General features: G+C 39.7%; 3 protein-coding genes across 5 annotated transcripts; 1 reads left to right on the top strand and 2 right to left on the bottom strand.

Annotated features, from left to right (window-relative positions):
* Window positions 1-6615: 6615 nt before the first annotated feature.
* On the bottom strand, window positions 6616-13637 carry snap29 (synaptosome associated protein 29). Of its 2 annotated transcripts, none has more exons than XM_030143945.1 (6): window positions 13564-13637; window positions 11968-12207; window positions 11686-11879; window positions 10068-10153; window positions 9880-9984; window positions 6616-8279 (listed from the first exon to the last, which is right to left on the bottom strand). In XM_030143945.1, the coding sequence occupies exons 2-6, from the start codon at window positions 12205-12207 to the stop codon at window positions 8119-8121; spliced, it is 786 nt and encodes a 261-aa protein (XP_029999805.1). In that variant the 5' UTR covers window positions 13564-13637; the 3' UTR covers window positions 6616-8118. The 2 variants fall into 2 exon arrangements, with proteins under 2 accessions (XP_029999805.1, XP_029999806.1); XM_030143946.1 differs by having other exon boundaries at window positions 13515-13591.
* Window positions 13638-13914: 277 nt separating this feature from the next.
* Window positions 13915-66155, top strand: pi4kab (phosphatidylinositol 4-kinase, catalytic, alpha b). 2 transcript variants are annotated; one of them, XM_030143464.1, is made up of 55 exons: window positions 13915-14051; window positions 15156-15272; window positions 16478-16571; window positions 18906-18994; window positions 19513-19585; window positions 19686-19948; window positions 20356-20422; window positions 20841-20989; window positions 21089-21154; window positions 21243-21339; window positions 21421-21612; window positions 22452-22552; window positions 22687-22816; window positions 24577-24706; window positions 25615-25710; window positions 25796-25979; window positions 27957-28060; window positions 28261-28429; window positions 28525-28575; window positions 33675-33783; window positions 34347-34483; window positions 34569-34702; window positions 34817-34899; window positions 34990-35060; window positions 36326-36450; window positions 36549-36630; window positions 37444-37527; window positions 38568-38657; window positions 40023-40142; window positions 40979-40993; window positions 41128-41220; window positions 41304-41460; window positions 42277-42404; window positions 42503-42661; window positions 42762-42913; window positions 43823-43930; window positions 44029-44156; window positions 45662-45820; window positions 45903-45982; window positions 46082-46281; window positions 48331-48421; window positions 50431-50598; window positions 53558-53611; window positions 53715-53835; window positions 53937-54066; window positions 55914-56057; window positions 56139-56209; window positions 56283-56389; window positions 61356-61460; window positions 61567-61692; window positions 61815-61935; window positions 63091-63250; window positions 63326-63415; window positions 64894-64977; window positions 65062-66155. In XM_030143464.1, the coding sequence occupies exons 1-55, from the start codon at window positions 13953-13955 to the stop codon at window positions 65111-65113; spliced, it is 6309 nt and encodes a 2102-aa protein (XP_029999324.1). In that variant the 5' UTR covers window positions 13915-13952; the 3' UTR covers window positions 65114-66155. The 2 variants fall into 2 exon arrangements, with proteins under 2 accessions (XP_029999324.1, XP_029999325.1); XM_030143465.1 differs by lacking the exon at window positions 40979-40993.
* serpind1 (serpin peptidase inhibitor, clade D (heparin cofactor), member 1) lies at window positions 29326-33087 on the bottom strand. The gene is made up of 6 exons (XM_030143466.1): window positions 32813-33087; window positions 31386-32029; window positions 31112-31260; window positions 30790-30914; window positions 29638-29782; window positions 29326-29517 (listed from the first exon to the last, which is right to left on the bottom strand). Exons 1-6 carry the CDS (start codon window positions 33085-33087, stop codon window positions 29326-29328), a joined length of 1530 nt encoding a protein of 509 aa, XP_029999326.1.
* Window positions 66156-121896: the final 55741 nt, after the last annotated feature.

The following is a 121896-nucleotide window of genomic DNA, read 5'->3' as shown; positions in this document are numbered from 1 at the left end:
GCAGGAACACACCCAGAGCAAACCAACCCGATGTGGTAAACAAAACCTAAATAAGCCTGTAAGTGTGATTGTTTCTGAAATACTGTTGAATATTACCATAATATTTTCATTATGATGGACTGACAGCAAAGACATTTGACATTAATTGGAAAATGTCTTGGAATTTCATCCAAAATACTGAACAGAAAAGCAGATGCAGAGACAGAAAAAGGAAACTGGTTTGCTGTTTTCTATTATTTCACATTTACATTATGACATTTTTCCCAGATACTTATTTTCTTTGTTTCACAATTTCTTGAATTTGATTAAAACTTCTGTTGAAGTTATACCACAAACTAAAAATAAATAACCTGTTGGAGTAACCCAGTTAATCTTTTCATTTTGGTTGCTTCAACAAATGAGTCAAATTTTCTGTTTTATAAAACTGTCAATTGCGAAATAGAACAAAGTACTTAATTATCAAACATAAATAATATTACTTTAACGTAATTATCAAATATCATATATTTTTGAGTTGAGTATTTCCATTGTACATAACGTTATACTTCCTGTCTGTTTTTCTACTTCTTAGTCAGACATTGTACTTTTCAAAATTATTTTTCAGACGACAGTTTTAGCAGCCTGTTTCTATCTAACGAATCTCAAATGAACTGAACCTTATTGACGTATTCCAACCTGTGAGGGCTTATACCACAGAAAATTTTACAAACAGTATCATGTGAGAACACAATTCTTGTTAAATATTAGAAGAGGTTTCACAACTATGACAGTATCATGAACTACCTTTAGGCCTTTCAGACCACAGTGTCATCCTGCTGCTGCCCAAATACAGGTCATGACTAAAGACAGAGGGGACGATCCCAAAAGACATTAGGATCTGGAATGAGGATGCATCTGAGACACTGAGGGGCTGTTCTGAGCTGACAGGCTGGGGTACGTTTTTTAATGAGAAGTGGGGATGAATTTAGCAGGCTTTCTGATGTACTCACGTCATATATTATCTTCTGTGAAGACAATGTCACCCAAACCAAACAGGTAACCATCCACCCAAACAACAAGAAATGGGTCACCAAGGACATTGTTTGGTGGAAAAGAAAAAGGCTTTCCTACAGGGTGACAAAGTCAGAATGAGGGAGCTGCAGACGAATTCAGGAGGAAGGCCAAGCTGGCTAAAATCAGGCACAAGGATGAGATGGAGACAAAACGTACATCAGGAAATGCAGGAGAGGCATGGCAGGGCTTGAACATCATGATGGGCAGAGCAGCCAAACCTGTGGTGGCTGACTGCCCAGAGTCCGCCTCTCCTGCAGAACAACTCAACATGTTCTTCATTGTTTAACAGTAACATCTCACCGATCCCCTGGACACACATCCACACACAAGGATTTTATTCATGGACCTTTCATCAGCTTTTAACACTGTAAATACCAACACTCTGCTACACCACCTCTCTGACCTCCAGATTTACCCCACACTGATTTTATGGTGTGGTGGCAGAAAGCAGACAAACATTTCAATTTCAGTATTTATTTACTGCATAGAGTGAGACAAGACAAAGCACAAAGTCACACAAGAAGGACAGACAAGCAAAAAGCCCCAACCCCTGAAGCTTACTGGTGGTCCTTAGAATCTCCAAAAGTAGCACCGGGGCCAGAGCCTTCAGCTATCAAGCTCCACGATTGTGGAACCACCTCCCTGCCTCGGTCTGAGAGGCAGACACCCTCTCTATGTTTAAGAGTAGGTTAAAAATGTTCCTTTTTGATGAATCTTATAGTTAAGGCAGCTCAGGCTGCTCTTATGCTGCTATAGGCTTAGACTGCTGGGAGACTCATCTGGATACACTGAGCTCTGCTCTGCTCCTCCTCCTCCTCCTCTATGACCTCCTCTCTGCTCCTCTTTCTCCCTGACCTTTTCTCTCCTAATTTTCTCTTCTATGTACACCCCAGTGAATACATGTTACTGACTTGACTTCTTCCCTGGAGTCTCTGTGCTTTATCGCCTCACAGGTTTTCCCAGGATCATCACAGGTTTTCCCAGGATCATCTCTGGACCTGCCGCTGTGGTCCTGCCTCTCTCCTCCTTCATTGTCATCACTCAGTTATCAATATAGTTAAGATAGTGTTTATTATATAGTTCCATAGATGTTCTAGTTCAGTTATCTGTGCATCAACTGCATTCATGTGCCCCCCCCACTTCCCCCCTTCTCCTCCTCTCCCCCAATCTCTCTCTATCTCTATTGCTCTCTCTTTTCTCCTCCTTTAATCTCTCTCTTTAATCCCAAGTGGTCAAGGCAGACGTCCAACCTCCAGGAGTCTGGGTCTGCTCCAGGTTTCTGCTGTTAAAGGGAAGTTTTTCCTTCCACTGTCACCACTCACAAGTGTTTGCTCCTGGAGGATTCTGTTGGGTTTCTGTAAATTGGCTTAGAGTCTGGTTTTGACCAACTCTATATGTAAAGTGTCATTAGATAACTTTTGTTATGATTTGGCGCAATATAGATAAAATTTGATTGATTGATTGATTTATGGCTTGATTTGGCCTTTATAGTAACATGCTCTGGGTTTGTTGGATGTGTGTGTATGATCATATGATTAGTCAGACTAAATATTTGAGTCTGAGTGTGTGTCTGTGTATGTGCTTCGTCCCCTTCTGTTCAACAGCACATTCCACTTGGGTGAAATAATCTGAGCTCCACTAGACGCACAAAAAAAGCAGAAGCAGGAGCACCTCAGTAGATTATATGCTACGACAATGGATAAAGGACTTTTTAATGGACAGACCACGGCGTGTGTTTTTAAATGGTTTTAAATCCAATTCAATGGTTTTGAAAACAAGGCTTCCCCAGGGCTGTGCTTTGTTGCCTATCCTGTTCTCTGCCTACACCATCAACATCACCTGTTGCAGGGAGGGACTGAAACTTTTCAAATATGCGGATGACATGGCCTTGGTAGCACATATCACCGACACCCAGGCCCTGACACAGTACCAGCAGGAGGTCCCCACCCTGGTTCAAACATTTGCTGAGAGCTCGCTAGAGCTCATTGTATCAAATACTAAAGAGCTATGCTGTGGATCTTCAGGGAAGAGCCCAGACCTGTTCCACCCCCTGAAGATCCATGGTCTGTGTGTCGAGCAGGTGCAGAGTTTTAAATACCTGGGGGATGGACATTGACACCCGCCTGTCCTTTGGCCAACACATGGACTCTGTGTACAAGAAGGCACAACAGCGTCTTCACCTGCTCAGGAAGCTCAGATCCTTTAACATCAGCAAAGACATTTTAACCCTTGTGTACAAATCACTCATCAAATCCATCCTCGCCTGTAACATCTCAACCTGGCTCAACTTTCTCACCATCAAACAAAAAAACAAAACTATTCCAAATAATAAATCAGGCCAGTAAAATCATTCAAACAGCCCAACTCCCTCTGTGTGAACTGTACAGACGCTCAGTGATGAGGAAAGCCACTCTCATCACTGAGGACCCCTCCCATCCCTCCACCACTGCTTCATGCTGCTGCCATCAGGCAGACGCTACAGAGCCCCACTGGCCAAGAAAAACTACAAAAAATTTTTATCCCCTCTGCAATAGCTGCTTTTAACAACACAAAATAGACTGCACTGTGGTTTTAGTGTTTTTAGTCATTTATGTGTCATACTTGTTGTTATCCATTGTACTGTGATTTTGATAGTGTTGGGGTGTTTTTAATACCTGAGTGTGGTTTTTAAACTTTGTCTTACAGCTGTGACAAAAGATGAATTTCTGTTTTGACTTGGAACAGACAATAAAGTTATCTATCTATCTATCTATCTATCTATCTATCTATCTATCTATCTATCTATCTATCTATCTATCTATCTATCTATCTATCTATCTATCTATCTATCTATCTATCTATCTATCTATCTATCTATCTATCTATCTATCTATCTATCTATCTATCTATCTATCTATCTATCACTTGAACTCTGGTCTTTAACCCTCCAGGGTGATCGAAGCATTAGAAAAGAAAAGGTTTTGTTTGACAATCGACCATGTAATATTTTCAGTCTGTTTTCCTATTTCAACTTCCAAAACAGATCATTAACCATGATCGTGGATTTCACTGTAATAAATAGTAACAAGAAAAAGTGTGTTCTATTTTTTTATTTTACTTTTGAGTCCAGTGTGTTAATAAAGTAAGCTAAAGTGTAAAAGAATTATCAGATCATATAGGTGAAATAGTGGTGATAAAATATACCAAACATGGGTATGATTAACACTTATTTATGTGTACATAAAGATAAAATCAGAAGTATTGAAAGACAGCCAAAATAGGTTCAGACCCCTAAGGATTCCGCGCTATCTTTCACAATGAACCACTCAATGAATGAGGTACAATCCACTCATGAAATGACATGTTCTATAAAAGCAACATAACATCCATCTTGGTTCTTTTACAAAGACAGAACAAATATACATACAGGGTGGGGAAGCAAAATTTACAATATTTTGAGGCAGGGACTGAAAGACAGTGTATGACCACTTAGTTTATTGAAAGTCATGAGAATTTATTTGCCACAAGAAAATTTACATCATAGAAAATGTTTTTATTCTATGTGTCCTCCTTCTTTCTCAATAACTGCCTTCACACGCTTCCTGAAACTTGTGCAAGTGTTCCTCAAATATTTGGGTGACAACTTCTCCCATTCTTCTTTAATAGTATCTTTAAGAAAGTCGACATTGCTGTGTGATGTTCTATTGGTAGCATGTTCTAAAACGCCCCAAATAGCAGAATCCAGAGGGTTTAGATCTGGGCTAGAAGGCGGCCATAAACATGATTCCCAAAAATTGCTAAAGTTGGATTTGTTGCTGTTGTCAACACGTGTTTTGGTGTTCTTGTGTAAGATTTTAACTTCAAATCATATTTTACTGCATTTCTAACGGTCTTGTTGTCTACTTCAAGTACAATTGCCATTTTTCTCATGGATTTGGTTGGATCCTTTAGGATTTTGGATTTGAGAGCTTTAATAAAAGCTTTGGTACGTTTTTTGTTGCTTCCTCCACTTCCAGACTTTCTCGTAATAGTTCTGCTCATAGTCATTCTCTTCTTTCCATTATAAACAGTCTTTATGGACACTCCAACTATTTTTGAAATCTCCTTTGGTGTGACGAGTGCATTTAGCAAATCACACACTCTTTGACGTTTGCTTTCCTGATTACTCATATGGGCAAAAGTTTCTGAAAAGGTATGGATAATAGTGTTAGGTATGATTATGACATCAATATATGTTTGGTTTCAAAACAATTGACGTAGTGCCTGCTGAGAAAAAACAACTAAATGTTCATTGTAAATTTTGCTTCCCCACCCTGTGTATATGTATATATATATATATATATATATATATATATATATATATATATATATATACACACATAATGAAGGTGAAAATTATGTCTCTCTTGATGATCTCATCTCACCCTGATGAGTCCACTACTCTAGAGCAGAATCAGTTTTGGTTATATTTTCACTTATCACAGTAGTAATTATTTATTCAGTAGGAGGCTCTTACTTGCTTACTTGAGGACTTTAGCAAACATCAAATTCAACTTTAATGTACAGTAAACACACATACAGACACACAGCCTCACTCACGCACACACACACACACACACACACACACCTCTGGGACATTTGCTTTACATATTTTACTTTGGTATGTGTAATGAGGAGTTACAGGGCCTACACATGGAAGGTGACTCTGGATGACTTTCTCTTTCTTCTAAACACCTGTGTCCACAATCTCATTTATTCATCACACATTCATATACTAATTAATGCACAACTGCAGCTATTTCTAAACAAAATATGACTCAAGATATTTCCAAACTTGTAAATTTGCAAGACATTTGTAACACAAATGCAGCTGCTCCCTCTTTTTTGGCATTTTTTTGTTAAAGCAGCATTCATTCATACATACAATTTAAATGAACGTCAACAATAAAACATTTGCATATGTGTGGTTGACATCCCATAAAAAGGAATTTGAGTCCAGACATGTCGGGGCCTCCTCAGCTTGAGGGCCCTGGATATTTGTGCCCCGACTTCCCAACCTGCATTGCCACACTGATGTGTTTATATGTGTTTTTGGGAGTCTGTACTGCAATTAGCAAGTCATCCTAATGAGGGCTTGTTGCCTCTGCAGGAGCAGCTGGTCCAACATGGAGGAATGATAATGAATAGACGCCTGAACAGGACAGCCTGAGCTATGCACAGCAACACAGCTGGAACACAACAGGGCATGTATAGTAAACATGAACATGGATGATCAGATGAAAAGAAACAATCATCGGCTTGTCTTTAGGATCCTGCCTCATTAAGACATAGCCCATTTTGAGAATGTTTGTGTGTTCTTAATGCAGGTAGATAATGTTTAAAACTAAGGCTTTGGTGTAAATTACACTGGTTTTCAATCCTTTACAGAGAAACACAGGAAGGTTTGAGACTGTTGATAAAAGAACTGAAGAGGGCGGAGTCTGGTGAAGTTTCAAGTTATACCTAATGAATTTAGTGCCACCTACTGATCATTTCATATCCTGCACCACTTGAAAACAACATACTGTATTATTACACCTGAGATTCTCCGTATAAATGATTTTATTGGGTATATGACAAGAATATCTATTCATGGCAAAAGGAAAAGGTAATATTTTGAGAAGGATAAGTTGAATCCCACAGATCCCAGGAGCTGTCATTACACTGGGGTCCTTCCTTCAGTTTCACAGAAAATGTGTTCACATTAAGTTGTACAATAGTTCCATTTTATAACATCCTACAACTTTCAATACAATGTGTATCAAAATAAAAAGGTATGGAAACACAAAGGAGCAATGACATACTTTAAAATACAGATTTCCAAGGCCTCCAAGTGAAGCATATCATGTGAAAGAGGTGCATCAGTGGAGACTGATGTGTGAGTTGTGGCACCAATCCTAGAGCTACACCACTGTACATACATTTTTTATGTAAGGCAAAAAGTGACTTAAGCCACACTTTCAAAATGTTCTTGTAAGAGTTTGGTGGCAACTCCTGCAGCAGCAGATATGGCGCTGATACACACACAGAATTCCAGTTTAGGACAAAAGCCATGAATCATATACATTTACTAAATCTGAGTGGTGAACAAACCAGTGGCCAGTTATACATCTATAGCCATGAAAAAACAAAAACAAAATGATAATCTGATCACTCAGACCAACAGAAATGTACCAGACTGCACACAGGCAGACAGATGTGCAGTGGAGCTTCAGGGAGAAAATGGCTTGAACCTGGTTATAAACTGCAAATGTGTTACACACATGGGATCATAGCACCTGGACAGACAAATGAACGAGGACTGGTTTCAGAGACTGCTCTATGGTGTACCAGCATCAATTTTGTTATTAAATAGATGAAAGCAAGTTTCACAAAATTTAAGTCTGACTTCTTTTGACCCTAAACTTGACAAAGGCCTGAAAGATTAAAAAATATGAGGAAACTGTTGGTTATCATTTGTGGATTTTTTTTTTGAAGTGTCATGATTTTTTCCAGATGACTTCACTTGTTTTAAACGCTGTATTTTCCAGTAACAAATAAAATTTGGTGTCAAAGTAAAAGTTAGAGATGCAGTGAACTAAGCAAATAGTTTGGAGTAGTGGCATGACCAGGCCTTTTCTTGTTTACAGTAAGACTTAATTTACCAAGAATTCAAAACCAATTAATACAACTTGCACAGAACATGCATCTGAAGTCTGACTATTAGTTAGATCTAAGTCTTAGGGTGAAACCAGCTCAGGTATCTTTAGGTGGGACATTGTCAAAAAAAGCATATGTAAGACTAGCTGCAATGGAATTCATACCAACATGACAGAATGTGAAAACAGGATTTCTGCACAATTTTGAAATGGACAACCCTTGCAGAAAAATTAGTGAGAAATTTAAATTTAGGGACAAAACACAAGAATGAAATTGTGTTCACATGCTTATCTGACTGTTAGAAATTCTAATCAGCATATAAACAAAAACAGATGACAAGTTTGTGTCAGGATGGAGAGCCAGGTGAGAACATGTTGAGTCTCCGTGTAGTGAGTCCAAATGCTTGTCTTATTTGAGGTTTTTAATCTGTTGGTTTGTGGTGTGAATCTTCAGATCCATCTTGTCCACTTTATTCAGCAGCGAATCAATCGAAGCGTCCTGGTCATCAATTTCAGCCTGGAGACCCAATCCCAGGTTCTTCAGTCGTTGAAGGCCGCCAGACATCTCATCTAGGTGATGAACAGAGAGTTACTTCAACTGCACTTTAGTTGACAATGCAATTAAAATTTTGTGTCTGACCTAGGGTGCTTTCATACAACTCTTTTCAGTTTGATTTGATCCACAACTGTAAATGTAAAACCTCTCCTGCACCATGGTTTGAATCAAACACCCAAACTTTGGTTTAATGAAGGAGTTTGCCTTGGTCTGGATCAGACAGAGCCATGGTTTATTTCATTAACAGTGGAAAAGACTTTTTTCTATGGTTCAGACTTTGGGTCCAATAACAGACACTACAGAGCTATTGACTATGGGCTAGTAAGTGGCAAAAGACAAACTACTTCAAAACTAAATTTTCTGAGGATATGAGAGGACCGGAAAGAAACGAAACTTGATGATAAAGAAATACTGTCAATAAATGCTCACTGTGTAAACAAAATGCAAAACAGGCTATTGTCTTCACTCATGTCATCTGGGAAGAATAATCTCTCCTCTTCAGCTGTTTTCAGGCCGACAGAACCATGCCAGTGCTGGTTCCTGCACCTAATCTCAAACCAATCAACGTGTTCACACCAAAAATCAGAGCGTTCGGGAACCAAAAATTTGGTTCTACAACTTATCCCATCATGCATCAGTCCTACTACATCTACAGGAAGTGTCGAGGGACAAAACAGTTGCAATAGGACATCTCCCTTTTTTTTTGGTGGCAAAGCAACACCCTCTGTCGATGACGCGTCATGGGCTCGCATAATGGTATGAACATGGACTGTTCACGGACAAGCACTCCGGTTCACAGTGTAACTGGTGCAGGCACCGCCTCCGACACCAGGCTGGCTGGTCTGAAAACAGCTTTTGTGAGACCTGGTAGATAAACTGACTGTGTCAACAGAACTCCTTTATTGCTCAAGAAGGCTTTAATTGTGAAACCTACAACTTGTCAAACCAAACCAAACTGTTAAGAGTTGTTAAAATTTCAAAGACTGGATCAGTTAGATAAATGCTGATGTGAATGTCTTATTTCTTTCATACTGATCTACCATTGAGCATTCCTCTTTAACTCTCTTTGAGTTGCTAAGTATCACTCAGGAGTCAGCATCACCGAGTACTTCAGGGAACAAACAACTGAAAATGCATCTGTCCCTCTGACAGACAGATACTTGCATGTCACAGCAGAAGTTTAACGTTGTGTATAATGCAGAAGCTTGTAGAAACAATGGATGAACTTCTGTGAAGTGTAATCTTGAGTAACAATGAGTGTTTTGTGCTTGTAGCCTCTCAGATGCATTTTTTTATTGCAAACATAAAGGCTGTCTGCTGAAATGACAACTGGCCAATGTCACACATGCATGATTACAAACCACTCAGTGTCAGGTACAGGGGGATGCAGCCTACATAGGTGATGAAGACAGGATGCAGTTATTACATGCAAGGTCTATACTAGACTTGCAAAACTGCAATGTGATGCCAAAAGCAACCAGATTAAATGCACATGATGAAAAATAATACATTACAACACACAATACAATCCAACCTTGGCTGTGACTGTCCGATGTGAGCCCTCAGAACTCTTGCTGCATGTTTAGGTTGCACACTGGACATCTCTCTACTTACCTAAGTTATTGTCCAGGGTCTGGTGAGCTTCCTTTAGGTATCTGTTCTGGGGGTAGCCATTGTGTCTCGATGAACTGTTATCTACTGATGCAGAAGCTCCAAACCCTGCAACAAACAAAGCAAAAGGTTAACAGGCTCTTTTCTTTACAGTTAGCCTTTCCCATTAGATTTCTACAGCATACTCTTACCTGCTGTATCCAGCTTTCTTAGGTTGGGGTGACTCGCTTGGTACTTGTCTTCTTGTTCTCTGCTGCTGGACATGGCAGTCTGTAATCTGAGCAATTCTGAGCGTCAGATAAGTTTGTTTATCTTTGTAGTGAAGGACATTCAATAACAAGCTGGAAATGGACAGAAGCTTGATTTTTTTTCTGAATAAGGTAGCTTTGAGTTCCGTAAGTTGCCATTGCTGAAACACTGACTGATGTTATAAAATAGAGTGATCTCAAACTTGGCTCCAAGAATGCCACATAATTAAACGTGACGTATGTACAGGTACCAACAGGTTGTGGAGTTAATGCGTTACAGATTCCACAGCTACTGAACGTAATGAGAATGGCTCTGATAGCGTAACATTTGTCCTACATTACAACTGAGGTTTGCATCCAACTTATTACTATTATTATTATTATTAGCCTACACAGCAAGTGTTGTTAAAAGTCAAAACAATAGACAAAATTGGTCATTTTTACTCACATTCTTAGAGGGCCAAATGTTTACATATTTGTTGACACTGTTTTTAAACTGTGTAACATTTATGAAATGCTTCAGATAACCTTCCACAAGCTTCACTTAACACTCTGTAGGAATGTTGGCCCATTCCTCCAGCAGAACTCATTACACTGAGTCAGGTTTGTAGGCCTCCTTTTTCAGTTCATCTCACAAATATTTAATTTTCCACTCCAAAATGTTAAACTCCTTAACTGAGCCTTGCTACTTGGCTGTTTTCTTAGGCTGTGTTAGTACCATTTTGGTTTTAGGCTTAGTACTAAAATAACACTAAAGGTCCATTTATGTCCAAACTTCTCACAAATTACTCCTTCTCCTCAAAAAAACAGTTACTGCAGTCCATGAATTTTTAATTTACTTTCGTACCAACTAAATTAGTTGGTACGAAAATAAATTAACAGAGGGAAAGTACTGGTTAGGAAATAATGACCTTAGTCTACACATACACACACACACACACACATATATATATATATATATATATATATATATATATATATATATATATATATATATATATATATATATATATACACACACACACACACACTTATTTATTTATTTATGGACCATTTGATATTCTGTTCTTGAATATTAATTGTTCTGAAATTATTTTTCACATAAGATGTTGTAACTTGTTACTTTTTGTACTTTTGGGAAAAAAAAGTATTTTGTTAGTACTCATTTAAATTAAGTGTTTTTGCCTTCTTCATTCATAAAGCAAATATTTCATGTGTGTTTTGGATTAAAGGAGAAATTATAATTGACTAATAGGTTCTTGTCACTCACATTCATGGCAAACGTTGATTTTTCACTGCTCTACAAAGTGGACCAACAATTATTTCCAAAGGTGTACACTGAAAGACTTATTTTCTTTAATGATACAAAGGTGTTAGAAATGATGTATCCTGATTTCATCCTAACTTGTAACTGATGCACTTTTGCAGCTGGGGAACATACATTTTGCATTACATACCTCCACTATCATTGAAACCATATCATAATTACCCTATGAAAAATATTTTCTATGCCATTAAAAAGGCAAAAGCAAATGTCTAAGAACATAGGCTTGTCTCTTACGTGCTGTTGGCCTGATAGGATTTGGGCTCTTCAGGAGGTGGTTTTGTTTCTGGCTTTCCTTTGAAGTAATTGACCAGGCCACCCCACACACTCTTGATGCTGTTAATGTGCCTCTGGCTGGTCTTCAAGTCCTGATCCATGTTGTCTAACATCTTGTCTGTCCTCTTCAGCACCTCACCCTGACGCATCAGCTCCTACAGAGACAGACACCAGTATCTTCCATTACCAAAGGCCTCTGAGAGAAAATCATTTAAAGATTAAACTGAATAATGTGACATATACCTCTGCAGTTTCCACACCCATCTTCTCTGATTCATAGATAAGGCCAATTGAACGGTAACTGCTGTCTACAGCAGACTTCGCTGTACGCATCACTTCCTGCTGGAGGTACCTCTGTCTTCTCTCAGCTTCACTTAACCCACTGTCGTCATCCTCATCATCATCAAAGCCCCCTCTACTTTTAGGCTTGAAATCTTCCTCATCATCATCTGCAAATGGGTTGTGGGATTTGGGGTAGGCCATCTGTAGAGCAGATAGAAGACATCAGAATTTTTTTTCTGGGATACATTGTGATGAGTATTCTTTTTTTTTTTTTTTTTTTATGTTTAAGTACAACTAGTTTGGTAAGTTCATACAGTTATTAATGCAGTCCAGCCGCTTACCCCACTATTTTCTTTAGGTCGAGGGAACACGCACAACTATTAGAAAAATCAAAGTTTCTCTTATCTTATTGTGTATGCACTCATTTGTTAGCTTATTACTGTGATGTATAATAAATGCTTGTTACCTCCGCCAAGGTGGTTATGTTTTTGCCGGCGTTGGTTTGTTTGTCTGTCTGTCCGTCCGTGTGCAAGATAACTCAAAACGTGATTTGGATGAAAATTTCAGGAAATGTTGATTCTGGCACAAGGAACAAATGATAAAATTTTGGTAGGGATGGGGGGGGGGGGCACTGATCTGCCTTGGCGGAGGTCTGCGTTCTCTGAGTGCTTTTCTAGTATTAAAAATATTTTGACTTGTTTTCTTGACACATTGGTCCTTACATCATAATAGGATCAAGAAGTGAAACCGTGTCACAATGCCCACTGTAACCGTGTTACTTTAAATCTGTGCCAATAAGTCCAAAAGTTTCCAATATACTTCCTGCATTTTGACATTAGTGTATCTTAATATGTTATTTAACACATCATAGACAAATTCAAGTGAATTTATGGGAATTTAAGTGAATGTTAAGCACTTTGGCGTAAACCTTGCCAAAATCAGTAACATTTTTGATGAAACTGCGTTACCGAGCACGTTTTAAAATATTTTTGGTTAAAAAACGTATGTTATGCAATCATCACCCTTACTATGTTAAAGGACTTACAAATACCTACTGAAATATGTAACACACTGACATTATATACGTACAACCTGACCCATTAATCAACTGAACTGATACAAAATGTTTGATATCAGTAATTACATACGTAAATATATAATTCGCCTGGCATATTAAGTTCTCATTTTGGTTTGTGTACACTTAGAGAGAAATTCAGTTTAACCTGTTATCTTTACATTGTGAGCAATTAGTTTTATCTTCTACTCAACCCGCACAAACAAGTGGACTTTGAGCGATAAAGAAGAGAAGATGTAAGCTTGTCCTTTCACAAAACAACAGGACGAGCTTTTTGCAGCGCAGTTCACTGATATTAGATCAACGTGTATCCTGTGGCTCGGCTAGCTAGCTTAGCTAAGAAATGAACTCACAGGTCACCCAAGAACCACACCCATACGGCAAAACAACACGGCGAAGGCTTAGACTTTTTTACCACTAGAACAGATGATACCTGAAATGAAGCTGGAAAGGACAAAATAGGACAAATTCAACAAACATACCTTTGCCCGACAGGAGATGTACGCGGTGTTGATGCTTTATCAGCTGACCGTTAAACGACAGAACACTTCCTGTCATATTTAGTGACGTCAGGACGTAATGTCTCGAGGACTAAACCTGCGCGGTTAAGACGCAAAAGTGGCGACATTAGCACCGGTCGTAAAAATAAAGTATTCATACGTGCACCAAAAAGACAATATACCTCATTTATATATAATTCCAGATTTTAAAAAATACCAAGCTTCTATCATTTTGTAAAACCACATATCGAATTGATTCTCACGGTTCGGCTTGTCCCTTCTGACTTGCCGTACTGCGGTTTCCCAGCGCCAGCGGCTGCTGCCAGTTTCCTCCCCTGGCTCAATTTCACTCGTCTGATGTAGGGGTAAACATGTCGGTAATGGGAGGTGGTACGAGAGGGTTTTATTTCAATACAGTCCTGTCTTTGGCCCGCTCTTTAGCTGCCCACCGCCCCGCACCGGTAGAGAAGGTGAGAGCAGTGCAATTTAAGAGAAAAAACTGCATTAATTAGCTAAAATTATAACCGTGTAAAGCAACAGGGGATTGGCTCCGCTTCCGCACACAGGAGCACAGGTTTATGTTTTTATTAGTGACGTGACAGTATGAGGAACGTTTTACAGGTGTATGTATGCGGCAAACCTTCGTCCTGTCGACGTATTTACTCTGTAATATACTGAAGAGTGCACCGCAGGAAAAGTGGCGTCGCTGCTTGTTACCGCATCAGGCAGACAGTAGTCAGGTTTGATCAGCACTGCAGTCAAACAGGTTTACACAGAGAAGACAGATGACAGGAGGGCTGACTGTGTGCTCTGCTACAAACACACACTGTCACTAACCTGTTGAAAGGATGACCAGGAAGCTAACTGAGCACCAACAGCTAAGTCATCTGTAATGCATCTAATTATCAGTGTTGTTCAGGACTGAAAGCTCCTAAAACATTTCAAGTTACAGTGTTTTTGTACAGTGACTATTTAAAATTCTCAGGAGGGCTGTTAAGTATTGTAGTAAGTACTGTAGTTAAAACTAAAGTGTATCTCACTGTACTGGATGTCAGATCAAATAGTAAAGATTCCCAATACATCTGCACTCTAGAGAGGATCAATTGGAACCAACTGCTGTCACTGTCAAATTGATTAACTGTTGTTTCTGCACAACACTATACTGCAAGTCCCAGTTCACTCAAAAACATGTATTTTGTAAAGTTTTTAAAGTCTCTAATCTTTGACAGTCACTTTAAAATAATGCATGTACAGGAGTGCATGTATATCTGTTGAATGCTTTCTCAAGAAAAAGAAAACATCAGTGAAGGAGAGAAACTTTAGAAAGGAGCAATATTTACAAATTTAGAGATTCCACATATCGTGTATTATTTGTATCCTATTGTATGTCTTAAAACATGACAGGCTGTCTGTTTAAATGAAATAAAGATGCTGTGGCTACACACATATAGTATCTCTTAAAACTGAACTGTCACAGTAAATAAATACTCTGATATTTAGTACTGACAGTCAGAGTTTTCATTTGTTCTTCAGTAATTTTATGTCACAGATTTGTTGTTTTCATTGTCTTTCAGGTCCAGAAGCTACAATGTATGTGTCCAGTAGAAATCCGTGGCGTATTCACTCTCGATGTGCGTCGCAGAGATGCTGTGATAGCGTTGGCTGTGTTTCTGGTGGAATCTGGCTTACAGGTGGGTGGTAGCCTTTTTAATACAGTGTGTCCATTTCATTTTCACTTTAAAGTATGTATCACCCCTCATATGTGATGGATAGAAGTGGGCTGAGGATTTGGAAAATGATGGAAGCCACAATGTTGAGAATGCAATAAAGAGGCAGTAACAAAACATCTTTAGATTAAGTTTATCTGGGGTAGGAAATATCCAATATAGTGTATTACATATATTTATCAAAACCTGCACGGTCTCGGAATTACAAATTTAACTCACCAAAGACAGTATTTTTTCGAAGGATGGCATGAAATTGGCACCACAGTACAGTGATGAAAACACAGTTCTTGGTTTTTACCCCTTCAGAAGTATTTCTTCTTCAGATCTAGACACAGTGATGTATTCTAGATGACTGTCTTATGTTTAGGGACTGCAGGTTATCATGCATTGTATGTTTGATTCAATCCAGTGCACATTACTCTCCTAGGTATGTGCTTCAAAATTGAGCAGTTTGATCATCAGAGCACATTGCTCCTAATTTCTTTTGTTCAAATGATAAATGTACACCTTTCTAATCTTTTTTTTCCTACATACTCTCTTAAAAAAATTCACAATTAAGTCACAATCAAGTGTCTATTCAAGGTAAAATCCTTTCTGTTTTCTGAGTTTGGGGGTAATTGTAATCATAATATTCATTGTGTAATACATTATCCTTGATGATATTGTGAAACTAAGATGTTTGAGACAGTTATCATTCTGTGAAAATCTCTTAAAATTGCAACTCTACTTATCCTGTATAGCTGAATTACTGTGTCATGAATGTGTAGTTTTGTGAGTCACTTTGTTCCCACTTCTATAAGTTATCATTACCATATCAGTAGTGTTACTGTGCTTGTACTGCCAGTCCCCCACAGGACTCAACAAGTATCACAACGATAAGCTTATTCGGTTAATCTGATTATGAGTGTGATTAGTATGAAGCGGGCTGTGTAAGCCTTTAACCTCATCACACTGAGACACAGTGGTACAAAGCTTCAATGCCACCTGTGCATAGCATTAGTTTCACGTTTTAGTGTTGAATCATCTTTTGATTTATTGTCTGAAACCAACTTCTGATGAAGTTGAAATACACATTTTCAATACTTAATTATCAAGACAAACAAAAGTGCTACCCTGTACCAACAGTTACCGTTGTTTGTGGTGTGTAATGATTTGCTTTCCGCTGGCAGCACAAAGACATGCTTGTTTCTTACTTGCTGAGCTTATTGAGAGGGCTGCCACGGGTTCAATGGATTGAAGAGAGCTTGGGAAAGAAGGGAAAGGGTAAGTGCAATCACCTTACAATGGGACATTTTATTTTTGACTGCTGACTACTTTTCACTTGTAGTTAGAGCACTAAAATAATTGTCGTAATTATTATTATCAGTCATAACTCAAGACATGTTACAAAAAATTTTTTATTTTTTATTTTACCTTTATTTAACCAGGAAAACCTCATTGAGATTAAGAATCTCTTTTTCAAGAGTGTCCTGGCAAGATGGGCAGCAGTACATTAAATAGTTACAGACAGACTTCCATACATAAACCGAATACACAAAAAGCACATAGACAAGTCAAACCTTCCAAAGTCAACTCTGCAAAAAGTGCTCATGAAATGTAGACAAAAGTGCATCAGGTAAAACATCTGCAGCCAGATATCTCCCTCTCTAAGTCATACAACATCCTCTTAAAAGTGTCCAACAAAACCAGATCCTTCAGTTTCAGGTCTTTTTGTAGTTCATTCCAGGTGAATGGGGCCACATACCTGACGGCTTTTTTCCCCAATTCAGTTCTAACTTTAGGAACAGACAACAAGAAAAGATCCTGAGAACGCAGATTATAAGCGTCTGTGGTTCTGCGACTGATGTAGATCAGTCAGATCTCCAACTGAAGGTAGGATGGGAGCAGACCTAGAATAGACTTGTAAATTAAAATACGCCAATGATTCAGTCTGCGAGCCGACAAGGAAGACCATCCTACACGATCATAAAGCAGACAATGATGGTCATTAATGATGCTTCATCATTGTATGGTAATTACTCATCTTGAATTAGGGCTGCACGATATTGGAAAAAACTGACATTGCGATTTTTTTTAACCCTGCGGTATATATTGCGATATGAAAAAATACTCTGGAGGATATAATAGTCGTGTGGTGCCAACATAAATGGTCAAACAAATTAGTTGTGTTTTTTCTCGTGACAACAGGTGCAAGGCACTGTCGACACAGAACACGTGTTTTAATTTCATCCTTCTTGTAGCCGAAATAATTCCAGATAACTGATGTTGTTTTTGTTTTTGGCTCTAAGTCTTAGTTTTCAGTGATTTTTTTTCTTGTTCGTTGCTCATTTTTCAATGTTGTTACCTGTGACTCACTCCATGTGCAGGGGCGTGGTCTGCTTCAGTAAACTGATTAAGAACGCTTGTGATTGGTTGATCACTGTGCATAGAGTGTGTCAGGTACCCAGGTTGAAATTAGATGAGAACACATTGAGTTCATTTGCCTCCTACATGGCAGGACCTGCAATGTGACTATTGAGCACACGTACATTGTGATGGCGATGCTCAAATAATGTATTGTGCAGCTCTATCTTGAATTTACTGTGACCACCTTTTTTGGTTTACCTTCCACACTGCAAAAAAATATTTTCAAGAAGTGGAAATTTTCTTATTTTGGGGATGTTAATCTGTTTTTTTTCTAGTTTTAAGCGCTGTTAGAAAAAAAAAATCTTGGCAGTGCAAGAATGTCGACCTTGTTTTTAGAGCATATGTCTTCGCTTTTCTAGATCAGAATTTGCAGCTTATTTGGAATACAAATGATCTAGAAATGAGCTCTAACAATGTGCAACACGAGCAACCAGTGCTTTGCCACATATGCAGCCAATGTTTTCTCCTTATTTTAAGCAATAATCTTTCTTAATTCAAGAGCAATACATTTTTTTACATTCAAAGACACAGTGACAAAACAATGCCAAACGAACATCTTTATTGATCAGCATCACAAATTTGTGTTCCAGCACATTTCATGATATATGCAGCTAAAGTTGTGCGTAGTACCTTTTCAGTTTTTTTGATGTTACCCCCAACGAGGTTCCACGAGAGCTGAAGTAATATCAATTGGTCCATTACCACTGGTGAGAAAGAATTGTCACTGTCTATCATGGCATCATCATTGGATGTTACTGGACTGAACAAACAAACTCATCTTAACTCTAATATAGCCTTTCCCATACGTAGTTTTTTCAAAAGTTTTTTTGTCCTGCTGTCTTCAGTGTCTTCTGCAACAAAATTTGCATCCTTGCAGTGATAAGCAGCTGGAGAACCGAGAAGCAATAACAGCGGGCCTTAGTGTGTGCTGTGTTGGAGATGGCAGCATAGCAGGTTGATTCTGTATTAAATGGTTCATTGATGGGGTACTAGGCCAATAGTGGAAAATAAAGTACCTGGGGTAGAATCAAGTTGAGTTGAACTGAGCTGGTACCATGTGATGGAAAAGTGTTTTAAGATGATGATATTGACCAAGTATGATGACACAACTGACTGCAACACACAGTCTGATGTATCATCTTTTTTCCAGAGCGTTTACTGTCAGTTTTCTTTCTCTTCATTGCTCCTCAGACTCTCTTCCAGTTGCAGAAAACTTTAGCTTCTGTTTAGTGACCCTGTTGGCAGATGTGGCTCAGAGGGACCCCGATTCCAGACAAGAGGTCTGTTTATGAAGTGCCCATATTTGCTCCTCTAATTTCCATGTCAAAACCATCATAAAATACATTATTTACCACACGTTACAGATACAGGCTTCTGTTATTACTGTTCATCGTAAATGCCCTAAACATGTTACCCTATGTGTGTGAACGGAGTCACTCAGAGCTTTTTATTAAGACATAAAGGTTTATTCATGTCACATTTATTGACAGTATATTTGCACTATAGCATGACATTTGTGTGAAGTAACCAAGAGTAAACTTAAAATGTCAGAGTAAACAGTAAACAGGATTGACACCACTGACAGGTGACGAGATTAAACAACGTTACAGTCAATTAATTGCCCATTTCTTTGAAACTGAATATTGTTGGCACCATTTCATATAACGTGAATACACAGGTCAACTGAATATAGAAGGTGTAAGCCTCATACTTTTTGTTTATTTTATTGGTGAAATACTACTTTCTGTGTGATTAAAGTTTCACTTTAATCATTGATTTTATTCTGTTTACCCTTCAGATCTTGAACACTGTAATGGAAGTCATGCAGGCATTGCAAGACATGTGCCAAACACCTGATAACCATGATAAAGGTACAAACACGCACGCACGCACAAAGAAACAACGAGGTATTCATCCACCTTCAGGATGATAAAGCTTCACACACACACACACACACTCTCGTCCCTCCAGTCTACCTGTGCAGGTATATTGTTCCGAGCCTACTGGGTATGACTCGAGCGTTTGGCCGCTACAGCAACACAGATGATGCCCTGCTGTCCAAGTTGTTCCCCAAAGACTCTCCACAGACTCGCTGCGTCACGGAGGAAACAGAGGGGATTCGCCGCAGGTCCTTCAATGACTTCCGCTCCATCCTGCCATCATCGCTGCTCACAGTGTGTCAGAGCGACACTCTGCGCAGACGCACTGGGGCCAATCAGGATTCATTTTCACAGGTGTGTGTGCATATATATGTGCGTGTGGTCTGAAAAATGGCATGACTGCACAGTCTTTGTGACCAGTGTCCAAACAATACCAGAATTTGGGGACTATTGCCAGGAAAAAGTTACGATATCAAGAAATACATCAGCTAACTGTATGTTATATGGCAGTTATTATGAGACAAATACACATGCAATGATACATTATATGACTTCAGTTGAGGAAAAAGGCATAATTTGCTGGGTTCTATTTTCTGTTAAAAAATGTTTGACATCTTTGCGTATTAACTTGAGTATTTCTGTGATGGCCCCGTATATGCTGATGAAATTGGACATATACTTATTTTTTTCTCAACATCTGAGACTAAACTGTGACGGCTTTGTTTTGGTTGGTTAGAGGTTAATAGTCCGCTGTCTCATAGGTGTGCACAGATCCAGGAGGCCACTCTCCCTGCTCTCCCACAGCCCCTGGGCCACATTACTTTGAAGGTAAAGCACAATGGGATGCTTTGATTCAGTGACTCTGATGTAACAAATACATATTACATCTTATTCTTTATCTGCACTTGTAAGTCTGCTTTAATTTTCATTTATTTTTTTAAATAATTTTTTTATTAGGACATATTTTCAGTATACCTATCCTCTCAGCTCAGGTATAAGCATGTCCAATTTTCCATTTTTCATTTTTCCAAAAACCAACTAACAACAAACAAAAACTTAAACTAAAAAAAAAAAAAAAAAAAAGAGATAAGTAGTGCCTCGTAGGTGCTTTGTATAAAATGAGTATTTTAGTAATTTCTGCAGAGAAGGGGACATCCAAATGTGAACCCCACTCCATCTATGTATCTTATATCTAAATCAGTCATAGTTACCGCCTCATTTGTTAAACCATTCCTTTCTTTTTCAGGTGCCTACCTCCCAGACAGCAGCTCAGTAGACCCTGACTACTATTTCTCTACGGTCAGCTCCAGTTTCTCCATGTCTCCTCTGTTCATGGGAGCAGGAGAGAATGAGGTGGAGGTGCCTGTTGATCTGCTGCGACAGCTCCTTGGCATGGTACAGTACCCCACAGTTGGCTCTTTTACTATCATGCTACTTCTGTGGTCCTCCATCCTGCTATCATGTGTCTTTACCAGTGCTTGTGCACATTTGCAGGTAAAAACGTTTGTTTCTGATGCTTTCTTGAAAACACTGGATGCCACCATGAATGAAGTTACAGAGGTAACTCTAGAAGAATTTTATTACATCGATAGGTTCCCAAAGAAAAATCAGTGCTGGTGTGCGTAATCTCTGTCATTTTCTCTTCTAGACTAACCCTGGAATCAACCTGTATTACAAAACCTTCAGTGATCCTCTCTATGTGTGCGTCTTCAAAATGCTGCGGGACACACTCTACTACATGAAAGGTAAAGTATGTTAAGAGGTTATTTTTTGTACTTTTATTCCACAGACTCCTTTGTTATATTTACCTTCTTCCTGTTCACCAGCCTTGCAGTCAACCTTTGTGCGAGAGGTGCACGACTTCGTGCTGGAACAGTTTAGCAGCAGCCAGTCCGAGCTGCAGCGGGTACTTCATGATGCGGGGGGGTTGCCAGGGGAACAAAGCCCCCTCAAGCTTCGTTGCCAAGCCAACGCTGCCTGTGTAGACCTCATGGTGTGGGCTGTGAAAGATGAGCAAGGTAATCAATTGGGGGAGAGAGTGAGCAGAGCATTGTAATCATAATTACAGGGATACTGGTTGTGTTTACTGTCTCAGAGCAGCTGTTTGAACCAGAGTAGGCATTTCTGGCACATGTTTGCCATCCTCCAATGTCTAAAGAAGTCAGTATGGTAAGATGTTACAGGTATAGTTTATAAGGTATAATTTGTCAAATTTGTACGTTAAACATTCAAGGAGAATTTGTGAAAATTATCAAGATGTAAAGAAGTCATTGACATTGGCAACAGTTAGCATGCTAAGCAGCTAGCTGTAATACTAGACCGAGTAGTCTGTCACTGTATTATCCAGCTCAGTCCAACATGAGAGGAAGAAGATGTAATGCTGCTGTTTTGGTCAGTGGCTCCTACATTGAAGTATGCATATTTGTACATTGTGCAATTCAAAAATAGAGGCATTTAGCCTCTTCAGGTTGCCAAATGCCTGTTGTAACATTCCATTTGACAAGGTCGCTATATCTTTATAATTTTACCTGGAATTAGTGTATCAGTTTGCATCTGAACTAATATGTTAAAAGCCCAAAGTTACAAAATAACACAAAGAAACACAACTAAACAACAAGAGACCTGAAACTCATACGATAAGTGAAGTTAAATGACTGTTTTTGTCATGGGTGTCTGGTGGCTTTGTGGAGAGATTCAGTGTCTATTTGATAGTTGATAGATGTTGATAGGAGTATTTTTTTTTTGTCCTAATGTTCTACATTACAGACACACGGGTCTTGTTCTATATGTTACAAGTGATGCTGGGTTATGGACCTCTATAGCAACTGTTTGACAATTCCCTCTTTCTTCTTTTCAGGGGCAGAGAATTTGTGCACCAAACTCTCAGAAAAGCTGCAGTCGAAAACCTCGAGTAAAGTCATCATTGCTCACATGCCCCTGCTCATCTGCTGTCTACAGGTATAGAAGGAGATCTGAGATATTCACATCCTGTAAAAACATGGATTTTAGATTAAAATGAACTTATCACATTATTAACACATGAGCTGTGAAACTGAGCAGTTTTTGTAAATGTTTTTATCCCTTTGTCTCAGGGCTTAGGGCGTCTGTGTGAGAGGTTCCCAGTGGTAGCTCACTCTACCACAACATCACTCAGAGACTTCCTGGTTGTTCCCTCTCCTGTTCTTATTAAACTCTACAAGTATCACAGCCAGTACAGCACGGGTACGGGCAGTCCTTTTCATTCCTAAATAGGTGTTTGTTCCTCAGGTTGCTTTGTACCTGACAGCATTATTTATTATGTGGTTGTAGGTGGGTGTAGTAGGTTACAGGTTACATATTACTTTGTTAAAAATGTAACATTTTGCATTTGATTACTAATCTTTTTCCTGTTTTAAACCATGTAGTAGATTTGATTGTATAGGAAGTTTTTTGGAGTAAGTTCTATAGCAAGTTTTTTAGAGTATATACTAACCTTAATGTCAACCAGGTTACTAATGTGCTTGTTTTGTTCTGTCTGTTTTTTGTCTTCTTGTGCTGTATGCAAAGCTGCTGAATACTTGAATTTCCCTTGGGATTAATAAAGTGTCTCTCTCTCTATCTATCTATCTATCTATCTATCTATCTATCTATCTATCTATCTATCTATCTGTCTATCTGTCTATCTGTCTGTCTGTCTGTCTGTCTGTCTGTCTGTCTGTCTGTCTGTCTGTCTGTCTGTCTGATTGACAGAGGAGAGGCCAGTGGTGTTGCCAATCTACACTGTCATAAACTGTACCAAAACAGAGTAGTCCTACACAGTGAACAGATGCAAAGCAACAAAATTATTGTTATGTTCTGCACATTAAAGGTCGACCAATAACAGATTTTCAACAGCTGATATGGCAATAGTTTGAAGTAGCCGGTTAATTGGCAGATGTTATCCCTCTTCATCCACAGGCAATTTTGCAATGAAGACATTATGCATATCTGACATTTATTAACTATCTTTGGGTTTAATATAAGCCAGATAATTGGTGAACTATGTGATCTATGTGAAAATAGTAAATTATTCAAATAAATATGCATCACTCACTGTCAGTCTCAAAGTAATGAATCAGTAAATGTGAATTTGAATATTTAACTAAAAAGTCCTGAGTAAATGGGAGTACTTTTTGAGCTATTACATTTCCTCACAGTCAATATGTCCAATTGAGAAGATAACATTAGCTTCAGGCAAATTCTGGAGTCAGTTTATACTGATACCAATACCACTATCAATGCCATTTAATTCCAATATGAGTTTTACTGAAAAGAATGCATCCAGATGTAAGCCCTTTGAAATCACCTACTTTTTCCATACTAAATGTAATTTAATTATGTTTTTCTTCTCAGTAAAGTAACAGTTTACACTTTTGTAATACCTCAATGGCGTGTAACTAGTGAGTTCTCAACACTAGCTTCTGCTGAGCTGAATTCCATAGAAAAAATGGTATTAAGACTGATCAAGATTATGTAGCAATAACTTTTTGTGTAATTGAAAGTATCAAATTTTGAACAGCAGCAACAAAAGTAATTATACATTTGGTAAAAAACTAACGTGAGTCCAAATCAGAAGTTGTCTACCATCTGTCAAATTGAGACCAATATATAACCAAGTATAACATGAACAGCCAGAGCTGAAGCTGATGATCCAGTGCAAAGTGTCCACCAATAATGGTATCATTAGCACATATGGCTCTCATCCGCTATTGACTTGACCTGAGTGTTCATTGACCTGCACCGGCAGGCAGAGTGAATTTGTAATGCAAATCAGCTTCCCTTATATAATGTCATTCTCTTGATAGATAGCTGCTGATTTCTCAAATGACTAAAGGTGCTATACTCTGCCTGTAGCATTTTTCTGTTTTTGTGCAGGAGTCTGTTATTGCCTTAATGACAATGCCTATTTTTTAAGTCTTTTTTTATTGCTGTTACTGTGTTTGTGCTGCTGTCATTCTGTTCAGGCACAGGAGAAATCAGGATCAATGTAACCAATGAGCATTCGCAGGCCACCTTTAATGTCCTGTCCAACAGAAAGGACCAACCATCCATGTACGAACAACTCAGAGACATTTCCATCGACAACATCTGCAGGTCAGACTCAAACACTAGACACAGTACAGATTAGATTTGAGAATTTTATGTGATTTATAATAAGTTACAATGTAAGTCATGTCATTTTCAGGTCATGAACACAGAGTGATGCAAAGACCATATTGTATCTGTAATGATGACTACTATTGTTTTGAAATGATGGTATTTTTAAAATTCATGAAACTTTGTTCGTGTGTTAGAAGTGTGGCAAAAATGTTTTATTTTATTTGTCTTGGGCTTGGATGTAACTTAATAACATACTCTGCAGAATTTGAATAAGTAAGCCCCCACATGGGGTTTTACTTAGAAGTACCAAAATTTTGAGGCACATGTACCTGGTTCAGATGCACAAAACAGCCTCTAAACACAACAGGAAGAAGGCCCTTTTGATTTAAATATGCAACATTTTCCCTATTTGTGCTATTTCCTGCACTAGTATTCTATATCTCTTCCTTGAGACTTAACCTGAGTGATTTCAAATTTGGTCTGTGTTATTTAAGACCTTAGTGTTGAAACATGATCAAACTGCTGTTCATTAGTTGAATGCTGCTGTTGCAGTGGTAGCATGCCAAATTTTAATGTTTTGCCATGAAAAAGAAAGTTGTTGTGGATGAACATCTTTCAGCCTACCCCAGATTCCTCGTGAATGATAAGAGACCTGGTCTGAACACATCTGTGACAGTATTAAAGTGTGGTTGTAACAGTAAAAAGAAGACATCCAGTAGTGATAACATTATCTGACTGATTGAGCGCTTTTACATTTATAGTTACATTTAATTCCTTTATGCATTTGATGAAAGTCAAGGCTTGAAGATTTCCTCGCACCACATGTGTGAAGCTGTAAGGGCCTGACCATTGCTGCTTGGAGGTTTATTTAAACACTATTTTCACATTTTGTGTATCTCCAGATGTCTGAAAGCTGGCCTGACCATGGACAGTGTTATTGTGGAGGCTTTTCTGGCCAGTCTGTTCAACCGTCTGTACATTTCACAGGAGAATGACAAGTGAGCAACACTTCTAAGCTGCACAATTCAAATATTTCCATTCTTTAAAACAGATGATCGGATAGTAAAAGAATCTTTCCCCCAGGGATGCTCATCTAATCCCCGATCACACCATTCGAGCACTGGGCCACATTGCAGTTGCTCTGAGAGACACACCTAAAGTCATGGAGCACATCCTCCAAATCCTTCAACAGAAATTCTGCCAGCCTCCATCACAGCTGGACGTCCTTATCATAGACCAGCTCGGCTGCATGGTCATCACAGGAAATGTGAGTCATGATGACGCAGCCTTTTTAGTGGCTCTTACCTCGATAAGATGTTTGAAGAGGATGTTAGTGCACTGTACCACCAGCAGGGAGTCATTAAATGGTGAAACACATGGAATAATCATGGCCTAATGTAATATTAGTAACCTTGTTTAACCCAGGGAGACTGACCACTGTAATTATTGAAACCCCGGTGCCTGCTGCTTAAGTGTTCCTGCTGTTCACCCACTCAATTCACTGTGCATTTACAGCAAGTTCCAGTATTTCAGTTGACAGCTCAGAGGAGTTAAATAGCAGAGTGTGTACTCAGAGTACCCAAACTAAGTTTCTGAAAGGCAAGACAAACTTTTCAGAGAAAATATAGTTTGCTTCTATATAATGTCTAATACACTGCCCAGCCAAAAAAAAGTCACACATGCAGTATTTGACCGCACCACCTTTGGTACTGATTACAGGAGACATTCACTGTCACATCTTTTTTGTCACATATAGCTTATGTAGTATCGCAATAACCTTCATAATATTTTTTCCATCCATAGTTGCATTAATGTTTGGATTATTGATGATGGAGAATCAGACCGCTGCATCAAGTCTTCATCACATCCCAAATTAGAGTCTGGACTTTATGGAGGCTAATCCATGTGTGAAAATGATGTCTCATTCTCCCTGAACCATTCTGTCACAAGCCTGATGATCCTGATCAGTCCTGGTATTGTCCAGTCTTTTAGACATTAAAGACATGAGAGGACACAGTTAGAGTTAAATAACCTGTTCTATTATGAACCACAGCAGTACTGACCCATGTAAGGATCTGAACTATTTGCTCCTTTTAATCCAAGCAGTTACTTTTTTTGTCCAGGCTGTTTATTTAACTCTGACTGATGCAGATGGATGGAAAGAATATACTGAACCTTATTGTGACACCACACAAGCATTATGTGGCAAAAAAAGATGTCACAGCGAATGTCTCCTGTAATCAGAACCAAAGGTGGTGCAGTCAAATATTGCGTGTGCAACTTTTTTTGGGGCCGGGCAGTGTAAATTAAATAAAAACACATAATATGTCATGTAAAGCAGGTCTGGGTTATATTGTGAACAATCTTGATTTTGCCAATGATCTGATTTTCAGAGAAAATAACAAAGATTGCATCGTTAAATAAGTATTATAAACATCCATCCATTTTCTGAATCGGTTAGTCCTCGTGAGGACTGTGAGGGTGCTGGAGTCTATCCCAGGTACTAATGGGTGAAGGCTGGGTACACTCTGGACAGTTTACCAGATCATCACAGGGCTGACATACACAGATGTATTAAAAACACGATTTTCACGTCATTACTCAACTAGACATGCTGAGGAGAATATTATCAAAATATTCCCATCCCAGTGATTTTCAGTTTATGAACTTGGTGAGTACCAGTAAATGAGCGTTCCATCATGGGTTATTATTGGTTATTATTAAAGTTGCATTTGTATTTAAGTTGGTTTATAGTGTTTCTTTAAAGTCAGCAGCACTAAATGTGTCCACTTGTCCCACAACACTCTTCAGGAGTTTATGTGGTGATTTTTTTCTGCAGCCAAAGACATAAATGACAGTAAAGATAGTAGAAACAAGTTCAGATCACATTCAGCTGCTGGTCACTGCAGATTTCAGACCAGGGCATATTCCTGGTTTTACACAAATGCTATGATGTTATTATGAGAAGTGTAAATGTACTTTTGGTTCATGTTGATGCTGCGGTGAACAAATTGCACCCCAGTCCAGGAAACCCAAGTATTAATCATTATTTTAATATTTAAATAATTATCTGTAGTGCAGGTATTGCTGTCATTAACGTCATATTGTGTTTGATTGTTTGTAGCTTTTTCTTTCACTACTGAGAAAAACAATTGCAGTTCCCATCATGGATTCACAGATGATTATAAAAAGTTGGCATCACTTTGTTTTTGACTGTCGAACTTACTTTCTTTTTCTACTGTAGCAATACATCTACCAGGAGGTGTGGAACTTGTTCCAGCAGATCAGTGTAAAAGCCAGTTCAGTGGTTTACTCTGCTACTAAAGACTACAGAGATCATGGCTACAGGTGAGCACCTACCATTACCCAGCTCATTGAAACAGTAGGTAAAGAAGTACAATGCTATAATCGTAGCAGTACACGTCTGACGTTGGTGCTACATTGCTCATTATTAAAATGAGCACAATTATCTAAAGTTGAAAGTCTTGTTGGCTTTATGTTAATGTGTGTTATTGTAGTTGAAGTTTTGTCTTGTGTTTCTACCAAAGACACTGCTCTCTGGCTGTGATCAATGCTCTGGCCAACATTGCGGCCAACCTGCAGGGGGAGCAACTTGTGGATGAACTGATGGTGAACCTTCTAGAGCTGTTTGTCCAGCTTGGCCTGGAAGGAAAGAGGGCCAGTGAGAGGGCCTCAGACAAGGGGCCAGCACTTAAGGTACATACATACTTAGCATGGATAAACACTTTAAAACAGCAGGAAATAACAGTGATGTTGATGAGTTACTGTTAATTGCTCTTTGTCTTTTATAGGCATCAAGTAGTGCTGGAAACCTTGGGGTCCTCATTCCAGTGATTGCTGTGGTAAGTCATGTTTCTGCAATGATCTGCCTCTGTGCCACCAGTTCCATTTATACATTACAAGATCATGTGTAGTTAAAAGGTTCTCAGGAGTACATACTGGGTTTTAGTTAGCATTTAACTCTATGAGTAAATATTTACCCTCAGCTGCAGTACAAACAACTGTGGACCCAGTTCACTAGAAATGCTTCTACAATCCTTCATACTCCAATGTAGTACTTTGGTATTTTCATAAAGACGATTTGTTCTAAAACAGTTTTTTCCAGTATTAATTGTTTAGCAAACACTGTATGGAATATTTGAAAAAATTATAAAATATAAATACAAAAATAGGCAAACTTAAAATCTATGGTTTATGATTTCACTACTCATTTTCTTGTATTTCATGTTGCTAATTATAATATTGTATTATGACATTATAACAGTTATGCAATGTCATTTTTAGAGGACACATATTGACCTACCTTGCTGCAAAAGATCAAACATTAACAGATGGATAACAAATATTCGTAGACTCATGCAGACAGACTCAACACTTTAACCAAGATGAGGGACAAGGCTAAATGTTTAGTGAGAGACGTTGCATACATAAAAGCGTGTTAGGATGTTTCACATTGTACTAATACAGATTGATGACTGTTAAAAACAGCTTTTCAGGTAATAAAATCAGTAATGTTTGAGATACATTAAACCTTTGCTGGACGTCAAGCATGGATTTTATTGAGAACATGCTAGCTGTTTAGCAGGTCAAGTTCAGTTCTTTGAAGGGTTTGCAACCCGACCCATGAATACAAGGCAGTCTGTGCGGTGCTCGTAGATCAAGAAGAGGAAGGGATGGTCCACAACGAAGCGGATCTGAGAGGAAAGGGGCATGAAGCCCACTTGGGTCAGAGCAGCAGCCTCTGTGCCCTCCTCATTCACAGTGATGGTTCCTTGATGTTTCAGCTTGAGAATGGGGCCAAAAAACATTTTTAAATGATTTATAAAGATGATTGATTACGAAGCATATGTGATAAAGATGATAAACTGTCTAGGCTTACTTTTATTTGGATCAGGCATACTTACCCAGTTTATGACGACCTTTTCAGAAGCCATTCCAGAGAAGTCTCCACTGTCCCGAAACAAGTCAGTCAGGCCCATCTCCTTCAGATTCTCAATCAGGTCATAGTTTTGCTCCAGTTTAAAGCGAGGTACAACTACTTCGCGGGTCCTGACATGAAATGCAAAAAAGATTTGTTTACTATTAAGCTTTTAAAACTTCCTTAATACCAATTTTCCATCACAACACCTTGAAAGCCGGTTCAAAGCAGGTTCCTATTGACTTGGCCAGGAAAACTGATTTTAGAGCAGCAAAAAGTACAATGTAAAGTTGTAGCCAATGCCAGAATTTCTTGTGTGGTTAGATGTTGGTTCCATTTAACTTGTTTTGAACTTCTCTCTTTAAATACTAGGTCTATAATAAAATCAATAATTTTTTAGATCTTGTAGTTTCATTTGCTTTTTTTGGACTGTCTAATAAATGCACTGGCAGTCCTGTTAGTAAGATGCCAGACCTCAAAAAAGACATTGGTGTTGTCTGCATGGAAGTGGACATGGACTTTCAAAGCATATGTTTATTAAGTAAAACAACGTGCAGTGTCATTAAGTTACCTCTAGTGTTATCTTACCTATTGCACACTCATGCTTCCTCAGCCTCTTCAGAATAATGATCAGTTCTGGCTTCAAAAAGCCAAAATGATGACAGTCAAAGCACAGACATGAAGCCTTTTGTTCTTATTTAACAAAGAACCACTTACATCATGGGTTGAGGAAGGTTTGTTCTAACCAAGTTGACAAGTTGGTGCTAGCACTGCTGCCACAGACATGTACAATTACAGAGACATATCATTTATAGCTTTATCTTGGCTCTGTAACCCTTGAAAATGTTGAACAAAGTCTGAAGTGGTATTCTGACAGTTTCAGCTACCTTGCAGAGATTTGTTTCTGTATACAAAGAGGTTAGGCTCTCCTACCTTTGTAAACACTATGTAGCACACTGAAAGGCAGCAAAGGTTGTCTGAGTGTTGGTAGTAGCGCTACATTTTCATTGTTGGAAAGGGGACATGGATTCAAACAATGTGAAATTCAAACCGTATAAACAGGCACTCGTTCAAAAGGATAACTGAATAATATGTTCTGTAAGGCTACTTAGAGATTGTATTGGAGAATGCTGCTGACCTGTTGGTCATGTTCTTCAGCCACTTGTTGACAACAGTCGAAGAGATCTCTTGCTCCAAGGTTCTCATGCCAGTGATCTTCCTTGGCAATGCTATGAGCATACTGATGTTTCCTGTGTATGGGAGCTGAAAATAAGAGAGTTTCAACTATTGTTATACAGCCTATTTGGGCCATTTATGACTTAGTGTATGTGCCCAGCAGGAATTTGTTGTTAGTACTTGCTCCTTGCAGGAAACATGCTTGATTATTTCAGTGTCTAATCTAATCTCCTGACTAAAGGTCTAATCTACTGTAAACTGAAAGACAGTATGATGCTACTTGCTTGTAGGATGTCACAGTCTAATTCATGGTCAGCAGCAGCCATGTAGTTTCCTTTGTTGGTCATCATCGGCACCCGAACATTTGTCTTTTCATTGATACGGAAGTTGCGGTAGTAAGTCATTTCTTTGGGGAATTTCTGCTCCCATGTACCTTTAATGTAAACAAATACGGACAGCTAGTCATATGTTTACTTTGGAATGCAAGTAATCAAACAAAGATGGCAGATGTGTGTACAATTTTTCTTTTCTTTGCAAAATCTCTTTATTTTCACTTACCTTTAAAGTACAGGTAGTTGAGGAGCATAAGAACCATATTTGGGTCCACACTCTTAAGTGGTTCTCTGATCAGTCCTTTGGTCAGCTTCAAGATGCGACGGTTGGCTTTGTTCAAAAAGGCAGGGTCCCTGAAATCCACTGACTGTGGCTCTGCAAAATAATAAGCCTTCGTCTCGGTACGGAAAGTATCTTTCACTGTCACATCCTTCTTTAAATAGACGTCATTAACAGAGCGCAGAGTATAACCAAATTTTCTCCGAAAAAGCCTATGTGTCAGTTTCCTGAAGAGCTTATGCACTGTCGTGTTGTCATAGTGATGGCTAGCGTTGACAAATTCAGCAAATCCCAAAGAATTGTAGATCTGCTCATGGGTTCCAGGTCCTGCTCCTAAAGACATCATCCCCATTGCGATGGACATGCCCGCTGGTGCCAGCAGGATGTTGTCTGTCTGGTTGACATCATTACGGATACTTCGATAGAGGTTAAAACCAAAATTGGCGTTGACAATATTTAGGCGCTGAAGGCGAGACCGACCGTGGAACAGTCGCAACAGTCTGGCACGACGAATTTTTGGGTCTGAGGGCTCAGCAAAGATGTCAATATCAGGTTCTGGTGTGGCAATCTCATCTATTGTATCACCATCACTGAAAAATATCAAAAGATCATCATCAATTAGTCAAATGTATTTAAAAACATAAGTACAGCTACATCGTAATCAACTATATTTTACTATATATTTACTATATATTTAGCTTTTTACACTGGTCTGTCCATGTAGTTATATAGAGTTGAGGCTGGAGGTTGGTTTTCTTAAGATTAAGACATCAACAAAAGTTTGGAGGTAAAAAGCTGTTAGAGCAGGACAGTGATCAGAAAAAAGGAACTAATATGGCTGAAGGCCAACAAAGTAAACGTTTTTGAGTGGCCATCACAAAGTTCTGCCCTTGATTCAACAGACCATCCGAAGGCTGAAGTGAAAGAGGCAAGTTTATACAGTGAAGTCAACAAAACCTGACTCAGTTTTATGATGTCTTAGGTGGGATGGGCCATAATTTCTGCAGATTGTTGTGCCAAGGTTGTGAAAGCCACGCCAAGAAATGGATTTATGTTGGATGAAGGAAATGCAACTGAATAGAATGTAAACTCTCTGAGAATGAGATGAAATGCATAAAAGAAAGTCTCTACTGTTGTTCTCAAATTATAATCATCAAAATAGACTCGTTTGGCTGACTGAACTAAAATGCTTAGATCTGTGGACCAAGTTTGAATACAATTTCTGACCTCAGCTGTACTAATGTACATTATATCAATAAATCAGAAAAACATGACCCAAGCAGCTCGAATCAAATGTTACAACCTGTCAACAACATGAAGCTATTTTTATTTCACTACTGAACACCACAGACAGAATCAGTATTAATACTTACGTGTAGTCATCACCGCCTCCAGCCAGGATTGTGTCAAAGTCTATGTAGTCTTCGTCCTCAAAACCGTCAAACACCAGGTCATTAGTGACGGTGTTTTCTGTGTGGAAGTCCAAAGGGATGGCCTCCATATCTGTACCCCCCCCATGGTCTAAGCCTCTGGGGTCTGGGTTAGGGTCTGGGGTGGGGTCAGCGAAGTGAGAGCTGAGGTCTTTTATTCCAGCTAGGCATGGACTGACCAGCAGACAGACCACAGAAATGACCGTGATGGGCCACATCCTAAAGACTGACATGAACATGATGAAGAATGAATAATCTCATTATTACGGTTTACCACAATTCAGTCAGTTATTTTTAATAACACTTTTAAGATTAACATAATGTAGTCAGCGACTCAAATATAAATGTCCTGTAATAGCAGTCTTACCTTCTCTTCGTGCTCACTGGATGTGGTGTGTTGCTTGTTTGTGGGACTAAGAGCAAGGAATTGAATCCAAAATTGAACTTTGATGTGGCCTCCTGCTGAACAAACAGAATAGATCAAACAGACAAAAAGTCCTGTGACCCAACAGAATCTTTAACTCTTAAAAATTCAGCATATCTCGTAAGGACTAATTATTGATTATTTCATGGTTAAATATCTGTTAAATTAATTTTAAACTTTAATTTTAAGAATATTTGTCTTATTTATTGTGGAGCTAAGAATTTTCAGAACATTAGAGGCATTTGTCATTTCCGTTGGACTATTACCGTACAATCACCTATGACAGGATTTAAACTATTTCAACAAACATTGCTATCACTGTTTTCTTTTTTTTTTTTAACCTTTCCTGCATATGTGTTTGTTTGTTTTTTTGTCTCACAGTTGACTAGACGGCTTGTACCAATCAAAGAGGCCAAGCCTCGCCTCCAGAAGCTGTTCCGGGACTTCTGGTTGTACTCTGTGGTCATGGGTTTTGCTGAAGAAGGCTCAGGTGAGGAAAGGATTTTCATTTTATTTAATTTCGACTTCAATATCAGCTGCACATAGTATTACATACACTGAGTATTTAATTAAGTTTAAAACTGATATTGAGCTTCTCTTCTCTCCATTAATGAACACACATATCCACCACTGTGATGAAAAAAATCCCATAAAGCTAAATTAGTCAATATTAGTGAGTTAGTATCTCAAAACTATTCATTAGCACTGCAGAATAATAAGATAATGTTTAAAAAATAGCCATTTAGCGTTTCAAAATAATAAGTTAGCGTCTCAAAACAACTTTTGTGTCTTAAATAAATAGGTTAGCATCCAAAAATATATGATAGCATCTTAAAATATTTTAGATTCTCGAAACAGTGGGTTAGTGTCTGTAAATAATGACCTAACATCTTAAAATATATACTGATACCAGAATAGTCACATAATATATCAAAATAATGGCTTGATGTCCAGTATCTCCAGGTAATAGTAGGCCCTACCATACCTGCATATAAAGTGTCAGCCTCAGTGACCTCTGCATTTCTGACTATGCTGTATGTATGTTTTCTTTAGGCCTTTGGCCGGAGGAATGGTATGAAGGTGTGTGTGAAATTGCCACCAAGTCTCCTCTTCTCACCTTCCCCAGTGGAGAACCTCTACGCTCTGAACTACAATACAACTCTGCACTGAAAAATGACACAGTAACCCCGGTACACTGACCTTAAAGTTACTGCAAATGTAAATGTACCATATCCTCATGAAATCAGATTCAGATTTACATGTCTGTTGTTTCAGGCTGAGTTAAGTGAGCTGCGGGCGACCATCAGTAACCTCCTGGACCCGCCTCCTGAAGGTTCTGCTCTCATCAATAAATTAGATTTTGCCATGTCCACATACCTGCTGTCAGTCTACAGGCTGGAGTACATGAGGTCGGCTACTTTACACTTCCAAACCTGACTTATCATCTTAACCAACATTCATATGGTGAATTCCGTTAACTGTTTACTAATGTCTGTCTTTTCTGGTACACTGTTATTTTCCAGAATGCTGCGATCAAATGATCCCGACCGGTTCCAAGTCATGTTTCGATACTTTGAAGACAAAGCCATACAGAAAGATAAATCTGGTGAGAAAGTTACATCAACATACCTGTGGCAGTCTCCACCTCTCGATGCTGATATATGTTTTCACAGACGTCTTTTGTCTGTCTCCTCAGGTATGATGCAGTGCATTATTTGTGTTGGCGACAAGGTCTTTGATGTCTTCCTCCAAATGATGGCTGAGAAGGTCACTGTTGCTTCTCTTTGCTGGTTGACTGTGCAGATTATTTCAAAACACCATGTGTATTATTCCACGTAGGGCTGCACGATTAATCGATTTTAAATCGAAATCGGATTTTTTAATTAGGACGATTTTTAAAAAAGGGAAATCGTAAAATCGATTTCATCTCTCTCGTGCCTGCGGGCCGTGCGCTTGCAGGCTCCCGTAGGCTCCTCCTCCTATCAGTGACAGCGGTCTGTCACAGAACTCCGTGCAATGGCCGGACTTTAAATGTGTTCATGAGCCCGCAGTACTTATAGCAATGTAAGCCGTGGCTTCATGCACGGATCCCGCAACTGAAATAGAACTGCATGCGGATCACTCATCTTCCGTTGTCCCGGATCTGTACCATACTGTCTTCTTCCGATCCGGGTCCGGGTCTCGGGGTCATCAGCCTCAGCAGAGGAGCTCAGACAGCCCTGTGCCCACACACATCCACCAGCTCCAGGATAGAATCCCTCCAGCGTGTCCTGGGTCAGTCTATTCCACGCACGGATCCCTCAGTTTAAACAGAACCGCATGTGGATCACTTATATTAACCTAGTCCACGCACGCACGCACGACTGATGCCTGTCACTGACTTACATTGGTATCGCTTCTGTGGGCCCAGATACCCAGGAAAAAATAAATAAATAAATAAAATTAAAAAAAAACAACAACAACAACACACATATATATATTAAAAAAAAATTAAATAATTAATTTAGTCCTCTTACTTGCTAAATTTTTCATTCACAAATGTAAGTTCTGTAACACAAAACCAAATATTATTTATTTTTTGAAAGATGTTGAACTTTATTTAAAGCTGTTAGATAAATCTGGAAACAAAAAGGCTATAAAAAACATAAGTATTTGCTCTGATTTGGACATTGTATTATAGTGTATTCCCCCTGGCAAACTTATGTTATTTTCTTGTTGCATACATTGTTTGTATACTCTATTTCATTCAATAAAGATTTAATTAAGAAAAAATAAACTTCTGTGGGTTCATCACGTGATACCATCACAGATTTGAGGTCAGAGCAGTGCCTTGCATTGTGGGCTGCTCACGAAAACGACATGCTGACTTCTGTTGTCTTTTGTAGTTTTACCCAAAAATCTAAATCAAAATCGAAAATCGAGTTTTTAGAGGAAAAAATCGGGATTTTTTTTTTTTGCCAAAATCGTGCAGCCCTAATTCCACGTAATCAGAAAACACTGGATCTCACCTCTCCTAAATCATCTTTTTTCAGGCAAAAACTAAAGAACATGAAGAGGAACTGGAAAGACATGCCCAGTTCTTACTGGTCAACTTTAATCACACCCACAAGAGGATCCGCAGAGTGGCAGACAAGTACCTGTCTGGTTTAGCTGAGACGTGAGTGATAAGATTTCAGTTACCTTATGACGAATTCAATTTTTTGTCACCTTTTTGTCAAAGTATATTGAAGTTTGTTGTCCATCCATTGTTACCAGATTCCCCCATCTGCTTTGGAGCGGTCGTGTGTTGAAGACCATGTTGGACATTCTGCAAACACTCTCTCTGTCGCTGAGTGCGGTAGGTCTTATAAACTGGGTGAACCACATACCACAGTTCTGTTTTTAATGCATATCAACAGGGTTCCCACTGTTATGAAAAACCTGGAAATATGCTGGAATATTTTTGTTTTACAGATTTTTAGAAATACATGGGGTGTAAGTTTAGGGTTACAAATTCCTCACATTGTGGTAAAATTCACCAAAAATGTGAAATTCAGACAAGGTAAAGAAGAAGAAATAGTTGGTTTCAGTAAAACATTTCAGTGAAATAAATGACATTACAGTACAAAAAATGTATCGTAGTGTGGGTTTTTCCCTTTATGCTGATGCAGAAATTAACTGTAAATCTACATTTTAAAGTAAATCAAGCATCCCCGATTTTGTCTGCAATGAAATTCACAAAACAAGAGTAAACCTGTCAGACTTAGACAAAGACACTGCAGAAAACATTTGAGTAGCTGCCATTATGTGGCCAAAAACAAACATTTTTTGCTTAATTTTGGATCTATACAGTATATTAAGATCTTTAGAAAACTAGCTCCGAATCTAAAAATATTCCTGAGAAGAGTGAATATAAAAATAATCAACAAATAGAGAATAAAAAGATAGCTGTTTATGTCACAAAACAATTAACTTTAAGTCCATTTAAAGGTTTTAAATCATCATAGAAATTTTATTTTGACATTTTTCTTGTAAAAGTAAGGACAAGGTGTGTTCTCCGTTGGCACAGCCCCCCTGTCAACTTTAGACATGTTCTTTTTTTAGTTTGTTAATAGGGAGCAGGGAGTTGTTCTTGAATGAATTGTAATCTCAAACTACTGTATGACTTCAGGATATCCACAAGGACCAGCCATACTATGACATTCCAGACACCCCATACCGGATCACTGTTCCTGACACTTACGAGGCCCGAGAGGTATGTCTGAGCTGCACTTTTACATATGACCACAAGAGGGAAGCACAGTATTAACTTTAAAGCCTGTCCTGACATTTTTTTTTTTTTTCTTTTTTCATTTTTAATTGGTGTGAGCTGTGTCAGTGCTGGGTATTATGACCAAAAATCTTACATCCTGAGATATTTCATCACAATGTGACCAAATCTTTTCATTTAGTTCAGTGAATATATGGTTTATATTTTAAATGGAACAGCCTGATTCTTCTGGCCATTTGAATAATATACTTTACAAATAAAGCATACTTACTAATACTTGATTATTTTTCTCCATTTATAGGGAACCTTGTTGCAGATTTTTTATTTAGCATTTGATGCAAACATAAAAAGCATTTACATGTAGAACATAAATAGGGGAATAAAAGCATGTTTCAACTGTAGTTGCACTAAACTGAGCAACTACAACTAAGATTTCTGGCCTGCATCCATACCATGTGGCCTTTGCAGCACAAATGATAACAGCAAAAGCATAATATGAAACTACAGATGTTTTTCCTTCATATTATTGTCATGTCATCAGATCTGAGGCACTTACATGCACTTCAGAAATGTGATAATCGAAAACCTTGGTATAGACACTCCAGTCCATTATTGGATTTCTTTTGGAGTATGTACGTACAGTGATGGTAGACTCAAATTTCCTGTTATTGTCTTCCACTTTGACTGCGTAACTTCTGTTTTCCATGGCTTTTTAATGTTTTTACACAAGCACAGATGTAACAGAATTAAATAAATCAGATTAACCTGTAGAGACATCTGAGTATTGAGGAGAAATCTAGGTGTGTTAATCTGATTTCTCATAATCAGATTACTGCTGTTATCTGATAAAACAGATCAGATTATCCTGTTTACATGATCACTGGATTAATCTGATAACTCCACAAATCGGATAATGATGGGAATATTAGTGTGCATGTAAACAGGCTCAATGTGATCCAATGTTCATCAGTTCTCCTGTTGTACATTTAATGGTGTTGTGACCTGCATTCTTTTTCTTCTCTTAGAACATTGTGAAGGACTTTGCTGCTCGCTGTGGTGAGATTCTGAAAGAGGCGATGAAATGGGCCCCTTCAGTCACCAAGTCCCACCTACAGGTCAGTTTAACCCCTCTCCTCAAAGTGCTTTTCTATTTCTTGACATTAAGGTTATTATAGTTAAAGAAACCTGAGACTAAAACTAGCAGAGACAAATAAATTAACTGAACTACAAAAAAACCCCCAGCTAAATAAATGATCGCTAACGTTAACAAAATAAAAGTTCAGTTATGAGTAAAATCAGCTTGATTTCCCTTTTGATTTGATTGGGATTTGTGGACTTTTTATCAAATCATTTATGTTTTTCATGGAGTAGATTTTCTGTGATAACTCAGTCTAAGAATATATGTTAAAAAATATTTTCTTTAAAGTGTTTTAAAAACATGTCACCCTGCTCCTAGACGTTCACGTTTTCATTTGAAACTGTTTTAATGTGCTGTGAAGGTTTTTTTTTTTTTTTTTTTTTTTTTTTTTTTACCAACTTAATTGGCTATTGATTTACCCCCAAGTGCTAATTCCAAGCTCTGCTGCAGCTTGATCAATGTCACAAGAATGAAGAGGCTTTGCACAATACGAGACGTTGTCATTAAATAAATCATCTTTGATTTGATCCATTCTCTCATCCTACTCTCTTCAGCCTCTACTCACATTATTGAAACAGTCTTACACTAAAATTAGATAGAAGCTGAAGTAGTTCTGCACATACAACTAACTTGAGCTAAACTGAAATACTAATGAAAATGTCAAAACTTGTATCACTCTGCTTTACATGAGATGTTTTTTAGATAGGCCATGACATGAGCTATTGTGTCTGGCATTGTCTTCATCTTCATTACAAATTTCCAGCAACATCTGCATCTAGCGACTGTTTATTTGACTGTTTGTGTTCATATCCAACAAATTCTGTAAAGCCCTGAGAGGCAACCCTGTGGTGATATAGGGCTCTACAAATAAAACGGAATTGAATTGAATTGAATCGAATCTTCTCCGATGAAACTACTGGGTGGATTCTTTTCAAATTTTATATGCAGCTTTTTTGGGACAGTGTCTACAAAGTTTGTTCACAGTTTTAGTATTTATAATGGTCCATATTTTGATGGTTCATAACATGAACATGGTTAGAGATATCAGTACAGATCCTTTTGATCACTGATAGAAGTCACATATGGACTTTGATTGAATTAGTTGAATTCTCCTCCAGTGAAAGTACCACCCACTTCTATTGGGAGATTGATCTCCTGCATCACGACCACAGGACTCTAACATAGAGACAGAACCTGACAACCTCACACATTCAACTTGGTATTGGTTCTAGATAGAACATGCTGATGAGATACAGGGACATTGGTCCTATTTTTGTGAAATTACACCAAATTTCACTTTTTGTGTATTGTCTCTGCTCTCCTTTCCCTTTATTGTCTACAGGAGTACTTGAACAAGCATCAGAACTGGGTGTCTGGACTGTCCCAGCACACAGGACTGGCCATGGCCACCGAGAGCATACTACACTTTGCCGGCTACAACCGACAGAGTACTACACTGGGTGTGAGTTACACACATGAATGTCCACATACAGACCTTCTCTGATTGACATACTACTGTTGTCATCTAGATCCTACACTATTTGCACGCACATGTAGCAATGTGAAAAATGACTTTTAAGAGAATCATCAGTTAATTAATGCTGTACGCCATCGTCTCTGTTTAAAAAAAGGTTGCTGTTATTTACCTACACAGTGTTTTTTTTAATTTAGCAATGACATAATTGTGTATTTTTTTTAAACCAAGGTTTTAAGAATATTTCTGAACCCTGTTTCCACTCCTCACACATGAGTTTACCACTTTGGATAAATTTAACGTTGAACATACAGCACCAGTACAGTTGACCTCACAGGCTGGGTGATTTGGTGCGTATTAACAATGTGCCCAACATTAATGGCTTTTTAACATAACTAAAGTCCTGTTCAGTTGTTTTGTTAAAGCTTTTGTGGTTTTAACACAGCAGAGACATCTTGAATCTCTTATGCACATATGTTTTTTTATGTTTCTGTGTAAATACTCTAAACTCTGTGAGCCTAGTTGTGTAATGTCTGTCCACGTGTGCATGCTTACTAGTCTATGTGACATTATTTTGCTTGCTATGCCTCTCTTTGTGTGTTCTTGGGCTTGCATTCTGCTGTATTTGTCTTTTCATTTGCTTCATTTGTTGTATTTTGTCTTTATTTAACCGCGCCGAACTACCTACCCGGTTGCTTGGCTCGTTTATGGATTTGCTGGTTACCTGGTTACTTACCTGCAATGGACTGGTGGGTTGGTTGCTGGTTGCCCATTTGGCTAACTGGTTGTGCTGGTGCGCTCCTCCACCATGTGGCCAACTGTAGGCTGCTTTCCCTCAGGTTGGTCTAAACACTGAATACCGAGAGACAGGACTCAGGCATGATACCTTTACCTCAAGTCCAGGCATGTTCCTTACTTCCACAGCTTATGACTGAATGTCCTTAAGTGACCCTTTAAATTCTGTTTTCACTAGACCACACAGCTGACAGAGAGACCTGCATGTGTTAAGAAAGACTACTCCAACTTCATGGCATCACTCAACTTAAGAAATCGCTACACTGGGGAGGTAAAGGATTTGGACTTCCTTAAGGGAAACCGCTCCATTTTGTCACGTTATCATTAATACCAGTGTGTGTCTGTGGCGTCCAGGTGGCTGGCATGATCCAGTTTTCAGAGGCGACACACAGCCAGTCAGATCTAAACAAGCTGATGATCCATCAGATGACTAACGCTCTGGACAAGAAAGACCCTGAGGCCTTCACTCAAGCCATGTTCAAGATGGCTGCCCTGCTTATAACTACCAAAAGTGAGCTACTCTGTTTCATCAATTATTCTTCTTCTCTTCTTCTTTTTCTTCCCCTTTTTTCTTCACTTCTTCTTCTTCCACCTTTGGAGTCTGTGGTAGCTGCTACTACATGTAGAGTAGAACGTTTTAGAATTTTGCACACAGAGATGATCCCTAAATCTTTTCATAAAATTTCTAGTCTGCATCCAGAGAACTCTAGTGCCACCAATGGCTCTAAGTTGCTGCTGTGTTTATGTACATAGCCTTAATACAGCATACCTCGTTTTAAGTCCAGTATTTTGGATTCCTTGGGTCAAACCCAGTTCAATACAATATTTCTTTTCTTATGACATCTATGCTTTGTTACCAAACCTATTGTTTGAATATCCTGAGAGAGTCAAAAAATGTAGTGTATGACCAATGACAGCTGAAAAGAGCTGCAATAAGCAAAACTACATTTTCCTAATACTATTTGATCAGATCAGTTGTAGTAAAATTGACTGATTTGTGGCTGCAATATGGAATATAATAAAAAAGCCCAGATCATCTTTAAACAAAAACCTCACAGAAGGATGCATTTTTGATTTTCAGAAACATTTATCCACTGTAGCTGAATCAAATGCCATTGAGCTGTTTATTGAGCTAGCTAAGACTTGCTCACAGTTCTCACAGCCTCACTTCTAACATTTGCAGGCCAAGTTTCCACTTCGACTCCACGGTGTTATGCTGAACTGCTTGACCCGCTCATAGCTCCTTGCAACTATATCTTTTTGGTTTGATCCATGTGTACCTATTTGACATGTACAGTCTTTCCTCATGTACCTGTTTGTGTTTTAGACTGTGATCCTCTGCTCCTCCACCATCTGTGCTGGTCTCCTCTGAAGATGTTTACAGAACATGGTATGGAGACTGCTATCGCCTGCTGGGAGTGGCTCTTGGCTGCACACAATGGAGTTGAAGTGCCAGTATGTATACTTATTTCTGTATCAGCCCATTTGAAATGTTTGAAATCAGTTTAGTGATGTTGTAATGGTTATTAATATTGGTATTGTCCTGTGTGTAGTTCATGCGAGAAATGGCGGGTGCCTGGCAGATGACAGTGGAGCTGAAGATGGGTTTGTTTTCGGAGGGTAAGGCAGAAGCAGGTCCTCTGGCCGTCTCAGAGGAGAGCCAACCTGCACCCTGTGCTCCTGATGTCATCCCTCACTTCCTCTGGATAGAGGTCAGTCATACTGTCCTTTCTACTGACCACTTTCCATAGTCTGAGTTGTTTAAAACTTCAGCAATGTATCAAACAATGAGGTTGTATTGTCTTCTCCCAGTTTCTGGTGCAGAGGTTTGAGATTGCAAAGTACAGCAGTGCAGACCAGGTGGAGATTTTCACTGCCATTCTGCAGAGATCACTGTCTCTGAGTGTCGGAGGTGCCAAAAGCAGCCTGAACAGACATGTCGCTGCCATTGGACCAAGATTCAGGTACTGCACCTCTCTAGTCAACAAAACAAGTGGCTGAAACTTACATGACATGATAATGAGCTGGAGTGGCACAGTGGTACAGTTGTCTCATAGGAAGAAGGTCCATGGTTCAGGCAGAGTTTGAATACTCTGTCTGGGTACTCCAGCTTTCTCCCACTGTCAAAAAAATCATGAAATGGGTTAACTGGTATAACTGGTCAGTCTAAATTACCCATCGGTGTAAATGTGAGAGTGAGTAGTTGTTTATCTGTGTATATCAGCCCTGTGGTGAACTCCAGGTGTACCCCACTTTCACCTGTTGATAGACGGGATATGTTCCTGCGTCCCTGCAACCCTCTCAAAGATGAAGCAGAAAATGAGTAACAATAAGCTGTGAAGGATGTCGAATATTTGCTTTAACCCTTAGATGCACAAGTGTCTGGACCCTCCACTCTTCCATAAATGAGTCAAAAGGACCTGTGTTGAAGTCGATGTGTTTTTATGGCATTTTTGGTATTTTATCATCTTAAAAATGATCATTTTTATTATATTTTCATCCACAAAAGAATGATTTCATGTTTGAAATACTGTATATATTTTTTAAAATTTTCCTTTTTGTTCTTTGGTTTTACTATAGAATGAGTGAATGAATGTAGAGTGAATCAGATGAAAGTGCATTGAATGTGGGTCATTTTGATCCACCTATGGAAGCTAGGGGTAGTGATCCAAAAACTACAATTTCATAAAGTCTATAAGAGGTAAATTAAAACTTTAAATGGCATAATGTCAATAACATGTTTTTGGGGAATACATAACCTTTCATTACAAAGTTATTGCAAGAAAACAACCTCACTCGGTCACTTTTTACCCACATATACATCAAAGTTTTAATGAGTGCACTGTGTCGCCTCTTGACTTTTTTTTTTTCAGGCTGTTGACTCTGGGTCTAACTCTCCTGCACGCTGACATTGTGACAAACGCCACCATCAGAAATGTGCTTCGAGAGAAGATCTATTCCACAGCTTTTGACTACTTCAGGTAACAATGACGCACGTCTTTTAAAGACACAAGCGAGTGTGAATCAAAGCTACAATATCTACAATATCCACTCTCTCCAACTGTTTTCTTCTTTTTAGTGTCAATCCCAAATTTCCCACTCAGACAGATAAGAAGCTGAGAGAAGACATCAGTATAATGATCAAGTTCTATGCCAGCCTCCAGTCAGACAAGAAATATCTGGCAGCCAGTCAGCTGGTTCCCCCAGGTATGGCACTGAGCAAACAGAGGCCCAGTCTGCAGAAGGACTGAAGTAGCTTTAGTTTGATTTTAAGGAACTGACCAGTTTTTATTCAGTCTATATTTAGTTTTTGTGTTGGTTTGAGGTTTCTAAGCACTATGTGGAAAGCTTTGATTTACAGACACTGAAAAAAGAGAGATGAAACAATTCACATTTCTGAAACCACTGTTTATTAAAGATCTCCTATTTAACAAAGCACTTTTATTCCTGACCACCATGAACTATAAAGATTAGGCTATGGAAGAGCTCAGTAATTAATGGCTAGAGCTAAACCAAAACCACAAGGAAGTCTCTGAAAGAAAAGGAAGATGATTTTTATCTATGATTCTGTTTTATTTTACTTCTTGTATTGTTCATTGACAATTATTTTATCCATCTTATGTTAATTTTTTCATCATATTCATGTATCTTCACTAAAAAGTCTTCAAAGGTTTTACATTCAGTTTTATAAATACAAGGTCTTAAAAGTTATTAAAAAATCATAAATATGAATTTATGGGATCTCAACTCCACCAAATGTATCTAATTTGATTTATCAATCATTTCTTCCCCTTTTTACCTCCACCAGGAGGTATTGTGATCATTTTGCTTTGTGTGTTTGTTTGTTTGATTGTTAGCAAGATAACTCAAAAAGTTATGGACAGATTCTCATGAAATTTTCAGGAAATGTTGATACTGGCACAAGGAACAAATGATTAAATTTTGGTGGTGATGGGGGGGGGGGGGGGGGGGGGGGGCATCTGTCTTGGCGAAGGTCTGTGCTCTCCGAGTGCTTTTCTTGTTTATCAATGTGAGCCAACCTCTTCTGAGTGAAAATCTACACATCAGCGATTACAAAACCCAACATTTATGATAATACAATTCGACCAGTGAATTTCCTTCTCTCTTTATGTTTTATACGTTTACCTGTACATGAACCTAGATCAGTTTAATAATTACATTCCTACATAAACCTGGCCCACGTACATTCTAATCTTTATATTTACCTGCACTGCTTGGATAAAAACAAGATTATTTGTCTAAAGTTCAGGCTTTGGTGCATACACAACTTTAGTGTACAATGCAACAGGAAAATACATTTTTATTTTAGTAAAAGAGCAAAAGAAAGTAGTTGTTTTTTATTTATAAGGACTTTGAACATTACACAGTTCTGTAAAGCTGTATCAACTCTCAAAATTACAATTTTGAATTTGGTTTATATGCAAATGCTGCAGTGGATCATTTTGTTTTGTTTAAACCCTTGACTACTACATGAATGCAGACTTATCTGTTCTGATTACATACATAATTGTACTATTTTAGGCAGATACATGGTGTGTTCTTTATATTATGACAGTTTTCCTAACTAGATTTTAAAAAAATGACAACATATATCATCTTAATTACAGGAGCAATATATTGACTACTAACCTCTTTATCATTGTACGTACTGTATCATCAGCCCTAATAAATCATTCATATTCCCTGTGTAGATCCTCAGGACATGTCAGTGAACAGTCTGTCGGTGGTGGCGGTAACAGACAGTCGCAGCAGTCTGGATGCAGCAGTAGGTCAGAGGCAGCAGGTGGCTCAGGGATGGATTAACACCTACCCTCTATCCTCTGGAATGTCCACCATATCCAAGAAGTCTGGTAAAACACACACAGCATCTTATAATCAAATCAAAGAGCTTCCTCAGACAGGGTGTGTATGAGTGTTGCGCTGTCATTCCAGGTTTGTCTAAGAAAAGCAACAGAGGCTCTCAGCTGCATAAGTACTACATGAAGCGCAGGACTCTGCTGCTAGCTTTACTTGTATGTACCCTTTGTTTTGTGGAGCCCCAAATGTTAAGGTCTGTAAATTTAAGCCTTAAATGCCAGATAGTTAAATGATTCTCTCATGTCTCCCTTCAGGCCAGTGAGATTGAGCGGTTGACCATTTGGTACAACCCGTTATCCACTCAGGAGCTCGCCATTGCTACAGAACAGTCTGTAGAGACCAGCATCGCGAACTGGAGGTCCAAATACATAAGTCTAACTGAAAAGCAGTGGAAGGACAATGTCAACCTGGCCTGGAGCATAGCACCTTACCTCGCACTGCAGCTGCCTGCCAGGTACACTGAGGATTATAACAGAATCACTTAACCCCTTTAACCCTGGGCCATTTGTTTTAGTCAGAATCATTTCAATGTAAGACAAAACAATGGAGGTGCTGATAGCAGCAGCTTCATTTATGTAAAACTAAGGTGAGATTAGAAAACAGTAAAGGTAAGACAAAATTCATAGTTGTTGCTTCATAATGTGACCTTTATTTGGCTTTTCTTTGGCTTGTTCAGTGAGTTTTAACAGTAGGGCGAGGTCAAGGGCGTCACAGATGGACAGCCCACAACTTTTTGATTCATAACTTTTGAACCAGACAAGTTTAAGACAAATATTACACATAATTGGAAAGGCCTAAATGCCATCTTAAACATACTCAAAGGGCAAAATTTAGTTTCAAATATTTTAAAATGAAAAATATCAAAAACTACTGCATCATGGATTGACAAAAAATTAACGTCTATTTTTCGCAAGAATTACAAAGTTCTCAGAAGTGAAGTTCCTATGGCATTTTCATCCTGAAGTGTATTCAGAGTATACCTTAAACCCTCTTTTCTACAACCTAATAATTGGTTAGAGGAAAAAATATTTTATCATACCTAAATACCATACCTTATCATACCCAAGTTTTGACAAATGGCAGCATCACAGATGGACAAAGTCAAAAACGTCACGGATGGACAACAAAAGTAAATGAAAAAACATTTTTTATTCAATTATCAATATCATATACGTTTTTTTTTTTTTTTTTTACAATATTTACAAAATACAAATAATATTCAAGTTATATTCAAATGTATTTTGCATAGATATCTGCATTTATTATGCATTATTATTTATGACATAAATAATATAATGGTCAAATATCAATGTAGTTGGAATAAATTTCGTTTATTTATGAGAGTTTATAAAATGAACCCAGAATGATGGCAGAAAACTGTGTCACTTTCCAAACATTCACACTCATAAAACTCCTCAAATTTTTTTTCCACAAATTTTTTCTCATTTCAAAATACATTTTTCTGAAAATATAAGTAATTACCTAACCAAAAATATAAGTTTGGTGTAGATTATTGTAATTACATTTTTTTCACCAGATGTTAACCTTCCCTTAACTTCACCCAGTAAAGAAATATTTGTACCATTTGATCTGCTCAGTTTTAGCTTAACGTTGCAAAGTTTGTTGCATGGGTCTTTTGTCTTATGAAATTATTTATGACATATGCTGGTCTTGGATTGTTAGCCTGGTTTCAACAACATGGGTGTATGGCTTGTGTATATTGCTTCAAGTGTCACATAGAATTACCATGGCAACAAAGGTGGAACTATGGGCAGCCGAGTGTAAGATGATACAAAAGGGCTAAGTCCAATTCTAACAGAGGACTTGTGAGCGGACAGAATGACATCTGTAGCACATGACTGCTCTTCAAATAGTTTGATGAAAATGATAGTCCTGAATGCATGGTAGTAAATAACAAGGAACGTCAATTACACATATGATTTTTACTAGTATAAAAGATGTCTTTGTAGGTTCTCATTTGCCCAGGTCATCTTTCTTCTAAGAGATGGTTTTTCAAATTTTAAAAAATACAGTTTCTCAGATTGTAGAGTGCCATTGGCCTCAGTGAACTGTGAAATCTCTCATTTTCACCACCACCATCATGGCCTTGGCACATTTCCACTTGTTCTTCGACAACAAGAAAAATGTAATATAAGTTAGTCCTGTCTTTAAGAGCCAGCCCTTTTAATGTTTACAAAGCAGCAATGAATGGAAACATTTATGAATTAGCATTTTCTTGAGCAGATTTTGTGAAAATTTGGTTCAAATTTGCAGCACATTTGGGTGAAGACATAACCACTATGTTATGCAACTCAACAATGAGCCAGTTAGCACTTTGTCCTTGTTATACTGGGAGGGATTTTAACATTTTTGGGGTGATCATGGTGATAATGGAAAAATAAGAGCATATGGACTTTTCAACATTATACATAAAACATTGTAGGTTTTTCAGTGACACACCCATTGCCAAAAACACTCACTCACTGTTGTGTTTGTTTTTTAGATTTAAAAACACAGAGGCCATTGTGTCTGAAGTGACTCGACTGGTGCGAATGGATCCGGCTGCTGTGTGTGACGTCCCCGAAGCCGTCAAGGTGAGATCTGAACTCATCTGGACACTGACAGTGTTAATCTGCAGGGTGAGGTTATGCTGTTTATGAAAGGTTCTTTAAATGGACTAAAACCATCTGAAATGCTTCAGCATCGTGTAATTTGTTGCTTAATCTTCTTGGTATGTTTTGGATGGACTGTATTAAAAGCAAATTTGTTTGAGGAAACGTGTTTAACGTCCAATTCCAAACCCACAGAAACTCATTTATTTTCTTTTTGTGGGTAGTTTTTAAAAGTCATGTAATGGAAAACGAAAACTTTACACTAGGGTGGTGCTTGAAAGACTGCAGACCCTCTAGAATTGACCCTTTTGTGCATATCATTAGTCTCACAGCATAATTATCTAAGTCAGTGTTTCCCAACCACTGTGCCATGAGAAATCATCAGGTGTGCCCAGGAAGATTATCCAGTTTCACCTGATTGGTACTCTAAGTGAGCGGTGTGATATAGATACGTACGACTGCACGTGCTAATGATCCACTCTACAACAACAGTTTCCCTTTGCAAAGTGAAAATGAAAGTGAACCGGCCCTGATGTGGTGTGTTCTGTTGATAAAGTCCCCTTCTCTAGTGATGCGTGTATCAGCAGGTGACCTGTGGGACCCGCGGTTCGGGTTGGGGCGAGGGGGATATGCTTCCATTATACCGATCTTAATCCATAATCTAGGGGTCCATCCAAGGGGTCGCTAACGCACCCCTCTCAGCTCTCTTGTTCCAAATGCTCCGTGTCTTTCTTCAATTCCTGCAAGAATATCAGCTTTGTGTTCAACTAAACAGGCCCAGGCTTCACACTGAGTAAGTAAATTGGGACAAGGTTTGCATTACATTTCAATAATTATACTTTTTGAGACATTTTGTTAGTTGGTGTGCCTTGTGATTTTTCTAATGTAAAATATGTGCCACGGCTCAAAAAGGTTGGAAACACTGATTCAAGTTGTATTTTTGGCCAAATTGCGATATCTGTGTAACTTTACTCTCCTGATACTGCTGCTTCATTTTATGCTGATATCACAGTTTGGCCAAACATATGACTTGGGCAATTATGCTATGAGACTAATGACATGTAAAATATGGCAAGTTTTTATACAGACCCTAAAATGAGATAAAGGGAAAACAATTCAACAAATTCTACCAATGTGTGGTTAAAACAGAAGTCTGTAAGTCTACAAGTGATGTTCATTTCATCTAGAAAGATGATGAAGCTGTGAATTCATGACTTTATTCTCTTGTGTAAAATTTACATTTTTACCTCCGCCAGGTTATGTTTTTGCCGGCGTTGGTTTGTCTGTCTGTTTGTCTGTCTGTGTGCAAGATAACTCAAAAAGTTATGGATGGATTTGGATGAAAATTTCAGGAAATGCTGATACTGGCACACGGAACAAATGATTAAATTTTGGTGGTGATCGGGGGGGCGGGGTACTGATCTACCTTCTGCGCTCTCCAAGTGCTTTTCTAGTTAGGTCATGTTTCCAGTGGTTTTACTGGTTCCTGTATCTGTTTCCACAGGCCACAACTTTGTCCATCCATTCACTGATCAAAATTTAAGAAGATGGAAAGTTAGTTGCCAAGTGTTTTGTTTGTATGATCCTGTCTATTACCTGTGAGAATTGCTGATGTTATTGAAGTAACCTGACTTTCCCCACAGCTTTGGTTTGAGTCCCATCCTTTTTAATGCCACCTGAATGAACTGGTAATTAGCTTGTACGGCTCTGAAGGAAAAGCAGAGCTGGCCTCCCGAAAGGCCACGTTGATGTGGCTGATGATGCTCTTTGACATCTCTGAGTTGTTTGTTCCAGCCACTGTAGTAACCGATAAACACAGCTTCCTCTGGAGGCCACTTAGTGTAATAACCTCAGACTAGGGGGCATGTCCTCAGACTACTGCTGTGTTCCATACAAAGATGTGGATTTTGTAAAGTAACTTGTACAATAAATACACCTAACTAATGTTCTGATTTCTTTCCGCCTCTTTTTCCCTTCTCTGTTTGTTGTAGTTTTTGGTGACATGGCACACGATCGATGCTGACTCCCCAGAGCTGAGTCATATCCTGTGTTGGGCTCCTGCAGATCCCCCTACTGGACTGTCCTACTTCTCATCCCTGTACCCTCCACACCCACTCACGGCGCAATATGGGGTCAAAGTTCTCCGTTCCTTTCCTCCTGTACGCCCACACATCATTCACTTTGGACCTGTCTGTGCAGTAATTAGCATTGTGACATTCTGCTGAAAGAGTAACCTCTTAACAAAGTAAAAAAAAATCTGTGAATCTTTGCCTCAGGTTGAAAAGCATGAATGTGAAAAGGTTAACTTGTGGTCTCCCTACAAAGAAAAAAATCAAGTTTTGCATCGGTTGTCCATATGGTTGAATTTGTTTTGGATAAACCACAAAATGTCACTTAAAATTACCCACATGGTTGTAGTTTAGTTTAACTACAGTCAATATTATGAGCTGAGACTCTGGACTTCAAATCAGACATTTTCTTTAGTTATAGTGCTTCTATCCGTCCGTCCGAGATTTTTGTCCAGTCGATTTCTCCGACACCATTTACCTGATTCTTTTCAAATTTTATACACATATCCTCTACATATTTTGAAAATATTGAAAGTTAAAATTCCGAATGAATCCCTGGGTAGGCAGGGTATCAGGGAGGTCTCCTTACTTTTTCACTTGTTAATTTATAAAAGGATCTAGATCAGGGCTGTCCAATCCTGGTCCCCGAGAGTTACTATCCTGCATGTTTTAGATGTTTCCCTCTTCCAGCACACCTGACAGTCGTTATCAGGCTTCTGCAGAGCATGATGATAGGCTTATCATTTGAATCAGGTGTGTTGGAAGAGGGATGCCATCTAAAACATACAGGACAGACAGACAGACAGACAGTCAGTCAGTCAGTCACTCACTCACTCACTCACTCACTCACACACACACACAAACAACTTGGATGCTAACAGTGTAGGTCAGAAGTCAGAGCTGCGAACTCAAGTCAGGCCCAAGTTGACCATGATCCAGTGCAACACGTCAGAAATTCAAGTCCTAGCCCCTCTGTAATGCCCCAGGATCTTATTTCATTTCTACGTTCAGTTTGCGTTTGTCCTAAAGATAGTAAAGTAACACTTAGTGTTGTGTGAAATTGTTCAGCGGACTGCATTTCTAATCACACATGATACACTATATTGCCAAAAGTATTTGCTCACCTGCCTTGACTCGCATATGAATTTCAGTGACATCCCATTCCTAGTCTATGGGGTTCAATATGACGTGGGTCCACCCTTTGCAGCTATAACAGCTTCAACTCTTCTGGGAAGGCTGTCCACAAGGTTTAGAAGTGTGTTCATGGGAATTTTGGACCATTCTTCCAGAAGCGCATTTGTGAGGTCACACACTGATGTTGGACAGAAGGCCTGGCTCTCAGTCTCCGCTCTAATTCATCCCAAAGGTGTTCTATGGGGTTGAGGTCAGGACTCTGTGCAGGCCAGTCCAGTTCATCCACACCAGACTCTGTCATCCATGTCTTTATGGACCTTGCTTTGTGCACTGGTGCACAGTCATGTTGGAAGAGGAAGGGGCCAGCTCCAAACTGTTCCCACAAAGTTGGGAGCGTGGAATTGTCCAAAATGTCTTGGTCTGCTGAAGCATTCCTAGTTCCTTTCACTGGAACTAAGGGGCCAAGCCCAGCTCCTGAAAAACAACCCCACACCATAATCCCCCCTCCACCAAACTTTACTCTTGGCACAATGCGGTCCGACAAGTATCGTTCTCCTGGCGACCGCCAAACCCAGACCCATCCATCAAATTGCCAGATGGAGAAGTGCGATTGGTCACTCCAGAGAAGGCGCCTCCACTGCTCTAGAGTCCAGTGGCGGCGTGCTTTACACCACTGCATCCACCGCTTTGCATTGCACTTGGTGATGTATGGCTTGGATGCAGCTGCTCGGCCACGGAAACCCATTCCATGAAGCTCTCTGCGCACTGTTCTGGAGCTAATCTGAAGGCCACATGAAGTTTGGAGGTCTGTAGTGATTAACTCTGCAGAAAGTTGGTGACCTCTTCACACTATGCGCCTCAGCATCCGCTGACCCCGCTCCGTCAGTTTACGTGGCCTACCACTTTGTGGCTGAGTTGCTGTCATTCCCAAACACTTCCCCTTTCTTATAATACAGCTGACAGTTGACTGTGGAATATTTAGGAGCCAGGAAATTTCACCACTGGATTTGTTGCACAGGTGGCATCCTATCACAGTTCCATGCTGGAATTCACTGAGCTCCTGAGAGCGACCCATTCTTTCACAAATGTTTGTAAAAGCAGTCTGCATGCCTAGGTGCTTGATTTTATACACCTGTGGCCATGGAAGTGATTGGAACACCTGATTCTGATTATTTGGATGGGTGAGTGAATACTTCTGGCAATATAGTGTATGTATAAATGATGGTGGAATTCAAATGGGATCAAAACATTACTTTAATGCAATGTTTTTCTTAAATGAGGGCGTTCACCTCTATGTCAATACCAATTCAGACCATTTTAGCAACTATTAGCAGGACCAGGATGATATCAACATACTGCATTCTTTTTTGCACATATACACACCGTAGTGACATGTCCACACAGATGTTGGACAGTACAGTCGATATGACAATTTAATAAGACACAAATAGGACTGATAGTTCTTTACTACAACTTTCAAGACTGTTTTTATTTGTTTAATTTTCACATAGTAAAAAACATAGACATAAATACATGTTGGTTAAAAACTGTGATGGATGGTTGCCAAAAACCAAGGGGCTTAACTAGTAGCAACCTCCAGATTTCAACAAATACAATTCTATGATATACCAAGCTTAGAAATGTATCCCATGTGGAAAATTACAGTCACTCAGGAACAGAGAGCAGAGAGCATTATTGACATACAGAAAAGCTTAAGTTATAAAGAAAGGGTTAGTGAAAGTTGGTATTACTTTCCAATTCTGGAATCTGACTTGAAGGAGTGATCCAGCTGATATTTCCAACCTGGGAATTGCGACTGCCCAATTGCTAACATTTAATATAGTAAAATAAGATAATCTAACGTAACATTCATATTTTTAATCCATATTAACATATTTTCTTCTGCTTTTTCCAGGATGCCATTTTGTTTTACATTCCTCAAATTGTCCAAGCACTCCGTTATGACAAGGTAAATACCATTTATTTGAGAGTCACTATACAGTATTGAAATAAGCCATATCGTGTTGGATGATCACCCTCATGTGTCCTTTGTCTCTTCTGTGCTGGTGTAGATGGGTTATGTCAGAGAGTACATCCTGTGGGCGGCTCAGAAGTCCCAGCTGCTGGCTCACCAGTTCATCTGGAACATGAAAACAAACATATACCTGGATGAGGAGGGAAACCAGAAAGATCGTAAGAGCTTGTCACAACATCTGGCTCTCACACACATACACACACACACACACACACACAGACACAGCTATGATCTGTCTGTTTGTCTGGTTTCCCTGCAGCTGACATCGGTGAGTTATTGGAGCAGATGGTGGAGGAGATCACCAGCTCTCTGTCAGGACCTGCCAAGGACTTCTACCAGCGAGAGTTCGACTTCTTCAATAAAATTACCAACGTGTCGGCCATAATAAAGTAGGCCATTGAGTTCTTGTTAACATACTTACAATCCTTATGCACCGGTGTGGACATAAGTAGATCCCATTGTTGTAAATGTCATATCTTCATTGCAAATTTCACACCAGTCTTTGCACAATAATGAGCTGCTTGGAATTTGGTGGTCAGAGGTCAAAGGTCAAAGTCACTGTGACCTGGCAAAACCCATTTTGTCCACATTTCAAAAATACATACTAATTATAATCAGTGAGGTAAAGGTTTACAGATTATTATATGCCCGAAATCGAGTTTTGGGGATATAATGGTTTTACCCCGACCGCCACCAGATATCTGTCATGTGAACACGATAACGAAGACTGATTTGCTTGGATTTCTTCTCCCTTGATAACCAACATAGTGGACCCCTAGTGTAAGAACCCTATCAATTTCAGTTTCTCTATGAGTATTATAAGTCGTCCAAATGGGGCGCTTTAGTTGAAAATCAGTTTTTTGGACATAAACTAAGCAATAATAGGCTGATTGAGATCAAATTAGGTTCATGTTGATCATCTTACAAATGTCCGTTTTCTATCTACCATCCAGAGTTCATATGGGGTCATTTTCATTCATTAGGTGGAGTTTTGTGGGAAAAATTGGTTATTTGACTATTATTCTGCCACTATCAGGTCAATGTAGCTGAAATTGAGTTCATATCAATTGTCTAACAATTATCGTGGATAGATCTATGTATAGCAGAGGATTGGGGGGGATTTCGAGGCTACACCCTTGCTGTTGGCCCCCGACAGTGTAAGCCTCGTTGGTGTTACATGTTACAAACATAATGAGTAATCGAACTATTGTAATTACCTCATCAGAGTAATGTTAAAATGAAATTTGATTATTTGACAATGAAATTCTTAAATATCAGATTATACATGTGCTCTGTTTTTTTTAAATTAGAAGGAAAATGTTGGTGTAAATTTTGTGAGTAAATGTTAGTGGTGTGTTTGACCCATAGTCCAAAAAAATGTCATGTGACATGGAAATTTGTGCTATTTCACTTAGTTTTTTGGTTCATGCAAAAAGTACACAAAGCCTCAGCACAGAGCCTTCTTCTAGTCCAATCATACTATTTTTCTTTCTTTAGAGGGAAAATACATTTTAATCATTTTCAGTAAATTCCTTCATTATTCCTCCATTAGAATTTAGACTGTAGAGTCAAGGGCAAGCTCTGGAGTTATTGTCTCTTGGTTTCTTGAATCTTTCTCACAAAAGTTTAGACTCTTGAACTCAAAGATGCTACGAAACAACAGCCAGAGGCCTCAGAGTATGTCTACAGTTTAACTGAGCTGTTTACTAAATAACACTGTCCCCTAGTTAATTTTCAATATGTTTATGAAGTGCTAAGTGTTCTCCAGAGTATAGATGTTTTGTTCTTTTTCCTATTTCACACCACAAGTGATCAACTCCCCAAACCCCAGTGTTGTTCATTTATATGTCCATTGTTTGCTGTAATGTCTCTCTGATTATGCACTGGTCTGGAAGTCACTGTGTGCTGTCCCTGTCTACCTGTCCACATGTGTATATACTCTGCTGCTGATGAGTAATCTGCTGACGGACTCTATTAGTGCTGGAGTGGTTTGATGGCCCACTAGAGGATGACAAAATTCCCCTCTGCTCTCATTAGGACACTAATTGCAGCGAGTAGAGGGAGGAACTCGTGCCGTCCCCAGGCTTCGTCCCTCTGTTACTTTGTACCCCAGCGACTCCCTGCTGTGAATAACAGCAGAGCCAGACTGTCACTTGTGGTCTGAAATAATTCAGTGAGATACCAGTACATGATGAAGAAAAATCAACTTCAACGTGTTTTTGTTCATCTTCATTAGACCTTTTCCCAAAGGGGAGGAGCGGAAGAGGGCCTGCCTAGAGGCCATGTCACAGATCAAAGTTCAGCCTGGCTGTTATCTGCCCAGTAACCCGGAGGCCATCGTTCTCGACATAGACTACAAGTCAGGGACCCCAATGCAAAGGTCAGCCTCATCAGTAACAGTAAATCACAAAGAAATGTTCCAGCAGACCTAAACTGCACCTTTTCTGTTCTGTGTCTGCAGCGCTGCCAAAGCTCCATACCTGGCCAAGTTCAGAGTCAGGAGGTGTGGAGTCAGTGAGCTGGAAAAAGAAGGTAAAAAGTTAACTTAAAAGCTGACCCTTTCAAATCTGTACACAGAAAAACAATGTGTGATGATTTGTTTCAGGTCTGAGGTGTCGCTCCGACTCTGTAGATGAGGTGAAGAGTGAAGAGGAGGCCAAACGCATCTGCTGGCAGGCAGCCATCTTTAAAGTGGGAGATGACTGCAGACAGGTCTCAGCATTTTCATCTTTATTTAAAGGAGCAATTTGTAATATTTGTACATAAAACATTTGAAAATTCCATCCATCCATCCATCCATCCATCCATCCATTATCTTCCGCTTCTTCCGGGGCTGGGTCACGGGGGCAACAGTCTAAGCAGGGATGCCCAGACTTCCCTCTCCCCAGACACCTCCTCCAGCTTTTCCGGGGTGACCCTGAGGCGTTCCCAGGCCAGCCGAGAGACATAGTCTCTCCAGCGTGTCCTAGGTCTTCCCCGAGGTCTCCTGCCGGTGGGACATGCCCAGAACACCTCCCCAGGGAGGCGTCCAGGAGGCATCCGAAACAGAGGCTCGAGCCACCTCAGCTGGCCCCTCTTGATGTGGAGGAGCAGCGGCTCTACTCCGAGCTCCTCCCTGGTGACTGAGCTCCTCACCCTATCCCTAAGGGTGTGCCCAGCCACCCTGCGGAGGAAACTCATTTCGACCGCTTGTATCTGGGATCTTGTCCTTTCGGTCATGACCATAGGCGAGGGTAGGAATATAGATTGACCAGTAAATCGAGGGCTTCACCTCTCGACTCAGCTCCTTCTTCACCACAACCGACCGATACAGTGACTGCATCACTGCAGCCACTGAACCGTCTGTCAATCTCACGCTCCATCCTTCCCTCACTCATGAACAAGACCCCAAGATACTTGAACTCCTCCGCTTGGGGCAAAGACTCCCCACTGACCCGGAGAGGGCAAACCACCTTTTTCCAGTCGAGAACCATGGCCTCAGATTTGGAGGTGCTGATCCTCATCCCACTCGCTTCACACTCAGCTGCAAACCGCCCCAGGGCATGCTGAAGGTCCAGATTCGATAAGGCCAACAGGACAACGTCATCTGCAAAAAGCAGAGATGAAATCCTGTGGTCCCCAAACCGGACCCCCTCCGGCCCCTGGCTGCGCCTAGAAATTCTGTCCATAAAAATTATGAACAGAACCGGTGACAAAGGGCAGCCCTGCCGGAGTCCAACATGCACCTGGAACAGGTCTGACTTACTGCCAGCAATGCGAACCAGGCTCCTGCTACGGTCATACAAGGACCGGACCACCCTTAGCAAAGGGCCCCGGACTCCATACTCCTGAAGCACCCCCCACAGGATACCACGAAAACACATATGGACAAACTCATGGGCAAACTCCCATGAACCCTCGAGTACCCGATGGAGAGTATAGAGCTGGTCCAGTGTTCCGCAACCAGGACAAAAATCGCATTGTTCCTCCTGGATCCGAGGTTCAGTAGAAAAACCCACACAGGAACATTTACCTTCTTCAGGATACAATATGTCTGGTCTAGCATTTCACAGCACTCTTCAAAGCCACCAGACTCCAGTAACAGAAGCCGTGATTTCACCTCATAGGACATGGGGATGGATGATTGACTGCAGCCTTGGTCATTCTAGGTTCAAAGCACTTGTATTAAAACATCCCATAATAAATAGGCTCTAGCCTAACTGTGACCCTTTCAAAAATTAAGCAGTTCAGAAAATGAATGAAGAAATTAACTAGAAAAGCACTCGGAGAGCGCAGACCTCTGCCAAGGCAGATCAGTGCCCCCACCCCCACCCCATCACCACCAAAATTTAATCATTTGTTCCTTGTGCCAGTATCAACATTTCCTGAAATTTTCATCAAAATCCATCCAAAACTTTTTGAGTTATCTTGCAGACAGACAGACAAACCAGCACCAGCGAAAATATAACCTCCTTGGCGGAGGTAATGATAAACAAAGTAGCATAATAAAACTAGGACTGGGACTATGACAGGAAAAGCAAGAGGTGTTTGACATGATGCACAGGAGGAAGGTAGATGTACTGTGTGTTCAGGAGACCAGGTGGAAAGACAAGAAGACTAGAAGCTTAGGAGCAGGGTTCAAGTTGTTCTACTCTGGTGTAGATGGGAAGAGAAATAGAGTAGGGGTTATCTTGAAGGAGGAGTTTGTGAGGAATGTTCTGGAGGTGAAAAGAGTGTCAGAGTGATGAGCCAGAAGCTCAAAATCAAAGGTGTGACGTTCAGTGTTGTTAGTGGTTACGCCCCACAGGGAGGATGTGAGGTAGAAGAGAAGGAGAACTTTTGGAGTGAGTTAGATGAAGTGATGCAGAGCATTCCCAGAACTGAGAGAGTGGTGACTGGTGCAGACTTCAGTGGACATGTTTGGGCAGAAAACAGGTGTTGAGGAGGTGATGTGCAGGTTTGGTATCCAGGACAGGAACACAGAAGAACAGATGGTAGTCGACTTTGCAGAAAGGATAGAAATGGCTCTAGTGAACACTTTCTTCCAGAAGAAGCAGGAACATCGGGTGACTTATAAGAGTGGAGATAGGAGCACACAGGTGGACCACATCTGGTGTAGACCATGTGACCTGAAGGAGATCAGTGACTGCAAAGTGGTGGCAGGTGAGAGTGTATCCAGAAGGCACAGGATGGAGGTGTGGAGGATGACTCTGGTGGTGAGGAAGATGAAGAGGACGAAGGCAGAGCAGAAGACAAAATGGTGGAAGCTGAAAAAGGAAGAATGTGGTGTGGTCTTCAGGGAGGAGTTGAGACAGGCTCTGGGTGTTCAGGAGGTGCTTCCAGATAACGTGGTCAGGGAGACAGGTAGGAGAGTACTTGGTGTGTCATCTGGAAGGAAACTAAATAAGGACACTTGGTGGTGGAACGAGGAAGGGCAAGAGTGCAGACAGAGAAAGAGGTTAGCAAAGAAGAAGTGGGACGGGGAAGACTGAAGAGAGAAGACAGGAGTACAGGGAGACACAGCGTCAGACGATGGCAGTGGTGGCAAAGGCCAAGCACAGGGTGTATGATGGTTTATATGTGAGGTCGGACACTAAGGAGGGAGAGAAGGATCTGTACAGGATGGAAAGGCAGAGATAGAGATGGAAGGATGTGCAGCAGGTGAGGGTCATTAAGGACAGAGATGGAAATGTGAGGACAGATGACAGAAGTGTGATGAGAAGATGGAAGGAACACTTTGAAGAGCTGATGTATGAGGAAAATGAAAGAGAAGAAAGAGTAGAAGAGAGGTCAGTTTTGGACCAGGAAGTAGCAGAGATTAGTACGGCTGAAGTGAGGAGGGCACTGAAGAGGATGGAGAGAGGAAAGACAGCTGGTCCTGATGATGGACCTGTGGAGGTATGGAAGTGTCTAGGAGAGGTGGATGTAGAGTTTAGGACCAGATTATTCAACAAGATCTTAGAGAGTGAGAGGATGCCTGAGGAATGGAGGAGAAGCGTGATGGTGTCCATCTTTAAGAACAAGGGAGACATAGAGTTGTAGAAACTACAGGGGAATAAAGGTGATGAGTCATACATTGAAGCTATGGGAGACAGTAGTGGAAGCTAGACTAAGGACAGAAGTAAGCATGTGTGAACAGCAGTATGGTTTCATGTAGAGAAAGTGTCCAACAGACGCAGTGTTTATATTGAGGATGCTGATGGAGAAGGACAGAGAAGGTCAGAAGGAGTTGCATAGTGTCTTCATAGATCTAGTGAAAGTCTATGACAGGGTGTCCAGAGAGGAGCTGTGGTTTAGTATGAGGAAGTCTGGAGTGGTAGACGTATGTGAGAGGAGTCCAGGACATGGACCAGAGCTGTAAGACAGTGACGAGGTGGACTGGAGGTGTGACAGAGGAGTTCAAGGTGGAGGTGGGAGTGTATCAGGGCTCAGCTCTGAGCCCCTTCTGGTTAGACAGGATTGTCCATGGACTATGATGTTTGCAGATGACATTGTGATCTGTGGCGAGAGCAGGGAGCAGGTGGAGGAAAACCTAGAGAGATGGAGGTTTGGTCTGGAAAGGAGGAGCTCAGTGGTAGAAGACAGAATCCATGTGTGTGAAGGAGAGGGACCAAAGTGGACCAGTGGAGTTCCAGGGAGCAGAGACAAAGAAGGAGGAGGATCTGAGGTACTTAGGGTCAACAGTCCAGAGCAAAAGTGAGTGTGGAAAAGAGGTGAAGAAGTGTGTTCAAGCAGGTTGGAAATGGGTGGAGAAAAGTGTCAGGTGTGTGTGTGTGTGATAAGAGTGTCAGCAAGAATCAAAGGAAAGGTGTAGAAGACAGAGGAGAGAGCAGCCATGTTGTATGGGTTAGAGACAGTGGACCTGAGGAAAAGACAGGAGGCAGAGCTAGAGGGAGCACAGGCTCAGATGATCAGGTTCTATTTGGGAGGGACCAGGATGGATCGGATCAGGAATGAGGACATCAGAGGAACAGCACATGGTAAATGTTTGGGAGAAAAAGTCCCAGAGGCCAGACTGAGATGGTTTGGACTTGGACAGAGGAGGAACAGTGAACATACTGGTAGAAGGATGATGAGGCTGGAACTGCCAGGCAGGGGGTCTAGAGCAGGAGTGTCCAATCCTGGTCCTCAAGGGTCTGTATCCTGCATGCTTTACATGTGTCCCTCTTCCAACACACCTGATTCAAATGGTAAGCCTATCATCAAGCTCTGCAGAAGCCTGATAACGACCGTCAGGTGTGCTGGAAGAGGGAAACATCTAAAACATGCAGGATACCGGCCCTCGAGGACCAGGACTGGACACCCTTGTTCTAGAAGAAGATCCAAGACCAGATTTATGGATGGAGTCAAAGAGGACATGAAGGTAGTTGGTGTGAGAGAAGAGGATGTAGAAGATAGGGTTAAATGGAAGAAGATGATTGGCTGTGGTGACCCCGAAGAAAACAGCCTGAAGGACAAGAAGAAGTAGCAGAAAAAAACAAACCAACAAAACAGTTAATATGAGTACATATCATTCACTTACATTTATATACACACTGACACCTCAACTTCCTGGTAAAATTCTGAAATCTCTAATGACAGTAGCATCTACTACGAATATTAATATTATCAATGTTGCCTTTAACTACACAACTCCATCTAGTTAATAAACCTACTGTTGGCTTAATTTTTTTTTTTTCTTGGTGCTTTGTGTTCACAGGACATGCTCGCTCTTCAGATCATCAGCCTGTTTAAGAACATCTTCCAGCTTGTCGGTCTGGACCTCTATGTGTTTCCATACAGGGTGGTAGCCACAGCTCCTGGAGTAAGTGTGCTTTCTAGCAGATTCGTTCCTGTGAAAAACACATTTTCTGTAAGATATTAAAACCATGTATCCACATTTCCCCATGCAATGACACTATTCATCCTAGTGTGGAGTGATTGAGTGCATCCCAGACTGTAAATCCCGTGACCAGCTTGGGCGACAGACGGACTTTGGGATGTATGACTATTTCAGAAACCAGTATGGAGATGAATCCACACTAGCGTTTCAGAAGGTAAATGCCACATCTCGCATCTTCATACAGGCTGATACACTATTCTACAATTACAGCATGATACATCAGCCCTTCATTCTTTCAAGAAGAGTTTAATAAGTTTTTTATTCCTTTCTTTTCAGGCGCGGTACAACTTTATCCGCAGTATGGCAGCTTACAGCTTACTGCTCTTCCTGCTGCAGATAAAAGACAGACACAATGGAAACATCATGCTGGACAGCCAGGGCCATCTCATCCACATCGGTTTGTTTTATCCTCTGAATTTGAGACATGCAAATGTGTTTTGTCAAGACACAACAGCCTTAGCCTTTGACCTTTGGCCACTGAAATCTAATCACTTTATCCTTGAATCCAAATGAATATTTGTGCACAATTAAGGGTCATTTATGCTCTACATTAAAGATGTAGACAGATACGAACGGAGCGTTCTGTCCGTCCTCTGCAGACGTTATGTACATATTTCTGTCCGTTCTCCTGGAGCTTGCAGATGCGAACCCAAACGGAGAATATAGAGCAGTACCATCGGGAACCATGGAGGCAGTGTTGAGATTTGAGGAGAATAATTTTCAGAAATAGCGGAACTTTTCAAATAGCAACTGTGTGAGTTAGTGAAAAACTACCAACGTATTTATTTAACCTTTATTTAACCAGGAAGTCCCTTGAGATGAAATCTCTTTTCGAGGGAGACCTGACCCAGACACACATCAGTACAATCCAATTGCAATACCACCATATTTATAACAACTACCCTTCTCAATATCAACACTAGTGTCCACATTAGTAAAACCTCCTCTGTCATTGCCATGTTTGTTATTATTATTGACTTTCTTCTCCTTCTCAAAAAACTTTACTCTTCTTTGTGGTATTTGGCCAGTATGTTAATTAAGAGCGGCGCTCTCTGGTGGATTGATTGAGAAACGTTCATTCCAATGCACTGGACGCATCTAAGTATGAAGGCAGTGACACATGGCAACATTAGAAACAGATGAACCTATTTATGTACGTAAAGTGAACATAAATGAGCCTTTAGAATGTACAGACATGAAGTAAAGAGCTTGAGCCTGACCTTTGACCACATTTTATCCAAAGAAATGTTTTTTGCCAAATGTTGTGACATTCTGTTGAATTGATATCTGAGTTTAAATAAACTGGACTGATGGACAGGCCTGATATAACACTTGTATTTATTAATTCCTTCATTTCTTTATTTACAACAAATCAGTGATGTTTGTTAATTAGATTTCAGCAGCTATTATTTACATGAATATATGTTGTAAATGACCTTTGTGGTTCTGGGATGTTCAGTTCAAAGTCAGCCCAACTGAGGGAAAATAATTACTTGTAGTGGAGAGGGTGCACATTATTCTAACTGTGTTCTAACTGTGTTTGTGTTACCAGACTTTGGCTTCATGTTTGAAAGTTCTCCTGGAGGAAACCTCGGCTGGGAGCCCGACATCAAACTCACTGATGAGATGGTGATGATCATGGGTGGGAAGATGGAGGCGACGCCCTTCAAGTGGTTCATGGAGATGTGTGTGAGGGGATACCTGGCAGTCAGGTGAGTACGGGAAATACTGACCGCAGAGTAATGGTGGCTGAGTGTTAATCAGACCATGTCTATGTTGTGATTCAGGCCCTACATGGATGGAGTGGTCTCCTTGGTGACACTGATGCTGGACACTGGACTTCCCTGCTTCAGGGGACAGACCATCAAATTACTCAAGTGAGTCGGCCGTGTGACTGTGTCTGTTTTTGTCAAAGTAAATACTAGTTATAGTTATGGTTCAAGATGCAAAGGTGTTTTTGCGGGGACGTTTGGTCTTCCATATTATTATTCTCACAGTCAAACTGGAACGACTAAAGTGTACGTGGTGAAAATTTAAAAAATGAATGGATCAAAACAGAGTGGTGTAAATGGTGCCAGGTACAGCAAACCCCGCCCCTTGCACATATTGTAGCTTACTTTGGCATCGATCCAGTTGATGTCATCCTGTCTATGTGTGTGCTGATATCTGCATAGACATAGACAAATTTTGCCCATTGGAAGTAAATGGGGAAAAAAAGGTTTTAAAAATTCATAAAAAATTTGAACTTTGACCTACTTTTTCCAAAATGTAATCACATCTTTCTGGGTCACTGGCAATCTATAAACCCAATTTGGTATGAATTCAATAGTTTTGCTGCTAAAGTGTTAATAACCAAACAAACTGAACCGAAAACAATACCCCTTGCCTCCCCTTCAGGGGGCGGGGTAAAAATGAATTTTGTAAACCACAAGGGTGCGCTAGAAAAATCATGACTGCGTTTTTTTGAAGAATTCATGAACTATTCAGTGAACAATCAAATGATTTATATCTGTGTTCTTTTCACTGAGCCTCACCTGGTAATATAAGCCGTGCCCACTTCCACCAGGATTTTTTTACACAAATGCAAAATATGACGAACCCATATTTTAAACCAGTCTGTGGAATTTCAACTAAGAGCAATAAACATGGTCTCTGAACCAACATCATGAAAAGCTGTCCATAGACATTTTTGGTTTTGTTCTTAGCTGGCAAGTTACATGGCTTTGATATTTGATAGATTTATGTTTTGAGTTTTCATTTTTGTAGAAATCCTTGTAATTCAACCAGATACCCTCCACTAACAGGACAGGTGACACACCTACCAACAGAAAGGGTTTGTGTAGAGTTTGGTATGTACCTCTAGGGGACACTATATGTGTTTTTTAAAATAGATTCTTGGGACATTTTTCACATTTTATGTGTAGAGTATTACATGTGATGCAAAAAGATATGCTCATTAAGAAATTGGTGAATCAGTACCAATTGTCTTTGCCTGGTTCAACTGATAGAGCAACAGCCTTGGCTACTGAAGGTTCTGGGTACAAGACAAAGTTTTTTAATCACTTTCTGAGTTTTATATTTGTGATTCTTATCTATATGTATATTAAATATATCCATATTTCTATTCATGTGTTGGAGCTACATTTGTAAGTCAGGCCACGAAAATATTTGCCTATACTTTTATTCACAAAACTGCAAAATACACACAACTCCCTAGTCCATGGGTATTCATCTGGACAAATCATCAGTTCTCAGTTGCATGGGAGTGCGTCACTTACCTCTGATAGGTGATATTTATAACCACTTACAGTCCTAGGTTGCTCTTTATAATCCCAGTCCTGTTCCTTGTGTGTAGGCAGCGATTTAATCCAGGTTTGAGTGAGAAAGAAGCAGCTTCCTTCATCATCAAAGTCATCCAGAACTGCTTCCTCAGTAACAGGTCAGGACAAAACACTCCTCAGAGTCTACACAACGCTGTTTTAAAGGATACTTTATTTATATTTTCTTTCTTTCTTTTTTACAGGAGTAAAACCTACGACATGATCCAGTATTACCAAAACCAGATCCCATACTAAACGTCTGTGCCTAAGCATGTGCATTTCTTGCGTTACTAGATTGTGCATATGTGTGCTTTTGTTAATGTTCTCCATTGAAGACTGTGGCTCATTGTTACCGCTGATTGTTGGACGTTGTCGTATGTGTTTGCTTTAGCTTCTTATTTCCCTTTCAAATGGTTTATTTTTGTTAAATAAGAGTTGTCTGTTCCTTATTTATTATGTTATGTTGAATGTTGTTCTGATTAATTATTGCATATTATTGCACTAGCATCTTGACTTCTGTGCTCTTAGAGAAAAAAAATGCACGTTCCCTTAAGACTTTATCAGAGTTTGTGCCAATTTGAAATACTTCGTAGCATTTGTGAATGTGGATTCTTGAAGCTCTTGATTAATTTTCCTTGGGGTTTGACATGTAATTGGATACTTGAAGTAGCTGGTGTAGACTGATTTCTGTTTTGACCAATGTGGCCTCTTCTCATGTCGACTGTATGCCTCTGCTTCCCTCTGTCATGGACCAGTCAGAGCTCTTGGATCTGTGGCATGGTACTTGTCTTGTATTTAAGGCTGATTGTATAGATCTGGGTAAAACTGTCTGTATTTTTAGATTTCTGTATTTGCAGTTATCACAGGAAAAGTGATGCACATGAGTTCTGGGAAACACTGGGGAGGAGTTTTTTCTTTTTATATTTAGATTTGCCAAAGGGGGAGGGTGGGGAAGACCATGCACATAACAGTAAATCCAACTTTTATATATTGTTTGTGGCTGACGTTAAGGCACAGCTGAAAATGTTGGGCAGTTGCATGAAGTTGGGTGTTAACTACCATGTAGCCTGTGACCAATGTGAAACATGGTGAAACTTCTTTTAGTACTCCAAAGTGCTGTGCCCCATGCCCGTACGGTTTAGCTTTAGCCTTCATGTAATGTTACTGATTGTAAAGATTTTGCCTCTCTTTGTATATTTATATCCATGACCCATTTTTCTGTCTCCTTTTCTATCTTCATGCCTTTTGAATGAGAATGCCTCAGATATGAAATCAAATAAAGATCTATTAACTGAAACCAATGTTGCAGTTTTTTTTTTTACTATAAAACCACACTTATCCTGTTTAACACTGGAGTTTGTGTTTTAAAACCAAAATCTAGCAGCCTGTCAAGTTTCTTATTATCCATCGTGAAAAGAATCCACTAGAGCCACCCACTAACCTTGGTTTATCATTAGCCGGTCTTGGTCGTGCTGGTTCAACCACTGCTCAGCTTGTAGACTGGTTTTGTGTAGCTGAATGAGGTGTGATCAGTCTGGTGAATGGGACTGGTTTAACTGGAAGATGAGCCAAACAAAAAATAGTCCATAGATTGTATGTGAAACATATATGATTGACCTGAAACTGTTTAAAACACAAATATTAACAAAATGATGAAAAAAAACAAAAAACTGAGCAAAGCCTGTTATATGTGTGCAGCATTAACAATTAACTCCAGTTTTTGTCTCCAGAATACTTATAGTACGTAATGAATTGTTAAAGTATGTCAACATTTTTACCGGCTTTTCCACCATCAAAACATCGATCAACTAGAAAAGCACTCAGAGAGCACAGAGCTCCGCCAAGGCATATCAGTATCCCACCCCCCCACCCCCCGATCACCACCAAAATTTAATCATTTGTTCCTTGTGCCAGTATCAACATTTCCTGAAATTTTCATCCAAATCCGTCCAGAACTTTTTGAGTTATCTTGCACCCAGACAGACAGACAGACAGACAAACCAATGCTGGCAAAAATATAACCTCCTTGGCGGAGGTAATGATAAACAAAGTAGCACAATAAAACTAGGACTGGGACTATGACAGGAAAAGCTAGAGGTGTTTGACATGATGCAGAGGAGGAAGGTAGATGTACTGTGTGTTCAGGAGACCAGGTGGAAAGACAAGAAGACTAGAAGCTTAGGAGCAGGGTTCAAGTTGTTCTACTCTGGTGTAGATGAGAAGAGAAATAGAGTAGGGGTTATCTTGAAGGAGGAGTTTGTGAGGAATGTTCTGGAGGTGAAAAGATCAAATATTATCAATCCGATATTATTCATGTAACACCAAATCATAACCAAAGTGATCTCATAACACTGCACATATAGAGCCGGTCCAAACCAGACTCTCAGGCCAATTTACAGAAACCCAACAGAATCCTCCAGGAGCAAACACTTGGTGACAGTGGAAGGAAAAACTAGCTTTTAACAACCTGGAGCAGACCCAGACTCCTGGAGGATGGATGTCTGCCTTGACCAGATAGGGTTAAAGAGAGAGGGGGAGATGGAGAGTAATTCGGGGGTGGGCACATGAATGTACAGCAAACTGAACCAGAACTGTTAGAAACTAGAACAGCTCTTTCTAGTATAATTACCAATAACTAGAACAAATGTCCATAACTGTTAATACTACTACTACAAATACAAGTACTAACAGTAGATATACTACTACTGTTAGTACCAATAATAGGAACCTCTACCATCTATGGAACTATTTTAATAAACACTATCACAACTATATGAATAAGTGAGTAATGATGATGAAGGCAGGAGAGAAGAAGGACCACAGCAGCAGGTCCAGAGATGATCCAGGGAAAACCTGTGATGCCATAAAGCACAGAGACTCCAGGGAAGAAGGCAGGTCAGAAATATGTATTTGTTAGGGCGTAAATAGAGGAGAAGAGAAGGAGCAGAGAACTATATTCTGACATTAGTCATTATTGTTTTGTATCCCAGACCCCTGATAGAAAAGAAACACCTGAATTCAACATGTCCACATACTTTTAGTATAGTATAGCTTAGTATACTTTGTAGTGTATGACTATGGCAATTTTGCTGTAAGGGTAACGATATGCTCCATCTGGGTCAATACACTTCTGCAAGCGTTGATACCAGCCTCTAAGTCCATCTGTGTAAAATCAAGGGCCAAGCCATTTAAACTATGTCAAACCTTTTCCACAAACAAGTGTATGATTCAGCCTCTTGTGACGTCTGCTCCTTTTCTTTGCAAACACTGACAAGATGAGATTCATTCAAAGTTTTCTAGGATATGAACACAAATACAATCATACATAAAATAACACGAATATATCACATATATGAGCTTTATATTCATGCAAAAATATATTTTGTTGACCAGCATTTATTCAGTCTTTTTCAAAGAACAAGTCTAGTCTTCCATTTAGTTCTCATTCTGATTGTATGTTTGCAATCTTCTATTTCTCTCCACCAGAGGGCGACACATGATGATTTTCAGTGCATTTTCATGTTCTGGTGGGCACTGACTGACAAAACATAAGCCTGAAGTGATGCCACAAACGTGTCATAAACAGTTCAGTCTGTTCAGACCATCTGCCTCTCAGACCATGGAAGGTTCATCCAGTGAGTCTCGAGTAAATGAGTTCTGAGTAATATCCTGCCTTCAGAAAGCAGCATCATGCTAAATGGAGGCTTACATACTTGTCTGTTTCTGCTGCAGTGAAATAGAATAACCCCTATCCAAAAGAAAATGAAATATTGAAAAAACTGTTGTGTCTAATTCAAAGCTCAACAGTTTTCAGGAAGATTTATAGGCATCTGAGACCAAGTCTTAACTTCTGATGAATTCATAAACTCTGAGCATCAACTAATGTCACATATACTCAAGAGGACCCAAAACTTTTCATTTGTACCAGAAGCAGGGAGAAACTGCAGATGGGTTTGGGTGTGCCAAAATGGCTCAATGGCTTCAGTTACAAAAAAAAAAAGAAATAAAATAAAATAAAGTCAATATATGTTTTGCTTCTCTTTTCTTAAACAACCATCAGTTTGATACAGGGCATAAATATTGAACTGTGTACAGTACAAGGCTGTGGGGGCAGAGTTATGACCTGGGGTCGGTTCAGGTCTAGGTTCGGCAACATTATGTGACCAAAAAATGAGGTCAGGTGAAATTGAATAAACAGGTCTGAACACACTGGTCTGCAAGGAAAATGCTTCCAGAATAAAAGTAATGAAATTTTACCACATGAGAGTCACTGAAAAAGAAAAATCAAGTCAAAAATGCTGGTTGGCTGAAGTTTCCAGGATACAGCCTTGGGTCAAAATGTGAAATTCAAGAATTAACGAGAGATCGGGTTTGACTCAAAAGGAATATTTGTCTCAGAGCTACAAGATCTACTTCAAAACACTGTCTGCACATTAGAATACATTCACTTTACAGGTTCTATTTAGTGGAAGATTTATAAAACTATTATATAAATGAACATAAATCAATATATGTGTGTAATACTTTATCATATACCTTAAAAACATCAGCAAACTGGCACTTTTGTCACATGTTTTCCAATTATTCTTATTAAAATACGAAACATTTAGCACATTTAATCTTTGAAGCAAATAATTTCAAACAATTTGTAGACCAGTGACATCAGTAGATTTGTTCTTCTCTGATGACACACACATATTCCAAGATGACAATGATAGGATTCACCACAGAGTCCAGAACTGAACCCCACAGAGAATCTTTTGGAGGTGACGGAGAAGACTTTACACAGTGGTTTAACTCAGCATCATTAAAACAAGATGAGGGACAAAATTAATACAGCTCTGCATGGAAATAACAGTTGTGTTTTTCCCTCTTTTTCATTCCACTTCATGCCACGTTTCTTTGAACATGGTGGTGATGTGTGTTCAGTACGGTACCATCAAGTTCTCAAAATAACCCCCTGTCAAAATGGAAAAGATGAGGTTTCAATGTCAGGCCCAGACTTAAAGTAAGGGCTCTCACACCCATACATTACACCAAACAGGAAGTCTGTCATTTTGTTCAGAATATGTCATTTTAAATCAGTTATTTCCATTTCCAGCTGTGGTACATGAAATAGAAATTAACATTTGGCTCCTCTGTAACATCAAAAAGGCTTCCAGGTCATGAAGAAGTCATCATGACCACTGTAAAACCCCTGGACTGCAGCCCACCCACATGTGGAGATGTGAGGCTCACCCAATAATGCCTGCAGCTTCACTTCATTCATTTCTTAGTATAAATAAGTCATATAAGAGAAAATGCGTGCACTGGGGAGTTTGAAATAATGTGAAAGTGTTGGAAATGTCAGTAGAGCAGAGTGTGAGGAAACAGCAGAGGACTGTTCAAGTCAACACACTGGAGGCCAAACAACGAGTCAGAGATGCGAAAATGGGAATAAAAGAGTGGAGGAAAGGTAGAGGTCCCAGGATATTACAGCTGCATAAGCTTTTAGTCTGGATACAGTGCCGGGTTTTAATGAAAAACCTGCAGATTGAATTAAAGAAAAAGGTGCTGGTGGTTGTTTATGACCAGACTCACGATACTACATTTGGTTAATATTTTATTGCATACAGATGTCCAGAGGGGAAACACCTTGATGTATTTTTGATGAGATCAGATCACTGACTGTCATGGCTGTTCCCTGTGGTCCTGCTGTCTCACTCATCTAATCCCTGTTGCTTTACATCGTTTCAAAGTCAAAATGTGTGTGTGGGTGTGTGTGTGTGTGTGTGTGGGTGTGTGTGTGTGTGGGTGGGGGGGGGGGTACTGGACATCTGCATCAGAGCATCAGATTAAGGACTAGAAAAAGTGAAATATGGAAGTGTCTCAAAGTTGTCTCAAGTAAATTACAAATGACCTTCAAAAAGTATATTTTCATCCCAACCTCGCTCTCACTCTGCATCCAAGGAGACACATCTACAGTCAGACTAAGCCACACAAAAAGCCACATTCTGCTGGTTGTGCTAACCATCGCCAAGAAAACTATCCTCATGAACTGGAAATCAAGGAACACTATGGACACTGCTCATTGGAAAAACATGTTAATAGACCACATATCCATCCCATCCTATACCATACTAGACCATCTTTATTCATAAAGCACTTTAAAAACTTTACAGCAGGCCAAAGTACTGTACACAAATCATAAAACAAGGGAATAAATAAGTAAAACAGTGACAACAGAAGATGCAAAGCAGGCTAAAAACAACAAAATACAACTGTCGTAAAACAAAGACAAATTCAAATCTGGTAAAAACAACATAGGAAATCTAAAACATTCATTCATTATTTTCTGAACCCGCTTTATCCTCAGTAGGGTCATGGGGGTCGCTTGGAGCCTATCCCAGCTACATAGGGGCGAAGGCGGGGTACACCCTGGACAAGTCGCCAGTTCATCGCAGGGCTGAACATATAGAGACAAACAATCACTCTCACATTCACACCTATGGGCAATTTAGATTAACCGATTAACCTATCAGCGCACGTCTTTGGATGGTGGGAGGAAGCCAGAGTACCCGGAGAGAACCCACGCAGACACGGGGAGAACATGCAAACTCCACACAGAAAGGTCCCACCCCCCGTCGACTGGTGTTGGAATCAAACCCAGGACCTTCTTGCTGAGAGGCACGAGTGCTAACCACTGCACCACCGTGTCACCCCAATCTAAAAACAATCAAATAAAATAAAAAAAAAACATCTCACTCATTGATTAAAAGCTAATGCGAAAAAGTATGTTTTTAGACATGATTTAAATACAGGCAGAGACTGAGCCTGTCTAACATCTCTGGATAATCTACTTACTTCCAAACAACATAACACACAAGAAACATCCTCCTTCTGGTCATCATTCATCACCTTCTTACAGTCATGACCTTACATATCCTCTTTGCCTGAAATAGGTGCCAGGTATAACTACACAAAGCTCATACTCAACACATCAGTGTCCTCTGCCATAAAATTTAGTGGGATCTGGAGTGAGTGAGTGAGTGAGTGAGTGTTTTTTTTTTCTTTTCTTGAGCCCACTTGCATTTCCACAAACAAGATAAACCGCTTGCCTACACACGGACACACTATGTGCACGCACACACAACCGCACACACAGACATATTACATACTCACAAACACACAGTGCAGGTGCCTTTCTCCCCCTTTTCCCCTTTTCCACCCCCCCACCCCTTCGATTTATCAACAAATATCTAATCTGTTGTCTGTTTTCTCTGTTGTCTGACTAAGTCTGTTAACAAGTGTGTTGTTTTGTTTCGTATCTGTAACAGTTGTGTTATTTGAGTTCTTGCGTTCTTTAAGCATGATTTTTCAGCTGATTTAATTCCCTCTGGAATTTATTTGATTGATTGTTTGATTGTTTGATTGATTGATTGATTGATTGATTTTTTCTTTCTAAGAACTTCCACGCCTTGTAGTATTATTGATACTTTTCATTTATGTATTGAACAACATTGTATGATTGTCATGTGCCAAGTAAAAACTCTAATAAAAACTTGAATTATCAAAAAGCATGTTTTTGCTCTACGCTGCTCTTCTCTTTTTTATAAAAGTTCTATTACCACAGTGTTTATCTGCAAAACTGGCAATTCTACATAACCATAGGTATGTAAGTTTTAACATGAAAATATACTTTAAGTTAAAAATAAAAGTACTCTGTAGTACTGTAGAAAATACCCCCTGCCTCTTCTTATTACTCTCATTATTGTAAAAAGTGTATTTTAGTGTTGTGGTTGAGTGAAGTGGGCCTATTGTGTCGAAGTGCGACCAATGATCAGTCTGCTGATTATTTTGTTCATCAGTCATTGGATTATGTGGTTCTACGGATGTAAAAAATGGTGTTGAGTTCATTTATAACAAACCACTCTCCATCAAGTCAAAATGTTGTTTTGTAAAGGGGCTGGTAGCTGAGAATAGCCAGATAAATGGAATAATAAATCTAATATCGGACCCTGAGAAGCGGAGCAGAGGTAGAACATGACAAGAAAGATAAAGACATGAGTAAACCTATTTAGTCTGACTCCACCACTGCTTTATTCTCCTCAAAAAGTGATGGTTTTCAGTTGGTAAAAGAAGGAACAAACATTAAGTTATATTGGCCTATGGTTAGAAAGTCATCATGAAAGGAAGAAAAAAGTCAAAGAATGTGAATAAACCTCAATATTTAAAATGACATCAGTATAAAGAATACAACAGTGGCACCACTGAAAGCATCTTTAGGTCTATAATAATCAAGATCTCTAAGCTCTCCACATACCTTCTATGGTGATATAAGGGCGTCCGCAAAGTCTCTGTACAACTTCAAAAATGTATTACAAAAGTAACTGAGGAGACATGTTAATCAGATTAGTTGTACGTACTCAGTGGTTATTAAAGTTGTTAATCACATTGTGGGATCAAGTGCAATCGAATCATTGGTCCATTTTTCTTCAATGAGAGATCAATTACTGCAAATGTTTACCTTGACCTTTAGACTGAATTTGTGTCACCACAACTGGAAGACCTTCAACCAACCATCATTTTCCAGGCAGATGGTGCACCACATTAGGGACTGCATGGTGGTGGGTTCCTAAATCTAACATTTACACACCAGTGGATTGGAAGGGATTGGCCTAATTCCCTGGACACCTCATTCACCAGATATTAGAGATTCATATACATAAACATATACATATACATATACATATACATATACATATACATATACATGTACATGTATATGTACATGTACATGTACATATACATGTACATGTACATGTACAACAAACATGTATATATTAAAATTATCACTGTGTTTTTTCATAGATGACGTATTTATATCCCACATCCCACATATAGCAAAAACATAGAGCATATCCTATTTAAATGTTTATTTTTAAAATCAGTGTTAATACTATATCACACACAAATGCTGCATATAAAGCAACATTTATGTAAAATCTTATTCATGTGCATGAAATGTGTCTGTTATATGTTACACATTGCACTAATACATACAGGATATGGACATTTCATCAGATGATATAAATCTTAATGGTTTTGACTCTGTATTTAAATGCATTTAAACAGTTGGTTACTGCTTTATGCTTTATTTGATCTTTTTATTTTAATTCACTTCTTGGTCTTGGCTGCAACTTGTAGCTCACACTTTGTCAACACATGATGCTTGTATGTGGGTGCTTCTAGGAAACTGGGTTCATTTTGGTACCTGGCACCTAGACATATTTCCCTCCAGGATATACCTAATGATGACCTCAGAGAAATGCAAAAAAAAAAAAAAAAAAAAATTTAGACTCTTACTCTGAACCATCCCAAAATTAGTGAATTTTTAATAAAATACTGGGGCCAAAAATGGGATCAAAATTGGGACATCAAAAGCTACCTAGGTGTCAGTGCATTTGATCTTGAAAACATCATTTGAAATGGTCTTATATAGTGCTATAAATAAAAAATACTGTGTTAAATGCGTCAATCCTAGTGGTTTTTCTAATCCAGGCATGCAGGTTTTTCATGAATCTCAGTCTCATTCCAAGTTTCGCTTGTAACCCATTGTGTCAACTTGTGTTACATACGGAACCTGCCCATTTAGACAGTGAGTGTTTTTGCAACAGCTGTCATTTTTGTGAAACACTCTGCCTTGCATAATTAGTTGGATTTCCTAAATGTACCTGTGAGAGAATAAAAAGATATTCAAGAAAATAGTAGCCCATAGTTTCCATGTCCTTTTTACCATGCTACACGAGGATTTTTGTAAAAAAAAAAAAAAAAAAAAAAAAAAAAAAAGTATATACATATATATATATATATATATATATATATATATATATATATATATATATATATATATATATGTATATATATATATATATATATATGTGTGTGTGTGTGTGTGTGTGTGTGTGTTTTATCTGAAAAATATTTTTTCTTTATCTCAGTAAATATTTCTTTTTGAAATAGACCCAAAGATCTTCCAGACTTGCTTCATAACATTAGTCCACATCTGGTCTGAATTTTTATTTTTTGTTTTTAGGGACCAGTTTCATAGAAGCACCCATATGTGATTATGTATATAACATACTGTATATGTATCAATATATTATACATACAAAAACATATGTGTATATTTCAGCCCTTAACCCATTTTTGTAAATTTGGAAACATATTTGAAAGAATCTTGGAAGGCCTGTGATTTTCAGTATAAATGCAATAGAACAGTCCTTCAACATGATCTGTTGATGTTAAATGTTATTATTTTACGTTATATGTTTTCAATACTTTGTTACAAAAGTGCAAAAAGAATGTTTTCCACAGCTGTATATGTCAGTATATGACATATTTATGATTGTAATGGAGATTCAATAAAACTCCATATATTCCATGTGTGTTTGGCGATGATGCTGGGAGTTATGGCATCTACATATTCATTATTTACATACTGACACATTGCTTCTTGATAATGACAGTGTGTAGTGTCATGTATGAGCGGTGTGTGGTTGTTGAGCGCTGTTTGCCAGTGTGTGGGTGGTGGTATTTGAAACGTCTGCACATGTGAGTGATTATCCCTTCTGTGCATACTGTGGTGTTTTTGTTTGTATTAGCTCGTGCATAAATCGTATAATTGGCCAAAGCCACCTAATCTATGAGGTAAAAACACTCTACTTCTTGTTTTCTTTCTTCTTCCCTTTCTATACATCCTTCAGACCCAAACATCCTTGTTCATCACATGTGGGCCGTCTTGTGACACATTCATGCTTGTTGAAGTGGTCCAGTGGCAGCCCTGTAGCCAGCCATGTGTTATGCAATAATTAACTCTTCTCCCGGGCCATTTCAGTCATTAAAGCTGTGAGGAGTGAAGCTGAGTAGAAAGGACCATTTGTCCAAAGGCCAGTGGAGACAGTCAGGCCTATTGATGAGACACTGGAGCTAATCAGCAATAGTGGCCGCTGTGGCCTGAATAGCAGCGTTGATGTGTGTTTTGGTGGTTGTCAGGAAACTGGTGTCACACAAAAGTCTGGCTGTCCCTCCCATCGCTGCCGCCGTACTCAGACTTCACTGGAGCATCCAGAACATGTGATGGTGATTTCTATCTTTACATTTAATATGTCTATAATTAGAAAGAGATATTGACTTTTAAAGATCATTTGGCTTCGGAAAACCGCATTGGTCTCACACACACACACACACACACACACACGCACACACCTACACACACACACACACACACACACACACACACACACACACACACACACACACGCCATATAGATAACTGCTGATACATCCAAGTAATAATGAGTAAATTGAGTTCATAGACAGCTAACATTATATTTCCCATTATTGTGTATTTTTGTTGATGATTGCCTATATTTTTTTGGGTCATTTGTTCATTTTGTTCATAATTTTTGTACCAGATCAGAGGAGAGAGACCCCAGGAACAGGACCAGTCCAAATGCAGACCAGACACAAACCAGGACCTGATGACATGAACCATGTGATCAGTTGGATTTAATATTTTTAAATATTGTCAAAGCTCAAGTACAATGTGATTTGATCTTCAACTTTCCTGCTGACCCAGGACAGACCAGGTCTGCAGCTGTGGAACCCCTGCAGTCAGACAGGTGACACATTTGACTGATTCATTTGGAAATTGCTGTTCATTTTATTGAGTATCTTTGTCATTTTTGTGTATTTTTGTTGATAATTCTCTCTATATTTTGGCTGATCTTGTTCATAATTTTTGTTACAGACCAGGGGAGAGAAACTACATGAACAGGACCTGGACAGATGCAGACCTGGTGTCACAGATGTCATGTCCACTCAGGACCAGATGATAGGGCTGGGCACCCACTACGGGTCCAGGTCATGTGGTCAGTTGGATTTCATATTTTTCAATACTGTCAAAACTCAAGTACAATGTGATTTCATCTACAACTTTCTTGTTCTTTTTCTTTTCAGGGCCTGCAACCCGAACCTGAATAAAGCGGAAGAAGGTTGACGGAGGACGAGGAAATGCAGTTGTCTCTAAATGGAAGCCAATGTGTTGGTCTTTGAAGATGAATTTTTCTGTGTGTCTGATCAGAAATGTCCACCGCTGTTGTACATGTTGAACAAACAGTACAGAGGAATGCTTGATGGACCTCAAGGCAGTAATGAAAAATAGTAAAGGAGGGGCTCTTTGGTGAAGGGACTGTCAGTACACAGAAAATACAAAAACCAAGGCATTCTCTAATAATTTTAAAATGCCTTTTTGAATTATGGCATGTATTAATGGAGCTCACTGAGCCCCATCACGTTTAAGCCTGCTGGCCTTCATCAGGGGGACAAACAAGATTCAAATGTACCATGTGACCATATACAAGTATTCCACCAATAGGGCTTTTCCACCTGTCAAAGGAAGTGTGGTAACAGGGTTTATACGGGGCATTAAAAAGCATTAAAAGTCATTAAATAGATTTAGTGAAAATTAAGACCTTAAATGGCATTAAAAAGCATTCAATTCCATGTCCAGAGGCATCAAAAAATTAAATACACTTGATGGAAAAAAGCATTGTTATTCATGATTTAGTTTGATTACATAAACATTTATTCATTTTGTTCGGAAGCATAGTGTGATGATTGACAGGTGGAACCCTTTAATTGGCTATTGTTCATGGCCGATACACAAAGTCACAACACCGGATGTTTGCAATGCAACGTGCTGTGAGCGTGCTCATGACGTGGCGAAAGAGTGGAGGAAATATTAGCAAATGTTGGAAAAATGGGAAATGCAAGTTTAAGCAGAAGTGATTAGACGAACCTGGTTAAAGCCTGTCGACAGTAAACCGTCATAAAACTATAAATAAAACTGTATCTGCAGTTGGACGTGGGCATTAAATGTGTTTAAAGTGGCATTAAAAAGGATTTTAAAAAGCATTAAATTAGATTTGCTGATACCTGCAGAAACCCAGAGTGAGTAAACCTATGTGGAAAGTGACTAAAAAAACACCACCAGATGGTAGTATTAACCCCAATACTAAATGACAAAATTAAAAAACAGTGACTAATCGAGAGAAAAGTACAAACTTCTGTAAAAACACAGTGAAATCAAGTTCTTCATTTAATCCAGGGTGTTTAGGGGCTTGAAGTTTGTATATCCAGAATGTTTCCTGTTGCTGCAGTTTTTTGGCCTGTTTTCTTTTCGTGTTGTGTCCCGTATGTGGTCTATTCCAGGGGCTTGGAGGCTGGCTGGGTTGTTAATGTGGAAGTCCAAAAAGTGTCTGGCCATAGGATAGTTGGTGTTACCTGTGCAGACAGTGTATTTATGTTCCGCCAGTCTGTCCTGTTGGCGCCTTTTGGTCATTCTGATGTAGAATACTTTACAAATTTGGCAGACCAGTCTGTAAACAACAAGAGTTGTTTTACAGATGATGAAATGCTTTATGATGTACTCCTTGTTTGAATGATAGTCCAGAAATGTTGTAGTTTGACAAATATTGTTTCAATGGTTACAGCTGTTGCACTTATAGGAGCCCATCGGACTGGATCCAAGCCATGTGCTATTGGAAACAGGGGGTTGGTAGCTGCGGACCACTTTATCCTGGAGGGTGGGGCAACTTTTGAAGCGAACAAGAGGTGGCTCTGCAAAAATGTATTTTAGAGTATCATCACTTTCAATAATCCTCCATTTCTTTTAATGATTTGTTTTATTCTGTTAGCCTCATAACTATAAGTCATACTAAAAACAACACACTCCTTAATAGTTTTGGATGGATTTCTTTCCAGAAGGGAGTCCCAGTTAACATTTTTTACCTGCTTGTATGCTTTTTGCAGAGTGTTTTTGTCGTACCCTCTAACCTGGAACCTGGCTAACGTCTGCCCAGATTTGGTCTCAAAGTCACTGTCCTGGTCACAGATTCTACAGACGCTTTTGTGAAAGGCTAAGTACAAAGGCTGAACCCAAAAGCAAGACCACAAGTAAATAAGGTTTAGTGTTTTTATTAAACACTTTCACAGAGAACAAGGTACAACACAGAGATAATATAATTTCTGTGGAGCCTCTGGTTCCGGGGATAAACGTCTGGGCTGCGGGTGGATACGGCAGACGACCAGCTTGGCCGAGCCGGGAAAACCCCAACGGAATCCCCACTAGGGACAGACAGAGGGTGGTCAAAAAACAAGCCAGGTCATACACGGAAAGACAGTTTAACAAGCAACGGTACATGGGGGACAGGCTGACTCACGGTAGTAATACAGGCGAGGGTCGAAGCACAGGTGATCGTTGGAGGCTGAGGTATTAAAAGGAGCAGGCAGAGACAGAGTCGGGTAAACGAACCAGGTCGGGAACAGGCAGGCAGGATAGGAACAGGCTGAATCGATGGTCGAGGGACGAAAACAGGTCAAACACGGCAGACAAACGAACAGGATCCAAGAAACGCTGGTTAGTGAACACAAACAAGTTGTAGAGCACAAACTGGCAAAGGAACAGGGGAAGACACAGGGTTTAAATACACAAGAGGGCGGGAAGACAATGAGACACAGGTGGAGATAATCAGGGAGGAGCAAGGTAATCAGGTGAAAGGTGAACACAAAAGGAAGTAAAGACAACAGACAAGACACATGAGGGAAACTTAACAAAATAAAACAGGAAATGACAAACAAAACAGAAAAGACAGACAAAGTCCAGAAGCCGACATGACAGTACCCCCCCCTCTAGGGGACGGCACCGGACGGCCCAGGAACCTCCGGGTGGCGCTGATGGAACTCCCGAATCAGGTCCGGGTCCAAAATGTAGGAGGCGGGCACCCAGGAACGCTCTTCAGGGCCGTATCCCTCCCAGTCCACCAAGTACTGGAACCCTCTCCCTCGACGACGGGCTGCAATGAGCCGGCGCACCGTGTAGGCTGGGTCCCCATCGATGATCCGGGGCGGTGGAGGTGGCTGGGTGGGGGGGACTAACGGACTCTCCTTTGCGGGCTTGACTTGACTGACGTGAAACGACGGGTGAATTCTCATTGTCCTGGGTAATTTGAGGCGTACAGAGACAGGATTAATAACCTTTGATATAGGGAAAGGACCCACGAACCTGGGTGCCAGTTTTCGGCTCTCCACCCTCAAAGGGAGATGCCGGGTCGACAGCCACACACGCTGGTCACGCTGGTAGACCGGAGCTGGAGTCCTGTGCCGGTCCGCCGCAGTCTTGTAGATGCCAGACGCCTTAAGCAGAGCCTGTCTGGCACGAATCCAGGTCCTTTTACATCTCCTTATCAGAGCCAGGGCTGACGGAACGCTGACTTCCTTTTCCAGGGCCGGGAACAGAGGAGGTTGATATCCAAAAACTACATGAAATGGAGACAGACCAGAGGAAGCACAGGGTAACGAGTTGTGGGCGTATTCCACCCAGATCAGCTGGCGGCTCCAGGATGCAGGGTTGTGGGAGGCCAAAACTCTAAGACCGGCCCCCAACACCTGATTGAGCCGCTCAGTCTGACCGTTAGACTGGGGGTGGTAGCCCGAGGACAAACTGACAGATGCCCCGATGAGGGAGCAAAAAGGACGCCAAAAACGTGCGACAAACTGAGGGCCCCTATCAGAAACAATGTCCTTAGGGAACCCATGCAGACGACAGACATGAAACAGAACCGCCTCTGCAGTCTCCTTAGCAGAGGGGAGCTTGGGTAACGGGACAAAATGGACCATCTTAGAAAATCGATCCACAATAGTTAGAACAGTGGTATTACCTTCAGACGGGGGTAATCCTGTCACAAAATCCAATGACACATCAGACCAGGGTCTACTAGGGACGGAAAGCGGATGCAACTGACCAACCGGGGGTTTGTTGGAGGTCTTGCATGCTGCACAGACGGGACAGGACGCGACGTACTCCGCCACCAGCTTTTCCATGGCTGGCCACCAGAAGCGCTGTTTGATGACGAACATGGTTCGCTGGACTCCCGGGTGACAGGACAGCTTAGAGGTATGAGCCCAGTGAATAACCTGTGGGCGGAGGTTAGGGGGAACAAACAGACGGTCTGGCGGGACGCCAGCCGGGATGTCACAAGCCTTTAAGGCCTCAGAAACAGACTTTTCAATCTCCCAACGCACCGCCCCCACCACACAGGACTCAGGCAAAATAGCTTCGGGCTCAACACTGGCTGTATCAGGTGCAAACAGTCTGGACAAGGCATCGGGCTTCACATTCTTGGAGCCCGGCCGATAGGAGAGTGAGAAATTGAAACGTGTAAAGAATAATGCCCACCTGGCCTGACGAGAGTTGAGTCTTTTGGCGGTCCGCAGGTACTCTAAGTTCTTGTGGTCAGTCCATATTAGGAACGGCACCTCCGTTCCCTCCAGCCAATGTCGCCATTCCTCCAGCGCGACCTTTATGGCTAACAGCTCCCTGTTGCCGATGTCATAATTACATTCTGCTTTAGTCAATCTTCTGGAAAGGAAGGCACAAGGGTGGAGCCTGTTGTCCTTAGGCGACCGTTGCGAGATGACCGCACCGACCCCCAGGTCAGAAGCATCCACTTCCACGACGAACTGGAGAGCTGGATCCGGGACTGACAGAACGGGGGCCGAAGTGAAGACGTCCTTCAGCCTTCTAAAGGCTTTTTCAGCTTCGGGACCCCATCTAAACACAGACTTAGGAGAGGTTAGAGCATGCAGGGGGGCAGCCACACTACTGAACCCCCTAATGAACTTTCTGTAAAAGTTGGCGAATCCAAGGAACCTCTGGACGTCCTTTCGACAACTAGGGGTAGGCCAATCCCTAACTGCACTAACCTTCTCCGGGTCCATCTGCACACGTCCCTCTGCAATGATGAACCCCAGAAAAGACACAGATGGCCGGTGGAATTCACACTTCTCTGCTTTTACAAATAACTGATTCTGAAGGAGTCTCTGGAGCACTTGGCGGACATGATGGACGTGTGACTCGACATCCGGGGAAAAAAATCAGGATGTCGTCTAAATAGACAAATACAAAAACATTGAGCATGTCACGCAGTACATCGTTTACCAGGGCTTGGAAAACAGCGGGGGCGTTGGTGAGACCAAATGGCATGACCAAGTACTCATAATGCCCACTGGGAGTGTTAAATGCCGTTTTCCACTCGTCACCTTCTCTGATTCTGACCAGATGGTAGGCATTACGGAGGTCTAATTTAGTAAAAACCTTCGCACCATGTAATAGCTCAAAAGCAGATGACATGAGTGGTAATGGGTACCTATTACGGACAGTGATATCATTTAAGCCACGGTAGTCAATACAGGGGCGGAGACTCTTGTCTTTCTTGTCTACAAAGAAAAAACCAGCACCGGCTGGAGACGATGAGGGCCGAATTAAACCAGCTGCTAATGATTCGTCGATGTATTTTTTCATGGCGACTGTCTCCGGGCCCGACAGGGAATACAACCTTCCCTTAGGGGGGCTGGTACCAGGGCGCAGGTCTATGGCGCAGTCATACGGTCTGTGAGGAGGCAAAGCAGTGGCACGGGCCTTATTGAAAACTTCTTTCAGGTCATGATAACATTCTGGTACCTTATTAAGGGCAGGAAAATCAGTCTCTGGCTCCCTCAGGGCCTCCACAGAAGCCACAACAGGCTGGACTGGAGCGGATGGGAGACCCTGGGACCGGTCCTTTACCCCATGGTCCACACAAGCCTCTCCCCAAGACAAGACCTCTCCTGTCTTCCAATCTACCCGGGGGTTATGAAGTAAGAGCCACGGGTGACCTAATATGAGGGGTTGAGTATCAGAGTGGAAAATATGAAAGCTAAGCTTCTCTGAATGACCATCCTGGAACTGAAGAGTAACTGGTTGAGTGCGCAGCACCACACGACAGATGATGTGATCGTCCAAAGCCCGTGCCTCCAGGGGGTGCTGCACCGGTACCAGTTCCAGGTTTAGCTGCTTAGCCAGTCTCTCATCCATGAGGTTAGCGTCTGAGCCGGAGTCTATCAGGGCGGAGTGCTGTAGCGAGACAGAATTAGAAGACAAACAAACCATAGGCTGCACCCGAGATGTGTTGAGCATACACACAGTATGGCTCAAGAGAGCGCCCTCACCTGCCGGAGTTTTGGGCTTCAGCGGACAGCTGGCGACCCGATGTCCATCTTGTCCACAGTAAAGACACAGTCCGGTTGTCAGACGGCGGCGATGCTCCTCTGCGGAGAGACGTGTGCGGCCCAACTGCATCGGCTCCTGCCTCGAGGCTTGGCCAGGTTCCGGTACGGGTAACGGAGGATCTACAACCTTCTTGTCACGATCAGCTGGTCGAAACCCAGACGGTTCAGTCTGCCAGATGCCCCATTGGTCCGTGACCAGGATGGCAGCTGAGATGACGTCATCCAGAGTGCGTAGTTCCCGACGGAGCGCCATCTCACGCCCAATGGTGCGGTTCAGTCCTGACTGAAAAGCAGTGATTAATCCTGCCTCATTCCAACCCGACTCAGCTGCCAAAGAGCGAAACTCACTCACATATTGTCTGATTGATCGGTCTCCCTGCCTCAGCCTCATAAGTCTCATCGCAGCCTGCTGGCCACGAATAGGATGATCATATATTCTTTTAAGTTCGGCCAACAGGCAAGATGCAGACTGAGCTAGGGGGGAATTCTGCTCCATGAGGGAATTGAAAAAACTTAATGGAGGTCCTTCCAACAAACTTGCTACATAAGCAATCTTAGCTGACTCACAAGAAAAGCGTCTGGGTTGAGAATCAAAAATTAAGCGAATCTGGGTACAAAAACTTCGACATGTGTCCGGGTTACCCGAGTACTTTGAGGGAGGAGGGACGTTAGGTTCCTCCGTGGCCCTCACAGATGGATCTGAGGGTTCAGGTTCGCTCGGGGGACTCTGGGCGGACACCTGATTACCGGTGAGCTGGGAAATCTGGGAGGACAGCTGAGACATCTGGTCCATAAGGGACTGCAAGAGCTGCTCATGTCCCCCCATGCGTTGCCCCTGTAGGCGGATAGCTTCCCGGACCTGGTCTAGGTCTGCTGGGTTCATACTGTTGGCCAGTTTGTACTGTGAAAGGCTAAGTACAAAGGCTGAACCCAAAAGCAAGACCACAAGTAAATAAGGTTTAGTGTTTTTATTAAACACTTTCACAGAGAACAAGGTACAACACAGAGATAATATAATTTCTGTGGAGCCTCTGGTTCCGGGGATAAACGTCTGGGCTGCGGGTGGATACGGCAGACGACCAGCTTGGCCGAGCCGGGAAAACCCCAACGGAATCCCCACTAGGGACAGACAGAGGGTGGTCAAAAAACAAGCCAGGTCATACACGGAAAGACAGTTTAACAAGCAACGGTACATGGGGGACAGGCTGACTCACGGTAGTAATACAGGCGAGGGTCGAAGCACAGGTGATCGTTGGAGGCCGAGGTATTAAAAGGAGCAGGCAGAGACAGAGTCGGGTAAACGAACCAGGTCGGGAACAGGCAGGCAGGATAGGAACAGGCTGAATCGATGGTCGAGGGACGAAAACAGGTCAAACACGGCAGACAAACGAACAGGATCCAAGAAACGCTGGTTAGTGAACACAAACAAGTTGTAGAGCACAAACTGGCAAAGGAACAGGGGAAGACACAGGGTTTAAATACACAAGAGGGCGGGAAGACAATGAGACACAGGTGGAGATAATCAGGGAGGAGCAAGGTAATCAGGTGAAAGGTGAACACAAAAGGAAGTAAAGACAACAGACAAGACACATGAGGGAAACTTAACAAAATAAAACAGGAAATGACAAACAAAACAGAAAAGACAGACAAAGTCCAGAAGCCGACATGACAGCTTTGTAGTTGACGAAATGATGTGTTGTCTGTAAGCCACTTTGGATAACAGCATGTGCCATGTAGGATTATATGTCTATCATTGGGCTTTCTAAAAATAGTAGTACGTAAATTGCCTAGACTGTCTTTATATAATGTTGTATCTAGGAAATGTACTTTTTCTTGGCTGTACTCTACTGAGAGCCTAATATTGGGATTGAGGCTATTTACAAATTGGTGAAATTCATGTAGTTCAGTCTCTGACTCCCACCAAAACAAACAAACATCATCAATATAATGTCCCCACCAAATAATCTATTTGTGAAACCCGTTAATTTCAGTGTTGAAGATAAAATCCTCTTCCCATTTGCCCAGGTATAAGCCTGCATAGGATGGGCTGTAACAAGCACCCATAGCACACCCCTTCACCTGTTGGAAAACTTTATCCTCAAATACAATAATATTATTGTTCAATGTCCAGTTTGTGAGTGAAATTAAAAACTCACTGGGTGGGATTTCAGTAGATGGACGGTTACCCAGGTAGAAACTCTGAGCTGCCAAACCATCTTTGTGTTCTATATTTGTATAGAGAGATTCTACATCCATAGTGACTAAAAAAGACTCAGAGCCTATGTTTTTTCAGTTGTACATTTGTCTTGTTGTGTGTCAGTGGGTGCCACAGTGGATAACCTGGGTCTTTTTTGACTGTGTTTCAGGAAAGACAACAGCGACGCAGATCCTCTGTGAAGGAGGAGGCCTGTCTGATGGAGCTGTTCATCCATGGTCGTTTTCCATTAGGTCCAGTAGATCCAGAGGTACGTATAAATCCACTTCCTGTCTCCTCAGGACCCACATTCACAAAAACACACTATGAAATCAACTCTTCTACATCCATTTATTTGGAAATTGCTGTTCATTTTATTGAGTATCTTTGTCATTTGTACGTATTTTTGTTGATCATTTTCTCTAAATTTTGGCTCATTTGTTCATTTTGTCCATAATTTTTGTAGCAGACCAAAGGAGACAGACCACATGAACAGGACCAGTCCAGATGCAGACCACCCACAGATCTGGACCTGACGGTATGGATGAGGACCTACATGGGTCCAGGTCATGTGTTAAGTTGGGTTCATCCATCGGTGGTGGTTTTCCATCAGAACCACTAGGACCAAAGGTCGATATAAATCCACTTCCTGTCTCCTCAGGACCCACATTTATAAAATCACACCATGAAATCAACTCTTCTACATCCACACAGTGTTTAATGATTCACTCTTGATGCTTCTAGACGTGGGTGTAGACGACATCAGAGGAGACATCAGCGATGGACCTGTGAGGAGGAGCAGAGACCCCAGACTCTCTTCTTTAAACTCTTAAAGTTGATGAATTACTCATGCTCTGAAGCCACCCTGAAACTTCCAGCACAGTCCAGCCAGTCAGAGATGGAGAAGGGCAGGTCTTGATGTGACCATAGTAGGATTCATAATTCCTCCAGTGGGTCACCCAAATCAGTTTTTCTTTTTTTTTTTTTCTCCTTCTTTTGCTCTGACATAAGAAAGTAGAAGTATTGGTATGACTGAATATGAAGGCAGTTGAATCCGAGAGTCTGAAGCTGTATATGTTAGAGTTGGCAACCATGATTTATGGAGAATATGGAGACACCTCTGCAGAGCTGGTTAGTCAATCAAATACCAAATAAGCAAGAAAAAAAATAGCAGCAACAATTGGTTTATTTTCCAGCCACATTTTATCTATTTATTCTTTAGTACATTTCAGTTTGTCGTTAGATACAGGGTTCGTACAGGTGCTTGAAATTCTGGAAAGTGCTTGAATTTCAATTTTGTGTTTTCAAGGTCTGAAAAGTGCTTGAATTTTAGTTTAAGTGCTTGAAAGTGCTTGCAGTTATAGCCAAAGCTACATTAAGAGAGGTGATACATTTAAAAAATAAAACTTTATGTCACAAAGAAAATTAGCGGGTGTTCTCAGGTCGACTCCAAGTACATTTTTATCTTAATCTTTGTCTTGATGCGAGTTTGTCTGAAGAATGACAAGTGGCTTCCCTTTTTATGGATAAAACTTTGTGTTCTACTTTAATTTCTAAACTTTTTGCTATTGTGAAACATAATTTTTCCTGAAACACAGTCAAAATAAGACCCAGGTTATCTACTGTGACACCCACTGACACACAACAAGACAAATGTACAAATGTGGTGGACATTTCTGATCAGACACAGAAATGTTGACTTACAGTTAGAGGTGACAGCATTTCCTCATCCTCCATCCATTTTGTTCCGCTTCATCTGGGTCCGGGTTGCAGGTGCTGAAAAGAAAAAGAACAAGAAAGTTGTAGATAACATCCCCTTGTACATGAGCTTTGACAACATTAAAAAATATGAAATCCAAATGAATACATGACCTGGACCTGTTGTGGGTCCCGAGCCCTATTGTCAGGTCCTGGCTGGACTTGACACCTGTGACACCAGGTCTGCATCTGGACTGGTCCTGTTCCTGTGGTATTCTCCCCTGGTCTGTAACAAAAATTAGGAACAAAATGAACAAATGAGCCAAAAATACAGAGAAAATTATCAACAAAAATACACAAAAATGACAAAGATACTCAATAAAATGAACAGCAATTTCCAAATTAATTAGTTAAATGTGCCACCTGTCTGACTGCAGGGGTTCCACAGCTTTGACCTGGTCTATTCAACAGACCTAATAGACAAATATCCAGCTAACTGACAAACTTGTTAGATATATTAAATTTTAAACCCAGTGGTGCCTGTAAAATGGTCAGTAATTGACTATTACACTATTATATTGAATGTTTTGGATTCATTTTACTGCTGAAGTGAAGTACTTTAGATACTAATAGGTTTAGTAGTTACCTTCCTCCATTAGATCACAACAACATGCTTCAGAAACAGCTCACTAAACTGTCGCTACATTTTATTGTTTCATCACCACTGACCATGTACGCTGTCATCAGATATGTAATGCATTGATTAAAACATAAACACAAATTTGATTCATTCAAGAGGAACAAAGTCTATCAAATCTATGTCTTTTCATCTACAACATACAAATGGATAACATCATATAAACACCAAAGAAGAACTTGACCCTTTCTCTGTGGGAATTGAAAGTCCAAATTAATCCACATATACAGGATTTCTTTACATGTGACCAATAAAAAGTAACATGACAGGTTCAGTTCTTCATTTATATCAAGAGGCTTCACTGTTTTATGTGTATAAAATGCATATAAGTGTAACTCCACCTGTAGAAGGGAATAAAACTTTTCAATACAACAGAGCTGTGGGTAGCCTGGACATAGTGTTCAGCCATAGAATATTCCATGTTTATAGCACATATTACAGTCTGATATTCAGAGATGTGGGTCTCAAGAGATCTATTGGTTTAACAAGTCGCAAGGGATTTCATCATATACACAACACGTGTGCTACTCATCTTAAGTGTTCTTAAGTGTCTTCTTAATCTAATTCTGTCATCATAACATCATCACAATTTATGCATTTATACACAATATATAAACTATATAATTTGTACTATAATATTTGTACTTTAATTTTATAGATGGATGTTATTTTCTGGAAAGTGTGTGGCACACATCAAGTCCATTATATATGTAAATGTACAGTAAACACACGCACGCGCGCGCGCATGCGCACACACACACACTCATGTACCACTATGATGTTTCTGTGTGTAGCCAAAAACATGTTGAACCATGATGAACTACAGGGTAGTGGAAGATCAAGTGGAAGCTCTTTACATAATAATCATGTTGAAGTCCTACATGGACAAATGAATGGTCTTATGACAGTCTGGTGAAAGCAAATGAACACTTTTTAGCAAACGTTCAATGTTCTTAAATGAAAAGTTGTTTTTTTCTTGAGTCCATTTCCTTGAGTTCTCCTCATAAAGATACATCTGAGCACTTAGAGTTCATGTGGGAGTGTGCATGCGTGTTTTATAACATAACCATTTTGCAACACATCAGAACATAACACTACCACTGGGTCATGTGTTTGAAATCAAACATTTTTATTCATTCATTTATTTTCTGAACTGCTTAGTCCTCTGGAGGGTTGGGGGGTGCTGGAGCCTTTCATAGCTTCCGTTCACACCTATGGGTGATTTAGGTCGACCAACTGACCTATTACTGTGCATATCTACAGACGACGGGAGGAAGTTGGAGTAACTGCAGAGAAACCATGCTGACATGGAGAGAACATTCAAACTCCATACTAGGCTCAAGCCCAGCATGTTGGTTCTGTGAGGCTACAGTTCTGGTCTCTGCCCTAATACATTACATATATACTGTTTTTCAGGTGAGATCATAGTTTTTTGGACCCAAATCTGGGGTTAATTTATCGAGATGTGGTGAAAATTTGCACTGATGTTTAGTGAGATTCCCCACTGGCTTGGGTTGACATCCCACATCGCATCATGATGATACACATGTGTATTGATGCAGTAACAATTTTGGATCAACCAGCCTCTGACTTGTATGGTTTTATGTCACATTTCACATGGCTTTGGCCCAGCTGGAGCTTCACAAATGTAATACTTAAGAGGAATATAGTCCAGTGGATACTGTCAGTGGAAAAGCGGCATCACAACATGTTTGTATGGTCTATAGACTTTGTGCTTAAATGAGACTAATATGCTCTTTTAAGTTGTTGAGCAACAAGGATGAGGTGAAATTATACTTATGTCTATATGACTTGAACGTATCAGAATGACATTATCCTTTAGTTAGCAGTACTTCATCTTTCCAGCCTGAGTGTGACAGCAAAGGAAAATGGAAGCCATCTCAATATGATCTTTAGGTGTGTTTTACTGTATAACACTTGTATTACACCAATATGTAACAAGAAATCAAACGGTTTATTTCAGTTCCTGAACAACCCATCAACATGTGACAAATCTTGTTACATGCGCATGCCATGTCAAAATACAATTTGCTATCACCCATAAAACAGATTTATTTTTAAACAGATATTTTATTCCTCTGGTTTTGTTTTTGTTTGTTTTTCTTTTTTATCTATCTACACAGTCATCATCTCATAAAATACACATGACGATGCAAAAACAACAACAACCTTGTACAAACTTTGAAACGAATCAAACAAAACCTTGTTTTTGTTGGACTTTACACTGTGGACACCGTGGATAACATTGGACGTAGCAGACACAGAAGCTTTAATCTGTTATGAAGGTGAAACAGAAACAGGGTCAGTTGTAAACTTAAGTTACCTTATGTGTTGGTTGTCGTTTTTGAAGTGTGTTCTTTACATGATGTGATTTGTCCATAATGCTGGTCCAGTCTGGTCCATCTCCAAAAGGTGGCCATGCTGGCCTTGATCTAGTGCAGCTTCATTACACAAAGCAATAGCAGACATGAGCAAAATGGGCTGAGATGCCAGTATGATGAAGTTTTTTTGTTTTTTGTTTTAATCTTCACTTTGAAAAGTGTTTTGAAAAGGCTCACTTTCTACAACCTAAAATTCCTTTCTCATGTGGATGAGCAGCTAAAATGTAGAAAAAAATATCCATTAAGCAAAAATAACCACATTAGTGTGGATGGGACATAACACCATGATGTTATCTTTACATTAGTTTAGATTAGTTCGATTAGTTCAGTTAGTTTGATTAGTATGTTGGGGCTTTTTTTTCTCCACAAGAACTGACAAAAATGTCAACCAACGAGGTAACAGCGTAAAATGAAGAAGAACAGAGCATAAGATGCAGGACACACAAAGTGTGCTATCTTCATATGGAGATGCAGGGTCTCAGTGGGTTATGGGTTGTAAAAGTGAACAAAAAAAATGTAAGAAAAAAGTGTTAAATTGCCTCTGAGCCAAAGAACCAATGTGTTCCATTGGTGACATTTAGTTGGGTTTGTTTGTTGGGCGTCTTTGTGTTTCATTCTGTTTGTGTCTGGAGGGTGACAGTAGGGTCAACCTGTGCTCTGTTGCCACTGTTGATCTGTTGTGTTATCTGATGGTGTGGTAACTTAAGGGAGGAGCAGGAGCTCCAGGATCAACCAACATACGTGCACTGTTTACCTGAGAGCTAAAGCCCACTTTAAAGGGCAAACCCACATGTGCACATGCAACAAGCATCTAGTATGTGTTCTTTCAACGGCAGCTATAATAATAATAATAATAATAATAATAATAATAATAATAATAATAATAATAACATATTTCACTGTATTCAAGACAATATGCTGTATTAGCATAACAAATCACTGTCTTATATCTTTCTTTTATGGACGCTTCACAGAAAAGACTTTCCCAGAACTCTTTGAGGGCTAGTCAAGACACACACTGAGGCCAAAACTCTCTCCTCTTTTCTTTCACCGTGTCCACGTGTTGTACGCTATTGGTGCAGGCTGCTGAATGGGCCCCTGTGTTCACCCTCTCCTTATCGTGTGACCTTTGATCTGTTTGGACAGCGTGACCAACAGCGGCTGCAATGGGAGAAGAGAGCCAAGTCAGGACGGAGTGGCCCCGGCACAATTCAATTTTACAGTAAAAGATTTCTATGAAACACAAGGGTTGAAAGGATAATGGCATGTAACAAGCGTATAGCACACATTTATGCAGACTAAATGATAATATATGACACGTAGAATGTTTGTAATACTTTCCAACAGAGTGCTGGAAGATAATTATCCATTAGAGGACTTCACTGTGTTGCTGATAAACACTGCAGGGGCTTCATAATATTAGACCATGACTCATAAATCACCCCTCACTTTCATAGGACTAATAAAATCACTGAGATCTCTGAGATACAGGCTTTTTCTGGCTCCCACATCGACAAAGCTTTGTCATGCTGATTTAAAAGTGACTGAATTCATTTAATGTTTGAATGTTCCACTGGATTATAGAAGCTGAAGAATATTGATAGTATGACATTTGTTTGTATTCATCTAGGGTCTTCAGCAGTGTTATTATTATTTTGATTTTAACTTAGTTTTACTAAGTTTTAAGAGTAGAAGTAGTTGTAGCTTTAGTGTTATATTTATTATGAAGAATGAATCAAGTTTTATTGTTAGATTGACTTTCTGATGCTTAATGAAGTTTTGATCTATAGGACCTGAATGCATGTCTTCATATATGATTTACAAACTATTGTTGTCTACATGTTCAATACGTCAGATTTGTGTATACTTGTTTGCTTTAGTGAAGTTTATGCTGGAGTTTGTTTTGTCATGATTTCAAAGCTAGTGAATGTCTTGGTTGTCCACATCAGTGAAAACAGCCTTTATTCTGGTTGTTATATGCGTACTTTGTCTCTAATGTTCATGTCACACACTTCACAACATGTAACATTAGCTACTATTGGCCTAAACACAGTCTGAAAACAACCAACTGTCTGTATTAATTTCACATAAATACACAAAGTGTGTGCAAAAGACACATATATGGTACAACTTAAAGGGCCCATACTGTGAAAACAATTTTTTTAAATAAAAGTTCCCAAGTTTATGCCGTATCAATGGTGTATTACTCTGTTTTCCACCTTAACACTTTTAATATTTTTTTTAATATCTATCAAGAATAAAAATACAAGCTGAAACAAACAGGATTACTATAATTTCAACATATTCCAAGAAATACAATAGTATTTTGAGGTGTTGCAGTTTTTTTTTCTCTGTTTTCAGTCTGAACCATGCAGTAATGAATTTGTCCAGCAGAGGGCTGAAGCAGCAACTTTAACACCAGCTCAAAGACCTAATCCTTAATAGGCAGGAGGAGCTGTGTATGAAACAAGTCTTCTAAAACAAACCACTGCTAAGGGTTTGGGTTTTTATGGGTATACTTTTCCTCTCAGTTTTCAATTTCATTTTCAACTTCAATTTCACCTTAAAATAATTCAGAATAAACCAGTTTTCATGTTAAATAATCATTTGTTTTTACTTTATGATGGATAGACACAAATTCTTTCTTAATGATTCTTCTGGTTTCTCCTTGTAGCAGTTCAATTAAGGACTGTCCATGGCAACCGAGCAACAACAAAAAGCCTCTCTGCCACTCTCTCAACCGCCATGACCACTGTTGCCACGGAGACCCATTCAGATGCCCGGTGGTGACCTCTGACCTGAGAGGAGGCTGGTGAATGTAGCTGAAAGGGGCGGCTGGGCCGGGCATCTGGGGTATCATCTGGCGCCTAACAAAGGGCCGTCGCCAGCTGGGGAGGAGGGCAGCAGATAGTGGGAGAGGAAGGGGCACACCGGAGAGGAGGGGAGTGCACCCGAAGAGAGAGAGAGAGACAGAGAGAGACAGAGAGAGAGGAAGGGAGAGCACCCTTTTCTTCTTGCCCTCTTCAGAGAGAGTGGCCATTGACACTGTGCATCTCATTAAAATGAGTGCCCCCTCCCTCCCTCCCTCCCTCCCTCTCTGGAGGACAGGGCCGAGGCAGCTGCCTGTCCCGCTCGGACCATTCAAGCTCAAGTGCAGTCCACCGCAGGTTGGAGAGAAAAAAAACACACTGAGACAAGGTTGGGAGATGTGGGAGAGGGGGTGGACACAGGGGGTGGAAGAGGCCTTGAACATATGCCACCACCACTGGGACTCAAGAGGCTGCAAGAAACACACATTGGTAAAGCAGCTGTACTTTATCTTATTCTTGAAAACTCCTTGATAAAAAAAAAAAAAAAAAAATTAACTGTTGGTTGCAAACACAGATTTCTCTGCCGTAATATTGAACCACTCTACAGTGTCTGAATTTGCTGTGTTTAAACAGAATGTTGGAAAAAGTGGTGATTGAAATGCCACTTGTATTTTAGCAAAGTTTAGTTCACAGTCGGTTGTCATGGTGAAGGTGTTAAGAGTTTAAAAAGTGAACAGGGGTGAAAACAACGGCATGTATTGAAAAATCATTGAAAAGCAGACTACTGTGCACCAAGCTGTCTTTGAGTATCAGTGTGTCCTGTCCTTTCTGTCCTCCTATATGACGTGTACATTTCTATACACATAACTCCTATTGTCCATCCTGGAAAAAGGATCCTCTGCAACTATATAAGGGCCTTCCTTTTTTTCTCCTTAAAGATTTTTCTTTTGATTTTTCTTCAGTCCAAGCGAGGGTTACATGGTGTGTACTATATATAAATACTATATATGCACACAGTACAAATGATACTTGAGGAACATTTTATATTGAGCTTTATAAAAACTAACTTCACTTGGCTTGAATACATGTATTGAATAACTGAATGAATGAAATGTGTTTTAAGAATACTGATACAAATAACTATAATTTACTACTCAATCTGAGAAGTAACTTGATTATCCTTTGTAATTCCATCCTCTTTTTTGTGTTTGGACCGGTTGACTCTAGTGTTTATGTGGTTTCTATGGTGCAGATGCAGTGTTGCACTTAAATGAGGGGCTAATGGAAAATAAGTACATTTCAGACTGAATAATGCAGGCTTTAATGTAACTGCAAGTAACTGCATCCTGATTACTTAATATTGAAATTATAAGTAAATACAGTTACTTACTGATTTGGGCAGCCGTGTCATATCATCATGTTTTACATCGTCAAAACTTTTCTAGATCAATAGAAGTGGTTAAAAAGTGTTTTCTCTTTTAAATCACTTCTTGAAATACTCAGCATGTGTCCTGAGTGGCTGTTTTGAAAGCTGCTCTTAAGTTAAGAGTGATGTGATGTCACTGAGGCGCCAGACACGGCCCCATCCATGTGTGGATGGACGGCAGGATAAAACATGCAAACAGCTGCCGGGTGGCAACACGCGTAATCACATACAGCAAACAATGACACACACACCCCTGAACCTCCCAGGACCCCTCTGGTGTCCCTGCACCCCTGAACCACATTATAGATATGCACAGAATCACAGAGGGTCACGCAGTGCATGTGTGTGTGGAGCTAAGAGAACACAGCAAGACTGCTGTCAAAACAGAAAATCTGCCATGGGGTGCAAAAGGTTGGGGATCCATAATAAGGGAGAGGAGAAATGACTAACATGAGAGGCGGGGCTTAAACTGGCAGTGCTATGCTAATTAGATGATAACACTGCAGGTAGTGGGGAGCGGAGCTTACTGAAAGCTAAATTCACTCAATTATACACTTTCATTTGCACACAAACACTGCATAAGAATCTGGGTGTTAAAGGAATGACCCTGATGACTGAAAACATGCCCAGACCTCGCACATCGAAAAATCAGCCTCAAGTCTCCCTCCAGTCTTCGTACAAATGGGTTCAAATTCCTGAATTCAAGGGTACAAACCCCTGTGTCCCCCACCTCTTCTCTCTCTTTCTGTCATCTCAGCTGATGAATGGGGCTTTGCGTGTGGATTTTAATTACTGCTCTGTCGAGGTGGGAATTGGCCATGCATTAAATTGGAATGAGACACATTTTTCCCCTCAGCAGGGGAGGGAGGAGAATGGAGGGTAAAAGGAGAAACTGGTTACTGTATATTAATTGAACCATCCAGTGGCAAAGAAGTTCTCACATAACTGTGAAAAGGAAACACAAAAAGAGATCTTAGAAACGCAGAACACATTCTACATGCAGGAAAAGTACAGATGAACTTTAACTTGAGGTTCTGTAACGTGGAAAAGCACATAACTCAGACATATTTTCTGAAAATTGACATTTTTTCCACCAATCAAAACATTAGGGGGAGGTTATTTTATGATTTAAATGCTTGTTGGATTCTTCTGTCTGAAATGTATGTAGTTATTAGGAATTTATTCTGGAAAAACAAGAGCAGACAGCCAGAGCGCTGCACGGCTCCCAGCACAGTTGGCAAGGGCATGCAGTTATAAGAAGGGTCTATCTGTGTCAATTACCTCTGATTAAAAAGGACATTACATAGGTCAAATTCCATTTCACAGTCTGCCAGGGAGGCTTAGCTGCATCAGACGGGCTGAGCTTTGAATCCATTCTCACACACTGATGAAGGCTCACATTAAAGGTGTGCTATTCAGCGGCGCACAGACACCACTACCGCTCCATCATACCTGTACTTTTTGCCTACTTTGAGATGTGAAAATATGGTCAGTACTGCTTTTCTTCTCTTCCAAAAGAGTATGAAGGTAGGGGGGATAGAAATGGATACATTAATAGATTATGACCAGGATGTTATCAATAAATGATTGACAAAATGCAAATACCCCAGGGAATATGGTGGAAGTTAGACCAGATTTTGAAGAATATCGGTTTGATCTACACCAGTTTAACTCCTATTTCCCTTTAAAGCTGTATATAAATACTAATGTGAGCAGACAGTGGAGTTGGGCCCCCTCTGGAACACTTTTTTAATACTCAAGTGATGCTAACTGACATCACTTGAATGCCCCATTAAATATTCAGTGTGTAAGGTAGTGCAGATGTATTGATGCCTGCTGTATGGGCTGTGACTGACAGCTCGCTCGCCGGCGTGGACACATCTGTTTAATTGATCCAATACTTTCTCAAATCTACAGACATCTTTACTGTTGTTATGATGAATAACTTACACTAAAAGTCTTCTAAACAATTTTGTCACGTTAATGTTAGATGAAGTTTACTGAATCACTTTGTCAGCAAAATTAGCACATCCATCACCTCATGTTCTACTCTAGCTCCACCCTCTTGTCCAAATATGGTCACTTTTGCCATAAAAAAACTAAAATGGCAGCAGCTAAAGTAGTGATAAGAAAGAAAGGCTTTTTTGGGCGGGTGGGATGGGTGGGAGGGCAGGTGGATAGGAACTGGAAACAATTGTTTCATGTCCAAGTAGTATGTTTCCCGTTTTGCATTTGAAAATTGAAAATAAAAAAGACCTTGATCAAAAAAATGAAAGAAAGGCTTTCCGTGTTGTGCTGGGAACCTGCCATTCATGGATTAATGCATTAATGGTAAAATGAGATAAGAGTGGGATCAAACTGCTTTAATCAAAGCAGCTCATTCTGTCAAATAGAAACTATCCAAATGGACATCCAGAGGTGCCAGATCTTATTTTGTCTAATGTGGAAAAAAGTCACTTTACTTTGAAGAGGCCTAACTTTACTAAAGCACTTTCATTTAACTGGTGCAAGCAGCTCAAACTGTCAGTGGGAGATTCACAGTGGATTACAGGATCCTAAGGATACTGAAGGACACACCAGTTGTGTCCTCTAAATCCAAGCATAAGAAGGTTTTGTTTCTCTAATTAGTAGCTGCTTTGAGAATTCACCAAAGCTTGCCTACAAAATAAAAACAATGGTATAGGCAGAGAAAAGATTGTGAATCTTTGGGGCAGTCAACAACTTTTTATTTTCTTTAATTAGTAGAACATGGGAAAATGGAGATAAAGGTTGAAATTTTGGGGGAAAATTCCAGCTCTTCCTTTTAGCACTTGAGTATATGTGTTGTGAACGTACATTTTTGTGTTTTCTTGTAGGATTGCATACTAAACCACAGACATTTCATTTGGACTACATGGATAAATGTGCTGTGGTCCTGCTTCTCTGCTTCTGTTTCCATTATTTATTTATCCATATAGTTGTGATAGTGTTTATAATATAGTTCCATAGATGGTAGAGGTTTCTGTTATTGGTACTAACAGCTACTGCAGTAGTAGATATCCACTGTTAGTGCTTGTATTTGGAGTAGTAATATTAACAGTTATGGGTATTTGTACTAGTTATTTGTAGTTACTAGTTATAGCAGTTCTAGTTTTTAACTGTTATAGTTCAGTTTGTTGTGCATCCATGTGTCTCCCCCTGTTTACCCTCTTCTCCCCCCTCCCTCAATCTCTCTCTCTCTCTCTCTCTGTCTCTCTCTAACCCTTTTATTGGTCATGTCAGTGGTCCATCCTCCATAGTCAGGGTCTGCTTCAGGTCTCTACATGTTAAAGGTAGTTTTTCCTTCCACTGTCACCAAGTGTTTACTCTGGAGGATTCTGTTGGTGTCTGTGAATTTGCTTAAGAGTCTGGTTCAGACCAGCTCTAAATGTAAAGTGTCATGAGGTAACTTCTGCTGTGATTTGGCGCTATATAAATAAAATTTGATTTGATTTGATTAACACAATCTCAATGGAGGAGATTAGTCATCTTCTCTTGTAGGGGATAGTTAGTGTCCTTTTTCAACAGTTTACTATATTAGAGCTGCCTAAAAGGGACATTTTTCTATAAACATTGCTCACTGCTGCTACCATTGCTCAGGTCACATTGATAGGACACGACTTAAGACCAAACATGACGCCTGTCAATTGGATATTGGAAATGTGAAACTTAACAGTATCACAGTGAACGGTTAGACTTGGAAGTACACTGAGCTCTGTTTGCAGTCACAAAAATGTCAAGCTCCATTAAAAAAAAAAAAAAAAATCTGGTCAATTATTTACTGTCTCTTGATGTCTTCTATAGTCAGATGTCTCGATTTTGACTTGGTCTCAGCTGCTTTTAGGGGATGCAAATAGTATAACCATGAAGATGAGCATGTCCAACTGACTGTGATTCTTGTCTGAATGCAGCAAGCTATCACATGATGTGGTTGGAAGTTGCAGAGGTCAACACATGGTCATCTGTAGTCAGCTGACAGGCTGAACCCACTCTCTGATAACAGGCCAGACGGGCAAAGGACAGGAAAAGCATGACCTGGCAAACAACACGTGACCCTGACAGAGATCTTTGTCTGTTTGTCCTTGTTTGTCCCTTTAACACTCTCAGACTGTTTTTGTCAGTCGCCTTTGAAGTGATGCATGCTTGGCCATTCTTCTGTTCCTTCCACAATACTGAAGCTCCATGCTCCACAGGGTTTTGTGAATAATAGATTAACTGGTGTTAGGGTCTACAGGGCTATCTAGAGTTTCTTCCCTTTAGTTTATTCACATCTTAGCGCCAGAACTAATACTGTGGCCACTACAGTATTCTTTGCTTGTACAATGTCTACAAATTACACTCAGAAACATCATTTAATCGGGTCAGGGCAATCTGACGGCTTTTGTATGACTCAGTTAATGTGAGACACAAAAACTGAATGGAAAAAATGTGACTCAATGTTTTTTCAACCCTACTCACATTTGTTAATTTGTCTGGAGCATTTAAACACTATGGATTCATTTTGAACCATGCATGGATTCACTTTGATTCATGTTGGACTAAACTATCTTCAAACTAAGAAAGAATAAATTATCAGTTACAGCAGTGCCTCACTGAAGCTATAACATCAGAATTATTTCTGCTGCACCATAAACTCACATTGAGAGTATGATGCAGTATTAACTTACCCTTTTAAAATGGCTGCATTTTTTAAAGTAGTCTATGAACCCCTTTCTTATCCTCCATTCATTCTGTACTATACACCACAGTGATTTAAGACAGCAATAACAATGTAAATAAATGAATAAATTAATAAATCAATAACAATAATAACAATACTAATACTATTACTACAACTACTACTACTACTAATAATAATGTTATTATCATAACCCTCTCTCTTTGTCTATGGAGTCCTCCATGTTAAATATGAATAGATTTTTTGTTCACTACTTTTTAGCTACCTACAAAAACAGTATAACACATTAACTGAATAGACAGTTTAAATAAAAGAAAATGTAAGTTTTTAACCAGCTAGTACACAATAGTCGCTTTTCCATTGACCCTCAAATTGCACGAATATAACTTGCGCATAAAAATGTATCTAATGGACTAACAACAATTTTACAAAAAACTGTTGTTTTTTTGATTAAAAGTTTTTGCACTGGCAAGATGTGGTTTTTCAGGTGTAGTGTAAATGGTATAGCATGGAAAACTGCAATGAAAGACCTTTTTCCACAACTAGAGTCACGTGAATAAAAAGAAACGGATGTTGAAGTGAAGAAGAGTTTTAAAAGAAACATGGCACGGTATGTGTGGACACACCGGGAAACTGAATCTTTTTTTATTTACTACGGGATAGAGGGGTAATATATAATAAAAATGAATATATCTGTAAATCAACACGATATTATACGTTCCTCACCATGTTTATGGAATGACTTCTTGTGTCATCTTGCGATAATAAATAAATCATTACATTTGTGATTTAATGGATGTTTTTTCAACATTTAGTAAATGTCGGTAAAGTTTTGCACATATGTCCAATGGAAAAGTGACCAATGTCACATTTTAGAAATCTGGAAAACAAAGTTACTTTTTTGCTAGCTAGTAAAAAATGTATCTTCTTAGCTAGCTGGTAAACAGTCTCAGGTGTTATTTATGGTTACTAGTGAAGAGTAGCAATTAACAATTGACAAATTTTAGTTTTTAGTTTTAGGCAAGCATTTTCATTTCTTTAGTAGATCATTAAACTTGTTTACCAAACAGATTAACTTTTAATTGTGCCACAGAATTTCTCTTAATTTGAAATCAGGTCTGAATCATTTAAAACCTACTTCCTATTAGAACTAATCTTAGATTAATTTAATCCACTGTTTATTGGACTGATTCCACCTGGTCCGTATAAACCTTCCTCAACACATGCCACACCTAAATAAACACGTTTAGTTTATATACATTGACAAGTGCTATTGTTACTGCTGTGGATTATTCTGTTGTGTGATAAACTTGCTGAAACACAGTTACCAGTCTTTAAAGTTACTGTATGTTGCTTTAATCTTGTTAAAGTAATTTGCTCTATCAACCATTTTATCCTATCAGCAGAGCTCTAATCCTCAGATTATAAAAGTAGCCTAATACACAGTCACTGAGTGGTTTATTCTATTCTGCCGCTCCTCTCTCACAATAGGGGGAAAAAAAAACTTCTTCACTCCTTTTCTTCCTTGTTGCTACTGCTTTTCCCTCCCTTTTCCTTCTTCCTCGCCTCCTCTTTTTTCCCACTCCCTCCTCCTCTGCCGAGTGTTGGCAGCGGTCCAGGGGAAGCCTTGCTCTGGAGGTCTTCCCTCCTTGGCAGAGCTCCCAGTGTGTTTGTGTATATGTGTATTTGGCTGTGTGTGTGTGTGTGTGTGTGTGTGTGTGTGTGTGTGTGTGTGTGTGGTTTTAGAGCTCTCTCATAATCACTGCCATTCAGCACCTCGCCGGAGTGTGTCCATGTTTACATGAGAGGGGTCAGGGAGCAGGCAACAACTCTCTCTCTCCTCTTTCATTCCTGCGAACACACCGAAACATACAAACACAAACACACACAAAAATGCACAAACAGAGGTCAAAGAAGAAACAATGCACAAAGAGTACATGTTTCACTCTGAAACTCCCATCTCGGATCAGCAATAAACACGGTGAAAAGTTATTAGGTATAGAAAAATGTTCTGGAAATTACCTAATTTACTCCTTACATTTTCCTTTTCCTCTCCTTCCTTATTGGCTACATAGATAAAAGTAGTCTCTTAATGCTGTATAATGGGACACTTCAGGCTGAACTACTCTAAATCATCAGTGCAAGTAACCATGGCAACAGTACTTCTACTCCATTCACCTCTCACTGGTGAAGCAGTCTGAGGCAAGGGTTAAACTGACTACACCAACTTTAAAGGATCATTTCACTTTAATGCAACACGGGTATTATTCTGTTAGCTTTGGGCATCATTTGGCACAGTAATAAAAATACAATATGTGTCACTAAAAGTATGACAGCAGTGCATAGAAGACAAGACAGGAGGCATCATACTGGTCTTAAACAGACATCTGGAAACTGCAAAGTTATAACCTGTCAGTTGGAGACATATATTACATTTTAGAGCCCTGTTTATTGGTTTAGCTTTAACCTTCTATGCTTGTTACTGGGAAAGCACTACATACATTTTCAGCCGGGGATTATTATGGCAAATATGTGTGCCACTAGAAACTGAATTTGTGCTAGAATAACAATGGCTCAGTTTAAAAAACTGCATTAAAAATTTTATCAAATGTGAAATCTGGAATTGAACTGATGAGTTTGGTGCTGAATTACAACAAACTTAAAACTTGATGCAATATTTTGAAATTGAAATGAAAACTATTGTTGAGCTGAAGTGAAAGTTCACCTTCCTGTATACTGTATTTCCACTCATCTGTTCGCAGGTGTGTGAACTGAACTAAAACTTGAATTGCAAGAACTGATTGTGGAAGTATACAAGTATACTGAGGTATCAGTGGAATCTCAGAGCAATTTCCAAATATGATCGCAATTCCCCCATGTATTATGTCATATATTCATTTCAAAGATTTAAATCTGTTTGCATTCTTGCACGAAGTTTCTGTTGGAGTCTAACTTGGTCTGGGGGCTGGTTGATTGTGGATATTAGATAACTCATTTTCTAAGCTAATGATAGCTGGTATTGTACACAGCTGCTGTTGTACAACAGCAGAAGAAAAGCACTAAAGAATGAAGGGTCAAGGATTTTTCCAGGAAAAAAACCTGACCTTATAAACTGAACTGAGTTCTATACAACCATTCAGCTCCCAGGACAAACATAGACTCTAGCATAAACTTCACATAAGCACACAAATACATATGCTCCATACCAAACCTTTAAGTTTATTAGAATTTACACAAACAACATTATACAGCGATATTATACAAACTAGCGCACTGACCAGTGGAGAACCATGGGTTGTAGATGTGGTAGTTTTTATGCTGGGGAGAGCTGACGTTTGGGAAAAGATGTTAGTCTAGTACTGACATAAAACCTATTTGGTAAATCATTCTTAAAAATTTAAATGATAATTAATTTATTAATACTGAAATCTAGGGACTGAAGTTAGTAAATGCATCGTTCTTGTTTGTAACTTCATTTCCTGTCATGTAGTGTGGTACTGCATCAACCATCATCCACTGATCATGCCCATGGTCTCCTGACATGCAAGGCTGCTTCCTGCCCCTCCCCCTAGCAACAGCTTTGCATCGTGAACTGAATCAGTCCCTCCTGACTTTCAAAAAGGGAATTTTAAAGAAAAAAGATATTTAATGTTGAGATGGGACTATTCCTCAACTGTAGGTACCGAAGTGGCCAGTTAAAAATGCCGCACAGACACACAGAGACACACACACACACACACACACAGATGAGCCCTTCCAGTATTATGATATAGATTCTTCGTCATTTGACATATTCTGCGTATAAACAATACTTTGTATCTGATTTCTTCAAAAAATATGATTACTGTAAAACTGAATGCTTTCTATTACATATTCTGTGGCCTTCAAATGTAGTTTGATAAAATTTTTGCTTGTGACATTTCTAGTTAAAAAGACAAAATAACTTTCAGATCAATCAAATAGTTTTTAGTAAAAGTTTTCAAATCAATGTTTTTTGTCAGTTTTTTAGTTTTTCCTAAATAGTTATTTGATCAAGACCGTCATATTATAATAATTATACTGACAATAATAATTTATCATGACCAGCTTGTTGCAAATTATCCCCCACATAATGATGCATAATTATCTTTGAAACATGTCTGACTTGTGAACATGTGATTTTTTTCCTTCACAACCTGCACAGTGCTAATCTACATGTCAGTCATATCTATCTTAAGCAGGTTGGTTTTGTCTGGGAGTCCACTGTCAATTAAAATATACTAGGACATAATGAGGCTGTAGCCTGTTGGAAATGCCTAGAGCAATGCTACGCACAAGTAAACTGAGCAGGACACACAGAGAAACGAGTTCTTGAAACATTCTTTAAATGTGAGGTTTGAACTGGATTGTGAGTGCATGAACACCTTTTCGACAGCTTTCTCCTTAACAAACTGTACCACTCTATGATGAATGTGCAAATGATAATGCAATACAGACATGTTTTAGTTTTGTTTTGGCAGAAGATTTACAGCTCAAAGAAGGCCGACCTGTAGCACAGGTTGGAAAATGCAGTCTTATTTCACTCACACTGACAGCTACTGTAAAGAAGTAATTGTCTTTGCACCAAAGACTCCCCTGGCATGGTGGAATGTGGCTCGTTCTCTCTTGGTCTGTGTATTTTCTTTCTCTCTGTAATCTGTTATTTTTTTTCTCTGTCTCTAATAGCTACCCTCAGCCTCTTCCCCCTGAGGGCCTGTGTGTCATTCCCTTTATATTTGCATGTTAGGAGTGGGTGTGTGAGCAGTTCAACTGACTGTTTGAATCTCAAACAGCCCTGGGATACGCGAGTCATCACTGGATGGCAATTGTGCATCTCGGAAGAAATGATGAAACACCTTCAGCTGTGACACCGGCTACCTTTGGGGCTGTCCAAACACAATTACCATTTTACAGAGACTTAATATTCATGATCCCGGTAACTGACTTTAGTGTGTGCTTTTGTTAACTGCTGCAGGACCAGAGATGCCCCCATGCCTGCCAGTATGAAGTGTTTCTGGGTGTGTATCTGTCTGTGTGTGTCATACATGTATGTGTGCAGACATGTGCCTGAAGTGAGATGAACACTTATATGAACCACGTGAGACAGATAAGACACCCAGAAAGGCACCCAGATAAATAGACTGTAATAAGGCTAACTGAAAAAAATGACAATACACTAGAAACATGTAACATTTTAATTCGTCTTTTGCAAATGCATGATTTTCTGCTCTTTTTGACAAGAACAGTAACACAAAATATGTTGAAAAAAGAAAAGAAAAAAAAGCTAATGAGAGGCATGTCATTTGTTATGATCAAGTCAGTGCCGTGCGTTCAAGGGGAGGCAGATGATAAAATAAAATGTTGATATTTGTCCGATGATCTGTACTATAAACTTCTTTTCCATGTTATTATTTTTTTCAATTCAAAATTATGGAATTTCCACATTTCTTGTTCAAATAGAGGAAAGACAGCCACGATGTGGCAGCAGCAAGTTGAGCCTCACCTTGGATTGGTTGATTAATTGCTTCATTGGTTAATCCCACACAAACTGTGCTTCATCCCATACAATTAGAGTGTGTTACTGTCTGTATATCACCAATAAAATGGTTTCAAACACTATGATTATATGTCCTGACTTTCTATAGTCTGGATAATGTATAACATGTATGTGCATAACTTGTTCAGTCGAGCAGATCAATCATAAAACTGCATAAAAAGGCATTGAGGCAGCCAGTACTCCTGTTTCATGGCAGAGGGCGCTAGTGAGCCCACAGGTTCTTCTTGCTGCTGCACGAGCTATAAACCAAGTGCAATGATTCGTTAATTTTATCGTCTCGCCTTAATCTGAAAATGGAAGATTATATATACAACATAATTTGATTGAAAATTAAATTTTGACCTTGAATGAAATATGTGTCATGTATGTATGTGTAAAGAATGATGATGAGATATGAAACATAACCTGTTAATTGTTGCCAATCAAATGGTGAATAAGATACTTTTTTGGGTTCATATATTTGTAGATCTGCCTTACCAGCCATGAACCTCACTGCACGTCACTGGACAAAGTGGTGTTGGGAGTAACTAGTTATATGTAGCATTAAATTAGAAAATAAATGTAACTATGATCAATAGGGATGGGAATCGAGAACCGGTTCTTTTTGAGAACCGGATCCCAGTAGCTCAATTCCTTGGAATAGTTTGCCTGCCTGCTTAACGATTCTACTAAACAATTCTACTTTTGTTGCACATGCGCGATGACATCACGCGTACGCTGCATTGTTTTGGTCAGAACGTAGCAACATGGTGTTGAGGCAGAGACGGTCTAACAAGATGACACCAGGTCCACTTGGAACACTCCATGTCTTCAAAAGGGTGGAATCCCTCCAATCTGCTCAAACATTTGTCCACAGCATGTGATTCATTTACAGGAATGTCACGTATTTGAGAGGATACTTAGCGATGCTTGTGAACGTAGCGGCAGAGTAAACGCCGGGCCCAGTTCCGGTGCGGGCAACAAACATCGTACCCAAATCCAACTTTCCGAAGGTAGGGGAAAGGAAATGAGGTGCACAACAACGGGAGACGGGCTGAGCTGAGTCGAACTGGTTCGACATAGTGGAAATGCGGCAATAGAGGTATTAGTAAAGCGTCTTAAGTTTCACTTTAATTGCACCCCCCACCCCCGATCCGGGCCCGGCGTCATCTGTTATGATTACATACGTACATTATTATTATTATTATTATTACATAGTACTTACTTCATATGCTATATTTTCTGTGCAGAGATGGAAATATAAAAGATAGTTAATGCAAACACACCAGTTTGTACTCTTTTATTTGCTCACCCAATGAGAATCGATAAGACAATCATTAAGGAATTGGATTGTTAAGCAAAATCGATAATGGAATCGGAATCGTTAAATTCTTACCGATTCCCATCCCTCAATCACAGTTACAGTTACTGAACAAAAACATGTTATTAAAATTAAATTTATAATAAAAATGTTATGGTTCGGTTCAGATGTATCCTCTGTAAAAAGCTGATACCAGGAGGTGACCATGTTGCTGACACTTCTCTACTAGAAATGTTTACTTCTGAAATCAGAAAAGTGTGAAAAGGCAAACCATTTAACATTACTGGCTTTTGTTTGTAAACTGTTCAAAGTTGGCCCTCGTGTCCACTCAGTGAACAAGGAGGAGAGAACAGTGGCAGAATGAATGAAGACAGAGAAAAAGAAATAGAAAAATAAAATATTATTTCCTGATTCAGTTGTGGTTAGATTCAAAAACACACATAAACACACCTTCCCCTTCACACAGCTCTAGGGGGACGCTCTAGAGGCTGCGTTTGTCTGCGACAGCTCTGTCATTCTACTCTGCCACCAACAGGAGCAGCTTAACTCACTTGGACTTTACAGAAGTGGGCTCTGATTTGATACCAGTATGTTTCATTTCCACTGCAGGTGTAGTCCTCCCTCAGCACAGCTGGATGCCACAGCGAAGCCACATAAACATATTGTGTTGACATTGTCAGTGCAACGGCAACTACAAGCAAGGCATTGTTTTGTCTCTGACCGAACTGTGCAGCAACTGGCAAGGGCAGAAAGGGGAGAGAGCTGTGTGCACAAACACTGGGCACATTAGTTGGAGATTCAAACTCCAACACAAACTTTGCATAAGGTCACAGGTTACTGAACTTAAAGTAACTGGTGCATTCCAGGGAGGAATCATTTATAATTAGGGCTAATTAATGTTATAATGGACTTAGCTGACAGCTTAGAAATGGAGTCAACTAAATAATTGGCTTCCAGCTCAAGACGCTAGCAAAAAGATTCACAAGAAATACTAATTAATTTGAAAATTGTTTCATCTTTCATAGATTTTAGATGATTCATTTATTATAATGATTAATTTATAGCGCAGAGATGTTTCCACAGTGGCAGCTTCTTGGTGCTGCTATTGCCAATAAAAACAAATGTAGTCAATTTTATTTGTTTAAGGCTCAATCCTACTATATAACGCACGTTCTGTGTCCGTTCGATTGATGTTGCACCACAGGAGGGCGTTTGTACAGATTTTCCTCAGCCTTCACAGGCCCGATCGCCACCAAACTCGCCAAACGAATAGAAACATTACCTGACTATCTCTACTAGGCACAATTTTATGTCCGTATTCAAATGTTGTGAGGTATGCTGGGCAATTTTAGCCTCTCATGCTATTGTACAATGGCACCACAGGTACAATGCTGCTAGTGCAATAAATGCATATTTAGAGTTACACACATGGAGGATGGAATATAAAGAGTATAAATGACTGATGCTCAGCCATAATGAGGATTCCCACACATTGCTGAATGATTTTCTTACATTGCTTTAAATTAATTAACTGAACTAAATTGTTTTGATTATCATTTGTAACTCCTCTTGATGTGTTACAACAACACTTACTTCATCCTTCTTCTCCACCAGTGGCACTTAGTGCTCAGATTGACTCTGAATCAGCAATCTGCTTATACCAACTGGGTCATTTCCATCTAATGGGATCAAGGAAGGGTGATCCAATATATTGGGCTTGAGATCACATTACCTGTACATTGTGCTTTAATGTATACGCAGTATATTCTACAGACAGTATTCCTCTCAGTATGTGCTTAAATCACAGGTTTGTCATGGGCCTACTGAATGAAATAATGCAATTTGGGGGAAAAAAATGTTCAAAATGAGAGCTAGAAATCTCTTATATATAAATAATACCATATAATTGGCGTATGGGCGTACCATTGGGTTTTAGATGAGGTCCCAAGCACACACACCCTTTTCCTTTATTGTTTTTCAAGAAACTGCAGCATTGGGCTTAGAGCTGCTTTAGTAATTCTCCAAGCAGATTAGGATGCCTACTGCATGCTTGCAGGGGATTGGGCACACGAGCACGGTGTCCAACAATACAACAAGACAGATTACCTCTCCACGGTGGCACACAGCCAACCACAGCCACAGGAAAGACTTTCTGCTGCTTTCAGCTTCAAACCCAAACACGCATTCATAAACAGACATGATGCAACACTTAAGAGAAATGCATCACATGCATACATGCCATCCGATAAGTACCCTACATTCATGTGCACACACCCTGCATGCACCAGTACCCAAGCACTTGATCCTGATCATCTGGTGCTGAGCTCCTCTGTATGTACAGAGGTCAAATTACACTCTTAACAATACATGGTATTATCTACAAACATTATTGAGTATTCACATTGAATATTCATACTGGGTTGTTTTCATCTCAGACACAATTTGACCAAATGAGAAATTTGCATTAAAAGAAAAATCCATAATTCTGTGAGGAGTATTGTAAATTATTTAGTTGTTATACAACCTATCTTATTTTTAAGGCTGTGCCTTAAAAATAAGATAATAATAATAATAAATGATACAACAGAATAAAAAAAAACAACAACATAAACATACAAAAAAGGAACTAAACATCATAAGACTAAGAAGTATACAGCACCAGAATACCCCCAAAATTGGGACATAGTGAAAAATGTAAACAAAAGCAGAATGCAATGATCTGAAAAACCCATAAACCCACATTTTATTCACAGTACAACATAGAAAACATATTAAAGGTTTAAAAAGAGAAAACATAAATATATTGGGACAGAGGCAACAGAAGTCTGGAAAGGTAAGTAGTACTAAAAAAGAAACAGCTGAAGGAACATTTTGTAACTAACTGAAATAATGTCATCAGATCAGGGGCATGACTGGGTATAAAAAGAACATCTTAGAGTGGAAGAGTGTTGTTGAAAGAGGGGATGCTACACAGCGGTAAACATGGCGCTGACATATTACTGCCCTCAAATTCAAAATGACCTTTTTGTTGGTCTTGTAATGACTTAGTTTTTCTCAGTTCTATGTTCTATGAAAATAATGTTCTAAATACAGGGCTGTGAGATTACATTGCACTCTGTTTTTACATTTTACAGTGTCCTAATTATTTATGAAATTGTTTTTGTAAATTCTTGTCTGTATCATTGTATTTTTAAGGTGTATTAAATCTAGATTTTCCCTGATATTGAGTGGAAGTTTGTTCCACAGTGCTGGAGCTAAAACAGTAAAAGAAAAACCCTTGTTTGTTTTCCGTCCCTTCTGTCCCTTCCACAAACGCACATCTGAACATCAGCTTTGTGTATGAAATGAATTTTAACCATAAAATCTAACTTTAAGATTCTTCAGCTGCAGCATGTGCCCTTTGTTGTAAGACTGCACAGAGTTTTGATATGCATTGCAAAAATAAAAGATAAAGGCCCAATCCCAGTTCACCCCTTGACCCTCCCCCTTACCCCTACCCCCATTTTGCATGTTCACATGAAGGGGTAGGGGTGTCCTGATTGTCAATGAGTCAGAGAGGAAGGGCTAAGGGGGAGGGCTGTTTGGCCCTCGAAACTGAGATTGTTCATGACCACACTACAAACTGAGGGGTATGAGAAATTTCCCATAATTCTATTCAAATCATTGCAAGATGGAGGTAAACACAGCAAAAAAAAGTGCAGCAGTGTGAGGAAAGAAACACACAAATGTAAGTATTTTCTTCATAAATAACTTACTCATTTGATCATCCGTTTAATGCCATTTCAATGTCTTATAGATCCCATTTCTGTGGTTTGCAGTTGATAGCTGCAAAAAGATCCCCAAAGACCATGGAACAGAGACGGTTACAGCTGCTGACATGGGGAATTCTGTCGGAAACAAAGTTGTTGTATCTGTTTATAGTGGCATCGATGACTGTTGATGAAGTAACAGGTCTAGAAGGGTTGTCCCATTTCAAAGGAGAATGTTTCAACCCCTACTTGGCACTACCTGTTGCAAAGGATAGTGCCAAGGGGGAGGGCCAAGGGGTGAAATGGTGTTTGTCAATGTGTGCAATAAAAAGAGTGCAGACACACTTATGCCGCGTTTCCACTACGTGGTATCGGCTCGACTTGATTCGACTCGACTCGGCCTTTTTGCTTTTCCATTACGAAAAGGGCCTGGAATCTGGTACCCGGTACTAGTTTTTTGGTATCACCTCTGCCGAGGTTCCAGGACTGGGGACCAGATACTAAAACATGATGTGTAAACACTGCAGACCACCAATTGGTCAGAGAGTCGTCTCTGTGACCTGTCGTTTTACAAAAAATAGATGCGGAAGTTTACAGTAAATATAGCGGTAGGTTAATCCACATGATGACAGCCCCCAAAACTACATCATAGTTTGTCGAGGAGGTTCAGATGGAAAAATTCAGCATGAGCTTGAAGAGACAACACGCAATGAGCGAGTTTATCAGCAACTCTGAGCAGACGACACAGAAGTAACGCGCCGTATCACTATGGCGTCCAGGTACTGTAAAGTCGGTAGTAGCCTGTAATGGAAACGGTCTCCAGGAATAGGACCTGGTACCTGAGTTGAGTTGAGCTGAGCCGAGCCGAGTCGGTTCCACGTAGTGGAAACGTGGCATTAGTTTTCTTTAGTATCAAGACACTGCTGCTGTTCCTTTTATACCCACTACTCCTCATTAGGAAATAATCACACACATCATGAAATAAGTAATTTCCCTGGACATCTTTAATAAATGCTTACAATAAAAAGTAAAGAGAGATTTTTTTGTATAATCATGTTTAACTTCAGTACCTGTCCAGAGCAGTCAGACGTCCAAGGCTCCCCAGTGCACATGCTGCAAATACTGTTGCCATACGCTTTTTTACAAGACACCAATAAGGTCTCATGAATTTTTCATCCTGTATGTATTTAACAAACTGCTCAGTTGCATTTTCAGGATATTTTATTTGTCGGTATAAGGACCTGTATGCCATCATAAAGAAAATAAATATATGAAAACAAAATCCACTGTTTTTTGATTTGTTCGTTCTCACTACAGTTCTCTGTTTTCTTTTAAAAAGTGACACAAAATGACCTATGTGTCCTATGACCTATGGTTCCTCTGTGTCTGTATCATCAATATAGGCATTCATTTGACCGATGTGGGAAACACTGACTGAAAATTTGACACTTTGTGACATCCATCCCCATCTGCTCTGCTAAGGGAAAAGGAAACCAAGAGCTGTTGGCTATATTTGACTCCATTATTCCCAAGACTGCTGTTTCCTACCTGGTTTTCTACACAACAGTTTCTAATAAGAAATAAAATTGGAGCCCGCTGTCGAATGTGAACACAGATATACAGGTACAATTGGAGATTTTATTGACTGCAAAATGTTTATATCAGTCATATAGGTGGAGACAAAAGGCCACTGGCGCTATAGTGGTGAAAAGCTGTGTATCTGCATGTCCACACGGAGAGGGTTTGACCCAGTCTTAGGGCTTGACGTCCCAGAGGGCCAGTGAGGGTCTCAGGGCCCCTGTGGTTGCGAATAGCTAGGTGATCTATATTCATTGGCGAGCTTTGGAGAGGCCTGCTGTCACAGCCTACCCCACCCCCCCATGGAAGACCAGACCAGGGACCTGAGTGTGTGTGTGTATGTGCGTTATGTGTGTGTCTACGTGCTCCTCATGGCACTAATGCAGTCTGACAGAGATGAATGGAGCTGGACCACACGGTTTCAGCAAAGAAGAGTCCGGAGAGCATGGAGCAGGAGGAGTTATCTGCATAAAAAGGTAAAGAGAGGAGATGGAAGGTGAGGCAAGAGGAAGAAGGAAGAGAGGCTGACTGCAGGAGGAAGAGGAATGGACAAATTGGGAGAAATGGAGTAGAGATGGAAATATGCAGGTGTTCACAGGGCCTGCATGGAGGGAAGGGGGGAGGGGATGATGAAGAGGAAGAGGAGGTGTGATCCACTCCTTATTGGCACTGCATCTGCACTGGAGGATGGGGGGGGGGGTATCATTAGGATGGTAAAGAGATGTGTGACATAAGGGAAACACAATATCACAAAATAAACGGAGAAGAAAAAAAGTGGGGGTGAAAGCAGATAATGGGGGAGGAGAGCAGGTGGGATAAGATGTCCACCAGAGGAAGAGCAGGGTAGAAGCAGAGTAGGCAGAGAGGGTTTGAGAAATGGGGGCTGGTCCCATTAATGTTAATCAAACAGGCCTGACAGATCCTAATGAAGGTTTCATAAGAAGGGTTATTCATGATTTCTTCTCCCCGCTCTCAGTGTGATATCTACACCGGAGCGGGAGTGGCAAGAGTCAAAGTGTTCATCTCTGGCCATTACTTAACAAGATTGCTCCCTCAATTAAGCGCGAGATTGGAGTCAAACATTTCTAGATGCTGCGGAGGGAGGTCTGTTCAGACGGAGCTTGCCTGTATGTTAGACAGTGTCTGAAAGAACTATAGGGTCTACCGCACTCTCACAAACCAAGGGGGTGTGGCCAACCTGTGAAGTAGAAGTCCTGATAAGAATACGTGCTAAAGAATTTTTCAGGGTGCTTCAAATGTAAATTAATAAAATGTCTTTTTTTTTTTTTTTTTTTTAAAGAACACAAAGTTAAGTGAAGGTAAAAAAGGTAACCTATGTACCTCAGTTTTCTATGAAAAACAAACAACAACATCAAATCTTGCAATCACTCCCACTCCATTTTACAGCTGCAGATAGCTATGACCCACTGCAGGAATCCAAACCCCATTTCAATCCTGTTTTTGTCAAGCTGCCAAGTACATTTTGTTTGATTTGTTCTTTTCCAACACCTCATTCACCAGAACCTAGGGCGCCTAACTGTTCTGATTCACTGTTGGGTAGGTTATGCTAACATTAGGATATTTTCAGTCCCTGTCCAAATAAAACAGGATGTTCAAGCTGAAGTTGCTATGCCTGCTCATCAATTTCTGTTCTTCTTTATGAAGAAAAGATATATGCTGTAGCTAAAATATCTATCTATCTATCTATCTATCTATCTATCTATCTATCTATCTATCTATCTATCTATCTATCTATCTGTCTGTCTGTCTGTCTGTCTGTCTGTCTGTCTGTCTGTCTGTCTGTCTGTCTGAGAAATTGGAAATGGTAACCAAGCATCACTAGCGTTGCCCAGTTAGCACAGCTTGAATACTGAAATGTGTCAATAGTATTTAGAAGAATTTGTTTAAAGTGGATTGCAGCAACACCTTCGGTGGTGTTTTTAAGGGACAAAGACTCTGTTTCCCATGAGCACTAGCACCTACTGTCATAAGTGCAGAACTCTGGGCAAGGCATTTTGAAGCTAATGACTGAAGAGCGGATCCTCTTCACAACTCTGCATTTCTTTTTTCCAGACAGTAACTTTCAGGTGCAAAGTGACATTTGAAACGAGACAACAAACAAACTTCATAAAGTTTGTTTGTAGTGTAGTTTAGTAACTGACGTGAAAACAAAAGTGAAACCAAACTGGAAGTCCAAGTCCTGCTTCTATGTCTCTTTTACTCCAGAGCTCCTAAGTGTTACACACAGACCGGTGTTAAAGACATCTCCCAATAATATATATTTGCACTAGCTTTTCCACAAAGTGTTCAGTCATTTTCAGAAATGACTTCAGTCATTCAACATCTTCATCATTCATTGCATTAGCGGTTCAGCTCTAGCTGCTTCAGCCTTCTGCATTCACAGTATTCTACTTTTAGAACTGTCTTGTTCCTGAAGGACAGTTTAGTATCCAGGCCCCAGTATGAACGTTCAACTCCACACAGAACCATTTCAGTCTCACCTTACAAAACCCTTAGTTTGGACTGAACCAATGCTCCAGATAAAACAGATTAGCCACGGCACAGAGCTAGCCCTGTGGCTAACACAGAAGTGTTTATGAAGTGTTTGACTGAGCTACCCACAGACACTAGAGTCAAATACAGTGTTCCAAAGCATATGTATAAAGAACAGAAGCATTCTATACCTGTGTAGAAGGAAGAGGTCCAACTCCAGGTCTGTTTTCATTCCTCTTAACTCCCTTGGTTCTCTCCATCCATTCAATGCAGAGGTTTTTTTTTTTAGGTGTTTTAGTCTGTGCTCTTTCACTCTACCATTTAACTTTCTTTTTCTTTCTGCCAGTCCAACTCCAGTTCCAGTGTCCACCATTACAACTAAATAAATCCAAGAAATCCCTTCCTTTAGGAAAAAGGACAGATCTTTCTCCTCACTCGTTCAGGTTACTTTTCACTACTGAACTGTGCCGGTCGGTGTGTTGTTGTCATAGTGACATAAGTCTGCCGTAAAGCAGTCCAGTCTTGTCCGACCTGGCCAGGGATGCTTGAAATAGCATTTGGAAATAACCTGTTTTAGTGCTGATAATCTCATTTTAAATTGCAGACTATGATCGGGCATATATCTAAAAATGAGACTTTTTCAAGATCACGCAGAAAGTCTGTTCAGCACGTTGAAGACATTGTGTTCTTAAATGCTTAATTTTGTAGCCTCATAGAGTCAAGAAATGTCAAGATTGATATCGAGCCTGACCTTTCTTGTCTTTGAAACCATTAGAGGTGATTAAAACAACAGGACATAATGAGTAACTAATGCTGTAGAGAAGAATGATAAAAGCATCACCTTTTAATCAAAGGTGTGAGCTGTATAACATTGTGAGTATGTCATTATGTCTATGTGTGAAGGCCGTGTTGGTCATCGTTATTTTTCCAGATGTGTGGTAGACCACCTCTCGCTCATGTACCCATACCTGTTACAATTCATGATAATGACTGTTTTGCTGCAAATGTGTACACATACAGTCCGTCTCTCCCTTCCTGCCAGGGGGTCTGTGGTGGCAGCGATGATGTGTTTATGTACCATATGCACCATGCTGATTCCCATTATGGACCCGGGGCTGTCTCACCTCCCTCCTCCGCTCACCACGATTAACAGCACTCTCCTGTCAGACTAATGAACATGCCAGAAAGCTGAGGAAAGAGCGGGAGGGAAAAAGAGAGAGAGGGATGGTGGTTATAAGAGAGGTTGCATGAGAGGAAGATTGTGAGATACAAGGAAGGATATTAATAAGGGAAGAAAGTGAAAAGAGGAGGCTACAGAAAAAATGGGTCAATTTGTGCAGTATACATCAGATAACGTAGAGTGGTTTTATTATGGTAGCAAGAGGAATAAACCCTTATGCTGTGTGAAGAAGACCTGACCCGTACATTACAGCTAATAGAGGTGATAGGCAGTAACAAAGGGGAAAAAAACACAATTCTATCAATGCAGGTCTGTATTGTCTAGATTTAATCCAGGTTCTGGCTCAGTCATATAGAATATATTAAATAAAGGTTCCATTTACAAGACATGAGTGTGCTTGTCACTCTACATGAAGTCTCTTTCTGTCTTATGCTGGTAGCCAGTCATCTGTTGATGTTAGCCAACTCACTTTCCAAACTAATAACTATTGTTATTGCCTACATCCATGAAAACAACTTGCTCGCTACTTTATAAATGTAAGACCTGGTCAGTCTTCCTCTGACAACTCCTCCCTTGTTTAGACTTAAAAAAAGATAATTATTTGGGTTTAAAATTGTTTAATACGTTGAAAACCTTTTTTTTTTTTTTTAAATGATATCTTTACGTACATTTTCTCTGTTAAACCAAACCATGGTATCTCTTCTAAATCCTTGATGTCAGTGTCTAAAGGTCTAGACCAGGAGTGTCAAACATATGGCCTAAACTGGCCCGCCAACGGTTCCAATGTAGCCCATGGTGTGCATTTTTGTGCAGGTTCTACATACAGACCAAATGTAATCTCAAGTAAAATAATGGCATAATAATCTATAAATAATCACTCTAAATTTTCTAAATTTTGGTTTAATGTGAAAAAATAATATTACATTATGGCTATAAATAATGACAACTCTTAATTCTTCTCTTTGTTTTAGTGCAAAAAACACCCAAAAAACATTAAATTATGAAAATATTTACAATAACAGGCTAAATATGAACAACCTGAAATGTCTAAAGTAAAATTTTAACAATATTCTGCCTGTTACTAAAGTCTTTGTGCCGCTCCATAAATGAGTGTATGGTAAAAAACAAAACAAAACAAAAAAAACAGCAATACTGGTCAGGTGATGTCATTACATATGGACAAGCAGGTGGTTGGGGTGGCAGGATGACAAACACTGTGGACACCACGGAAACACAGGAAACCAATGTTCATGACTCACGTACAACTGGAGATGAATGCTGTGTGTGTTTTTTTTCGGTTTGTTGTGCAACTTTTGTGTTATAGATAACTAATCAAAACTCATGCATATATGTTGAGTACTGAAGTAATTTGAGATCAACCGATTCTGCTGTATAGGTATGAGGATGTGTTGTATGAATAATATCTGAGATAAACCATTGAAAAGCAGTTTGGTTTAATGAACAGTCAGTAAATCCTGGCTTTCCAGTAATGTTCAATCTCAACATGAATCATGAAAGATTAGGTTCTCAGCATTTGTAAATACATGCTGGGCTGGTGTAGTCCATGTTGTCCCCAGACCACAATGGACCACAAGATTCCCAGTGATTATAAATAGGGTATTATTAAAAAGCTGCTCCTGGGAATGGGGGTGTTTTCTCTCCCAGCCTGTCTTGTACCGTACATGCACTACACTGCTGCTTTCAGTGTTTCAGTCAACCTTGAGTGAAACAGTGATGACACAATTACTAGATCTGATAGTGCTGCAGATGTTGTGCTCCTGTGTTCTGTGTTAAATGAAAGAGAACCAAGGTAAGATGATAATGATGACCTCGGTAAATGCCTGACCAGAGAATGCCTATTTGTACAGCAAATGAATGCATGTACAATGTCACATTTGGGCACCTTTAGAATTAATGTTCATGAACGATGATCAGGAATAATTCCATCAGCTTGTTAATAAATCATTTACTGCCGTTTCCCTGTATCTGGGCTAGATTAGAGGGAGAAATTCATAAAATGAGGAGGGGGGTTGATGGAGGTTGCTGTGGCAACGCTAATGACAACCAGCCCCTCTTTCTATGTATGCTGGCCCTTTCCTTAAGACACTGTAATTGCAGCTGCTGCTGAGGTTGCTAGTGCAAGCCCTTATGGAAATATCTATGATTTAACCTAGTGAATATCTGCAGAGTTGTTTGGTATGTCAAAGGGAAAATTCCACTTAAGACACTTCACTTGCACTGACAGTAAAGATTTGTGATCTAGAGTGAGTCACTGCACAAATGCCTGGAATGAAAATGCCAAGACTATAATATATTTGATATCATCAAGCTGAAACAGAACTGTTACAACATCAAGTGATGGAAAACAAGGCACTGAAGGCAGTTTCACTGAATATGTTTTCATGACCTGATGGAAGTCTATGAGTAGAAAACAAATCAAAAATAGAAAAGGGAGAAAAGTCTGTAAATCATTGTTTGGATATGAAGCCATAAATAGCTTTCTTTGCCGTGGGTGCCAAATGTGGCATTGAAAACGCTTGTTGTGTTTCCAACACGCCATCTCTTTACATGGGAAAAAAGTAATTTAACATTTGGACATCACTTTGCATCAGTGGTTGTCGAACATATGGCCCGTGGCCCAAAACTGGCCCCCAAAGGGTCCAATCCAAACCATGGGATGAATTTGTGAAATGTAAAAATAATACTGAAGATATTAACAACCAGGGGTGTCAGCTCATTTTGCTTCAGGGGCCACATACAAACCAGTAAAATACTATCATAATAACCTATAAATAATAACACCAAATATTTCTCTTAGTGTAAAAAATGTAAATTACATTATGAAAACATTTACATCTACAAAATATTCTTCAAAAATGTGAATAACATGAACAACTTAAAAATTGTTAAGAAAAATAAGTGCAATTTTAACAGTTTTATACCTCAGTTTATCATTTTTACACATGTGCATTCCAACTTACAGATCACAGTGGATCTACAAAGACACAAAACACTTTGTAACAGGCAGAATATTATTAAAATGGCACTCAAGAAGTTTCAGGTTGTACAAGGTTGTTCATGTTATTCACATGTTTTTGTGAAAGGATAGTTTGTAAATGTAAACATTTTTATGTCATTTTAATTTTTGTTAAACTAAAAGAAAGAGAAAAAATTGGGATTGTCATTAGGTTATGATGTTACTATTTTACTGGTCGGCCTGTTTGAGATGATACTGGGTTGTATATGGAACCTGAACTGAAAGTAGTTTGACACCCCTGATTTTCATTAAGCGCACATTAATTAACACTATCAGGAGGGAAGGTGTCTAGTAATCATTCACCAATTTGTTAATGCTAACTACTTTTGTTCTTTTTTATTAATTTCATTTTTTAATTTTATCTTATAGTTATTAATATTATTTAATAGATTATGTGTCAGCTATCTATCCAAGAATTTACTAACAGTATTGCTCTTAATTGAAGCATTTATACATAGATTACTAAATTTTATATAATAACATACTATATGCAATTAATTATCTCTTTATTAATGATAGACGATGTTTAATGCATTAACTTATGTTAATGAATGTCCCCTAACTGTAGAATGCTGCTCTACATGTTTTTTTCTTATGAAACTGAAAACCCCTAAAAAATGTGGAAGCTTTTTTCCTTTAAGTTATTCTGAAAGTGCTTGTTCTACTTTCATGTAGATTTGATGTGTAGTATTTACTCTTGTATTTATGCTATCATTTTGCCTGAAGTGTGTTTACACGTATATAGATGTGTGGATGTTTCATTGTGAGTCTGTGCATACTCATCCTGATGTCACTGTGTCTATGTATTTATTCTACAGGTTAAAGGTCACTATCATTCAGAATAAGCCAAGTGTCTCCTGTTCTTATTAACCCATAAAGACCCAGTGTTACTTTTGTGGCGCTGTTTTTTTTTCTTCTCTATTTCGAACTCTTCTTAAGTGATTTATTGCCATTTATTATGACATTATCCTCTGTATTTTGTATTTTTCAGTGAAAATCAGGTATTTTCCTATATTTAATTTATTAATCATGTGAATACTCATTTTCGGCAAAATAAACCATTAACTGAACATAAAACCAGTATGTCCATCCACTGTCATTGACCCAACTCCATGGGTTTTACTGGTGAATCAGTGTTGTAGAAGATGACGGTGTTTCCACATTCATTACGGCGCCTCTGAACATCCAAATGGGTCATATCTGATGACCATGAAAAAATGACAAATTGTATTTTACACCAATTATTTACATGTATTGATAGGATTACTGATTCAGAATTTATGAATCATTTTAGAGCAGTAGATGGTTTTGGTCATCGGTGGCTGTTTGGGTCGTTATGGATTAAAATCAAGCACTGTGTTCAAATCCAAACCACACACTGGGAAGACATGCTTATTTATTTATTTTTTTACCTGTATGATCAAAAGATGAGAACAAAGATGCTTAGTCTATATATTTGTCCGACCAGGATGAGTTGATTGAGAAGACTGGGCTGTTGGTGTGGAGAGGCTTAGACCATAGGCTGATTACTGATTACAGCAGTACTGCTGAGTATGCTAAAGCACATAGGCTCAAGGTGGGCTGGGTCACTATGATTAAGGGAGGGTACGTGGGTGTGTTGTGGATTGGAAAGCAAACGGGGGGACAGGGCCACTGAGACCCCGGCATGGGAGAGAACTGCTGAGGTGGACCAAGGAAAGCCATTAGAGGCAAAATCATCTCCTTCCTTCTCCTGTGTGTTCCCTGCCTCCTGACTTCTACCGGCCAGGAGATTGGATGTAATGAGGCATGGCCCACTTTTCATAAGAAACACCAGTGGTTTAAGAGTACCAAAATGAATTTACCCAATTAATGGTACTGTTACTGTTGTAGAATTGTACTTAACATGTAAAATTTCCACAACAAAATATCTAAAAACTACCGGTTGGTTACATATTTTGTTGTGTTGTGGTGACCTTGATTAGATTAGATTAGATTACTCTCTATCGAGTGTTGAATTTCACACGACCAATTAAAAAAGCTGGTTCTCAAATACAGGCCTGGTAAAAAACAAAATTAAAATATGGATAAAGTTGTGGTGTCTTTCATGTTATACACTGTCAGTTCAGCAGCTCAACGTTCACGTCAGCAATTTAAATTTAATCCAATGAACACTAATCCAACAATTTTTAACTCTGTATGAAAATAAATTAGTCATTTGAAGTGTTATTATCAGTGACAGCAGGTGTGTGTTTGACATTTTGTATAAACCTAGAAGTGCCACAGGAAGAAAATGTTAGGGGTAAGAGCTCTGTTAATGCACTGAAATACAGGGGGCACTGACTTTGAAAGGGTTTAGGAAGGCACTTACTTTTAAAGAGATTTTTCTTCTATTGATTCTCATCATTTATTGTTCCACACAAAGAGCTTTCGCTCTGACATCAATCATATAAAAGTAGCTCTATCCATGCCAGAATACTAATGGAATGGATGTCCAGACCACAATGGTCGTGTATTTATTTTTCTTTTGCAGATTCTAAAAGTTTCACATCCGTATAATTTTGAGAAATATCTGTGTCCAGGTGGAAATGGGAAAACTGGGTTAAAACAATGTAATACGTATGCCACACCTATATGTGGCGCTGTACACAAACACAGACAGAGCTGCAGGATACACTAAAATCACAGAAGAATGCAGCGAGCATGTGCATGAGGTCCTTCTTCTTCAGCTGAGTACAAACATAAACACAACAAGAAGAAGCATTACCAGGTTTTGCTGTAGCCGTGCTAATAAACTTAGCAGCGCCTACAGCACAAACTCAGTTCTGGAATCCGCCATTTTTGCTGTTGTTGTTAAAGGGCTGTTATGTCCTGGGTTTTCTTTTTCTGGTCACGTGGTACTATGGTGTCATCGTTTCCAAAAAGTGGTGTTTTGCCTATCCACACGGCAATGCGAGGGCAGTGTTGTGAGAGTTTTCTGCTCTGGGACCCATTCTCAAAAAAAAAAAAAAAAAAATTTCAGGGCACCGACAACGCTGGTGTCATGTGGACGAAGGGCCAAAACGATATTAAATTTTTGCGGATTGACATAATTTCATTGTCGAGTGGACAGGCTCTTGGTAAGACCAACTAGCATGCTAATGTTTTCATAACAGCAAAGTTTCTTGCAATTGGATGCATAGTTTTTGGAAGCAGCTTCGTTTGTATTTAGAAAAACAAAGCTATCATTATGTACTGATGTTACTGTCTTTTATGGTGCATTAAAATAGTATATAGTATATAGTATATGCTATTAGAATATATAGTATATAAAACCATGTGCATAGTGTGTAGCATTTTATCTTGACCACCGGATATGGAAAGAGCTGTCTTAGAATGGGTGAGGTATTATCATTTCCTGTTACTTGGTCATCTTTTTGTCACTCTTCAATGAAAGTAATTTACAATGTAATGTAGAAAAAACTCAAAACAAAAAAAGAAAAAACTGATACTTGAGCACTGGAAATCTACCCACGTGCCTTCATTGTCATATTGGAAACAAGAATTGAGTTATTATTTGAACATAGAAAAGACAATAGCCACAGGAAAGAACAAATCAACCCAACTGAAATTATATGGAGAAAAGTGTTAGAAAACTTGATAATGTAAAAGGAAAAAAGTCCAGGTATGAGGATGTTAAGGTTGAGCAGAGGTGGGGGTTAATTTGTGTTGTTATTGTATGTGTGTGTGTGTGTGTGTGTGTGTGTGTGTGTGTGTGTGTGTGTGAGCGCGTGCGTGTGTGTATGTATATATATATATATATATATATATATATATATATATATATATATATATATATTCTTTTTTGGGGGGGGGGGTGTCGTCATCTTTTTTGTTTGTTTGTCTCAAGTTGATTTTGTGATTGTTGTTTTGGTTTGTTTGTACTCATTAAGAGTATATGTCTTGGTTTTGTGGACTGAATTTAAAAAAACAAAAAATCATAAAAAAACAAAAAAAAAAAAAATCCAAACAAAAACATTCAAACACAAGAAAAATTGTGTCATTTGAAAAAATGTTCTATATTACAATAATTAG

The sequence above is a fragment of the Sphaeramia orbicularis genome, chromosome 9, assembly GCF_902148855.1.
Source record: "Sphaeramia orbicularis chromosome 9, fSphaOr1.1, whole genome shotgun sequence".
Classification (NCBI taxonomy): Eukaryota; Metazoa; Chordata; class Actinopteri; order Kurtiformes; family Apogonidae; genus Sphaeramia; species Sphaeramia orbicularis.
The sequence above is the reverse complement of the archived record's forward strand: the minus strand, read 5'-3'. Positions and strand labels throughout refer to the sequence as shown.

Excerpts from the sequence above, each read along its gene's own strand:
- serpind1 (XM_030143466.1), bottom strand. The coding sequence starts at position 33,087 with ATGTGGCCCATCACGGTCATTTCTGTGGTCTGTCTGCTGGTCAGTCCA. Across the intron at positions 29,783-30,789 it reads CTGAAGAACATGACCAACAG|GACCCGCGAAGTAGTTGTAC; the intron begins GTCAGCAGCATT and ends ATTTCATGTCAG. Across the intron at positions 29,518-29,637 it reads AAAAGGTCGTCATAAACTGG|CTGAAACATCAAGGAACCAT; the intron begins GTAAGTATGCCT and ends CCCATTCTCAAG.
- snap29 (XM_030143945.1), bottom strand. The coding sequence starts at position 12,207 with ATGGCCTACCCCAAATCCCACAACCCATTTGCAGATGATGATGAGGAA. Across the intron at positions 11,880-11,967 it reads TGGGTGTGGAAACTGCAGAG|GAGCTGATGCGTCAGGGTGA; the intron begins GTATATGTCACA and ends CTGTCTCTGTAG. Across the intron at positions 10,154-11,685 it reads TCCTATCAGGCCAACAGCAC|ATTACAGACTGCCATGTCCA; the intron begins GTAAGAGACAAG and ends AGAATTGCTCAG.
- pi4kab (XM_030143464.1), top strand. The coding sequence starts at position 13,953 with ATGTCGGTAATGGGAGGTGGTACGAGAGGGTTTTATTTCAATACAGTC. Across the intron at positions 54,067-55,913 it reads AACGTGTCGGCCATAATAAA|ACCTTTTCCCAAAGGGGAGG; the intron begins GTAGGCCATTGA and ends CATCTTCATTAG. Across the intron at positions 56,390-61,355 it reads TGGGAGATGACTGCAGACAG|GACATGCTCGCTCTTCAGAT; the intron begins GTCTCAGCATTT and ends TTGTGTTCACAG.